Genomic DNA, 144,179 nt, shown 5'->3' with positions numbered 1-144,179 from the left:
AATTTTTAGGGACGAACTGAAATGGTAAACTGTGTCAAACTTTCAGGGACGGAGGTAGTATATCATTATCTCAAAATCCAGATCAAACTTTTTTTATAAGATAATTTTATTTCCGAGCCACCCAATCACATAGAAGGATATTATCTTTCTACTAGTATTTTGTTATCTTAAATAGTGAAGTATAGTTAGTATTTTACTAGAAATTTATAATTTCCATCAATTAACAATAATAAAATAGATTCTCACGTGGAAAGAATGTGAGATTAGATTGTTCTGATAAGAATTAGAAGAAGACTAGATTAGCAAATATAATGAGCATGAAGTACATTGCATGAGGTGTGTAATTATTTAAAATAATGAAAATAAAATCATAAAAAAAGATTAAAAAAATGAATCACCGCCCACCTGCCCATTATACACCACTCACCGCCCACTAGAGCAGTCCTCACAAACCTTCCAACTCAACCATAGGACCACTAATCTTTATTTATCATCTCTCATTAGTTTTCTAATTATTCGATTTATTAACAATTGACAATTTTTAAAATTTCAAGATTTATTATTTAGATTTTTTAAATTGTGGAATATACACCTGAATCTGACCAAATTCATAATTTTATAGATAATTAACCTTTGCTACTTAGATTTATCCCCTACATCCCAAATTAATCAAATCAATTCTTTTTGACACGAAATTAATTAAATCATTTGTTCTTACACGAGATTTTCTAAAATAGAAAATGATTAATTTAATCTTAAAATTAAATAAATACTCATCAATTAACCTGACGGAGTAGAAGCTCTAAATGAATCAAAATTAGTAGTAGTAATATAAATTCAACAAATAACGATTCGACCAATTTCTCTACCTATCTCTCTCCATCACGATTCATCACAATCAATGAAACAGTTAAAATCGAATAGGCCAAAAAAAACTCCCATTTTTCCAAAGAGAGAAAACGACAAAATCAATTCCCATTGCTAATCCAACTAAGAATTATACAATTTAATCTCCAATAATCACCAAACTAAAATTTTAAACCAAAGCAAGATTTTTTCTCTATAATCCAATTTCCCCTTATAGATATACATCTCCTTTTCTTTTTCTTTTCTTTTTTAAAATAAAAAATCCCCCAAAAAAAAACAAACTCAATTCTCCTCCGAAGACTCGGGACTCGGATACTCATTCAAATCGGGCTTGTGGTCGGGCCGGGCCGATTTGATGGGGGCGGCGGGGGCGCGGCCGGCGGCGATCATGGCGTCGAATCTGGCGCCGACCTCGGTGGCTTTTTTGCGGATGGCGGCGGCGGAGAGGTCCTTCTGGAGGTCGGCGGCGTAGTCGGGGGCGGATTCGGGGAAATTGAGGCGGCCGGAGGGGCCGCGGAGGTGGAAGACGGCGGTGTCGTAGGCGCGGGCGGCGGCGATTGGGGTGGAGTAGGAGCCGAGCCAGATGCGGGAGCGCTTGTTGGGCTCTCGGATTTCGGCGACCCATTTGCCCCACTTGCGCATGCGGATGCCGCGGTAGGGCTTCTCGGCGGGGAGCTTGCGCTTGATTGGGGGCTCGGAGGAGGAGGAGGAGGTGGAGGAAGGGGAGAAGCAGACGGCGGTGTCCATGGATTGGGGGAATTTTGGGGGGAAAATTGAATTAGGTTAGGGTTAGATTGGGAGTGAGAGAGAACATGAGAGAGAGAGGGGGAGGAGAAGAAGAATGAAATGATGGAGTGAGGTGATGGTGTGGTATTTATATGGAGGTGGAGAAGGAGAGGCTTCGTGGATTACTATGTTTTTATTATTTTTATATTATTTAATATTAGTTTTTATTTTATATATTTATTTATTTATTGTTTTTTTAAACTATTTGTTTGTGATTTTTTAAATTTATTTATTTGTGATTTGTTATGTGTATTGTGGTGTTGTTGCTGCACGGGGTATGAGTAACGCAACGAGGGTGGTGCGTAACGAGACACGAGCGTGAAGTATTGGAGGGTTCGGTTGGGCTTGATGGCGTGTAGTTTCGTAGTCGTATGGGTATTAGCAGCCAGTGTCTGAGAAAAGTGCTTAAAAGTAAAGTTGAAGGACTTAAAGGTCGTAATTTGGAATGAGAATTTTTGAAGTGAGCAATGAGAAAGTATAGAGTATATGTATATAGATGAAAATCGAAAATGAAAATGGGTGGCCAGGCTGGTGCTCAAGCACGAACTTGCGTGCGGGTGGGGCGTACGCAGTGTGTTACAGAAATATGCTCAGTGGCTCGCAGTTACATACGTTAATTATCCTTATTTTTTTAATCTTATGAAAATTATAAAAAAAAACGAGTCATTTTTATTCAACATACTCCCTCCGTCCCAAAGAAGATGTCACACTTGGAAAATGGCACGGGATTTTAGGAGATGTTATTTTGTGTGTTAAGTGAGAAAGTGAGGTCATGCGATAATATTGGCTATGGATGCCTTGTAACAAATTATTATAGATAGGATTCGTTAAAAGTAAGTCACTTATTTGTATTCCTCTTTTTTTTCTATCTATTTAATATACATTTTCACTTAATATATTACTCCCTCTGTCCCCATTAGAAGTCACACTTCCATTTTCGCACTTGTTTTATGAAAATGATAATAAATAGTTAAAATGGAGAAATGGTAAAGTAAGAGAGATAATAACGTTGAAAAAAGTTTTATCTACATTATTCTCTCTCTTACTTTACCATTTCCCCACTTTAACTATTTATTATCATTTTTATAAAACGAATACAAAAACGGAAATGTGACTTCTAATGGGCGATGAATGGAGTGTGTTTATTTTTTGGAATTTGAATAGTGTTTCTCCTAAAATAAATAAATTAAACATTAGTCATCACTTACTAAGCACATTGTGCATTCAGATGAATGGAGAAAAAGAAAGAAACAAGAAAGGCTTATCTAAAATGGAAAATCGCACTTATTTTCAATTGACTTCGGTATTTACCCTCCTTCATTATTATAACTACGATTTTGCAAATCACAGTTTACACAGAATTCCAACGAGTTTATGTCTAACTAATAATAATAGTACTACTATTTATTCTAGAATAAGATTCAGAATCACATATTTATATATTCTTGATTATTTAAGATAAATGAAATTAAAAATACAAAATTGATTAAATTGATTTATATTTGATGTTTGACCAGAAGAATTATAGAAATTGTGAGTTAATTATATTCACAATTTTATGTTAATTAAGGAGTAATTATGGTGAATAAAATGTGTCCATGTGTGAAGTTATAATCCAATTGAATGAAGGTAGGCGGCGCCGCCATACCATTTATTTCATTATGAGTAGTAGTATAATTTTTACGCCGACATCTAACCACGAAATTTTAGTAGTACTATTTATATTTCTAATTTTTTAAAATTCGATTACATAAATTTAATGATTTTTGGGTTTTCTTCAAATGCAATTCAGTGGTTTGATCCAAATATATGAATTTAGTGTGCTAAAAAAAAAAAATTCAAAAACGCGTTATATACTAGTAATATATGCAGTTGAGCATACATATATTAGTAATTAAATACCAAAAAAAATATTAGTGAATGCTTATTTTCTTGTGGTTCATATTTTTAGATTATTCCATTTGATTTAATATTGAACTCATTAATTTTGCAAATAACATAACAATTTAAGTCTGATTTGTTCTTTTAATTTTTTTTGTTAAAAAGAAAGTAGATAAATCAAGCTATAATATTATGTAACTTAATATGAACATCAATAACAAATTTAAAAGTTTTAAAATCAAGTTCCTCACAAATAATACTAACATAATGTTTTCTTATTAAATATGTGTGCCACATATTTCATACTATAATCAGTCATTTAAATAAATATGGAGAAAGAAATTAGTCCAATGAAATTATTGAAAAAAAAAACTACTTGATTTTAATAACGTGTTACATCAGCATTCGCCGCAGTCTCTCTCACACACAACACATACAAACAGCCAACAATATGAATGAATTATTTCAATTCCATGAAGAAATATAAGAAACTACCAACAAATATTTGTTAGCATTTGTTTTTAAAGAACGTAGGTTCCATGATGTCTTTTCACAATTTTTCTTTTTTCGTTTTTAGAATATGCAATTCCACAATTATTTAAATAATTCGAGAAGGCAATAAACGATAGAGAGAATGCATCATATTATTAGTTGAGAAATCAATGACTAATTTTGTACCAAGATTAAATGTTTAAAAGAGCATCAATAAAAGTTGTAGCAATTATTAGTACGAATCACGATCAATAAAGGATGAGATACTAAAAATAAATCACATACATATATAATTTATTCAGCATTGAGAATTAATTAACATTGATTACATGATTTAGGATACAACCTGGCATACATGGTTTATTTTCCGAAATAAAATTTGAATGCATGTAATATATAATTGTGCAAAATTTCCCACTTTTTATATAGAGCAATTTTCTATTTTCCAAAGATTCGCGTTAATTGTTATCTGAACGAGTAAACATTATGTCGTTATTCGAGTAGGGATAGGTCGGGATAGCATTTCGCTTCTACAAGTCCATTGATTCTCGTAAAATTCAAGCGTCTCAGATATAGAGATAGAGAGATAAGAATATACAAAAAGAAACCTCATCGCCTTAGCTATTCACGATTATTTTCAACGCTCGCAAAACAGAATGGGATACGATGAGATAGAAACGAAGTTATTGCATGCATATCTATTGACTTAATTTAAACCCTCAAACAATATCACACCATTGACCCTAATAAAAAAAAGAGCGAAAAATTTTTCTGGTCCACGAACTTTGTCAAACTATCATTTTATGTGCGTGAATTTTGAAAATATCATTTAAGGTCTGAGAACTACGAGCTAATATCAATCGAAGCATTTTTTTTACTTTAAGGTTTTCCGGGCAAAAAATACCCTCAATGCCTTGAAGGGCAATTCCATCAATTTATTATTAGTATTTAGAAAATAAAATATTTTAATATATTTTTTTAATAATAAAATAATACTTCGTATATCAATAGTCAAGTATCACTAGTTTCTATTGACTGTGATATTAGTTTTTAGGGCCATCCATATCTCAAAATATTTTAAAATTCTTTAATTATAAAAGATTGAAGAAGGAACTTTTCTTGCATGTCACAAACTTAAATGATACTCCCTCCGTTCCACGTTACTTGAGTCACTTCTTTTTCGCACTCATTTTGAAAAAATAATACTAATAAATAGTTAAAGTGGAGATAAAATAAAGTAAGAAAGAGAATAATATAGTTAAGAGTCGTAAGAAAAAGAATAATATAGTTAAGGACTCTTAACTATATTATTCTCTTTCTTACTTTACTTTATCTCCTCTTTAACTATTTATTATTATTTTTTTCAAAACGAGTTCGAAAAAGAAGTGATTCAAGTAACGTGGGACAGGGGGAGTAATATTGAAGGTTAAATTATAGTATTATATTTATAAAAAAAATTATCAAAAGTACATACTTAAAGATATTTATAAAAATTATCAGTATATAAAAGTTTAGTACAAAAATGTTTACCCATCACGGTATTGAGGGTATTTTTATCTGAAAATTTTTAAAAATAGTACTTAAAAGAGTATTTTGATTGATATTTACTTATAATTTACGAATCTTAATGATATTTTCAAAATTCACGTACCTAAAATAATAGTTTAACAAAATTTACCGATAATAAAAAATATTCCTTAGAAAAAAAAATACAATTTCTTATCTCATTGAGGAAATCGATTTTGATTTGATCTTATGTTATTTTATGTTTTTTTAGTATTTGTTTTTAACCAATCTCTACCGGCTTTCAGATTCTGCTATATTATTGTTTTTTAAATTATCTACCCTTGTCTTGTCTAAAACATTTTTTGTGGAGTAGCTAGATTCTCTCTTTCAATAATAGTTAATCTTTGATTGAAATAAAAAAACTAATAAAAAGAATTATTTAAAATCGAAATAAAGTATGCACCACACTTTTCTAAATGGAATAGGATCATTTTGTATTTTTTACTCATAATTTTATGGGTCATTAATTCGACCAAATGGGCAGTGATCAATTGTTAACTCATCATTTAATTGCTAACTACAACTAATTTAAGGTAATAGGATTTTAGAAAACGTATGGTCTACAATTTGCTACATGTAATTTTCGTTTTATTAATTAAATCGAAAAAGATAAAAAAAAAACTCCAAATTAGGATTTTGATGAAAATGTCAATATAGTGTTTCGAAAATATCAACACAATGTTTTGAGAATGTCAACACAATGCTTTAAGAATGCTAACCCATTGTTTATATTGACATTCTACATGTATTATATTGACATATTTTATATAGTATGTTGACATTTCTGCTGTATGAAAAAATTTAAAATTTTTGAATTTTTTTTCAAATTTTGACATCGGAACATATGCATGTAGTATATCGTTGGAATCCTTATAAAATTATCTTTAATTTGATATATGTCATATGAATTTAAAGTTTTGGGATTTCTTTTAAAAGTTAGTTATAACTAATGTTGTAGTTAATTGACATTACTACTCCTATTGATATTTTTTGGAATTAATCATATGGCCTTATTGACGTTTTTTCTTGATCGTACTAACATTTCGGGGTTGATGATCTAGACCTTTAATTTGAATATCTAATAGCTATTATTTAATTGTAGTTAGTAATTAAGTATTAAGTTAGCAATATAACATTTGGCTTGAATATCCATATCGAAATTGTATAATAAGTGAAGAGACTCACACCATTCAGCCAATCGATAGCATCCATTGTCGGTTGTAAATATCTGGAAAATTTGGAAAATATAATACTCGTATATTCATGAATAAATATCTCACTTAAGTCTAACTTATTTTTTAAAAAGTGGATTGAAATTTTTCGTAAAATACGTATAAGAGGAATGTGATATATAAGGATACAATTCAATTCGAAACTCACACATTGATATGAATAACCTGACAAATTTATTATATTAAAATTTAGAGTAATAGTAAATAATTACAACTCAAATTACCCAAAATCGAATAGCCCCGGAACTTAATATATAACCCAAAATAATTTGAGCCCCTAAAATTGCCTTGTACTGAGTTAATTCTGGTTATTTAGTTTTCAATTTTCATTACTATTAGTCAAATCTTTAAAGGTAAGAAAAATATATTTTTTTAAAAGGTACTTGAAAATATATTTTGATTCATTACTTTGAAGTGGTAGTAGTTGTTGTTATTATAATAATAATAATTATTATTATTTATCATTTAGTTTTTACAATTATCATTTAAAAATTTTAAAATAATTATACTTTTTAGAAAAAATGTATTTCATCATTCCATGAGATATATGTTAGTTTCGAGTTGAAATAAAACTCAATCATTATTAACTTACTATAGATATAAAATTATCAATAGAAATATAGTATAGTAGTATTGTTACAAAATCATTAAAGTTTCCTAGTCCGATTAGCCTGAACCCCAATGATTTAGGGTAAGGATTGACACTTTAAAAATGAATTTTTTTTTATTAAATCCATAATCGAGTAACCCAAACACTCGAGCGTGTTGATCCAAATCTGAGCAAGTTCCCATTAACATCCCTATCGAAAAATAATAATAGTAAAATAAAATGAGACATTCAATGATTGACGTCTCAAATGGCATTATAGGATATTTAATAACGGACGGAAGAAGAATAAAATATCGACTTAGTCTTATGTATATGAGTTGGTCAAATGATAGAGAGATTATTACTATATAAGACCAAAAATCTCGAATTCGAGTCCACCATAGCGGGTCCTTGAAGTTTATGTCCATTTACTCGTAAAAGAAAATATGGACTTAATCTTCTAGATAGTGTCTTTGTGACATGTGGGAGATTTAGGGATTACAATAAGGAATACAAGAGCTAAGTAACTGAAACGAAATTACAAAGAAGATTCGAAACAAATAAACTGGAAAAGCCGAGTCGAGGAGTCCTCTTTCCGCAAGACGAGATACGCCCCGGTAGTGCTCTTCGGATTGGCGTTTCGTCCCCAAAGATAAAACGGCTACGTCTCTCATGAAGCAAAGCACCGCTATCGAGCAGGCGAACTGGATGGAGGAGAGGGCAGAGCTTCGACAGAAGAACAATGCAGAGGAGGAGAGAGTGTATGATGCAGAGTGTGGATTCTAGTTTCTGATGTAGAGAATGCTAGAATGGCTAGCCTATTTATAGGCTCAGTCCACTGCAGGGGGTCAACGGCCATAATGGCCGTCATTAATGGTAGACCGTAACGGTCGTCGGTTACGAGCTGTAACGTTCGTGCGTTACGCGCTCAGAGCTAGAGAGGCTGAGTCTAGAAGCTTCTAGATTCATTCACGACGTGGACTATCACGTGTCAGCCACGTTGGCTTACCGCGTCATACTGACGAGGTGGCATCCCGCTTGGCTCGCTGACGTGGAAACGGTGATGGTCTAAAAAGAACTAGACCCACTAGACTTGGGCCAAGCCCGCAACTAGGCCCACGACCAGGCCCAAAGACCAATTGCCAAGATCCAAGGACAAGGGCACGGGCGCGGGCTTGGGCTCGAGGCACGCGGCGGGGCGGGCGACGTGCGCGTGTGGGCTCTTACAGCCCATCTTAGTCCACTATAATTATTCCATGTAATAATCCTTCTTATTAAATACTAGTTTAATAAGGTTGTAACTTCCAATGTGGGATAATTAACTCTCTTAATTATTCCCTAAGCTTATCCCATAGCTCATTAAGTTTGCAATTTTGCACAACTTTAATCCATTATTTCTCACTCACCGGGAATCGGATTTGAGAAAATAAATATACCACGGTCATCTACTCCGAACGTAGATCGACACTATATTATTTAGTTTAACAAAATTAAATATCTCGTTGAAATTATAATTGGTCAAAGTTCATTGACCGGGCATAGATTCCAACATGACAAACTATAGAAGTTTGAGCGTGAGTCTATGTGTCGGTGCGCACGAAGAGAATATTTGAATCAAACATATTTTGTACATATGCATTTTTTATTATGAAAACACGCTCTTATATCATACATATATATTGCCCAAACTAATGTAATTTTCACTAGAGAAGTAGAGAATACATCCAACATAGGTTGATTTAAATTGACTTTACGATCACATGAACTCGTACAAGTCATCTCTGGTAACATTTCAATATGATTTTTTATTGTCATAATAGTGGAGTAGTACTTACAATTTTAGCAAAAACTCCATTATGAAATAATTGTAAATAAATCCAACTTTCTTAATTTTATAACTGATTTTTAAATTATTAAACTAATCAATATGTAATGAAATTTCATAATTTTTCTGCTAATTTATCCTATTTAAGACTTTTAAGTAAGGTTGAGTTTTGGATAAGCACGTTGTTTTGTCGATTTAATGCGGTAATTAATATTTATTTCTAGATTGTTGACAAATGTGTGGAAAATCTTTTTTGAGTCTCGAGAGCAGATCTTACCCCACTCACATAGTAGTAAATTAATAATCATTTTTTGATCTTTATTTTTATTCTGTTTTTCTATACTAATATTCATATGCAGTTACAAGAACATAACACTCTTCAAGTAATTAAAACATAAAAATGTTACTATTTGAATAAATGATTTTATCCAAATGGCATCAAGAATTTGTAACACAAGTACTCATGTCGGCAAAATAAAAATAAAGGACTAATTATATATATATTTTTAATCACAAATTGATCCCATCCACAAATTTTAAAAGTATATGAAGCCTAATTCGGCAAATTAATATACAAAGCTATTGCTCAATTTGACAACAAATAGATATAGCCGCAAAAAAATGTTGAAATTGATGGCCTAATAATACACAAGAAGCTAAGTTGCAAATTTCACTGTCAATTTTGTGGACCATAGTCACAAATCTAGTTGTAAATTCAAGTTCATGAATGTGAATTCATTCTATGTATATTATGAGTGTGTATGTCGAATATTTTCTCACGATAAGATATAGTATTGAAGCGAATATCATATTTTAATTTGACTTTGAAGATTGTTTTAGTAAGGTTTAAGCTTTAGAAAATAGTAATACCTATTTGACTAATCCATTTTTTTACTAAGAGAAAAAAGCTCGAGCATGCAGACGTCAAGCAAATGTTCATGACAAGCGGTCAAGAGTCATACCACATAAATCCAAACAGAAAGAAACAGTAGCACATCACAGCCAAACAACGACAATGCCTAATATATCTAGCAACAACCAACAAAAAACACAACAAAAATGAACTTTGAGGCCCTCGCACATCATGAAAACAATAGCACTAGCTTGAAAAGCATGATTGCGGATCCGAGAACAACAAACCTAATATTTGATAATTACTCAAATTATCAATCGAAAATTTCATCGATCGGAGAAAATCGAACACTGGATTTTAATCCGCGGCCTAATATACAAAATAAGTCTCTTCTTTTTTGTCTCTCAATTTGACTCAAACTTTTGACTTAATACATAATAGTACTACACAACTTCTCACACATTCAATACATCAAACGACATCGTATTAGCAGAGAACCAAAGGGTTATATTATTTTTTCACATCTCCAACTTTCGTCCTTCTTCAAATTTAGTGACATTTTATCGAACACAATTAAAGTTGGGGACATTTTATGAAATATGCAGAAAATTAGAGGCACAATACTACTAATCTTTCTTTTTTCAAACAGCATCGGTTTATATGTATGAGGTGGGAAAAAAAATCCACCTAAGACTATAACGTAATAAATCAACTTTCCATCATCGGATTTTGTATTGCGGAAATTTTATAGAAAACGCTGAAAAATTGAAACATTTAATACACACAATGCAATTTTTTAATGAAAACATTTAAAACTGAAACATTTGATAAATACATAAATTGGATATTTTTTGAAATTTACGGAAATTTGAGACACATAACACTATAAAACCTTTTTTAATTTATTGTACTTTTATTTGCTCATCAAGAAAATGAAAGATGTTGGATTTTATTTTGATTACAATAAGACCATGAACTGAAAGAGTCAAGAAGGCCCATCCCAACCATAAATATTTGTTGGACTATTATCTTCACATCATGAGAAATATGTCTAATCGATCAAAATATAATTATTATTAAATAATATCACATGATTTGATATAATGGGACCAAGCGCAAATGAATCTAAAACATTTGAGGACATGTGTAAGAACCCAAATGCTTAATCCAACTGTATTATAAAATTGTTTTCCTTGAATACTGTTTACATTTACAAAAATAATAATGGATGGCGGAAAGGTGTGAATTGAGATGACCTAAAATTGAAATGTCATCAATTGAAGATGAAAATGTAAAAAATAAAAACTGAAAAAGAAAATGACTATTCCATCCGTTTCGCAGTAGTATAGTTATTTTTCTATTTGAACGTTACATAATATAGTCATTTCTTTTTTTAGTAAAAAGTAACATTAGACATTAGCTCTTACTTTCCATTCTCTTATTTTATTCTCTATTTTTTCTTCTCTCATATATTATTATCTTTTTATTTAATGTATTACACATTTTTCTTAATTTTGTGTCAGAAAGAAATTTCTCCACTATTATAGCACGAATGGATTACAAAAGAGGCAATGAGAGGGGAACTAGCTCATATCCGTATCCATGTCAGGGGAACTCTATAGCCTCATTCACCCATAAAATAAGTATTACTCTCATTTTGTCATTTTTAAAACTGCCATGACCGAAATCACATTTACTATCTCATTTTGTTTTTATTTTATATTTATTTTGTTTCTTATAAATCTTTTATTGATCAAATATAATGTTTTTTCTTTCGTACTATTATACTCCCTCCGTCTCCCATTAGGAGTCACCATGGGACCGGGCACGAGTTTTAAGAAATGTAAAGAAAAGTTGGTTGAAAAAGTTAGTGGAATGTGGGACCCACTTTTTTATATTGGTTTTATAATAAAATGTGAGTGAAGTGAGTTAGTGGAATGTGGGACCTACTACCATTTATGGTAAAAATGAAGTGTGACTCTTAATTGGAGACGGACCGAAATGGAAAAATGTGACTCTTAATGGGGGACGGAGGGAGTATGCAATTTCCAATAGTTGGAAAATTGGAGTAGTACAAATAATTTGTTTCCTTCAAATATCGAAACCATTTGTACAAAAAGAGTCAAGTCTGTATCACATAGTGGAATAAACCATTTGTAGTATGTGTTATTGTCATCATTTGATATATATAAATATTGCTGAAGATTGAATTAGCCCAAGTGCATCTTAGATTGTAAAAGGTAACAAGCGAGCACATGGGCCAAGATTAATCCTATGTAGCATTGTCCCGAGATTAAGTACTCCATCATATCTACCCAGCCGAAGAACATTCATAAGACTTAATCTTATTTAATCCATCATACCGAACACCCTTATTAACCGTAGGTGTAATAAATCTTGTAAAAAAAAATCATATTCAACCTTAGCCATATGTTCCTGAAACTAAAAACAGAGGTGCCACAACTTGTACAATTGAACTCCGAAAACAGAAAGGGCGCATATGTTCTTGCAGCTATCAAAACAAACAGCAGTCGAAGCACGAAACTACTAGAGTAAGATAAATAGTACTCCCTCCGTTTCGCTATAGTTGAGGCGGAACTTTTGGGCACGGAGTTTTAGAAATGAATGTCGGGTGTGTTAAATAAATAGATAAAAAATAAGAGAGAGGAAAATGTAGAGAAAATAAAGTATAAAGTGAATAAAGTAGAGAGAATAAAGTAAGAGAGAGTAAAGTAAGAAAGAGAAAAAAGTTACCATATATAGAAATGACTCAACTATGAAGAAACTTCCCGAAATGGTAAAATGACTCAACTATGGCGAAACGGAGGGGGTAGCAATTAGCAAGTATTACACGAGCCTCAAAGACAGTAACTTAGCATACGACGAAGAATAAAGCTTTGTTATACTGCATCCAATTGATGAAAATCAGTGAAGTTCTTTCTAAATGAGACATCAAATATAAGAAAATCAGAAGTTCTTAGTAAAGCAGAAATCTATGAAGTGATTAAGATAATTTAACAGTAGAGGAAACTCGAAAAGAAATTGAACTGGATCAATAAACCAAAGTCACTGAATATTTCAACGTAAATAACAGGTACCTCCGAGATTCCATTGCTATTGCTTGTATATCTCCACAAAAGCATAACATGAGATAGAGTCCATCCAATAATTCATACTAATACTAACGAATGGGAAAATGCCGACACTCATAGACAAATGAGAAGATTTAGTCAATAATTTCATGTCCAATATGATACAATCTCATGTCATATCTTTAGAAATCATAGATTTACCGTATCTTTTCTATATTTGTTTAGATATTTGTTTCTAGTATTCTAGTCTTAGGACATATTGTATTCATTCATTCAACCAATTAATGAATTATTATTTCTCCCAAACATAATGTGTGTTTTCCAATCTTAATTTGGATTCCCTCCGCCAATCCTGATTGGACGCCGGAGTATTCTATCAGCCGCCTAGTTATCGCGTTGCCCGACGGGAGGAACCCGCGCACAACTCGAAACTATTATTTCCGCCGACCCGACGAAGGACGCCGGAACACTTTACGATCGCCGCAAACACGCTGGAACACTTTTCGATCGCCGCAAACGCGCGGCAGATCGCAGTTAAGGAGAAGGTCCTTAACACAATATCGGTTGATTTTACCTTTTTCTTTCGTCCCCCTGATTCGCCCTGCCTTTTCTTCAAGTTGCATTGATTCTTCCACCACTAAACTCTCTAAACAAAATTCATCTCAAGTAAAGATGCAAGTAAGTGCTTGAAGAAGAAGGGTTAAGTCTCTACACACTACCTTCCTTTCCCCTTTTCCTCAAGATATTTATCCTTAACCATTTTGATTTCCTAAGCTTTACATCACATTTACTATTTTTCCCTCGGCAGCCACGCACACCCACCTCCCTACCCTCGCAGCTGCTGCCCAGCAACGCCACCGTGGCCCAGAGCTCGCTGATAAAAAAAAAAACATTGTTGCATTCTCTCTACCTCCAGATACAAGTCCTTAAGCAACACATACTTTGATATATTCACTACCATTTGAATAACTCTGATGTAAATTAAGTTTTAAATCTTTTGATTCCAAGTTTTTTGCCTTGAAATTTCTGAAACTAGTAGACTGTTGTGAAATCCACACACGTGATAGCAACTCATCAATTGCTGCATTTGAGGGAGCACATACGAGCATTCTTGGCTTTGGGCAAAGTTTTGGAAGAGTCAGAAATGGATTCTGATCCATGCTCTGCAGAACTTCATCAATTGAACCAGAGGACACAATGTCTGAGTTGCTGCCATTAACTTAACTGGCTGATGTTTCTGCGTTTTTAGCAGCCCAAAGTATGAGAGCAGTGCTGGTGCTGCTGATAAAACTCAGGGTATATTTGTTGCATTTTGGTGTGATTGGTGAACCTAAGTAGATTTTATTAAGGTGATTGAACATAACTATTATTAAGCTTGCTATCCATGAAACATGAAGAATGAACGAATATGCTGCTAATTGACATTTTCATTTGATTGAGCAAGATGGGAGGACGAGCACCACCATGATATCTGTTGGGGATTTCTCTGCAAAATATTGGAGAAAAAAAATGGAGCATTTGGTGAAGCAGATGAGAGTGATTCTTTCAAAGCAAATGCCTCCATAAAGAGTTATAAATGTAGACTCCAAAAAATCTTTGATTCAGTCAGCAAATGTGTAGCAGTTTAGCAGATAACTAACAAAACATACACAACATGTTCAGCATGTTCACCATCATAAACCAAAACTTGAGAAATAATAACACTGATATCTCACTCTAGAAAGTGAAATATCCACACAAACTACTACTCCACATATTAGTTCCATTTTGTTTTTACACAAGTCTATCAATTACAAATCTAAATAAAATAAACATACTAGCCATTGCACCATGGTTGCGCATCCTTGCCCACACACTAAACTGACATTTCCTTTCCACATCTGCAATCCGGCATCAACATCGTGTCATCACGCCCTAGCACTATGTCTCTAAAAATGAAATGCAAAATATTTTAAAAGAAAAACCCATCAAAGAATAAAACAGAAGCATAATTTTCAAAAACTCATGTTCTATTCACCCAAAAACATTTTCAAAATGGTTTGAAGTTGTCAACATATTCATGAGCTACATAGTAAAATTTTGAAAAGTTTTTTACTCCGAAAAATGTCAGCATATCCATGAGTTACACACAATAAAATTACCATGATAAACAAAATAAATACTACTCCATAATGAATAGATAAAGCACCATGTTGGCACAAAGAAATAGAACAATGAACAATTATGCTACACAAGGAATTAATGACACCAAAATATAGAGATTTGCTTAATGAATTCTGAATCTCTGATTTGTGAAATACCTGCCCAAAATGTGTTAATCCTCATCAAAATAAAGAAATTCTTAAGCTGAAAATTCATGAAACTATGATTCGTGATGTAGAAAGCAAGTTTGAAAAACATATGAACAAGTTTTTGTTTCCAATCAACTTTATTCAACAAAATCCATCGGCAATATTGAATTGGGGGTTTTAAATAACAATAATTCAACAATAGAGCAGCAACTAGGCGATAACTCAGAAATAATTTCATCATGAAAAAGAAGATAAATAATAAATAGAGAAAGATCGGACAATTGATACACACTCACCGGATGATTATTTTGCAGATGTCAGCCATTTGCTTGAAGAGTGTTGGAAGAAGTATATTCTGAGATTGAAAGAGATGAAGGATTGAAAGAGCGTTGGGAGAAAAGGGTAGGAAGGAAATAAAATTTTTATTTTGGATATATCAATAGAGGCAGATTGGTATCCGACGAATTTGGTGAGATACGTATCGGCTCATTTTGACGCTGAATCTGCCGGGCCGAGATGGGCTATAGAGAAAAACAAGGGCTTGTAAGTTAGTGTAATTATGATAGCAAACACAGAGAAATGTATAGATATATATCTATATCTAGGTATTACTAGCTTATCAAACGGGGCCTAAGTGTGGATAAAATTATCAACTATGTATGAAATAATTTTTGTTTGGTAAAATCGCACTTACTTTCTTTTCAAATGTTATCGTACCATAGATTATTTGTTTTATGATGCTTATCTGTTTGGCGATGCCAAATGAATGAATAAATCGAATTCGGAGTCCAATAGGAACAATATCCAATTCGAATTAGTGTACAAAAAGGAATGAGCCGTGAATCATCGTAAGAGTTGGCCGGTCAATATCCAAATATTGAGATTTAAATATAATAATTATGTGAAAAATAATACTACAAACTTTGAACTACGCTCCTGTAACATTCAATATCGAGGGAAAACAAAATTTATAAACGTGTACTACTAGTTAAACTATCTTCTATCATTTCCCTTGGATTTATGCTCTTTTTCCATTTCTTCCCCTTTTCCGTTGCAGTTTCTGTATACTTTCATAGGATCTAGGCTTATCTAGCTGTTCTGACCAGATACTTTGACATGGACTGATTTCAACAAGATTGAAATTTAGTTAATTATTAATATGAGATGGTCAGCGATATGCCGATAGGGATGGCCTACCATGAGTATAGCTTGAGTGTAACGCTACTTTATAGAGAGTAATTCTTATCACATTAAATACTTTCTTTGCTTCCTGTTTCCCATAGGAAACGGCATATATATTAGTAATAAATTAATTACTTTGTTAGGTTGTATTGGACTTGGCTGGATGAATCAATATCTAATCCACAAAAATAAATATAAAAAACTAGACTAAACAGAGTTATCCTGCTATCATCCGCCAAAGTGTAGATGTACATATTTTGGAATTCACGCAGTAGGTTTGAGTTAAAATGACAACACCTCTTAAATTGATATCGTGACATCATATGTCCAGTAGTATTATAAACACTACACAACAATATTATAAACGCTACACAGCAATCTATAGATTGTTGTATAGCGTGTTGGATATTGCTGGCCGAGAAAAAATTATTGTATAAAGTATTGTACATTGTTGGCTGAGATTTTTACACTTCAACATTTTTTTTATTGCCACATGGCAGCTTATTATTCATCCACGTGTACAAATGATTGGCTAGGAATGGTGGTATGATATTATTTTAAGAGGTATTGTCATTTTAACGCACCCCTCACAAAATATATTCAATTCTCACTGTGTCACACCCCGACGCATATGACGTATATATTTAGACTAAAGGTCCTTTTTGGTCCTTAACATATGACGATTTTTTGATTTTGGTCCATAACATTATCTTTTGAAATATTTGGTCCTTAACAAATAAAAATTGGTCACATTTGTTCCGAATTGGACGGAAAGAGTTAAATTTAACGGTCAAGAACACAGCCAAGAACACAAGATCCTTCACCACACACTCCAAGCACTTCAGGATTGGTCACCAACAAAAGACCAAACCCTAGAAAGAGAAGGAAACCGAAGAAGTTTCCTAACACTCAATCTACACCGATAGAACCCTTAGGAACTGAGAATCATTGGTGGAACAGAAAGCTCGAAGAAGAACTCCGACTAGACTCGCCGGAATCTTAGAGAGAAGGAAGAGAGAGTCGACGGTTTTCTGAGAGCAAGAGAGAGAAAGAGATTGTATCGAATGAGAGAAGTCTAACAGTCTTCTCTCACTTAACAAACACAACACACATCCAACGGTTGTGAGCCTTGATCCGCATGGAGTTGCCAGGTGTCGCACATCCAGCCACTCTAGATAAGTAAACGGGCCAGACTTAATTTGGGCCAACAATTAATCATATGGGCTCAGCAAAGAATAGCCCAACAAATTAATAATGGAAGCCCAAAGCAAGGAGTCCAATATTCAACATTCTCCACCTTTGGACTACTTCTGGAGAAATAGGAGAGAGCCTTGGCCTACTGCTGCTTCATCATTGCCTACAAGGCATTCCTATCACCAAAGAACACAAAGTTCATTAGATAGAAGATGCCAGGTTGCCTAACAAAACACCAAATGGTAAACCAATTAGTTTTGCAGGACTTAGATTCCTTGTGACTTCAAAGAGTCAGCAAGGTCTTTCCCCGGGACATGCAATGCACATGCTCAACGAAAATCAGAGTGCAACTTTTTTATGCATGACAACAACTTATCCACAGAAAGACATTTAGTACCCATATCAGCAAGGTTATGATCAGTATGCACTTTTTGCAAAAGAACTTCACCTTTTTCCACAACATCTCTAATAAAGTGGAACCTAACATCTATATGCTTAGTTCTATCATGGAAAACAGGGTTTTTACAAAGTTGAATGGCAGACTGACTATCAGAATATAACACAGGAGGAGATTTAATAAAATTGACTTCAGAGAGAACTCCCTTTAACCAGATTGCCTCCTTCATAGCCTATGTTATGGCTATGTACTCTGATTCTGTTGTAGACAGAGCTACAATGTGTTGAAGTTGTGATTTCCAACTAACACAAGACCTGCAAACCTGAAACACATAGGAAGTTGTGGACTTCCTCTTATCCTTATCATTTGCATAGTTAGAATCAACAAAACCACACAACTCAACACCTTGATCATGCTTAGAAAAACATAAGCCACACTTAGAAGTATTTTTCAGATATCTAAGCAACCATTTAAGAGCCTCCCAATGCACTGGCCCAAGGTTAGACATGTATCTACTCAAGCAAGAAACAACATAGGCAATATCAGGCCTGGTACTAACCATAAGATACATCACAGAGCTAATAGCATTAGAATAAGGGACCTTTTGCATAGTTTTAACCTCAGACTCAGTTGTAGGAAAAAGATCCTTACTCAGCAGAAAATGAGCAGCTAAAGGAACAGAAGCAATTTTAGCACCAAGCATATTAAACTTTTCAAGAATTTTTTGCACATAAGGTTCCTGATGAAGAACCAAAGAAGAGGACTTTCTATCCCTAAGGATATTGATCCCCAAAATCTTTTTAGCATCACCAAGATCTTTCATGTAAAAATTTTCACACAAAGCACTTTGCACATGTTTAATAGACTTAATGCAAGGACCCATAATAAGCATATCATCCACATACAGCAGCAAGAACACATGCACTTTATCATGATTTTTCACATACAAGCAGGCATCAAAGGTACTCCTAATAAAGCCTAACTTCTGCATGCATGTATTAAACTTAATATTCCACTGCCTAGGAGATTGTTTAAGACCATACAGAGCCTTTTTAAACAAACACACATGATTGGGAAAGTTAGGATCCACAAAACCCTCTGGTTGTTTCATGTATATGGGTTTATCCAAGTCACCATGAAGAAAGGCAGTTTTGACATCCATTTGCTTTAATTCCCAATTAAAATGAGCATATAAGGCAAGCATCATTCTTATAGTAGTAAACTTAACCACGTGAGCAAAAAATTATGTATAATCTATCCCCTCTTGCTGAGTAAAACCTTTGGCAACCAACCTAGCCTTGTACCTCAACCCCTCAATCTCATCTTTCAACTTAAACAGCCACCTGCAATCAACTACAGAGGCACCAGGGGGTAAAGGCACAAGGATCCAAGTATTATTGACAAATAAAGAGTGGATTTCTTCTTGCATACCTTTAAACCACATATCCCAAAACTTGGACTTTTGAGTCTGCTTAAAAGATTGAGGCTCATTTCCATCAGATTCAAACACATTAAAAGCTAGGGCAATCAAGTTCACAAAAGAACCAAATCTATCAGGGGGTTTACCAACCCTTTTAGCTCTATCCCTAGTTAACTGACAATTGTGTACATCTGGATTATTATTGGGTTGTGACTCACCATAAAAAACATTTTCAGGGTCAGGGTCTTGGTTTTCCAAAGGCTCAGGGGGTATAGGATCTGGGTTAATGGGGGAATAATTCCACACCTGCTCAGTGGAAGCATCACTGCTCTGGGACTCCACCTCACTTGAGGACCTCTCCTCAGATTGCTCCACCTCACTAAGAGGTTCACCATCTGAGGATGGAGAAGCAGGGGACCTGTGTACAACACAAGGGAAGTCTTCTTCATTGAAGATGACATCCTTACTAACCACAACCTTGAAACCAGGTTCATCCCTAACCCACACCCTATAACCCTTAACACCATCAGGATAGCCAACAAAAACACCCTTCCTTGACCTTGGGTCTAACTTATCAGTTTTTGAATGAATAAAAGCACTACACCCAAACACCCTTAGGTGTGACAGATTGAGTTTTCTACCAGTGAAAACATGCTCGCCCTTAAGAGGAACAGAGAGGGATCTATTTATCAAATAACAAGCAGTGTAAAGGGCTTCACCCCAAAACTTTTTTGACAAACCACTTTTGGACAGGAGACACCTGACCTTTTCAAGTAAAGTCCTATTCATCCTCTCAGCAACTCCATTTTGCTGAGGGGTGTAAGGAGTAGTTTTATGTCTCCTAATCCCAGATTTTTGACACAAAGAATTCATTTGAGCATTACAAAATTCAAGGCCATTATCTGTCCTAATGGTCTTGATACACTTTCCAGTTTGATTTTCAATTAAAACTCTCCAATTTGAAAAGGTTTGAAAAACATCAGACTTATGTTTTAAAAGAAAACACCAAACTTTCCTTGAAAATGTTAGAGTTTGTATACTAGAAATCACGTTTCGAGTGATTGAATACTGTAAAACTCTTATTTTATTTTCCAATGAATAAAACAGATTATTTTTGTCATAATGTTGTTATATTTTACATTTAATGGATGTTAATGCATGTTTAAATGTATAAGTTAACTTAACAAGGTCTAAGTCTTTGTTTTAGTAGACCGGTTGTGGGCGTCGTCCACTTTAAGGTAACACGGTCAGTTCTAAACAAAGAAAAAGATGAATTTCACAACCTAGATGGAATTTGACCATCCATCGAGAAAGGTTGCAATGTCAGTCCGCATATTTTTAAGCCTTACTGAAATAAGATGACATTGGTGTGGTATAGCACTGAACGGATCTAACAGCAAGACTTGTCCTTGAGCTATCTACTGAAAGGCGAGGTCTTGATAAATATTTGTTTCTTAATCAATGTAGGTTAGCATTGAGCATACGGTATTGATTATGCATTACTTTGCCTTATCAAATGGTGCGGGTTTTTCGTAACCCAATGATCCTGATATATTGGGTAGTGGTGATCAATACCTAGCGATGCTAGGATTGCTATTATATTGAATCATGCACGAGGTGAGTCTCGTTTGATAATGTCCTCAAGAGGAGCACAAAACAAGGTTTTATTATTCGGAACCTAGCTAGTTGGAGTTTGATTACTCTATGAATAATAAATAAGCGTTTCATGCTAAGTCCACTCTTGGAATTAATAAGAAGTTAATTAATTAAGTCAATAGTAGACATTAATTAATTAATGGACATTTTAATCTTAAGCACAGGAAATGAAAGTTAAATGGAAACCCGGATTACTTGTAATTTCGGATTTGGATGGGGAGAGTTCAATATTACTTCTGTAGTGGCTGCTCGTAATATTCCAATTATAACTTATATTAAATTGTGGGTTCAATTTAATTAGTAAAAAGTAAATTGGATGAGCCCATATCCAAAACCTTCCATAGATCCCTGTCTGGGCCCAAAAGGAACTTAATATAAATAGGAGAATAAAGGAGACAGAAATAACACAATTTCATATCTTGAAATTTTTGAAAATTACCTCTCCAGCTGAGGAGATTTTTTATTTTCTCACCTATTCTCAAAAGGATTTCTTCTGTCTTCTTTATTTAAGTCCTAGTATTCTAGTAAGATCAGCCCACACTGATATTGGAGTACAGTTCGGGAACCAGAGAGAAGATTTGTGGTCTAGTATTCAAAGCATCACGTGGAGAAGAAGCTAGCCATCTTCAATTCTTTGGAGAATTAATTAAGGTATTTTTCTGCTCCATAGAAAAGCATGCTTTAGGTTTTCAATATTCTTAAAGCATGATTAATTCAAGTTTTGAGCATGATACATGTGATAATTGCGCGAATAGGTTTTGTCTAAATAATCTGCTAAATAGATCTGTTTATTATGTGATTGATATAATGAGCGCGCTTCTGCTGCCAGTTCCAACAGAAAAATCATCCACAATGGATAGGAAATACACAGATCCAGAGTGGGTAGTTACAGAGGCAGGGCCCCTCACATCCATATGCAAATACTCTAAGACAACTTGACTAACATTTTCAGTCACAGGGGTGGGAAAAGACACCCTGTGCTGTTTTCCCATCACACAAGTTTCACAAAAGGGGAGCTCATTTTTGAAATCCAACTCACTCAAAATATCAGAATTTTTCAAAAGTTTTAACCCCTTCTGACTCATGTGCCCAAGTCTATTATGCCACATTAAAGCCTTATCCATTTTAACCAGATTTACACTATGATCATAACTAGTCAGAGGCTTAGTAGTACACACATACAAATTACACTTTTTCACAGCTTTAAACAGGCATAGCACACCCTTACAGATCTTCATAATACCCTGCCCCCACTTACCCTCAAAACCCTCAGATTCAAGACAAGAGCAAGACAGCAGATTATAATTCAGATCAGGCACATATCTCACATTTTTCAAAGGCAGCAAGTATCCATTCTCAAACTTTAAAAGCACAGTACCAATGCCAAGAATTTTACACTTCTTGTCATTAGCCATAGACACAAAAGCATTTTCCACAGGTTTGAGAGAAGTAAAAGCATCTTTGAAAGGACATATGTGAAAAGTGCATCCTGAATCAATTAGCCAGTCATTTTTGGTAAAGAAACACTCAGAGGCAGAGTTTACAGAAAAAACATCATGGTTCATAAAACAAACACCATCTGCACCATCATCCCTGGCCAGATTTGCAACAGACTCCATCTGGTTATTACCATTTGGATTCTTACCTTTCTTGGGTCTAGTACATTCTGCCTTGTAATGACTCACTTCACCACAATTAAAACATTTTCTTTTAAACTTAGGGTCTTTACTTTTAGACCTAGACCTGCCTCTGTTTGACTTCTTACCATTCCCAGAGGAATTACTGCCATCCCCTCTAGATTTAGATCTCCCTCTCACATTCAAAGCCTTAGTTTGAGAAGATTTATGGTTAAAGTTTTCTTTAAGCTCCAATTCTTTTGACTTTAAAGAACTGATTATTATGTCTAGAGGGGCACTATCCCTTCCATACTTTATAGCTGCCTTAACATCACCATAAGTATCAGGGATAACATTCATGAGGGCTATGTTGGTATACTCATCAATGGTTTTATCTCCAGACCTTTTAATGTCCTGGCACCAATTTTTAGGTAATCATAAATCAATTACATAATAATAATTCTGATCTATTTAGCGGATTATTTAAACAAATTCTATTCGCGCAATTATCACATGTATCATGCTCATAACTCAAATAAATCATGCTTTAAATTAATTGAAACCTAAAACATGCTTTTCTACGGTTTAGCTATTATACCTTGATGATTCTCCAAAGAATCGAAGATGGCTAGCGCCTTCTCCATGTGAAGATCTTTAGTACAAAACCACGGATCTTTGACTGGTTCCCGGACTGTAAGCGATATCAGGGTGGTCTGATCTCACCAGTATACTTGGGACTTAAATAAAGAAGACAATAAAATCCTATCCCACAAAGGAGAAAATTCGACCACTCCTAGGAATAGGGGGGACGAAAATTTTGGAGTATGATTAAGTGTATTTTCTGTCTCCTTTATTCTCCTATTTATAATAAGTCACATATTGGGCCCAGACAGGGATCTATGGAAGGCTTTGGATATGGGCTCCTCCAATTAGCTTTTTACTAATTAAATTAAACCCAATTTAATATAAGCTTAAAATTGGAATATTACGAGCAGCCACTACAGAAGTAATATTGCACTCCCCATCCAAATCCGAAATTACAAGTACTTCGGGTTTCCAAAAATTAATATTTATTTCCCGCGCTTAAAATAGAAACATCCATTTATTAATTATTGTCTGCTACGGGACTTAATTAATTAATATCTTATTTATTCCAAGAGAGGACTCAGCAAGAAATTCTCATTTATTATTCATAGAGTAGTTAAACTCCAACTAGCTAGGTTCCGAATAATAAAACCTTATTTCAAGCTTCTCCTGAGGATGTTATCAAATGAGACTCACATCGCGCACAATTCAACATAATAGCAATCCTAGCACCGCTAGATATTAATCACCACTACCCAATATACCAGGCTTATTAGGTTACGAAAAATCCGCACCATTTGGTAAGTCAAAGTAGTGCATAATCAATACCGTATGCTCAATGCTAACATACACTTGATTAAAAAATAATTTACGAGACCTCGTCTTTCAGTAGATAGCATAAAGACAGTCTCATTGTTAGATCCATTCAAAGTGTTATACCACACCAACGTCATCTTATTTCAGTAAGGCTTAGAAATAATCGGACTGACATTGCAACCTTTCATGATAGGTAGTCTAAGCCTATCTAGGTTGTGAAATTATTCTTTTTCTTTGTTTAGAACTGACCGTGTTACCTTAAAGTGAACGACGCCCACAACCGGTCTACTAAAACAAAGACTTAGACTTTGTTAAGTTACTTATACATTTAAACATGCAATAAACATCCATTAAATGTAAAACATAACAACATTATAACAAAAATAATCTGTTTATTCCTTTGGAAAATAAAATAAGAGTTTCAACAGTATTCAATCACTCGAAAGGTGATTTTTAGTATACAAACTCTAACATTAATGTCCTGGACCAATTTTTGAAAAGTATCAATATTATCATCTATGCCCTTTGAAAGATCCAATTTAAATTTAAAAAGCTTTTCCAGAAGGTACATCCTGGAGGACATAGAAGTTTCAGTATAGAGAGTGTCCAGCTTAGCCCACATCTCACTGGCAGATTCAATAGCCCCAACCTTTCTAATCACAGAGTCAGAAAGGTTGAGGATGATTGCAGACCTAGCTAATTCATTCATTTCAACCTTTTTCTCAGCAGACATATTTTCAGGAAGAACCTCTTCAATGGCTTTGAAAATCTTTTACTGAATCAAGACACATTTTACCTTTTGTTTCCAAATAACAAAATCATTTTTCCCATTGAAGGGGACAATGCCAACTGACTGAGTCATTTTGAGAAAGATCTTTACACAAACAAAAGAACTCAACACACCAAGGGCAAAGCAAGCAACTCCGCTTTCACAGATAGTGGATGCGTGGCTGAAACTCAACGCGTCTATGCCGGAGTTCGCTGCTCCCGACGCCACTGCAGGAGGTGGTGCCGCTGTCCTCTACTCCGATGGGCGGAGGAGGCAGTGACGCGGCGGAGATTGGTGTTTCGAAATCATACATAAGCATTTTGTAAGAAATTATTAATTAACTTAATCCGGTCAAAATCCAATTAATATTCGTTGACCGTTAAATTTAACCCTTTCCGTCTAATTCGGACCAAATGTGACTGATTTTTATTTGTCAAGGACCATATAATTCAAAAGATGATGTTATAGACCAAAATCAAAAAATCATCATATGTTAAGGACCAAAAAGGACCTCTACTCATATATTTATATTAAATAAATACTAATTAAAGTAAAAAAATTACATACTAATCATTTCGCCATCCAAAATACTATAATTACAAAATCTATCATTTGGTAGGCTTATTCACAAATATTCTAATCCGCACATATAAATAAACATCAAATATCATAAACAACTTTATATTCATATGCATATGCATATGCATATGTCTCTCTATTAAATTTATTATTCTGCGACAAATCAAGTCTAATATCTGCCTGTGACTCCATCGTATATGACCCAAAGGTCTCATTACTTTTGTACATATATATATATGACCCGAAGGTCCATTGTCTTTATATATATGACCCACAGGTCCCATTGCCTTTGTACATATATATATGACCCGAAGGTCTATTGTCATTATATATATGACCCGTAGGTCTTATTGCTATTGTATATATGACCCGTGGTCCATTTTCATTGATATCTGACATAGAGCAAGAATGTCACAGATACTCTTTAAGTGTATAAACATGCTCATTGCATCAATTACATATTTCTATCATATTCCGTCAAATAATTCTTTTACAATATATAAAAAATATTAATTGCACTAAGCATATATTTATATCATCACCATCAAACACATATTTCGTATTAGAATCACGTCATATAATCTCATTATTCAATTTACTTAAACACATAGCAAATAATCACATGACGCAAGTAAAATTAATAGTGAGATTTATATCCACCTTATTTATGATAAATGTTTAACTGTACACAAGTTCCTGCTCCCTGATTTATAACTCCGATTCTCAAAAATATCTTCAAAAAAAAAAAATTCCACTCCAACAATTTATTTTCTTTCTTGGAGAAATTCGTATCAACCCCTCTCTTTCAGTCCGTATTTGACGACAACTTCCTTCTCCTTCTTATTTACACCAAATACAATACTATATATCCAAATGGAATTTTTGACAATGTCATAATACAAATGCATGTTTAATTCTATTAGCAAGACACGTATACACTTGTTGTTCTCCTTACACTTCCGCACTGCACTACTTTATATTTGTCCACCTATTTTATCATTAAAATATGCATAATTAAATTCTATTTTAAGCAAAATATATCCAGTATTACTCATTTATATAAATATTTAAAATCACAAATCGACTCAATTTTCTTTTCCTTGTAAACATAGTGATAGCCCACAATGCATGGTAATTGGTAAATATTCCCAAGCTTACATGTATATATATAATACGCGTGTTTATATAGGAGAGATGTTGTATATACATTACTCTTTAATTATATTGTTATCTAAGTATATCAAGTATTCTATTGTACTTATAATACAGCTAGTATAATATGGAAATTTATAAATTTCAGCACATTTTGGTTAGGGATGTTACACACTATATTCCCACTACATACTAAGTACTCCATATATTAGTATATGATTATTTTCTACTCCATAAAATGTCGATTCTATATTTTTATTTTATCTTCGTTCCTATGTTGCTTTTATAGTTTAATCAAAATTTTTTTTCTCACCATAGGATTAGAATAACTAGAAACCAGGTTTACATATATTCGTAAATTAAATTTTTGTTTTATACGTAGAAAAATTTATCCATAAGCAATCTATTTTAAGTTATGATTGTTATTTTTTGCAAAGAGAAGACGATATATAATGGTATAAAATCTGTGTTCCCATATACTCCCACCCTAACCCCAATTTTACTCCTTCACGCCGCCAATCAAGAAGATATCCCATCCCACCACACTTTAACCGCGTGTTCGATCATAGGCACAAATCATTGGAAACTTAAGGGACCCACATTTGCATTTATTCGCGACTATGATTTTTAATTTTATAAAGAATTTATCATTGACAATGTTAAAATAACGACTCAAATTGTTCATTGGTCTAAGAGCTCAAGGATCCACAGTCAAAATGCAGCCAGTTGAACATAAACATTGTCTTCTTGCTATAAACAACAATAACTACTTACAGCCTTACTGTATTTTTCATTTCTTTGTGCCACTCTTTCAGCTCTCACAGCAAAAATTATCATTTACATTTAATTTTAATAATTTTATGAGTATTGAACTAGTTTTTGACTACAACGTTTTTAATTTGTTTGTATGATTTATACTTTTTTTCATCTATTAAAAATTGAGATTTTGAAAACATTAAAGATTTTAATATCGGGTAAATTGCCTAAAAAGTCACAAAATTTAGGGAAAGTTTGGTTTTTCCCACAAACTATAAAAGTTGTGCTTAAAGTCACGAACTTTATCGGATCGTGCAAATTTCTCAAACTACCCGACCTGACAACATATTTCCGTTAAAAACTTATCCCTACGCGGCATGCCGGAGGCGTGACTTAGACAAAATTTCTGAACTAATATAACCTCTTTTTGGCTGATTTTGAAAGCGCAATCTCAATTCAATCGACGGAAAACGTAATTGACAAGAGTGAAATCGTCGACAAATGATTTAGGGATGAAATTGACAATGTGTAAATAAGATTCAATAAAAAAAAGCATAAAATGGCGTCGTTTTGTGCCCAGTCAGAAATTTTGCCAAGTCACGCCTCCGGCATGCCACGTGGGATAAGTTTTTAACGGAAATATGTCGTCAGGTCGAGTAGTTTGGAAAATTTGCACGATTAGATAAAGTTCGTGTCTTTAAGCGCAACTTTTATAGTTTGCGGGAAAAACTAAACTTTCCCGAAAATTTATGACTTTTTAGGCAATTTGCCCTTTTAATATCCAGCTAAACTAGTTTCGATAGCAAAAATAAAAACTAATTTCGGAGGTTAAAATGAGAATTCAGCCCCCCTAGTCAATAAAATAATGCATTTCGAAGCACTTCATTTTCAGTGATGATCACCCCCTCACATCAGTGACTTCACATCTGTGTCAACACGTGTTTCCAATTTTCTTCTCTCACTAGTCTCTATAAATACCGTACTTTTTTCGAACACTTATCAAAACATTCTTCAAAACCAAAATCAAATCGAAAAAGGCCCGTGATCCAAGATGCTCGTATCCGTTGTAGCAGTCTTCTCCGCATTCCTGGCGCTCGTACTACTTGCATCGCTCGTACTATTCCAAATAGTACGAGTGTGCGTTTGGCGTCGTCGTCGTTTTTGCTCAACGAGCAACGACGACGACGAAGTCGAACGAGGGCGGGAGTTACGTCAAGACGGCATCGCAAGGCGCCACCATGTGGCCGAGGCGTTGCGGAATCCGAATTACTATCTGTTCCGGCGCGGCGCGGCGCCGTTCAGCTGGGCGGAGAGAGGGTCGCCGCGGATCGCGTTCGCGGCGGCGGTGCAGTCGTCGCCGTCGGTGAAATCGCTGCTCGCCTCGTGTGAGGAAATCCGATTGAATCTGTCGGCGGTGGAGATGATTAGGGCGGGGCTGCCGCTGCCGCTGCCGAGGCCGAATTTGGGGAATTCGTCGTTCCCGCAGGAGGCGTATTTCGAGGTGACGGTGGTGGCGTGCGGCGGCGGGGGGAGTGAGGGGAGGAGGGAGAGGAGAGCGAGATCGGAGGGGGATGATCGGCTTCAATTCCACCAGCGCTCTCTTTCTAGATGGTAATTAAATCTCTTTCTCTAGATGAATTTTGTTTTTTCACAACAATATGATGCATGCCTTTGAAAATGATAAAGAGAAACTAAAAAAAAATAGTGGTTACATTAAGTTTGAAGATGAAAAAAACAGTTTTTCTCTCATTGTTAAGAAGATATTGGGAATCTTCAAAACAATGTTTTGTTATAAATGTAATTTTTTTCCTTTTTTTGGTTTTCATATTTAGCAAAAATACATCACTTTTTAGAGGCAAAGGTTAGTTGAAATAATTTTAAAATACATGGTTCTTTTTTATCATTATAAATTTACCTTATTTCTCAAAAAAAAAAAAAAAATACTCCACCTGTTTCAATAGATAACTCTTTTTCTCCCTCGTCTAGAAAAAAATTATTGTGTCGAATTAGTCTTTTTTGAAAAGTTTGTCCCCCAAAAAAGTGAATATAATTGATACTACGAAAACAGACAATGAACACGTCTCTAAGTCAACATATTTTCTTTTATTTTTTTTGACTTCCTTTTGATATTGATCAAAATTCCCTTGCTCTCTCGTCTCTCTTAGGAAAAATAAAAAATTCTCTCTAATCTCCGTGTTTCGATTCATATTAATTCTCAATTTTTATCACAGACGAAGACGAAGACTATGATTGCAAAGAAGAAGAAGAAAAATAGTTTGAATTCGATTTTGCTACTACTGAAATTGGGAGGCACAAATTCTCCGTACGTCTAATTGTAATCTCACACAAAACTCATATATTAGCTTTAAGAATTTGTTGAATAAAATGTACTGTGTGATGTAGTTGGGTTGGGATATGGAGATGTAATGGAGGGTGATGAATTGAATTGTTGAGTCATTTCGTATGTAAAAATGATAGACAAACAATTGTTGAATATTGATAATGAGTTTGAACATTTATTGTTGAACAATGGAATCAATTGTATATTCATTCATCCTTTTAAAATTCAGAATGGTGTGATCTGAGCTTGTGAGAAATTACATTGAAAATTCTTGCAACTCACCTGTTTGATAAAATGCTAAGTAAAGCTTGCACTAGTTCGTTTAACATTCACTTATTCTTTGTAATGCTATGTTTACTGCCTAGTTAAGAAACTAAACTTTATTCAAAATGGAAAAAAAAATACAAAATTTAAAATGAGGATGCCCAAAATTACGTTAGGATTCAAGGACTTTAAAGAATAGAAACTTTAGCAGCAAACTATCAACCATCAAGTTCCACCTCGACTCATTATTTAATCGTCCCATCATCTATCACAACAAACCTAATATTAATTGATATCACTCGAATGATCAATCGAAAATTTCATTATGAGGAGAAATGTGGACACTAGATTTTAATCCGCGACCTAAGATACAAAATAAGTAAGTCTCTTCTTTTTTGTCTCCCAATTTTACTAGAACCTATGATTTAATGCGCGAGTACTATGCAACTTCTCACACCTTCAATACATCAAACGAGATCGTATTAGCAAACAATCATATTGTTTGTAAATAATATCCCACGATTTGATAGTACTACTACATTTGAGGACATGTGTATGAAACACAGTCACAGATGCTTACTCCAACTGGATTATAAAATTGTTTTCCTTGAATAAAATAATGGATGGCGGAAAGGTGTGAATTGAAATGACCAGTATCGAAATGGATGGCGGATAGTCAATTCAAAAAAGACTGTTCCTTAAGTAATAGTACTAAGATTAGAAAAACAACATGATTATTCCCTCTGTTTTTACGTGATATGGCGGATAGTCAATTCAAAAAAGACTGTTCCTTTTAAGATTAGAAACACAATATGATTATTCCCTCTGTTTTTACGTGATAAGAACTGAAAAAGAAAATAAGTTCCTCCGCAACGCTATCTCTTATCCGTCTCTTAACCGTCTCATTTCTTCACTATTTATGGGCCCCACTGTACTTTTCAGCTCATCTCTTAACTAAGAGACAGCACCGGCAACCCTCCATCTTAACCATCTCTTACCTATTCATTCAATTTCATTTTTTATTTTTAATTCCAACAAATTCAATTAATAAAAACACACTTCATTAAAATAAAATAAATATTACAACTTAAAAGCCTAAAAAATAGAAAAAAATACATAATTTAAAATCCTAAAAAATAAAAAAAAAATACATAATTTAAAATCCTAAAAAATAAAAAAACTACTCCGCCGGCGAATCATCATCCCCCGAAGTCGGCGGTACAACTATACCAAGTTGAGCTCTCATATACTCAATTCCGGCCATATGGGCTGCAACTTGGCCAGGATTCATTTTTGAGAGGTCCGTCATCGTGGCGACTAGGTACATGGACATTAGGGTGTACGAGCCCGTGCCCGTGCCCGAGCCCTCGCCCGCCTGGCTTAGTCCGCCGCGGCCCATCCCTCTCGCTCTCGCTCTCCCCCGGCTCTAGCCGCCTTCGCCGCCTTGGTCCCTTGCGGCGACGTCGTGCACCGGAAGAAGACCCCCTACATCATCGGTTGGCGTGCCCTCACGTGAGGTGTTGTCTTCGCCGCCATCACTAGACGAGTAGTGGCCACGCGCCGTGCGCTTCGTGCGTTTCGAGCCCGACTCGACACCGCCAGCCCACCTGTCAAGGTGGTGGACTTGCGACCAAACATCGACAAGCTTGAAATCTTTGCCGACGTCGTCTTTGAAGACCCGCAACGCCGCTCTCAGAATGTCGGCTCCACTGGCTCCGCTCTAATAATTCGCCTCTTCTCCCCTGTATATCGCGCAAAATTGTTTGACATCTTTGTCGCTTCGCTCCCAATGACTGCGGAGCATCTTCACGTTGCGGGGAACGGTATTCGTCGGCCTTCGTGCGTTGTAAACTTCGGTGACTTTTAGCCAAAAACACTTGTGGGTTTGTTGATTCCCGACGACAGGATCGTACGAGACGCCGATCCAAGCGTCATACGAGCCAACGTCTCGGCTTGGCTGTATGCATGGCCGGCTGCCGTCTCCACCGGCCTCTGCAGCCGCTGCCTCCTCTTCCTCCTCGGCATTGACGCCGAGATTGAGGTTGATCTGCCGGAGCCGGAGCCGGAGCCTCCACCAATTGGCCGGTCGGGCAACTGCGATCAGCGCCAAAAAATTCTCCGTAATTTGGGATAATCCCGGCGATTGCCCGTACCTCGGGGGGGGGAGGGACGATAGTATGCATCCACATCAAAATGTGGTGTTTGGTACGCCGGCGGGGTGGTCGAGCCTTGGGTGCCCGGCGACGAACCGGGAGTACCCAAACAGTTGTACCCAATCGTCGAACGAGTTCAAGTTGAACCCGACGGAGCGCCGCCTGCCGGAGCCGCCGCCGCTGGAGTTTCCATCGCCGGACATTTTTTCAACAATTTGAGAGTAGTGTTTGTGTGTAAAATGGAAGAGGAATGAGGAATGAGAGTTGTGTTTGTGTGTAAAATGGTGAATGGAGTATGGAGTATATTTATAGAAGAATTAAAAAAAAATTGAAAATTCGACCGTTTGGTCCCAACGGTCATTTGGTCGTTTGATTTTTTTTTTTTATTAAATTTGAATTTTTCGAATTTATAAAAAAAAAATTATTACGTCATAATTACGACGCCCACTCGCGGGCCGGCGAGTGGGCGTCACGCAACGCTCTAGCCTCGCCGGGTCGCGTCGCGCGACGAGATGTCCTCGCAACGCTGGCTCGTCTCGTCGAGACGAGACCGAGCCAAAATCGAGCCCGCGTTGCGGATGCTCTAACTACTCACTCCGTCTCGATTAAGAATCACATTTTCACCGGACACAAATTTTAAGATATGTAAAGAAAAGTTAGTGGAATGTGAGACCTATTTTTTTATATTGGTTTTATAATAAAATGTGAGTGAATTGAGTTAGTGGAATGTGAGATCTACTTACTATTTATGGTAAAAATGAAGTGTGACTCTTAATTGGGGACGGACCGAAATGGAAAAGTGTGACTCTTAATTGGGGACGAAATGGGTATTTAATACTCCCTCCGTCCCACTCAAGATGGCCACATTCTTGAGTGGCACGAGATTTTAGGAAGTGTTATTAGGTGGAATAAAGTAGAAAGGAAAAAGGTAGTTGAATATTTTAATGAGGAGAGAGGGGAGAGGAGGTTATATCCAAAATTGGAAAGTGGTCATCTTGATTGAGACAAACAAAAAAGGAAAGGTGGTCATCTTGAATGGGACGGAGGGAGTAACTAATATCGTACCGGTGCGAAGCACAGATTAAGATATTTAAAAACATTGATTTTAGATGGTAAACAAAATAATTATGAATTATACAACTAAAATATAACATATATTTAAAATACTTAATAACAAATTATAAAAAGTTGTATGTAACACTAACTCCGACTTTCCCACTTTCTTATGTTATTCTCTTTATTTTTTCCTCAACCATGCTTTATTATCTTTTTTATTTAATACATTAACATATTTTTCTTAATCTTCACAACAAAAAAATTATCTCTACTATAGAATAGATGAAGTATAAAGAAGGCAATGAGAGGGGAACTAGCTCATATCATATCCATGTCAGGGGAACTCTATAGCTCATATCCATGTTAGGTGTCGTTTCAAAAATATATATTTTTATGAGATGATAAGGGTATAATGCGTCGTTCATCTATAATAAAATAATCTCTCAGTCCTATAAAATAAGATCATTTTTCATTTCAAATGTCCCACAAAAATATCTCTTTTTATTTTTAGTAATATCTTTCTCTCTAATAAGATATACCACATTCTCTCTATAATTACTTTTCCTTTCTATCTCTCTTACTTTGCAAATTATGCATTAATTCTTATATGTCATCCAAAATGTCCATATTTTGTGGGACAAAAGAAGTATTACTCTCATTTTGTCATTTTAAAACAGCCACGACCTAAATCACAGTTACTTTCTTATTTTGTTTTGTTTTATTTTGTTTCTTATAAATCTTTTATTGATCAAATATAATGTTTTGTTCTTTCATACTAGTATATGCAATGTCCAATAGTTGGAAAATTGTAGAACAAATATTTTGTTTCCTTCAAGTATCAAAACCATTTGTACAAAAGGAGTCAAGTATGTATCACAGAAGTATGTGTTATTGTCATCATTTGATAGATATAAATGTTGCTCAAGATTGAATTACCCCCGAGTGCATGTTACACTATTTTTGTAACAAGGTAACAAGCGAGCACATGGGCCAAGATTAATCTTATGTAGCATTGTCCCGAGATTAAGTACCGCATCATATCTACCCAGCCGAAGAACATTCATAAGACATAATCTTATTTAATCCATCAAACCGAACGCCTTTGATTAACTGTAAGTGTAATAAATCTTGTAAAAAACCACACTCAACCTTAGCCATATGTTCTTGAAACTAAAAACAGAGGTGCCACAACTTGTACAATTGATCTCAGAAAACAGAAAGGGTGCATATGATCTTGCAGCTATCAAACCAAACTGCAGTCGAAGCACGAAACGGCTAGAGTAAGATAAATAGCAATTAGCAAGTATGAAACGCGAGGCTCTAAACAGTTTATGCAAGTATTACACGAGCCTCAAAGACAGTAACTTAGCATACGATAAAGAATAAAGCTTTGGAAAATCGGATGTTCTTCATAAAGCAGAAATCTATGTTACAGTAGAGGAAACTCGAAATGAAATTGAACTGGATCAGTTACAGTCCTAAGCAGTTAGATAAGCGTTGCAGCAAAGTTAATAAACCAAAGTCACTGAATATTTCAACGTAAACATCTTATGTCATAGACGATGGAATTCAAACAACAGGCAATCAAATAGGGGTTAAGTGACATTTACAAGCCAGAAATACGTACCTCCCCGAGATTCCTTTGCTATTGCTTGCATGTCTCCACAAAAGCATAACATGAGATAGTGTGACTCCATCCCAACTATTCATACTAATATGAACGAGAAAATGCTGAAATTCACAGACATGAGCAGATTTAGTCAATAATTTCATGTCCAATATCTGTTGTTTTACCTTTTTCTTTAGTCCAAACTTGTATTATACCTGATTCACCCTACTTTTTCTTCAAGTTGCATTGATTCTTCTTCCAAAAACACTCGCAGTGAAACAAGATTCTACATCAAATTCATTCTATCAACCATCAGCAAACAGACAGGGTAAACAGAGAATTTATAGCAGAGTTGTATCATATGATCTTAATAGAGTTAGTTTCGAAAGGAGCCTGTAAAACTAATTCTTGATGCAATTTTAAGCTAAAAATCTAAGCAAAAATTCATCTAAGACTTACATGTAGAGTATCAATAGCAACAATATTTTGCAGTGGAACATGCTATACCTTATTATTTCATTTAACCAAATCATGTTTGCCATGTAGTACAAATTATAAGCAGCAACGTAAAACATCACAATAGCATTTGTGTAAACGTATCCAAAAGGCCATAACAATATGGAAAGTGACATTCAAAACCAAGATTTTGAACTGTCACAAAATCAATAGAATCCAATTCCAACTAAGCATAATCAGATACTCCGCCAATGCTCATTCTTAGATAACTCACTCAAAATCCAGCAAGCTACCCCAAAGAACGATCAATTAGACCCCAATACCTAATCGTGCTCCCAACAATCAACCAAGTAACCTAATAGTGTAAAAAAACAATCTTTTTTCTCTGGTTTTGCTAATCACAAATATACACCATTTTCTTCTTGAAACCCCTCATCATCACTATCCAATAGGTAATCACCCTCATCATCAAAATCATAATCACCATCCTCCTCCTCCTCCTCCCCCTCCGAAAACGATGAAACTCTAACACCATTTAAACCCATAGCTCCAATGATCTCATCCAAACCGAGCTCCACAGAAGCCAAATCCCCACCAAACTCACTAACCGAAAACCTCTCACCCCTCTCATCACCATCATCATCACACTCCCTCCACTCCCTCTTCCTCAGCTCCAAATCACTCTCTTGAATCTCCCCATTCTCCACCCTATTCCACTGCACCCAAACATCAGCATGCCTCCCCAGCGCCCTATCCTGATCCCCCACCACCACGGTCCCCAAATTCGCCTCCCTCGCCTTCCTCAGCATCTCCGAGAAGTCCGAATCATCCGACACCAGCACAATCCAATCCACCCCTCTACTCATCGAATGCATCATCTGCCTCTTCAGCGCCCAATCGGCCGCCTGAGGCTTATCCTGCACCGTCTTCACATACACCCCGGCCCGCCTCAGCTCCTGCGCCAGCCCATACCCGACTTTGGGAGTCACCAAACGCCTCGCGGCCTCGTTGTACTTCTCGTTCCCGTCGATAAACCTCTCCTTGAAATTTCTCCGCTTCTTCCCCTTCAAGCTCCGCATCCGATTCATCTTCTTCTGCCTCTCCCTCTCGTGGAGCTGCCGGAAATGCTTCTTCAAATCCAAGTTGGTCTTGCATTTCCTGCCGCAGACGGAGCAAATGTAGGGCTCCGCCGGCGTCGACAGCCCCTTCCGCTCTAAGGCGTCGAGGCGGCGCTCCTCGCGGCGGCCCTCGACGACCCACTGGGGGAGGTGGATGAAGGCGTGGCGGTTGGCGTAGGCGGCGATGTCGATCACGTCGCCGAATTTCTTCGCCATGGATTTCAGGGCCTGCGCCGCCTCGAACGGAGGGCCGCGCGGCGGCTTGTTGTCGAGGTCCCACAAGATGACGACTTTCTTCGCCTTGGCGGCGTAGAATCCGTCCTTGGTCTTCACCATGTCGATTTCGTGGCTCGAGAAGCAGGATTTCACGGGGCGCCATTGGTAGGGTTTGGTGCGGAGCGGAATTGGGGGTTTTAGAGTGATGGGTTTGTGTGTGATTGCGCGAGGGGGGAAGGCGAGTGATTGCAATTGGGGTTTAAGGGAATTGATCGGAATCGACATTTTTGGAGGATTTGGAGCTCAATTTTGGGAGTTTGTTGGCAGTGAAGATAGGGAAGAAATCCTCCATTTTTCATTTCTGGATCATCTTTTTTGTCTTTAGGATATTCTATATTTTTGGGAAATTTGATTTTTAACATTGAATTTCAATTCAACTTGTTACTTTTTTTTTTATACTTCTTCCATCCCCAAATAATATGAACTTTGGGTTAGTACAAGTTTTAACATAAAATTAGTAAAATAAAAGAGACGTTAATGACCCCAAATAATATGAACTTTGGGTTAGTACAAGTTTTAACATAAAATTAGTAAAATAAAAGAGACGTTAATGACCCCAAATAATATGAACTTTGGGTTAGTACAAGTTTTAACATAAAATTAGTAAAATAAAAGTGATGTTGAAAGAAAAAATAATTAAAGTATTATTATGAGAGAATGAGTCTCACCTTATTAAAGATAAAAAACCCTTCAAAAATTAGAATGTGCATATTTTTGTGAGACGGGATAAAAAAGAAAGAGTGCATAATTTTGTGGGATTGAAAAAGTATTACTCCCTTCGTCCGTAAATGTTGTCCAGTTTTACCATTTTGGTCCTTCCGTGAAAAGTTGTTAACTTTAACTTTTTTCTACTTTTGGTAAATGGTCTTCACTTTCCACTAACTCTTTACACTCATATTTTATTATAAAACTAATATATAAATGTGGGACTTTAATTTCACTAACTTTTTCAACTCAATTTTCTACACCTTTCTTAAAACTCGTGCTGAGTCAGTCAAACTTGGACAATATTTTGCGAGCACACCTTTCTTAAAACTCGTGCCGAGTCAAACTTGGACAATATTTTGCGGGCAGGGGAGTATAATATAGGAGTACTACTCCCTCCATCCGTAAATAGGAGTCCCGTTTTTCCATTTTAGTCCGTCCGTGAATAGGAGTCTCGGTTCACTTTTACCATAAATGGTAATAGGATCTCACATTCCACTAACTCATTCCACTCACATTTCATTTAAAACTAATATGCACAAGTGAGACCTATATTCTACTAACTTTTTTTCATCCACTTTTCTTAACATTTTTTAAAACTCATACCGCCAAGAAATGAGACTTCTAATAGTGGACGGAGTGAGTATTTATTAACTAAATCTCTACTCTCTACGTTCCATAATATATGTCACACTTTCCTTTTTAGTTTGTTCTAAAAGATATTAAATTTCTTTTTTTTCGAAAAAAGTTTTCTGTCACATTAATATAAATATATTATTTTTTTTTCTATTTAAAACACAAAACAACATCTTCTAAAATTTTATGTCAATTTCTAAATGTGACATCTACTGTAGAACTGGGGGAATGGAACTTGGGGAAGGGAGTAACTAATTCAGATACACTGAGTCTTTTAAATTTTCAAGTAACTAATTCGTTAGAAGATGGTACCACAAAATCTAATCGAGAACCTATTCCCATGAAATACAAACACCAGAATCACATTGCATCACGCTAAGCAGCTAAAGATTAAATTGAATAACCGATCAATTTTCTATATAGAGTAGTATTCTACTTATCAATTGAGATGTGCTGCATAAATAAAAAAAATTATTTTCGTAAGTTATTTTATAAATTGCGGTGGCGACTAATGTTGGAGTCATGATTAAAAATTCAAAAGTTGATTATTTTTGTTCAAACACAACCTTTTGCAATGTGTATAAAAATGCAAATAGCCCGTAATGCTCAAGCTATAAAGGTTAACGTGTGGCAAAATAGCAATACATAATAATTTACTAGTACAACATAAATATTTGATAGAATAACGAAATCAATATATAGATAAAAGCAAATGTTTTGCAAGAAATAATGTATTCTATTATGTTCTTCCATCAATTAAAAGTGATCTTACGATAATTCAAAGATACATAAGAAGTTTCAAACAAACAATTTAGATGGAAAAGTGCTGCAGAGATAATCAATTGATTTTGAGTTTTGAAATCCGATGAATGCATAAAATAAGTTACTCCCTCTGTTCTATAGTAATGGAATCATTTTGCTATTTTAATATGTTTTATGGTAGTGGAGTCATTTCCATTTTTAATAAAATTCAAAATATTTCTTCTTACTTATTTTACTCTCTCTTACTTTATTCTCTCTTCATCTCACTACCTTTTTCATTTCTACTTTATTGTTCTTTTACTTAACTAACTTAACATAATTTTACTTAAATTACATGCCGAAAAGAATCGTCCTATTGAACGGAGGGAGTACGAACTAGTGCACAAATTAAGAGGAACACATTTATTTTAGTTATAAAATTCTGATAGGAATATTTTGAAAGCTAGTCTTATTTACAAGAATGTCCAAATATTACGATTTAAATAGTGAAAAATAATATTACAAACTTTGGACTATGTTGACATGTAACTTTCAATATCGAGGAAAACAATTTATAAACGTGCCGACTATTTTGCCAGGATTAGTTAACTGAAAAGGGGCAAATATTATATAGTTTGAAAGAAAAGATAAATAAAATATTAGTTAAACCATCTTACATCAATTCCCTTGGATTTATGCTCTTTTTATTCTTCTCCTTTCCCTTTCCATTGTAATTTATAACTATATTTCACAGTAGGATTTTGGCTTATCTAGCTGTTTTGGCCCAATACTTTTGACTGACTGTTTATAACAAGATTGAAATGTAATTACAATTATATGAACATTATTTTAATGAAGAAAGTGTTAAATATAACTCACACTATAAAAATATTAATTTGATTTGTAGAAAAACATTATTCATCATACAAAATAGTGAAAGATCATGGAGGATTAAAGAGATACTAAAACAATAATATATCGATAGTGCCGTAAGACAGAGGCGATGCAACACCTGAAGGTGGCAATGACAAAAGCATCAGTTACGTTGTTACAAACTTACAGAGTAATTTGAAGATAGTCGAGAGAGACCACTTGTACGATTAAGAGTTGCCGAACTCTAGTGGAAGTGCTAGGGTTTAGAGTATTTTTGAAGATATGGAATGAGAACTTGCTTATATTATTTCTCTATGGCTTTAAAAGGCTACAAGAATTTCAAAACCCATGGCAATTCGACTATCTTGATATGACTCGAGAAACAATTAACAAAGAAAATTCGAGATAATTTACTATATATTCCCTAATGAAAAGATATACTAATATATTGGAAAGATCTTTTATTTGTCAAAAGAAATCTTGATATCTTGAAAGCTTGATGATCTTCTTCTTAGGTTGAGTTGTCATCACCCCATTCTCAATCTTATTACAAAGACTTAGGACAACAATTGGATATAGCTTTCAACTTTCCTCACTCATTAAATGTGTGATGAGTTTGTTACTCAAAACTTGCCACAACAAGAGAATTGATGAAAATTCTAAAAACCAAATTTAATTGAGTTCTTTTATCGACTGGGCCGACAATGGGATCAGTTGACCCTGACACAGTTCTTTAACGCTTGTTACACGGCCATTGCTATGAATTTGGGGGGTTTGGTCTAAGTAGGTGTGCAATGTACACGTTCGAAATATTGTGATATGTTTGCACCATTTGCTAGCTAATACTAATACTAGACTTTTATTTCTTGTGAGTCATCTAGAAAAGGTCAGCCGATACCTTGAATGCAACGCTACTTCAGAAGTCTAAACAAATTAAAAATACTACTTAGTACTTTTCTTTTCTTATTTTTTTCCATAGGAAACGGCATATGTATTAGTAATAAATTAATTAATAAGGATTTGTTTGGTTATATATATTGGACTTGGCTGGAAAAATCAATATCCAATCCACAAAAATAAATATAAAAATTGGACTAAACAAAGTTATCCTGCTATCATCAGCCAAGTGTACATGTACATATTTGCAAATCACAAAATATATTCCATTCTCACTATATTCCCACTATATACTACTAGTATTATGATTATTTTTTACTCAATAAAATGTCAGTTCTATATTTTTATTTTGTCTTCGTTCCTATGTTGCTTTCATAGTTCCATTCTAATCAAAAAAATTTTCTCTCCACAGGATTAGAATAACTAAAAGCCAGGTTTACATATATTCATAAATTAAACTGACTTGATTTCGTATTTATAAAAGTAGTCCACTTAGAAATTTTTGTTTTATAGAGTACTCCATATCAAAAACTTTATCTATAAGCAATCTATTTTAAATTAAACAAATTCTAGAGCAATGATTGTTATTTTTTGCATAAAGAGAAGACGACAATGTTATTACATTCAAACTCAACTCTTACTGGTCATCTTCTTTCGTATTACCTCCGTTTCAAGTAGTCGAATCCTTTTGCCGTTTTTATACATTTCATAGTGGATATTTTTCTTTTTAATAAAAGTTAATACATTTTTTTTTACTGACTTTATTCTCTCTTACTTTATTCTATCTTTATCTACCTATTTTTTTTTATTTCTTATTTTATTTTTCGTGATAGAAATTCATGGGTTCCATCCTAAAACAAAAACCAATGGGTGATAGAAAGAATGGCCTATAATATCAGTTTTCTCTTGACACTTATGTGAAATAGTTATATGTATCATTTAGTTTCAATTGCTAACACCCTCACTTAAACCCTTTAAGGTGAATATTATAGGGGTTGGACTTTTTCTGATCATTTGGACGACTGGCCCAATTTCTCTTTTTCGATCGGTTGGGCCATTGGCTCAGATTTTAAACCCAGATATACTGATGAGTCAGTTATTTTTTTCGATTTCAGCCCAGATATATTGCTGAGTCAGTTAATTTTAGGCTACAGTCGGTGACCCGCTCTGATGTCATGATAGAAATCAATGAGTTTCATCCAAAAACCAATTGGTGATAGAAGGAGTGGCTTGTGACATTTATATATACTAGTTTCAGTTTTCTTTTGACACTAATGTGAGATAATTATATGTTATATTTTAGTTTCAATTGCCAACACTTCATTTACTTAACTTATTTATCATAATTTTTTCTTAAATCACGAGCTAAAAAGAAATACATCAATTACTATAAAACAACGAAGTACTAAATTAAATTACTTCTAGTTGTTTATAAAACAAAAATATAGTACACCGAAACATTCTTAACCAATCCAAAAAAAAAAGTCAATTCTAGGAATAGAGACTTCTTTTTGGCAATGATGATATACAAAAAACAAGATATGCAAAATCTCAGCTGTCCTCGACCAAAATCCACCCTCTCTTTAATCAAGTAAAAGTGTTGTGTTTCATGCCTTTAATTGGTCTCTTCGATCACGTTGTCCCAATATGTTTTACTTCATGTCTCCTCACGTCGTTCAAAATACCTTCCAAACACATCCCTCTCTCTCTCTCTCACATCACACACACTAGAATTGAGTCAACAAATCCTTTGTTTGTGCCAAGAATTTGGAGTCGGTTCTAATTAACACATAAATTATTCAATGTTGCATATGTGTTGTAACAAATCATTAATTAAGTAGGATTCAAATTTCAATGTCAATAAATAAAACCTCCTTTTCACCAAATATTTCCACCTTTGCATATTTCTCATAATATATTACTTCTATGCTGCCTTTCTTGAATCCATCATAGTCCAGCGTTCCATCAAAAACCAAAACATACTTCACAAACTCAATCAAATCGAAAAAGAAATTCGAGATGCTCATAGCTCTTATAGCAATCTCCTCCGGTTTCGTTGCGCTCGTACTATTTTTAGTAGTACGAGCGTGCCTTCGGCTTCGTCGTCGCTCAACGAGCGACAACGAAGCCGAACGAGGCCAGAATTTACAAAACGGCATCGCACGGCTTCACCAAGTGAGCCCCCACCACGACGCCTCGGCCCCGGCCGAGGCGTCGCGGAAATCGAATTACTACCTCTTCCGGCGCGGCGCGACGCCGCCGAAGGCGGCGGCCGCGCCGTTCAGCTGGGCGGACCACCCCGCCCTCGTTACCGACGCGGTGGAGAGCGGGTGGCCGCGGTTCGCCTTCGCGGCGGCGGCGACGACTGCGGTGCAGTCGTCGCCGTCTGTGAAGTCGCTGCTCGGCGCGTGCGCCGCCGCCGGCGACGGCGACGGCGGAGATCGCGGCGTGGAGATCGGGTGGGAGGTGTGCGAGGGATCGGCGGATTTTATGCAGAAAATCCGATTGAATTCGTCGGCGGTGGAGGTGGTTAGGGCGGGGCTGCCGCTGCCGGGGCCGAATTTGGGGAATTCGTCGTTTCCGCAGGAGGCGTATTTTGAGGTGACGGTGGTGGCGTGCGGCGGCGGGGGGAGTGAGGGGAGGAGGGAGAGGAGAGGGAGATCGGAGGGGGATGATCGGATTAAGCTGATTGATGAGGATTTTAATGCGAAGAATGGTGGGGATTCGGTGAATTGTGGCCATAGCCAGAGGAGGAGCAAGGTGGAGGAGGGTATAATTGGGAGACATGACGCGAAAATTGAAGGTGTTTTGGTGTGTGTGGGGCTCACGGGGGTGAATCCGATTCCGGCGAGGTTTCCAGGAAGTTTTCCGGCGTCAATTGGGTTTAATTCCACCGGCGCGATCTTTCTAGATGGTAATTAAATCTCTTTCTCTAGATGATTTTTTTTCATAACGATATGATGCATGGCTTTGAAAATGATGAAAGAGAAGAGAAAAATGGTCAATTTTGTTATATAAAACGTTCACTTTTTAAAAAATAGATTCATAATAAATGAAAATGTAGATGAGATAGTCATTTTTTATGGTTCTGTCAAAAAATTAACGGTCAAACACTAATTATATAGTAGTGTGACCATTAGTTTTTTGACGGAACTGTAAAAAAAGACTGCTAGGACAAAAATTTCATTTATTATGGACCTATAAAATAAATTAGTAAATTAGTGGCACAGGAGTTTAAATCATAAAAAACCAGTTTTTCTCTCAATGTTAAGAAGATATTGCTAATGTTCAAAACAATGTTTTGTTAAGATTGGATTTTTTTTTCCTTTTTTGTTTTCTTATTTAGCAAAATACATCAATTTTAGATGACACTTGGTTCTGTTTGATCAAATACTCCACTTGTTTCAATAGATGACACTTTTTCCTCCCTCATCTACAAAAAAAATATTGTGTCCGATTCGTCTTTTACGAAAAATTTGTCTCCCAAAAAAGTGAATATAAAGAATGATAAAACATTCATTTTCCACACTGAAAGAATGATAGAGTAAAAGATAAACACAGACTTAAAAAATGGACATAAAGAAATAGCATCTCAAGATTCTCCAATAATGCAAAAGACAAATTCTTGATTTTGCTTCAATCTTATTTGACTCATGTTAGGTAACATTGAACTTAAAGATACCAACCCTCATTGACCCATCTAATAATTATTCCATTCATATATGATCTTGATATAGTAGGTTTAATTTCATCATCAATCAAATAAATATATGTGAATCATCAGCAACTCAATAATTCAACTATGATCTTAAACGATTGTATGTTCGACCCGATTCAGGAACGAAGCACGTGCCAGAATCCGAACCCGCAAGCTGGGGAAAGACGGACAAGGTGGTCGGGTGCGGCTACAGCCCGGGACAGAGGAAGGTTTTCTTCACAGTCGACTCCCAAGTAGTCCACGAGATCCACTGCAAGACCGAGGACTACAACACCCCCCTCTACCCGACCCTGGCGGCCAGTGGGGATGTCGTGGTGCTGGTGAACCTCGGGCAGTGCCCTTTCCGATTCGCGCCTGCGAATCAGCATCGGACTCCCAACCCTTGCTTCATGGGAGCCTCCCCTACCCTCGGGTACGAGGATAGCAAGGAGCTTTTCTCGATGGGGAGGATCGATTCGCTGTGGATGCAGAGGAGTGCAGCCAGAAGCAACAACAACACAGTCAATAGCATCAAAGCTATGGAAGAATATGATCAAGAATCTGAGGGTGATTTGTTTGAAATTGTTCTGGAAAGTTCTGGAAGATCACCCTATACAGGCTATACTACTCCAAATATTCACTAGAATATTTTTATATATTCTTTTTTTTTCTTGTAACCACCTGATTCTTTTTGTGAATGTGAGATGTGAATTTGCATAATTTTTTTAATCAATGGAGAGAGTGTCAGGGCTGTCAAATCGTGCAGGTTGGATCGTTATCGTATCAACCCATTATCGACCCAACCCAACCCAACCCAACCCGAAATCATCGGGCTCTTATCGTGTCCCAACCCAACGGGTTCGTGTCGGGTTCATGTGTGTTATCGTGCACCCAAAAAAAAGGCGACTCTCTGTTAATGATAGTAAGTTGCTTGACACGACATGATAACGACTAAAACATGATGTTATTACACGATAAAATAAAAAATTACCAAATTAAAATAATTATTTTCTTAATTAAAACAAAAAAATTAATGTATTAGTAATATTAAATCTATATAATTTAATTAAATGATTAAAAAATCAATTTAATAAAATCTAACCATAATATCTTCTTAAAATTCATAAACAATGAATTAATATTTTCAATTAATAAAATTAAAGTATTGTATTTTTTAATTAATTAAAATTAAAATATAATTTTTTTTAATTAATTAAAATTAAAGTATAATATTTTTAATCAACAAAAATAACTAAAATTTAAAGTTTAATAATTTTTAATTAATAAAAAATAATAATTTTTAATTAATAAATAATAATAATAATAATTTTTTTTCATAACGTATAACCCAAACACGACCCGACCCAACATCTTTGTGTTCTTATTGGGTCGACCCTATAAGGACCCAAATCCTGAACGTGCGTATTCGTGTCGTGTTAATTTCGTGCGGATCCGTATTATGTTATTGTATGGTATCAAAAATTGTCAACCCTCAGAGTAGAGTGTATGAAATTGAATGACCAAAACAGATTAAATGTAAGAATACTGAAAAATCTCATCAAGAAAAAGAAATTAAAGATATGTGGTTCTTGCGTTCATGTAGAAGAGTAATTTTTCATGACATTCGATTTAAAACAAGAGAAACCGAACCCTAGACGGGAGATGGATACTGCTTGGCCTGTTCGCGAACCCGTCTCCTGTACTCTTCAGGTTGCTGCACACATACACAACGACATTTCAGAGACGGTAGAACGTAGCAACGATGGTGCAGGATATAGGAAACGAATGAATGATCGTTATGAGAATGGAAATCACCTGCATGAAGAGATGATAGCCATCGGTTTGGGCAGGATCGCTTGGATTAGGCCGGTCTAGTAAGTCCTGAATGCCAACTAGAACTTGCTTCACCGTGATGGCAGGTCTCCAATCCTAACGGGAGACGGTTTCGTAAGTTTAATACAGAAGCTATCAAAAAGAAAAGAAAAAAAGAGTTGAATCAGAGTGTTTGAACTACTTACAGTGTCCTCACTGAGGATTGACAAGCATACTGTCCCTGACGGGTATATGTTAGGGTGGAAGAAATTCGGAGGGAACTTGCACTTGGGCGGTTTGCTAGGATAGTCTTCGCTGAAATGCATCGTGAGTGGAAAAAAGCCACCCTCCCAATCCGTCTGCCATACAAAATATTGCTATCATTCATCAACAAGCATAGTAAGCACATATAGTGCCAATCAAGAACCTGATTTGTACTTCCTATGTGAATAATCGAGCATATACTTTTAACCATGTATGAAATGACATATACATATTCTGGCTAAGAAGTCTTGCAATGCAAAAGCACGGACAGAAGAAAAGAAATTCCTAGAAATGTCTGTAATGTATGAGAAAATATGACAAGAAATTCCTAGAATACATATTTCAATCTGCCATTGGAGGAACATATCATCCCTCAATTCTGGTCATACAACTAGACAACTTTGTTAAATATTGCAAGCCTATAATCTAAATGACACGATAAGTGTCCAACTTAAATGTTCTAGTCACAGGCATGAACTCAAATTCTGCAAACCTCGCAACAATCCTGGTATCCTAAGCAACAAGTGGACTCGCAACAATTCTAGTATCATATGCAATAAGTGGACTCAACAAACTCGAAAAATGATGATTTTGTGTTTCAAAACAATCTCAGCCACATTGTCAAGATGTCATCTACCCTTTTAGAAATGTCCACAATATTGATTCCAATAGCAAACATACCCAACTGAAATATTGAATACACACTCCGCATAATCACCTTTAACAAATTGCAATTATTTCATTTTCTTCGGTATCAATCATACAAACCAAACAACACCATAAAAACCTTCTATTACACAATCAGACTAAATGCAAAGAAGACACATCCCCACATTAAAACTAACATTGTTCAATAAACAGAATTGGAATTAGAATTATACGAATTGAATTATAAATTTATAATTCAATTCAAAATACTTTCTTTGGTAAAAATGATACTTGTGGAGTATGTGTATGTGCGTGCAAAAATGATACTTGTGGAGTGTGTGTATGTGCGTGCAGTATGTGTGTGCAGCATGTGTGTAGTAAGTGCGTGCGGTGTGCGAAAATGCCAAATTTATAACTATTTGGAATTCCAAATTGGAATTGCAATTCAATTCCAAATCCAAACAAACAAACTTAATTATTGAAAACAAAAAAACTCTTTGCAACCAACCATTGTTAACACTCTACAATGCAATCAAAACCAATGCAATCAAAACCACCAATTACTACTCCCACAAATCACAAATCCACAATAAAACTTGAATCTTTACAACATAAAAAACAAAACTAAGTGTAATAGAGAAATACCCTTCAATCACCAGTACTATAAATCACAAATCCACAATAAAAATTGAATCTTTTCAACACAAAAACAAAACTAAGTGTCTTAGAGAGATACCCACGTTTGCTTTACCAGGGATTAAGCAATGCCACACCATCAAATTAACCGTACCATCCGACCTCGTCTCAGGCCGCGCCACAAAGCCCTGAAAACCACACAAAATTCGACTAAAGAAGATGAAGAAAAATCAAAACCAAAAAAAACCCACAAAAAATAAAGCAAAATCCATCAGTTCTCATATATTTTCACACAGTACACAAGTGATACTATTACTAACATGTGGGTGATTCTTGCGCCATGATTTTCTCTCCTCTGTGAGTCGACCTAGCGTTATGCCTGACATGATTGATCTTTCGAATTTCTTCTTTGATTTGTTTATCAATTCTGCAATTTATATCGAATACAAATTTGACTTCTGGAATGCCCGAAAAAATGGTTGCTACTTTTTTGTTTAATTATTATTTTATATATATTAAATGTTGTTCCTAAATTTTTTAATTCTAATTGAATCGACACAATATTAAATCAAATTAAGAATCTTAATTATTTTTAATTGTCGCATTAATGTATAAAACGATGACTTTTGATAATTTCAGACGGTGTCTTTTTCGTAAAATAAATATGTTTTTCCTTTATTATTTTAAAGAAATAAAGTCGTTGTAGTGTCGTTTCCGTAGAATAAATATTTTTTTCCGTTATCATTTTAGAGAAACAAAGTCAAACAAAGTCGTTGTAGTATCGTTTCTGTACATTAAATATTTTTTCCTTTTATTATGTTAAAGAAACAAAGCCGTTGTGTGGGCATTTACAAAAATACGTCGTTTTGTACATGAATGAAACTATTGCAAAAATAAAAGCGTTGACATTTTATATTTCATTTTCAAATCAAAGTTGACTAATATTTTATCTAATTTTATAGTTTAAATGATAATTATCTTATTTTAAAGAAACAAAGCCGTTATGTGGGCATTTACAAAAATACGTCGTTTTGTACATGAATGAAACAATCGCAAAGATAAAAGCGTTGGCATTTCATATTTCATTTTCAAATCAAAGTTGACTAATATTTTATCTAATTTTATAGTTTAAATGATAATTATCTTATTTTAAAGAAACAAAGCCGTTATGTGGGCATTTACAAAAATACGTCGTTTTGTATATGAATGAAACAATTGCAATGATAAAAGCGTTGGCATTTCATATTTCATTTTCAAATCAAAGTTGACCAATATTTTATCAAATTTTATAGTTTAAATGATATGTTCACATATATTTTCAAGTTTGATTTGAATATTATGCATATATCTAATGGAAAAGATAATCTTTTGTCTATTGCGTAAAAAGTTAATCTTTCCCTAAATTATTGCAATGCTAATTACTCCATGTAACAAATTCATTGTAAATGAGCACTTAACAATGCACAAATTTAAGTGTAAAATAATTGGGTTATCCTAATATACTAACAAATTTTAAAGTTACGACATAAGTTCAATCTCGTGCTGCCACATGGCACGATATATGCACTATTGTAAACACAAAAATGCAATATACATTTGCAGAAGTTATAAACGGATTTCGACATATTGCATTTTAGTTATTGACAAATTGTACTTTTTACTGTTGAGTTTTGCATTTTAGATATAGACTGTTTGATTTGCATTTTATATATAGACATATTGCAATTATATAATTTATTTTGCATTATAGACAATTTATGTTAAAAATGCAAAACTTAACAATATAAAATGCAATTTGCTTATAACTAAAATACAATTTGCAAAATCCATCTACAACTTCACAAATGTATATTGCAGGTTTAGTGTTTACAATATTGCATGTTTCGTGCCACATGTCAGCATGAGATTGGATGTACTTTCTGACTCTAATTAATGATGCACCCTAATGCTCCCTGTAAAATAATTTTAAAAGAATCCAATTATATACATATCCTGTGTACTTTTATTATACTCCTACTTTTGATTTTATCATTGGACGAAAGTGAAAAATACTAGTTGAATCATATATATATATTTTCGCCTATTATTTCATTTGCATAAAGGCTGAAAAACATTTTTTGGCCAAAATTGAATGAAATTGAAAAATTAAATTGATAAAAAAAAATACCCGAACCAAACCAAAAAATTGAAAATCAAAAAGTCGCATAACATACACTACAACCGGTTGAAAATTCGAAGATTTATGATGAGATATTTTAGGCTTTTAGTTTGTGCTACTATGTATAAAATTAATTAAATTTATATATTAAAATATATAAAGTGTACTATTAAAAGTGAATCTAGTTTTCAGTCTTTTATACACATAAACTAATTGAACCGGAAATACCGATTTTTTCTAAAAAAATAAAATAGAACCAAATCTAAATCCAAAAAAGTTGAAATATATAGTACTCCATTAAACTTCTGTTCGAATATTCGACTTTCAATTTTTTCCCACACCCCTGCCTACCATCATTGCTTGATTATTACTTTTTTTTCATTTTACTTGTTAACTTTATGATATTTCGGTGAATTGATTAGTAGAACATATCACAAGACAAATTGTTTTTAAAGAAACTTCCTTTCAAATAATCATATAAGAAGTATAGTAATGAAATGTAGCGGTAGGAGTCTAAATTCGGATATCAAGTAATACCCGACCCGACATGATACCCGCAACTCCCAGTTGCATGTACGAAATCACAACATTTCAAATAGCCGGTATAATCGATTGGGTCTCGAATATACTCAACTTAGGAGTCCCTTTCACTTTTGCACACTCGTTTTATAAAAATGATAATAAATAACTTAGATAAGACTCTTGTCAACATTATTCTCTCTTACATTACTATTTCTCCACTTTAACTATTTATTATCATTTTTACAAAATGAGCTTTGTGCAAAAGTGACTGTGACTCCTAATAGCGGAAGGAGGGAGTATTCAATTTTAATTTGATGACTTTTGCACGTGAGTTTCCAATTTTACAGCATTAAATTGAAAAGTCCAAAACCAAAACCCCCCAATTGACTTAAAAAGTCCAATCAAACTCTTCTCGTAAAAGAAATCCTGATTAATTTTATCTATCCCAAAGAAATACGGGATATTAGATTTCCAACTAATTAAGGTAAACCCAGAAGTCCTCTATACTGTTAAATACTACTCCCTCCGTCCCATAAAAGTTGAGTCGTATTCCTTTTTAGTCCGTCCCAACAAAGTTGAGTCATTTTCTTTTTTAACAAAAGACAAAACATCTAATCACTCTTACTTTATTTCATCATTTACTTTACTCTCTCTTATCTCTCCTACTTTTTACATCTCTCCTATTTATTTAATATAAATTTTTAATCTCCGTGTCCAAAAGTTTTGTATCAACTTTTATGGGACGGAGGGAGTACTACTATATGATTGAGGTCCATTTGCTTAATCATACAAAAAAAGTTTGATAATCTCGAAAAGAATATAATTGTTGAATTTTTTTTCAATAAAATATTTTTAACCATTTTTAATTATAATTGCTACTAGGCCTGTCAAATCGGGTATCCGCGGATACCCTATCCCAAAATTTCGAGTACCCGATCCCGAATTTTCCAAAATCTAATACTTGATATCCGATCCGAAAATAATTTCGGGTACCCAAATACCCGACTCGGGTATCCAGTCTCGATAAATCAGGAATCCAATCCCGATTTTTTGTTTTAAAAAAAAAAAATTTAAAAATTAAAAATTCAGAAGTTATAACATCCATCATTCATCCATAATAAACATCACAATTCAAACATTAGTCCTAAATGTGACTTAAGAGTGAAGGATTTTGGGAGTATATTTAATTTTTTATTTTTTTTGAAAATAAAAGAATGAATATTTAATTTATTAAATTAATAAAAAATTAAAAAACTTGGGTAATTCGGGTAATTTGGGTATACCCGATCGGATATCGGGTAACCCGATAATCCAAAAATCTTATACCCGAACCCGATCCCGAAATCCGAAAAATCGGATATCGAATATCCAATTACCCATTATTTCGGGTTTGAATATCGGGTATCCAATATCCGATATCTATTTTGATACCCCTAATTGCTACGGTTAAAAAGTTGAGTTATCATTTTTCAGGAATCATGGATTAATAAAATGGATTGGGTAGAAAGAGTTCAATTAACAAAAATAAAATCATTTTTAGCATTGAGTCCATTTGAAATTGTTTTATAAAAAAATTAGTTTGGAGTTTATTTTCTTACACATCTCATGCCATGTATCATTATATATGGGCGGCCCATAAACATTTGGTCCATGACTATAGCCCATGGGCTTCTATGAACATGGAAACTTACTTGTATTAAAGAGAATAATAGTTATAAGAAAAGAATATTGCAAAATTACTGGATTCTTTTCTTGATGGAAACTCAATAAGGAAGAAACAAGAAAGATCGAGTAGTATATAAATATTTTAATATAATTAAACGTGACACTAAGAAAACCCTAGTTTCCTACACACATGCTAGATGAGTTGTTTAATTAGCTGTATTTTCAGATAATCTTGTTTTCATTCTGCACTTTTGGATCTACACACATGATAGTATAAATTTATTTCACATTTGAATTCTCCACTAATTAACACTCTGTAACTATGTTAACTTTTGTGATTTTATTAAAAAGAATCTACAATTGATTTCACTATTTTATAATTAGCTATCCATTACGTACATAAAAATATCATTAATCATGAATTTAAATTTTTTTTTTTATCACTATCAGTTAATTTTTTTTAATATACATGCCCTAGCTTAAGATTAATTAACCAATCCTAATATTGAGATATTAATTCAAGTCTTAAGAGCGAAGAATAGGAAGAAAGCAAACATAAACTCTAATTGAATTAGTGAATACTAGTACTAGTTAATTATTTAAATAGTTTAGTTAAAATAGAAGAAAGAAACGAATGGCCTTTCGGAAATATTTAAAAATAATCATCGGAGAGAGACGAAATATCATACGGAGTAGTAGTATTTGTTAAATACTGCCACAAAATTAACGTGATAGTTTAACTTGAATATATAATTCTAATTTCTAAACACGACAATCCAATTTTTTGTTTTAGGTCTTGAATAAGAAAATAAAAACACACAATATAATATTCAACACATCATTTTTGAAATAAAATATGTAAAAACATTCCACAATCCAAGACTAAACACAATTTAATACTAGTGATTAGCATAAGAGCGGCATTGGTCGATGCAAACAAAAATAATAATATTATAATAATAGATCGAACTCATAATCCTAGCTAATTATGATACAAAGAATGATTTATGTTATAAAATTACGATTTTTTGGTATGTGGGCTTGATAAGGTAAAAGCTGACAGAAAGATAGATAAGAATAATAATGTAAGTTTAGAAAAGAAGAGTGGGAGCATGTGATCGTAACAAAATATGAAAAGATGGATTTAGGAATAAAGTGGTGTGACCAATTACAAACTTAGATGATGAGGCAAAAAATAAAGTAAATGGCATAAGATAGTGAAGAATTTTAGTCCCACAAGCATGTGATTTTGTCCTCATCATTTTTCAATTTGATGGGATGCTAATTATTGCAATTACTATTCCTTACATATTGCAATTCGATTTAATCGACCTCTTTGTCTCAAGGTAATTCCTTGTGCTGAGTTCGATACGTAAGTTTTTTAATTGCTTGGTTATTTTGTGACTGGTATGTTTGCTCGTTATGACGTTATGTGTATTGTTTAGTATGCAGAGTTGTAGTAGTCGATGGTAAACTATCGATATATTATTATGTTTTTTAAACGAAAAATAAGCTAAATTATGAGTTGTTCCATTAGTCTTCCTTGGTTGCATGTAATTACTTATTATATGGCTCATCACTTTAAACGAGCCAGTTCGCTCGCCACCTCGTGTATGACAATGTTTTGATCTTAAATGTTGCTCTTGTAAATTGGTTATATTCATTTGTAACTGTTTTAGTTGTTGTTGTCGACTGTTTCATAGTATGACACATTTAAATTCTCAATATTTGTTGACTTTGTCATTTATTTCGTGTTTGTTGTTTGGAACTTTTTGAACTTGTTGTGAGACTGCTAATCTAAAATGGTACATATTTCACTATTATTCCCATTATGAACTGTTCAAGTATTGCAAAGTATACTCTATTAGTCGTCAATCTTAGGCTTTGAAACATTTCTCTTGTATAAAAAAGAGCATGTCCAGTTCTACAACTTAGAGTACATCACTTATAAATAGCGGATTAAGGTGCTTCATTGGTAGATTGACTCCACTGCTGGCTCATGACAATCAGAAAAGTCTATTAAATTTGATCACAGGAACTGCCGCCGACCCCACAATGCGGTAGTTCCAAAGTCGCCAAGTGAAAACAAGCCTTAATACGAGGGTAGATAGCCGCACAATATTTCTGAGTATTTTTTCTTAATATTGTTGACATTTTGTCCTCGTTACTAAAATTTTCCTTTAGATAGTACTCCCTCCGTCCCGCTTTAGGAGTCCCGGTTGAGTCGGGCACATGTTTTAAGAGAAAAGTGTTGTTTGAGTGTGTAATAAATAAATATTGTAGTGGATGTTGGGACCCACTTTTAATTGAGTGTCCAATAAATAAATGTTATAGTGGATGTTGAGATCCACTTTTGAAACTTTTTTATTAGTTGTAGTGGATGTTGAGACCCACTTTTAACACTTTGTAGGTATTTTTTATTAATTTATCTTAACCGGGACTCCTAAAGCGGGACGCCCAAAATTGATCAACCGGGACTCCTAAAGTGGGACGGAGGGAGTATTTTTTTAGAGAAAATTGATTAGAAACTCTAATGCCGTATTGCTATCAGGACTATCTGATTTAGAAATTACATAAAAGAATAAATAATTTTAATTACATGTAATTTTTTTCCTAGCAAATAAATTAAGTAGTGCATGAAAAATCAATATCCACATTAAGCAAAAAATTATAAACATATGTGGGCCAAATTCATTATACAATAATATAAGAAAAAGTATCCAAGTAACGAGTCAATATCTAATGAGATGAAAATGATATTTAAATCAACTCCATGAATTCGACTCTCACACAAACCTTGAGCTTTACGCATTTAATAAATAGTACATAAACTTAATTAGAATTTTTTTTTACCAACTTTCAACAGCAATTAAATTCATAAATGGCATTCATCATCTAACTAATCTAGTCATATGCCATCTAATTCCAACCAATATAATCAGACTTTTGCCCAACCTCTCTAAAAGAGCCAATTAAGAGAGGAATTTAGTGATTCTTGATGGTACAAACCACCAAAAATAATTCTCTGGATTTATATTTATATTTTCCAAATATATATCATCGTTTTTTATATGTTGATTTTGTTGTTGTTTTTGTCTTTGTTTATGTTATAATGAGTTTTAGTATTGTTGCTATGCTATTTCCATGGTTCGATCGTTTGCAGTATATCGAAAAATGTATTTATATTTTACCAAAAATAAAGAAAAATGTATTTATATTGATATTATAATTGCATTCAATTCAATTGGACTGAGGGACCAGTAATAATTATCTAACTTAATGTAGCTAGGTTTGAGTAGGCAATGAATACTCTCTCATTACACTAAAGTTGTCAATTTTTGGGCATTCTATTATATTTAGTGTTCTCCAATACACTAAAGACTAAAATGTAGTTAAATTGACGTAGTACTTATCTCTAGTCACACATTGACATCTACCTTCTTTTGTGTAATGTCATTAACACTTTTGAATCAATATTTTGATGACTTTATCACATTTTAATAAATAAAAACTTTATTCCTATAGAATAATAGAAACTAGGAATGAATCTGGACTGTTGATGCATTATCACAATGTATGAAATGGATCATCATAATAAATAAGATGCACTATTCAATGTAAAAAGCAGTTCGTACATTTTTTTTCATGGAGAGAAATGCTCAAGCTAGAGATTTAAAAGCGAGTAGCAGAATAAATTATGCAGTACAGAAACAGTTCATAACAAAAATTACAACGAAAGATATTGAAAATATGCATATACAAAAACATTCCTTCCATCTGAAATCATCAATCAACCTATGAAATAGATGTGATCTCAAGGCAACGCCATGCTGAATAAGAAGTTAAAAACAACAAATACAAAACACATGATAAAATATGCAGTTATCGAGAATTTAAATGCGCCTCATTCTGCACCAGTCGGCAACCACTAGGAAATTTAGTAGAGTAGATCATATATATGTGGAGTAGTTATTTTGTCAAAAGAAAGATTGATATAAAGCAAGTGAGATAGGTAGCAATCATCAAGAAACTAAGATTTTGAAGACATAAAACAAGGCAACAAAGTAGAATGGGTACTTAGGTTAGTGGGGACTTAGGTTTGAGGTGACTAGTTGATTTTGGTTACTCCACCAAATTAAACTAACGGTTGGATTAATGGAATGATTACAATATATGGATTATATGTTAGGTAGAGAAATTGAAAGTTGGAAAAGAGTTTAACCATGTAGATTTCTTGCATATCCCCCACCCCACCCCCAATTCTTTTACTTATGATTGAAGTAGTTGAAGAATGGTGTGGGTTGTGACAGTTTTCTTAACTTGTAGTCCAACGTTGGAGTATTAAAATCAAGCAATAAAATATTGATTTATATTTTTGTTTTTTATTTGGATTCAAGTCTTGAATTTCATCTTCTTTTTTGAGATCAAAGCAATGTGATTGATCTAGTGGTTCTAGTTTTAGTTTACAATACAATAGCACTAGTACCCCTATATATAAGTGACGAGGTAGGTCAATTTGATACTACTATGAGATTAACTAGTAGTTAAATATTTCGAATCCCCAAGCATCAAATAAAATAATTATATACTCAATATGGCTCATAAACATAGATATATTAAAATTACTATAATACATTTCAATGCAAATATTATTGAAATATTATTAATGGATAATGAGACACATCTTATTAGATTAAAAAAAATTATTCAAAAATGGAAATGCACTACTTTTATAGAATATTTTAAAATAGAAAGAATGTCTATTTTTATGGGACGAAGAGAATATATATATATTTATATTCCAAACAAATAATATTAATTAATTATTAGTTGTAGTACCACGGGTATTTTGGAAGATATGCTCCCAAAGTCGAAGTCAAGATTGGATATAAATGGTGACAATTTCTATGAAGAAAATCGCAACAAATTATTGGTTGGTTTTTCAACAAACCAAACCTTTTTTCCCATGGCCGACTGATCGTATTTAAAAATGTAAAAACAAAAAGAAGAAAAATGAATTATATATAAGCAATGTATATCATAATTATGAAATGGACCATGCATCTTCATCGATCGTTTCAGATCATTGACATAAAATAGAACAAATTCAGTGGACCACTATGATTGCAATACTCTTCATGTAGTATTCACCTACTTGTAACTAATCGATTTGATTTATTTAATTTTGGACTTTGTTACACATGTATGGCTGAAAAAATTATCTGAAATTCTGAATCATGACTTATTGGCCTTGTTTGAAATTGGCAGTGTCACAATTGTAACAAACACAATAAGTTTAAGTATTAGAATATATAAAAATTATATTTTTGTGAACAGTAAAAATTGCTATTGTAGCGAAATTTTATTTATATTCCACGATATATATAAAAAAAGGATATAAGAAAAAAACATTAATTTTAACCACCTATACTAATCACATTTATTACCATTTTTAATTATATATTAAATTAAGATTTAGAATAAAAAATAAAAGTCAATAATTTCATTAAAAATAACAAAAATTTACATAATTAATTAAAAAAAAACACATAATTTCAAACAGCACATGACGAACCACAATAGGTTGCCTACACAACGTGCTTAATGCATCTACTACTGTGTGCTTGATAGCTAAGTATGTGATTGCCCGAAGACTGGACTAGATCGAGTCTGCACCATTATCTAATAAAATTAAACTAAACATATCACATAACATAATACAATCAAATCAAACATGTCAGATAACATAATATTTTTCGATTACCCTTTCGTATAATTGAAAGAGTTTGATTGAAATGTATACGCAATGGACAAATAATGTTGTCGTAGATTTGAAATGGTATGTTATATTTGAAGAAAGATTGAAATGAACTAATGAAGACTTTTATTAAATTGATTTCACAAGCAATTACAGCTGAGCAAATGTGTGTTAATATCCACAATTTCTGCACCGACCTAGACTACTTGTTGATGAATGATTAGAATTACAAACTACTTGAAGAATAAAGGAAAGGAAGGTTTCAATCTGATTTGTTCGAATCAAACTACCAACATAGGTAAACGTATTAATGTCAATTATTATATGACTGATCCTCATTAAGATTAATAATAATTTTCTATTCATCCATGCTAACTCAATCTTCAATATTTTAGTTAGAGGGCAATTATCTTACAAAGTAAGTTGCACTTCATTCGGCTAAGTCCTTATTGCTTACTCTTTTTAATTCTAAAAAATTGGGTTATGCTATGGTTATAATCATTATATGCCTATAAGAAAAACAAACTATTTTACAATAACTACTTTTATTTAATGAATCAAAGAAACAAATAATCCCCTAGTCACACCTATTTACTAATACAATGAAAAATAACATATTTATATTGTCTTGCAAATATTTTTTAATATAAATTTCAAAGAAACTTTATAGACAACACGATCACGTGCATATTGTATGGATAAGGAATATTAGATGTTACAAAAAAATTATTTGCGTGTTACAATAGGAGGTGAGCTAGCATGTCGAATATTTGCCAGTTATATGTATCTTGCGTCATTTTTTTGATATATTCATCGTGAAAAGGAAGGCAAGCATATTTACACATGCATGAAAAAAAGCAGAATTATGAGGGTGGAAGGTACATTTGATAAACCAACAAGTAGTTTGGAGTTTATATCTCAAATAACCAATTTTTATATGTAATTAATTAAGTTGTACTACTAAAATATAACTAGAAATTAAGCATATGTATTTCAAATATGTAAATCAACTCTAAAGTCAAGGTGGATTGTCTCTTTATAAATTGGATGCTATGTCATTTATGTAATTACATTTTTATCATTCTAGATTACTAATAAAATACACAGTTAAATTCTCAAAAATGTCGATGGCACAATATAGGGCTACATTTTACTGCTGTTTACTTTCACGAATTTTCTGTTGTTTACTATCGAGATGTATGTTATACATATACTTTTGTTTTTACTATTCACTGATTGTTGTCTATATGTTTTTAATATCGTTATTTTTTTTATCTTGGTTTTCGTTAAACCTGTGATAAAATCATGTTATAAAATACCAAACACATGTTACATAGCCAATTTAATTTTTAATTTGTGTTAAATATTAAAAATGAAGTGCCACGTAATTTCTTTGGGGGTAATTAGGTGGGTGCATAGGAGGAAGGAAGCCATGTGAGGTAGGAGACCACCAAGGCTGGCTATGTCTAACGTGTGTGGGTCTCTGCCCCTTTTCCCCAAACCACTGTCCCTTTCTCTCATTTCATATTTCTGTCTTTTTTCTTCACTCTTTTTCCTAAATTCCAAACGCATAATCACATCAACATATATTACCCATCTTTTCTTCTTTTTAATCTACTACGATTTGTTCAGAAAACAATTTCGAGTTTTATTCAAGTGATGATTACAAATATTATTCATGCTCAGAGTAGTAAAGGAACTAGTAATAAGTGTATAAGTATATTTTAATGGGCAAAATAATTATTCTAATAGTAATATTTTTACAAGAAAATGCTACACGCGTGACAAGGAAATAGTTTAACAACATAAAAAAATAAATCAATTTTATATTCTTTTTGTAGATGAGATCGGATAATGTCTTTAATATTATATTTTTATTTTTATTTTATTATATTTATTTGATGTTTTTTTATAGTAGTGTTTTTGAATAAAATATTTGTTTTTGTTTATATGTTAAATTTATACTTTTTTATATTTGTATATAGGTTTGTGTTAAAATGACAATCCCTCTTAAAGTGACACTGTGACACCACTTATACAGCAATATTATGAACGCTGCACAGCAATCTATAGATTGTTGTATAGTGTGTTGGATATTGCTGGCCAAGAAAAATTGCTGTATAGTGTACAACATATTGCTAGCCGTCTTTTTCAGAATTTTTTTTTTTTGCCACGTGACAGCTTATTATTCATCCACGTGTACAAATGATTGGCTAGAAATAGTGATAGAGTGTTATTTTAAGAGGTAGTGGACCCTAACACTCGCCTTTGTATATATGTTTAACAATATAATAAAATGAGTCAAAGTCTTATATTCCTTTGATGGATGAGATTGACAGATAATATTAGGATAATTGTTATCTGGATCTCTTTAATTTTGTTTTACTGTATCTATTCACTTTTTTTTATATATATATTCTATAGTACTTTTGAATAGAGCATTTGTTTTTGTCTATATGATAAATTTGTAGCTTTTTTCATTATATCTTTTACAAAATTGCTTTTATACAGCCACTCTAATACTCTCTAATTTTTAGCTCTCAACATTTTATGAAAAGAACATGAACTTGCAACTAGTATATATAACTACACCAATGACTTTAATTGTCGATGGTTTCAATACAAACGTAATGCTCGTTTCAAAAATTCAAGATTTTGATGGTTTAAGTAAACATATTTAATTATAAATGAAACTCTCATATCAAATTAATCTTATTATACTCACACGCATAATAAAATTTATATATAATGCACACAAAAAGTACACGTATTTGTATTCAAGCCTAATTTAACAAACAAAGGGGTCCACCGATCCATTTATAAAAGTCAATGTATACATTAAACAAATACAACAAAATTATATGTACGCGGTATTTTGGCAACTATAGTCTGCAAACAATAAATATTACTACTTCTTTTTAAGGTACACAAAAAAAGTTGGATGTATTCAATTTTAAGAACTCTGAATGACTTCGATTTTGACTATCACATAAAATTTTAAGAAATTAAACTATACGAATCTACACTAATAATAAAATTCACTTTAAAAGAATATTCATTAAAAAGGAGTAAGATTTTTTCTATGGTCGACATGAGCTTATAAATGAAATAGTGGTGATTGATCGCGAAATAATAAAAAATAAAAATGGATTTTTTCTTCGTGATAATGAGAGGATCATTAAATCACAATAAATCATACCAATAAATTCTACATATTATATTAAACTCAACTATACTATAGCCTATTCACTATAAAAACATAGTAAAAATATATAAATAAATATACTACTACTAATTATAGAGTTTAATAGACCGTTGTGAAATAATATAGTGGAAAGAAACATAAATACAGAAAAAGCAAATAAATAAAATAAATTAAATTAAAAAATTTATTTAATAATAAAGTGAAAGTGGTTGTCATTACAGTTACACTCACACTGCTTCTCCTTCCATTCCATTCCTCAACCTTTACTCTTTACTTCTCTCTCTCTCTCTCTCTCCATTAACAATCTAGTTGGCAGTCTCCCTAGCTTCTTCTCTCTCTAGCTGCAGCATCATTTTCTGCTCCAAGAATTTCTCTTCCTGTCTTTTCACCCTTCACTTCTGTGAAAAATTCCAGCTAACTGTTGGTCAAAAAAATCACACATTTGGCTTTTATTTCCATTTGGGAGGGTGTGTTTGAGCTAAAAATCCAATCTTGATTGCTTCCTTAGTAAAAAAAATGGAATCGAATTCATCTGGTGAAGATTGCTGTGTGAAAGTGGCGGTGCATATAAGGCCTCTCATAGGAGATGAGAGGATTCAGGGATGCAAAGATTGTGTCACTGTACAGCCTGGGAAGCCTCAGGTACTACAATGTGATGTGGGTTTTTGCTGCAAGGGGAAGAATGTGTTTTGGGTTTCTTGAGATTCCTTTTTGGATTCATTGTTTTTACTCTGATTGGATTGTTGGGTTGAGAGAAAGATCTGATCTTTGGGTCAGTTTGAGATGTAACATTGTGATTTTGGGGATTTTTTGGAGTCCATGCATGTTGAAGTTTGAGTTCTTGATCTGGAGTTTTAGCAGTACTGGATTTTTTAGTTTTAGATTTTATGGTTTCAAGAAGATAAAAAAAAGGCAGAAATTTGGACTTGATGGTATCAATTTCTGGAAAAATTTTATGCTTTCTACAATCTGGATTCTTCAATTTGGTAATCTTTACTGTGTGATTTTCTTTCCCAGTTCTGAATTGATTTATATGAAAATTTCTTTCCTAAATTGTCATTTTTTGCATTTGGTTTTTATGGGCATGATTTTTCTGTTTATTCTAATGCTTGGTCACAGAGATAAATTGTGTGTTGAATAGGCTGTTTTTATGTATTGTGTATTACTTTTTGTGTGTTATCTTATTGGTGTTGGTTATGGCTGTGATGCAGGTGCAAATTGGGACCCATTCGTTCACATTCGATCATGTTTATGGCAGCAGTGGCTCCCCCTCGACTGCCATGTATGAAGAATGCGTTGCGCCTCTGGTTGATGGCTTGTTTCAAGGATACAATGCTACTGTTCTTGCCTATGGACAGGTGCTGTTTTGTTTGAACAATGGTAGCAAAATCGATGTGTTAGTTATTATCTGAAATAAACGTGTTTTCGATATGTTGCAGACGGGGTCAGGGAAAACATACACCATGGGTACGAGTCTCAAAGATGGAGTCCATACCGGGCTAATTCCCAAAGCCATGAGTGCTTTGTTCAGCAAGATTGAAATGTTGAAGCATGAAATTGAATTTCAGTTGAATGTTTCCTTCATTGAGGTTCGTTCTGACACCTTAGTTTTGTAGGTTGTCACGTGTTAGATTACTTGCAGTGGTTATATGATGTTTTTTTTTTCTATTTGGATGATTGAAGATTCATAAAGAGGAAGTGAGAGACCTGCTCGATCCCAGTTCCACTCACAGACAAGAGATAGTTAATGGCAACGCTGCGAAAATGACCAGCCCCGGGAAACCTCCAATACAAATTCGTGAGACGTCGAATGGTGTAATTACACTTGCAGGATCTACAGAGCGTGGTGTGAAGACACTTAATGAAATGGCTGATTGCCTGGAGCAAGGATCGCTAAGCAGAGCGACTGGAAGTACGAACATGAACAATCAGTCGAGGTTGGTAATACAGTGCAATTAAGCTCCCTTGTTGTCTTTCCAAAGAATGCTTAACACTTGTCAATATGAAATACAAACCTGCCTTGAGACGAACTTTCCTAGGATCTCATCATTCGAGTATGTGCAAAACTTGCAAGTAGATGACAATAACTCTTAACTCGACCAGGAAAGAATTAAATAAAGAAACTTTGATCTTTGACTATAATAGGCTTAGATGACTTGATGCAGCAACAATTTGTTGGAAAGGGCACTTACAGAGTTACACTGGAGGAATTTTGAATTTTAAGCTAATTATTCTTATTATTTCACAGTATCAGGTTGAGAATCACCGATTTTGGTGTATGGTGAACATTTCAACGGAAACTGATGTTGTTTATGTGTGTATTCATCAATTGCAAATTAGATTGTACAAGTTCAAATATACCGATCTCACTGGAGAAATCTAGTTTTTATGATACAATCTGATGCAGAAAGAATCCTCCTTAATGTGTTTCAGTCATCGATAAATGTGATATTCCTCTTTTTCTTTCAGCCGTTCTCATGCCATCTTTACCATCACGGTGGAGCAGATGCGTAAACTTCACCCGGGCAATCCTAATGACGGCAACTATAATGACTGTATGACTGAAGAGTATCTTTGTGCGAAGCTGCATTTGGTGGATCTTGCCGGATCAGAGCGCGCGAAGAGAACAGGATCTGATGGTCTACGTTTTAAAGAAGGTAAGGAAAAAGTAAGCTTGCTGTTGATTCTCCAATCAGCTTCTCGTTCCAATGTTTTATAGCAGCCTTTTTGCACAGGTGTTCACATTAATAAGGGGCTTCTTGCTCTTGGGAATGTTATAAGCGCACTCGGTGATGATAAGAAGCGGAAAGAAGGCGTTCACGTACCATATCGTGACAGTAAACTCACTCGACTATTACAGGTTCGACATCGACTCATTGATGACAAGGACTTCAGCTTCATAATAATGTAGTCAAGTTTTATATGTTACCAAGCAATTGTTATGTTTTTGAAGTTTAAAGTCTTCGGGTGTTGACAGGATTCTCTTGGTGGCAACAGCAGAACAGTAATGATAGGTATTATCTTTAATTGGCTTCAACCGTATGTTTTAGAAGATTTCAATGAAAACTCAAAGATTACAAAGTTCCCTTCTCTTATACTCCTATTTGAACTCCCTTTCTCCAGCATGTATTAGTCCTGCTGACATAAATGCCGAAGAGACTCTGAACACTCTTAAATATGCCAATCGCGCTAGGAACATCCAGAACAAGCCTGTTGTAAGTTATCAGTGTGCTTGCTTGATTTTCTCTTCTTGTTCAGCATAGCATTTCCCTTTTTTAAGACAGCTACTTTTGTCTAAAAATCCTTTCGGTGAGATCAATTTCCTTACTGAATGACCAGGTTAATAGAGACCCCATATCAAATGAAATGCTAAAAATGCGTCAGCAGTTGGAATTCCTGCAAGCTGAACTATGCGCCCGTGGTGGAGGTGTTTCATTTGATGAAATACAGGTAAACTCTTGTTTCGTGTTGTCGAACCCTTTCGGGTAGGATGTAAGTTTCCTGAATGCATTACTTGTAGATTTTTCTCAAGATTGCTTTGCACTTTTCTTCACAATTCACTTTTATAGATCCTATTCCAAAATATTTGTTGCATTAATTTCTAAAAGAGTCCTCTTTTAAATGACCCTTAGAAATCTACCAAATGTACTTGTGAATTGTTAAAAAGAAATTATTATGCAGGTTCTCAAGGACAGAATTGCTTGGTTGGAGGCTACTAACGAGGAGCTCTGCCGAGAACTAAATGAGTTTCGAACAAGAGGCGGTTCGATAGACCAATACACAGACAACGTGAAAGTAAGTATCTTTATATGTATGTATAGGCAGCATAAGTCTCAAAGGGGGAGTTTACTTTTGAGGATCAGCCTAGATAGATGGCTTGGAACTTTGGGATATCCCAAGGCCCTCGATAACTCCTATCATTTGAGCTAATTTTGTTTGATTCATATCCCATCGAAAGGGTAGGATCGGAGAGTTCCTTATATTGAGGATGAGGATAAAAATACTCAACCATCATTCCTATTAATCATGAAAAGCGAACACCCCCAAAGAGTAAACATATGTGTTGTATTCCATTCTAACATCAAAGGAACTACCAATTTGTAGGTTGGAACCAATGGTTCCATGAAAAGTGAAGGCCTTAAGAGGGGATTGCAAAGTATCGAGTCAAGCGACTACCAGATGAGTGAAAGCAGTATGTTTCTATGCTCATACTTGATGTACCAATTTTTAGTAGTATGCATTATAAAACCTTTCTTGATTCACTCAAACTTCACACTTCATATCTGGGAGATTAAGTTATCGATGTGTTGTAGGTGATTCTGGAGACATAGATGAAGATACGGCAAAGGAGTTGGAACACACATATTTGCAGAATAGTATGGATAAAGAGTTGAGTGAGTTGAATCGACAGTTGGAGAAGAAAGAGGTACCGTTTGAGTTCTCAAATGCAAATCCTTACTGTTCTGAATCCATGTTACTTGTTTAGCTTACACGAGCACATCTTGCAGTCGGAGATGAAACTATTTGGTGGATACGACACCACCGCTCTTAAGCAACACTTTGGAAAGAAATTAATGGAACTTGAAGAGGAAAAAAGGACTGTGCAGGTGTTATACTCTGACATAACAATTGGATATATATACATAGATATATTTAATAGTAAAGTTCTTATCTTCATCTATTTATTTCTACAGCTCGAGAGGGATCGGCTGTTGGCAGAAGTTGAAAACCTTTCTGCTAATACTGAAGGGCATACTCAAAAAATGCAAGATGTCCATTCGCAGAAACTGAAATTTCTTGAATCTCAGGTTTTTCTATTTTCGTTTAAAAACATATTCCAAATCAATTTTTCTTTCTATTAATCTACCACGATTTTATGCTTAAAATTATATTTTTCATTTCTCCAACAACAGATACAAGATCTTAAGAAGAAACAAGAGAATCAAGTGCAGCTGTTAAAACAGAAACAGAAGAGTGACGAAGCAGCGAAAAAGTTGCAAGATGAAATACAATGCATGAAGGCACAGAAGGTCAGATTTTACTCTCTTTGTCGACGTATTTACAACTTCACCTCTGCATGTAAGATTCTGATGTTTCTTTGTTCTTGTAGGTTCAACTGCAAAACAAGATAAAGCAAGAAAGTGAACAGTTTCGACAATGGAAGGCATCTCGGGAGAAGGAACTGCTACAGGTATTTTTTTTGATAATGAATCCCATATGAAAATCTTGCAAAACAGAACCAAACAAGAAGAAGTGTTACTTTTTAAATATGGGGCTTATATATGTCTTTTTCATACACACAAATTCATCGATAAGTTTTTTGGAAGATGTTATCAGGTTATGTCTCTTTTCCTGAGTTTTTATCTCGACTGTTTGTATGCAGTTGAGAAAGGAGGGAAGAAGAAACGAGTATGAAAGACATAAACTACAAGCACTGAACCAGCGCCAGAAAATGGTGAGATTCTTACCTATGCAAAGTTTCGAGTTTTTGAAAGAAAATGAGAAAATCGCAAGGAAATTATTACTGATGTATGTTGGTTGCACTATCTGCTTAGCATGATTTTTGCATTAAACATAGATGATCTCGTAAAGATCATTAATTAATATTCTGATCACCTTATGTTTGAGAATCTAAATTGTGTCACAAAATGTTAAATTTAATTTCAGGTTCTTCAGAGGAAGACTGAGGAAGCTGCAATGGCTACCAAAAGGTTGAAAGAATTGCTAGAAGCACGCAAATCTTCAGCTCGTGAAAACTCTGGTATGCGTTATTTGTTTGTTTACATAGTATCCTACTGTCATTTTCATTTCCGCATATTTTATTTGATACCAATTTTACATCTTTCCAGTGACAACCAACGGGAATGGAATTAATGGGCAGGTAATGCCTTGCTCAACCTCGTAGATCAGATGTCAATCTTTTCCCACATTTTGATCAAACCAAATAAAGTTCCTTTTAATTTTACAGAGCAATGAAAAGTCCTTGCAGCGATGGCTTGCGCATGAGCTTGAAGTTATGGTCAATGTTCATGAAGTTCGTTATGAGTACGAGAAGCAAAGTGAAGTGTATGTAGCATTTAAAATTTAATTTATTAGTCGAGCTCTCATAATGAGTGCATATCTATGTGGTCCCCTGTAAAAATGCTAACTCTATATATGTTCTTGTGGGTCATGTCCAGACGAGCTGCATTGGCAGAAGAGTTGGCTGTTTTGAGACAAGTTGATGAATTTGCTTCGAAGGGAGTAAGCCCTCCTCGAGGGAAAAATGGCCTTTCTAGGTAAGCTTATTTCTCTATCATTTTGCATCTATGTCTTGATTCATGATATACTGATCATCTATCAAACCCATATTACTTGATCTGTTGTTCGTTTGATTTTTAGGGCATCTTCAATGTCACCAAATGCAAGAATGTCAAGAATTGCTTCTCTTGAGAGCATGCTGAGTATCACATCAAATTCACTTGTTGCAATGGCTTCACAGCTTTCAGAAGCAGAAGAACGAGAGCGTGGTGTCATTAGTCGTGGACGCTGGAACCAGCTACGTTCTATGGGAGAGGCGAAAGGCCTGCTTCAGCTTATGTTCAATCATCTTGGTGATGCAAGGTAGGCAAAATGGAAGCACTCAATTTCTCTTTCACACATTGTATACAAGTTACGAGTAGATAAGGTATGCTAGTGATATAAAACATACTTGGACACAGAGTTGAAAAGTGATTATTAAACAGAATTCGGTGGTTGTGTCTTTTGTGCAAAACATCATCTGCATTAGTATTAGTATTTCATGGACTTCATGCTATCAACAGGTGTGAACTGTGGGAAAAAGAAATCGAAATCAAAGAGATGAAAGAGCAAATGAAGGAACTCGTGGGATTACTGCGACAAAGTGAAGGCAGAAGAAAGGAAATGGAGAAAGAGCTAAAATCGAGAGAGCAAGCTGTTGCTACTGCATTGTCGACACCACCATCTGTAAGATTTTTATTTAGATTTTTTGAAAAAAAAAATTCTTCTTTCTTTGTATATTCAAGTGTCCTGACGTCTCTACTACTACAGGACTCTCTCAAACACGATTACATGAACGGTCCACTGTCTCCAATTCCAGTACCAGCACAGAAGCAACTAAAATATACAGCCGGGGTCGCTAATGGCTCGTGTAAAGAGTCAGCAGCATTCGCGGCGGACCAGGCACGGAAGGTTCGTTTTATATTCCCTAGACTTACTGTTGCTGCATAGGGCTTTCCCGTTGGCTTATGCCGAGTTTCGTTACGTCCAGATGGTGCCTATCGGCCAGTTATCGATGAAAAAATTAGCCCTCGTTGGACATGGTGGGAAACTCTGGAGATGGAAGAGGAGCCATCATCAGTGGCTACTACAATTCAAGTGGAAGTGGCAAAAACCATGGAAGCTCTCTGAATTGATCAGACACAGCGATGAAACAATCATGAGAGCCAGGCCCCGTCCACAACCTATTTCTGATGTTATGTACAGAAATGGTCACTAGCTTATACATCTCTACATTGTAGATACTCACTCCAGCTCCCAAGAGACGACCCAGGGAAATACACTGAATAAGTGCGGGTGAGTCCGTTAAAATGATTATTTCTTCCGTTTTGATAGACTGAGATCATGATATACCATACACTGATCAAAACTGTAGAATTAGAACATTAATCAAACACACTTATATCTGAAAGTTTGTTATCCATCGCCTCTCTTATATATAGAGATGTATACACAAAAGAGGGCTACAAGTAAACACCTACTCCATCTTTAATTTACTTTTGTAAATCAGGAAAGTAGAATAGTCATCAAAGATTACATTGTCCTTGTCCTTGTGCTGTTTTCTGACTTAATTTTCACTGCATAAACGCAGGTCGAGGTATAAGTGGCAGTTGGAGAACGTTGTCTGTAGTTAGTGAATATTGGTAGAGATATATATGGAGTGGAATGGTTGTTTAGGAGTGGAGTTTTGTAGCTATGAATCTCATCAGTCGCGTCTTGGGGGACCGTTGGCCTCTGTGATACTCAGAGGAGACTGCTATTTCGTCGAGGATGGGTTTATATTAAGGTCTCTTGGAAGTATTCATTTTTTCTTGTATATACTTGTCAAGAGTTGATCTTTTTGTGTAGGGGGTTTTAGTGCTTGTGATTCCTTTTTTGTTTTCCCTTAATTTGAAGTTGTTTCTGTTTTTCACTTTTTTTCTCATCTATCTCCTCTTTTGTATATTGTGTATAAGCACAATATTTTGGTTTTGTCTAGAAAATAGTCAGTTATACTGGATCAACAATATATATCTATTGATTTGTGCTTATTTGTTGTAGAATTTCATGAATTATTACCATTTATTAGTATTATGTGCAGTACCAACTTCTGCATTTTTTTCCCTAAATTAGGGTGGGGTGTCTGAGGTAGTAGCTGCTGAAGCAGTGTTCAGCGCTGCTATATCCGGCACGCGAGACAAAAATATTGTCATGTATATTGTCGACGATGGACGATGAACAGAACCAAACAATATCTACAAGAATCCGTAGTCCAACTACTTGCACACAAACTAAAAAGTTGAGCAACATACAACATAGTAATAGCACTCTGTATTATTTCATCCAGTAAGTCAATTTGATGATACAAAGTTGAAAGATACAAGGTATATTTCACATAAAATGGTTCACCAGAATCACCGGTACCCCGTTCAAGCACCCAACGAAAGAAAAGTGGTGCTCCGTTTTCAAGAAATTTCATTTCAAGGCACACTAATGGTAGGGCTAACATATATCAAGATCAGTACGTGCATCTCCAGAAATGAACACGACTAACCTTAACACGAGAAAGGTGACTCAGGCTTTATAACACCAGAAAGCATAGTGCTCCTCTTTACGTTGGTTGCTAACGAGACCCCCACACTGCAAGCAGACGAAGCTGCTCCCATCAGAGAATGCGTCAAGCATGACCTGCCTCCTCCCTGTCTCAGCAAGGATTGATCTCTCTTGAGGATCGGGTTCGATTGGCTCCTCCTCACTTATCGTTTGGTGGGATATTTCAGGCTGCAGAGGGATGGCCTCCGCAATTGCACATTCAGCAAACAGTGAAGCCAACTCATCAGCAGCAGAAGTGGCTTGAATTTTATTCCTGTATAGTTCTTGAGCACGACTCAGACCTTGAGATACAGCTATGTCTCCGCCTTGTATTTTCATAGCCATTATCACCTTCATAGAACATAAGTTAGACCCAGGATAGCCATAACGTTCTTCCAAATTATAAATGGTAACACGAAAATTCATTTTAATGAGCAAGAATGAAAATACATAAGGATAAAAGAAAAATTATTAACATATTAATTAGTACAAATACCATAAAAGAATTGTGGTAATGCAAATGACCTACTTTGTTCAGTCGATAAGTTATCAACCACCTAGCCACCTATTCATTTAAAAAGATCACATAATAGATAATGCAAATATTTTGAATTTAATAATCATATTGTAATATGAATGAAAAGCGATCAATATTATGAAGTCTTTGTCAAGCACAAAATGGGAGATTTAAAGGCTCACAAATCATTGGTGACAGCACAGCCTAGTACACAAAATCAGGAGTCAGGACATAAAAATGTTTTTCTACCAAAGAAGCCTGCACAAGTCATTTGTGACAGCCTTTTCTGGACAGCTTGCTGAATTAGATAACTTGTTTCGTGGATATATCTGGGGAACGCCAAGTCATAAAATGCTGGGGAAGTTAACAAAGTAAATAAAGAAACATAAATCAGTGCCTTGTAAAATCATTCACAAGAAGATCTGCAATCCATTTGATTTCCATCAGCATCCATTCTTATCTTCCTTTTTAAGAATCTTGGTTTTAAATAATATTGATTTAGTAATTTATTTCTGTAAAAAGTACTCAATTCTTTGAGTCATAAAACAACTTCCTTAGTTCAAAATACATGTAACTTTCATACACAACATGGCACTCTTAATCACCTGATTCATGTATCAGTGAACCCTATTAACCCATAGGGGTCACAATCTAGAGGATACTTATGAAATCATGTAACAGATTACTTTCCCAGCCGAACATTTTTTCTCTTGTAATATCGAACAGTTGGGGCAGTAAGGGGAGGCTCTGAATATCATGTAAGACATCCAGCACATAACACTGATGAATGCTTTCCAAAATATCAAGCCACTAATTTTGAATCACAAAACATCAGAAGATATGTCAAATTTACAGTGTGAAAGCATGTTCATCCTATTATTAACTCCAAACCAAGCCTAGAACTTATCCAAATGAACAATTGTGATAATTAAAATCTGTAACGAGATTTTCTAGATGCATGATGCATCATTCAGCTAACATACATGAGCATCCCTCATTTCGTCCATATCTATATGATTATGTTGGTCATGCCAACCTCACCAGCTTGCCATCACTAACAAACCATCACTCAAAGACACGTTCCAGCTAAGTGCATGGCGAATATGAATTTCACTCAAATAAGACTTAAGGCTTCATATACATGAGTTAGTTACACTCTAACAGCCACAATCACAAAGGTGTATCACATCTCTTCAAATTAAACTAAAGCAGAGCTACGCTTTTCTTTCTAGAATGCCCATCAATGCTATGATTCACCAATGCCATTAAAATTAAACCTCACAAAAAGAAACTCATTTGAATGGAGAAGTGAAGAAAGAAGGAAATGTAAAAGAAAACTCGGATTTTCAGTGACAACATGCTAGCAAAATGATTCAGAAACAACTGCCTACTGAGCATCAAATGTCTCCAATCCATTTTCACCAACAATAATCTATCTCATTTATATCCTCGAAGATAACTTCTCTATATTCAATAACCTATTTTCACAAACGCAAACAAATAAAGCTATATCACTAATCAATCCAATAGATACCACAAAGCATCACTCAGTTCACAAACATTGGAAAAAACACAAAAATCACAGCGAAAAACAAACAAATCATTCAAAATACACAAGTGCTTGAGAAGGTAAATTCCAACAATTGAACTGATCACAGCTGCAATCAAATTTGCATTCAAAATTAACAAAAAGTAATCAAAACATTAAGAAAATGAAAGCATACAAGGGCGAAAATTACCGCTTCCAGTGCCTGGGAAGGCTTGCCTTGATTAATGAGCTTGCGAGCCATCACCAGCAAATTCCTGATACCGTTAGGGTCAGAAGCGGGGCCGACCTCACGCGGCGGAGCAGACGGCGGAGCCGAGGCCTCCGCCTCCATCATGTCGGCGTCGCCACCGCTCATGGCATTACACTTCGGTTTCTCGATTCCTCCTTTTTACTGTTTCGCAATGATTTTCCTCTTTTTTGGGGGTAAATTAAATATTTTCGCAATGAAATGAAAGCAGATGTTTCCAGCAAATTCTGGTGAATTCAGTTTGATTCTGATGATTTTAATTCTTTTCGGGGAATTTGGGCCTACTTTATGCATCTCCAAATTGGGCCGGCCCACTTCATAAGAATACAATTGGGCCCTTAGACTATCCCCATTAGTGCAACCCACCCACCCGACCCAACCCAACCCAACCTAACCCAACCTCAATCAACTGTTAAATAAAATATTCATTTCTCTTTCATCCACGTATACAACCCCAACTTGTTAAAACTTTTACCTCCATCAATAACCCCAACTCAACCCCAATACATATTTTCTTTTTCATATACTTTCAATCAATATAAATTTTATATTTATTCAAATATATTAAAAAACTCATATAAAAATTAAATAAATTATTTTATAATTCAAATTTATAATAAAAACTATTACACATCCATATATAAGTGAAGTACAACATAATAAAAATACACAAATAAAAGAAATACGGTACAATAATAGAAAATAAACAAACCAAACTACAAACTAAAGTGAAAAATAAGAAAGATAATCAAATCATCTCGAAGGGCAATATGAGCTTCTCTATTGCGAAGTTGATCTCGATTTGTTATATAAGAAAACAAACTCCCGATCCGTTGAGTAGAGTAGCAAAAAGTTTCAGCATTTCCTTCTTGTGCTCTTGTAGGTGTATCTTCAAAAAACTCAGTAGGATCATAATAATTTTGATATGTATCACATTCATCTTCTACTATCATATTATGTATGATTATACAAGCAATCATAATTTTTCCCATCAACATCTTGTCCCAGACAAGACATGGCCTTCGCAAAAATGCGAAACGCGCTTGTAGGACTCCAAATGCTCGCTCAACATCTTTTCTGATAAACTCTTGAAATTGAACAAACAACTTATGCTTTTGAATTTGTGGAGAAGTAATTGACTTCACAAATACAACCCATGCAGGGTATATGCCATCGTAAGATAATATGCCATGTTATACTAATGACCATTTACTACATAATTAACATATGATGCTCGACCTTCTAAGACATCATCAAAAACAGGAGACCTATGGAGTAAATTAATATCATTGCACGAACCTGGAGTTCCAAAGAATGCATGCCATATCCGTAAGTCGTATGATGCAACAACTTCCAAAATGATCGTTGGTTTGCCACTTCTCCCTGTATATTGTCCAGCCCATGCGTTGGGATAATTCTTCCATTCCCAATGCATGCAGTCTATACTCCCAATCATGCCTGGAAAACCACGTTGATATGCTTCTGCTACATATAGAAGTCTAGCGAGATCTTGTTCAGTAGGTCTTCTAAGATATGTGGCACCAAAACATGAAATAAAACCTTCAACGAAATGTATTAGAGAATCTCTCGTCACCGTTGAACTCATCCGCAAATATTCATCAACGACATCGGATGATGTCCCATACGCCAACACCAGCATAGCTCCGATACATTTCTGTATCGATGACAAACTTTGTCTCCCTGTAGCATCGCGTCTCTCTTGAAAATACTCATCATTAGCAGTAACAACTTCTACAATCCGAAGGAATACAGATTTGTGCATGCGAAATCGGCGTCGGAAGACCTCTGGCCCATATGTCGGGTTGGGACTAAAGTAGTCATTAATCAAACGCTCAACACCAATCTCGCATTGCCTTTCACAATACCTTTTTCTAACTGTAGAAGCTTGAGCCCCTACAATTAGATTGTGATTGGTGGATAACATGTTCTCAACAATTGTATAGATTTGATGATTTTGTTGAGAAACTCGTTCTTCCCATTGATTGAGTGCTATGATATTTGAATCATCAGAACTTGAATCCGATGAAAGTGATGAGTTTTCACTAGAAGAAATTTTTTGGAGGTGGAATGAGTACATGGTGTTATCTTCAAAAAATTTCCACAGATTATTGTGACACTAAACCCCAAGAGATGTGAGACACAATTGCAGTAAAGCATGTGACATATCTAATTTTTGCACGATAAAGCATGCGATGACAAAACATTTGAGTGGCACTGCGATGCATGTGACATTTTAAAACTTTTGTAAGATAAAGAAGTAATGTTTGTAAAGCATGTGACACACAATTGCAGTAAAGCATGTGACATATCTAATTTTTTGCAGGATAATGCATGCGATGACAAAACATTTGATTGACACTGTGATGCATGTGACATTTCAAAACTTTTGTAATGCAAGTAGCACTGTGGTTCATATCTGCAAATGCATGTAATAAAGAACTGATGTTTGTGACATCTCAATTACTTTTGCAGGAATATGCACATGACACTAAAACTCGGGTCTGCAAATGCATGTGATAAAGTAATGATGTTTGTGACATCTCAAATACTTTTGCAAGAAAATGCATGCGTCACAAAAATCATATCTAAAAAAATGCATGTGATAAAGAAATAATCTTTGTGACATCTCAATCGCTTATGGATCGGGCCTAATCCCCTAATCACATCGCCGGTGCAACTAGAGGTGTCCATGGTTCTAGTTTTGAAAATTGCTGAACCGGAACCAAACCGCGAGGGTGTTTCGCGGTTACGGTTCCAACACTGTCGGTTTCGGTTCCGAATCGATGGTTTTTTTTGCGGTTTTTTCAGTTTTTCACGATTTCAAACCGCTGGTTTTTTCAGTTCCGGCTTGGATTCACGGTATTTGGCAATTCCGGTTTGGAACCTTTCGGAACCGGCGGTTCCCGCAGGATTTCGGTTCGAAAAATTTTGAACCTGAACCGAACCACGATTCAAAAATCAACAGTTTATGTTCGGTATCGTAACCGGCGGTTGCAAGTCGGTTTTAACCGCCGGATCGATAAAGCTTGGGCAGGTCTAGGTGCAACGCCTCCCCTTTTTCGCCGGCGCGGCGCCGCCTCCCGGCCACACGACGACTCCATGTAAATAGGTTTCATCAATTTTTTGAAGAATAATGCAATAGAATTTTCACAGCTATTCTTCATTCATATTTTGACTTCGACTGGCTTGATTCAGCAGTAAAGGAGCAAGGAAAGAGAAGAGAATGAACCAAGAGCAGCAATCGGCACTTCTCCGCTCTGCATCTCGCTTTCCCATACCCACAGGTGCCACACACGTTGTTCCTCTGCTTTGATTTCGGCATTGCGTTTTAATCAAAGCAATTTCCCTTGCAGGAGCTAAATTTTCGTATGGCACATCGGGATTTAGGGCGGATGCGTCGTTGCTGGAATCGACAGTGTTTCGCGTGGGGATATTGGCGGCTCTGCGGTCTATCCAGACGAGGTCGGTGATCGGGCTGATGATCACCGCTTCGCACAATCAGGTCTCTGATAACGGTGTCAAATTGGCTGATCCATCTGGTGGAATGCTCACTCAGAGCTGGGAACCCTTCGCCGACGCCCTTGCTAATGCCTTACATCCACATTCCCTTCTCCAGGTTCGATTGCTCACTCTCCTGATTCAATTAGAATAGTTCATGTCATATTTGAATCATAATTGTGATTGATTAGCTCTAACTGGGAAGAAATTAAGATGCATAAAGGTTTTTTTGCTAAAAATTTGTGATCTTGTGATTTTGATTTGGGAGAAGCTAGTTCTGAAATGAGATTCGGGCGGTTGTGAGATGCTGGCTTGGTGATGGATGTGTTTGCATTTGATAGTCATGTCTTATTTTGCTTATTGTGAAACAGTTGCTGGTTGATTTCATTAAGAAGGAAAACATTGTACTTGAAGGAGCCCCTGTATCGGAAGTTTTATTGGGAAGAGATACTCGGCCCAGTGGGGAGACTCTTCTCGAGGCCGCTAAACAAGTACTGCTCTGTTTTAATGTTACCATTTTTCTGCACTATATTCATGCAGTACTCTATAATTCTTAATCACCTGTGGTCAGTGGTCTATTTGTGAGAAGCATCTAACATAATGCTGCATTTGGATATCTATCTATTGTTTTTGTTTACATTGTATTTTACTGAAATTGGATAACTATCATGCATTCTCTTATCTGAAGAAGTTTCTAAACAAAACTTGCCCTTTTGTTTCGATTTCATATCAGACTTTAGCTAGTTAGTCTTTTCGTTTCGACCTATGGTTTTGTAGTTTAAAAGTACTTATGGGGGCAAGCTGATTAACTTTTATTAGGGCATAACTTCATTTATGGGCACTACTGCCTCAAATATGGGAATCGTGACAACTCCTCAACTGCACTGGATGGTTCGTGCAAAAAATAAGGGCATTGAAGCAACTGAACTCAATTATTATGACCAAATGTTGACATCCTTTAGGTTAGTTTTAGTATAAAGTATTAATGTGACAATTGGACTGAATTTGAGATTTCTCGTCAGAGGTGGCATTTATGTCTGTGTGTCACATCTCAGGTGCTTGTTGGATTATATCCCCCAACGAGATAGCACCCAAAATGTGAGTGATAAACTGGTTGTGGATGGCGCTGATGGGGTGGGTGGAGAAAAGCTTGAAAATTTGAAGACAAGGTTGGGTTATTTGACAGTTGATGTTCGCAATTGTGGTGGTGGTGTACTTAATGAAGGTGTAGGTGCTGACTATGTGCAGAAAGAGAAGATGGCTCCTCGCAATTTTGGCCCTGCTGATGCTGGCATGAGGTGAGCTATCTTCCTTACTGATCCATTAGTAAGTAAACCATGCGTTTTCAATAATTGTTAATGGGGACTGAAGCGTGGGACCCTGAACTTGTATGGTTTTAGTGTTTCAGGTGTGCCAGTTTGGACGGAGATGCTGATCGCCTCGTGTATTTCTATGTAATATCAAATAGTAATAAGATTGACCTTGTTGATGGGGACAAAATATTGTCTCTATTTGCTTTGTTTCTCAAGGAGCAATTATGCATTCTCAATGGACCCAATGATGGAAAGGCTTGCAATTCCTATAAAGCTTCTCTTGGTGTGGTACAAACGGCTTATGCCAATGGTGCATCCACTGATTACCTTAAGCAGATGGGACTGGAAGTTGTTATGACTCCAACAGGAGTCAAGTACCTGCACGAAAAAGCTGCCGAGTATGATATTGGCATTTACTTCGAGGCCAATGGGCATGGTACTGTCTTGTTTTCAGATGCTTTTTTGTCGTGGTTGGAGATAAAAAACCAGGAACTTACGTCAACATCACAAGGTGAAGTGAGTTCTTTTGTTACCTTTTATTCTGTGCTCACTTGCTTCTGATGAAGCAAATCTTCTGTTTTATTTCCAGATTCGGATCAACACAAGGCTGCTTTGAGATTATTGGCTGTAAGCAGATTGATTAATCAAGCCGTTGGAGATGCATTAAGCGGGCTGTTCTTAGTGGAGGCTATCTTGAAACATATGAGATGGTCTATCCATAAATGGAATGAACTTTATCAAGATTTACCTAGTAGACAACTTAAGGTTAGTTTCCCCTTACATATATTCTTGAATGTAATTTACCTTGTTTAAGTGTGAAATAGAAGAAAGTTGAAGGCTCCTACTCGAAAACGCAATATTTTTCATAGGACAATGTTTTCAAAATGAAAAAGCCTAAATTTGTTCGTTCGTGTAATATCATGTGGCTTACAATCTTCGTTCATTTATTCAGGTAAAGGTTGTTGACAGAACTGCAGTTATCACTGAAAAGGCAGAGACTAAAGTTGTGAGCCCTGCTGGTATACAAGAAGCTATTGATGCCGAAACTGGTAAGTGTATCGTGTTTATCTCGCAACACAATCTGAATCTCACCGTAATACTTGCTTAGCTGAAGCAATTTTTCCTTCCAAGTGTCTCCTGCAAAATGTTACATAGTTGGATAAAATCTGTAGATGTATAATGCTGCAAAATGTAGAGTAAGCTTTTTCTTAAACTTGTGTGGATCAATTTTCCTGAGCAAGTTCCTATTGCAACGACCCACCCTGCAGCTTTATCTCTTTCCATTTGGCAACAAAATACCCCCTTTTGATGTCGCCATTGTTTACTCCACCCTATTGCTTGCATCATCAGGAGAATTTTCTTCTAATTGCAAGGCCATTTAATTTAACACTTGTTGATTGTCAAGTTTTTTTGTTTGTATAAATGTTTATAATAAAATGGATAGATAGATTGGATTTCAATCTTCTTATAATGTTGAAATAAACATTCATTTAGTACTGAGGGTGTTCATGATTAATTTCTAGATCAAGACTCTTCCGACTCATTCTTATTTTCAGATAAATACCCAAAGGGAAGATGTTTCATACGGCCTTCGGGAACTGAAGATGTGGTAAGAGTGTATGCTGAAGCATCGAGCCAAGAAGGAGCAGACCACCTAGCTAATTCTGTGGTGAGGCTTGTGGAACAATATCTTGGATTCGGCCGTAGCTAATAAACCCACACTCCTGTTGAGCACACGCAGTTTCTACAATCACGAGACAACGGGATGAGATGTATGCACTGAGCTTGTAAATCCCATTCTCTGTCTTTAAACAGTCTTCAACTTGGTTGTTCCAACTTCCAAGAAAGACAAAAACCGATTTGAATAGAGGATCTCAAACTGCAAGAACGACATCAGACTGGATCGTGGTTTAAATTTTGGACCATGTCAAATTGTGGAAATCTACCTTTTTCTATAATTAATTTTGTCGAAATTGTTTAAAATCATCGTTAACCTTAACATGAAGACCAATTATTAGAGGTTGGAGAATTAGCCAGGGCTGAAACTAGAGGGAGAAATGAATAAAAATGGCTTCAAAAGATTAGTTTGAGAGTGGAAGAATAAAATATTAAAATGAAGAATAGAAAATATTTAAAAGGTCAAGAAAATGTCTTATATGATTATATGAATACTACTATGAGTATTATTATAGGAGTCCTCAAACTAATTAGGAGTGGATTACACTTGTATACTAATCCAACTTTCCTCACTCATCTGATGCGGGATGAGTTTGTTTGTAATCCAACAAAAATAGACCCTCTATCAATATTTTCTTTTTCTGTTCGCCTCTTGTCTTCGTCACATAAGTTTATGGTTATCAATATTTTTTTCTGCTCGCCTTCTCTTCGTCACATAAGTTTATATGGTTAACTACTTGAACAAAAAACAAATATGTGAGTGCTGACAAAAATTCAGTATCAAAATTATTCTGGAAACTTATAAGTAATGTATTCAGATATTTAAGAATAACAGGATAATTGTAACTATCAATTTATACTATGACGTGTATCATCACAAAACCCTCGCACATAACTCTGGATTTGCATAGATATTTATATGTTAATTGTATCATTACAAAACCCTCGTATTATAATATTTATCTGTATTTTCAATACTAGTACTACATTTGATCTCAAGTCCCTGTTGTTCTTCCAAACACGACTCAACAAATCATATCAATTATCAACCAATCAAATTACAAAAATCCATCAAGTGGGGACCGTTTTGAACTTGCAAGTTTAAGTCGAAGAAGCAAACCAGACAGATTTTTAGGTTTTTATGAGATAATTTAAATTTCGAACTTTGGATCTTAGTGTAGATCAATTTAAATTTCTTAAAGTGCTTTAGTTGTGTTTTAGTATTATGATTTGCAGTAACTTTGTTTTTTTCAAATTGATTGCACAATTTTAGGTTAATTAAGATGCATATTCTTTTTCAATTTTGAATACTCATTTTGGAAAAATGTCTAAATCTCCAACTCTAAATTTGCTATTCTACTATCATTATTAATACTAGTATTAATTTAGTGATATTATTATTATTATTATTATTATTATTATTAGCCCGCGTACTTTATTAGGGGGGTGGTGGTTAGTTTATTCATGTGCTTTAGTCGACGTTAGTAGTATATTCATTTTGTTTTATATATTTCATTTAATTTTAATACTTAAAATATTATATTAAAACTATTAAATATGCATATTTCATTTTGGTTAGAGTTGTTTTTTATCCGTTTAGCTTACTTCGACGCAAAATGAGGTTCCAGATGAAGAAAATAAGGCGGTATTACTATATTAGAATAATTCAATATATTTGTATTTATTCAATTAAGTCAGCTAATCACCAAAAAATAAGATTAGAACGATGAAACTTTAGAGCATGTCAAATCTTACACGTATTTGGTAGTACTCTTAACTCCTTAAATAAACAAGTTAAACATATAATATCTCATTATTGGTAAAATACCCGATTTAGGGCAACCAAATCGTACAAGTTGTGTCAGGTCAATCTGATTAATTACAACACAGCCCGAAATTGATATGTTAAAAAAATTTCCAATCCGATATAAACTCAACTTGCTACCTTCAAACTCAAACATATTTTGTGCATGACACAGACACAATAGTGATACGATACAATTTGAGTTAACACGACAAGATAACAATACACTTACGATACAAACATGATTATATTGCATGATTAAAACCTAAATAAGAGCATTAGTATTTTGTAAACATGATTTACAGGAATCCAAATACTAAAATTAAAATATTAGTGCAATTTTTAAAATGAACTAAACTAATTAAAACTATACTATTATTTTTTAATGGATTATTTAGATTCAACCCGAAATTATCGAATTTCAAATACGTGAATCCAATTAGGATATGAACCCAATAAATTTCGATTTATAAATCTTCTACGCATTTATATTAGATTTTTATGTCGGATTGGATAGTTGGCCGTAATAAATTTAATCATTTGATAGAAAGAGAGAAGAATGGATATGCAATGGACAAGTCATTTGCAATTCACCATGTGTATTATTCTCAACGTGGCCTTCTATTCATCAATCATTGATAACAAATACAATAAATGTGGTACCGTTGATATAATGATACTATGGTTGATATTCGATGTCAAGACTCAAGATCTCGAATTAAAATCTATTACTATAACACTTTAAATTTATATTTATTTAATAATCGAAAGTAATAATAATATAACTAAGTGTAATACTTGTGTTTCATATAACACCTTACTAGATAACTATACTTTCTAATTTATTTTCTACTTATAAAGATCAAATATAATCATAATAATTTTAAAAAATTTCAAAAAATAGCCATTGTTTTTGTAAATGAAAATCATGGAAAAAATCCAACCCCCGTCCAGTCTCTTAAAGAATCCCACTTTTTATATATAATTATTATATTTAAATAAAAATTTTAATGTAAAATTATCCTAGTAGTATTATGAAAATAAGGACTTTGAAACAATGCTTATTTTAATGCGAGGTTGATAACGTAAGAGAGACAAAGAGGAGGAAAAGTAGTTAAAATGTGTTTATGAATTGTGATATTAACCGTATATGTGCGGTGATAGTTTTTTTCCAAAGTAGAAAGTAATATAATTTTTAATGGTAGACAAAAATGACAAAATTGAATCTTTTTTTGGGAACAAATAAAATATAAGAGAACTCCTAGGTTATATGATTAAAAATAATAAATAAATTGTACATTGGAGAAAATATGTTATTGCATAATGTTATAGTACTAGTAAATAAACATGAGTATTAAATTTTAAGGATATTGATCTCTAAAATCATGAACTTTTTGTCAAATTTTAGTATTTTCTATAAATTTTAAAATTAGTATAAAATATCACAAATTTTACATTTTGTTTGTTATTTCTCATGACAGGTCAATCATCATATACAACCAACTTCTGTGCATTTTTTATCCTATTTGGTACTACTAAATTAATGTGATTTTTTATAGAGCTTTTTATCCAACTTGTCACGAACTTAATAGATAATCTAATTTATCATAAATATTTCACGATTGTCCACGTATGATAAATTTTTGCCAAAAATATCTTATTTGGACTGTCATGAAAAAAAACAAATAAAACACTTATAAAATTGTGATTTTTTAGACCAATATTAAAGTTTGTAGGAAATACCAAAATTTGACCGAAATTTATGACCAATATCTGTAAGTTTTACATGTGAGACAGACTGTTATGCCCAAATAAAAATTTGCGTAAAAAATCAAGCCAAACACAGCTTTACCATTTGTCGTCTACCAACAAGTCCAATTTACTTCATCTACCGTAAAAACACTAAACGCAGCTCAAAATTCATTTCCACACACCAAAACTTGCCCAGCAAAGCCTTCTATGAAAAAGTGTTCAGGGCGTGGAAAGCAATTTTGGAGTGCGTTTAGCAACATCTAAAAATATCAGTATTTTAATTTTTTAACAAAAAAAGAAAAGGAAAAACATATTTTGGAATTTATATAAACACTTCAAAATTTCAGTTCTCCACAGTTCCATACACCATCAACAATGGCTTCTCCTCTTCTCCTTCTCTTCCTCTCTCTCTCCGTCCTCTCCGCAGCAGCTCTCGCTTCGGACGTGCCGATCGTCGCGAAGCGCTCCGACGACGAGGTGAGGTCGCTCCACGCGGCGTGGATGGCGGAGCACGGCAAAACCTACAACGCTCTGGGGGAGAGCGAGAGGCGGTTCGAGATCTTCAAGGAGAACTTGCGCTACATCGACGAGCAGAACGCGCTGCCGAACCGGAGCTACAGGCTCGGAACGAACCGGTTCGCCGATCTCACCAACGACGAATACCGGAAGGCTTATCTCGGAACCAAATTACCTGACCGCAGCCACCGCGTGAAGAGCGATCGCTATGCGCCGAAGCTCGGCGACGCCTTGCCGGATTCCGTTGACTGGAGAGAGAAAGGCGCCGTCGTTGGTGTCAAAGACCAAGGCAGCTGCGGTATACTCTCTCCCTCTCTCTCTCTCTCACACACACACACACACAGTGTTAGTTAGTTTGTTGCTTTGACTGATGAATGACTGATGATTTCAGTAAATCGTAATTTAGCAAAGTGATTGCAGTTAGGTTCTTATAATTTTCTAGTAAATTAGTAGTGGATTATTTGGTATTGTGAATTAAGTTGCGGAGGAGATCCATTTTGGTGGTGGTGAAAGGATAAATTGCGTGTGGATTATGAATTATCCCCAAATTGAAGATGAACGGTTTGTGTTTGTGGAATTGTTTCACATAGAGAAATATCTTCTTCACTAATGCTTACCTACCAATCCAATGCATGATAGTACTATCATTTATGTTGTGGACCTAACACCTTTTGTAGCTTTGGACCACTTTATTACCTATTGATTAGGACGAATCATCCAAATATTTTTGTGTAGAGTCTAGAGGTTGTTCCCTTTGATCATTGATCAAGTAGAATTTTCACAAATGCGTGTTGGAATTGTGAAGGGAGTTGCTGGGCTTTCTCCACAATTGCTGCTGTGGAGGGAGTAAACGCCATTGTAACTGGCGATTTGGTCTCGCTCTCGGAGCAAGAGCTTGTGGATTGTGATACCTCCTACAATGCCGGATGCAACGGTGGTTTGATGGACTATGCGTTCCAGTTCATCATTAAGAACGGCGGTATTGATTCTGATAAGGACTATCCATACACCGGCAGGGACGGGAGATGCAATCAGAACAAGGTTAGTAGATTGAGTAATTGAGAGAGCAGTCATCTAACTGCACTTAATTCTTGGTTGATTCATTGCAGAAAAACTCCAAAGTTGTGTCGATTGACAGTTACGAAGATGTTCCGGTGAACAATGAGGCCGCGCTGCAGAAGGCGGCTGCCAGCCAGCCAGTGGCTGTTGCCATCGAAGCCGCAGGGTGGGACTTCCAGCTGTATCAGTCAGTAAGTATACATGACTTGAAAACATGTAATGGTGAAGTGAAACATGCGCTTATGGTTTTTTTTTTTCCTTCAGGGTATCTTCACAGGGTCATGTGGCTTGTCCTTGGACCACGGCGTGAACGTGGTCGGGTACGGGAGTGAGAACGGGTTGGACTACTGGATCGTGAGGAACTCGTGGGGCAGCGCCTGGGGGGAGAAAGGGTACCTGAGGATGCAGAGGAATGTGGCGGCGAAGCAAGGCCTCTGCGGGATCGCAGTTGAGCCGTCTTACCCGGTCAAGAAGGGGCCCAACCCGCCCCCGGCCCCCCCTGCTCCACCATCCCCGCCCGCCCCGGTGGCGCCCCCCACCACGTGCAGCAAGTACTACGCGTGCCCTGCAAGCGAGACCTGCTGCTGCATCTTCCAGTTCTTCGGGATGTGCTTCGAGTGGGGATGCTGCCCCCTCGAGGGCGCCTCGTGCTGCAAGGACCACAGCAGCTGCTGCCCCCACGACTACCCTGTCTGCAACGTGCACGCCGGCACCTGCTCCATCAGCGCCAACAGCCCGCTCGGGGTTAAGCCGATGGTGCGGACGCGTGCTAGGCCGATCGCGAGCTATGCTAGGGACGCTGCGGTTAGCAGCATCTGAGGGAGCTCGGACCGTGGGCGACCTTGCGAGAGCTAGCCGACGGCCGCGATTGTTTAGGGTCGCGATTTTTATGTATGATTCTGGATATTTATGGCTCTACAAACTCATTTATCTCACTATGTATGTATGCTAGTTGCTAAGTTAGTCCGCTTGAAAATCATAGCCTGCATAGATATTAAAAAAAAAACAATTGGCAAAACGTGATTTTTCAATAAATATACATATGTAATATACATAATTATAAATTGATAACTCTTTGAGCGTACATACATAGAGCTATCTTGGATCGTGACTCTCCTCTAATAAATTGAACTGTGGCGGGCAGGCTAGGGCTTGATGGGCATCGTTGGGCTGTCCAAAGACCACCACTTTTTCTCTTCCACTGACTTATTAAACTTACAATGTCCACTAAAAGTAGAAGCCATGCTGTAGTGGACAGAAGGAGTATGTCGAAAATCATAAAGTGCACGACCTAATGCTCCTTGATCACAAGACACGACGGACAACTTTTGTAGAGCTGTAGCATTTCTAACAAAGTGCAAAGCCAATTCTCGTTCCCAAGTAGAACCCAAATATCCTGTGATTTCCAAATACTTTATCGGCAACTCTGTCTCCCCCGATTCTCTAAAGTACTTTACATACATGTCACACCTTTGAGTTATGTCCCTCATTTTCGAAGCACACATCTTATGTAGAAACTGGAATACAAATTGAAATACGCATCAGTCAAACAACTTAATGCATGAATGAATCCAAATGAAAAATGGCTACTAATTAAGCAATACTTACCTTTATCACAAGTTTTTATAATGAACCACATGATTCAACCAAACAACGCACATAGCTTAAGAGACCGGAATCATAGGCACAATCCTGTATATCAATAACCAACTCCAAATGTTGTATATTGACAAAAGTAACCCCTAACAACATATGAGGAAAAAGATCCATCTGCAAATTAAAATTAAAATCAGATACAATAATATTTGATATTAATAACACACGCATAAACACAATGAAAATAAAAAATACTTACTGTAGGCGTAGTTGATAGGCACATTAGTTGAAGTTGGTCACATATGCAAGATGGAATTCTTTCAACGAAGTCAGCAAGTATGAATTGAAGATCACTTACTTGCAAATCGAGCTTGGTAAGCTTCGGAACATTACTAAGTTGGAAGGCACATTCACTCCACAAATCATAGAGCTTCAAAGAAACCAGGTCAATCGCATCGCGAATAACAATAGATTCAACTCCCATAATGTTGGATAACTTTACACACTTTAGTTTTGAGAGGCCAACAATAGAGACATTTTTCAACTTGGAAGGTGATTCAATTGCCAAACATTCAAGAGAAAGGCACATGGAGACCAAAAGTTCAAAGTCTAGATCAGTCATTGTAATTTCACTTACATACAAATCTTTAATGCATTCAAGACCATTTATATTTGGAAATCTAAGAAATGGATACTCATGATAATGCTGATACACACCATATAAATGAATTATTTCGGCTTTCTTACTTAGAGCAAAATCGAACCACTTCTCAAAATTTCCACAGTCACCTTTATAATCGGACATATCTACAGCCAACTTTTTTATTCGGCCGCATCTATGTGAATCCAAGACATGGTCGACCATACTTACGTAATTTGATAAATCGTGAATCCCACTTCTATATTTTGGGAAATCGAGGTGATCAACGTAGTGATGGAGATGTCGCCAGCAAGTCGATAGTACGCTAGTCGAAGTAGCTTCTTTGATGTTCAGCCAGGAAATTATAGATATCAGAATATCACTAGACAATTGGCTAATTCTATCTTCATGCACCATCTGCAGTATTTCAAATATTATAAGAAATCTATCCAATAAAAAAAAAAAGAACAATAAAACGAGACTAGACATTCGCATAGATGATAAATATTCAAGGATTGATTGAGTAAACGAACCTTGGGCATTCTTCACGGCGATGGACCTTCAACGAACGAACTTATAAAATCTTGAAAGTAGAAACAATACGTTATAAAGTATGCAACAACACCGTTTATAGATACATGGCTACCATTTCACATCATGGAAAAGATAATCTTTTTACAATAATAATAAATAAATTAAATATTAGAGTACATAAAATCAAATAATACTATACAAATTAAAATAAAAATATTCGGATGCTCAAAAACTAAATCTTAACTGAAATAGGATTTTGATACCGCATTATGTATGCTCTATATTAGAGTATTATTTAGCATAATCTATCATCGTATCTATTTTTGTTAATTATTAGGATTGGATTATATTTGATTCTTAATCTTGATATCTCTCTATATTTCTCTAGGCATTCTATTTCTTTCTTATTATTTTAATATCAAAGCTAAACTCTTTTTTAAAAAAATTAATAATGATCCTTAGCTAATTGATAATAGAATGGGGGCAAGAGTTGATGGCTATAACAATTAATTAACCCTCTCTTTTAATCGTACGATATAACATTGAATTAATTACTGCCAAACTTAACTGCCCTTTATTTGATATATTAATTAATAGTTTAAATTACGGAAAATCCTAAATGTCTTATATATACCATTTTAAAGGAGAAATATTCGACCAGAATTGAAAATGGACTATCACGTCAGTTACATTTTTTTTAATGTTACTCAAAACATCCTATTTTCAATTTTCAATTTTAATTGGGCCTATTCCGTTAAACGGGCCTATTTGGGCATTCCATGAGCATAAGAGCATCCGCAACGCTGCCTCGTTGCGGACTCGATCTCGTCTCGACGAGACGAGACGGCATCGAGACAGCGTTGCGGCTCCCGTCTCGTCTCGACGAGACGAGATGTCTCGACGCCCGACGCGTCCCGGCGAGGCAAGCCTCGAGCTCGCGAGACACGCGCCCGGCACCACGTGGCGCGCGCGGGCTGCTGGCGTGACGCCCACTCGCCGACCCGCGAGTGGGCGTCGGATTTATGACGTCATAATTCAATTTTTTTTAAAAAAAATCAGATTTTTCAAAAAAAAAATAATAATAAAAATAAAAAACGGTAATATTAGCGTTGAACGGTAATATTTTTAATTTTTTTTTATTTTTATATATTCTATATATATTCTTCTCCATTCTCCATTTTACACACAAACACACATTCATTCTCTCATCTCTCTTTCTTTCCTCTCCAATCACTTCTATAAAATCATTCCTTTATTTTTTTCTTCTCCCAAATTTAATCAATTATGGATCCATTTGAGCAAATGCGTCGAATAATGGAAGAATCGCTAGAAGCAGATCGACGTAGGGAGGAGGAAGCCGCCGCGCCTCCTAGGCGACGCCGGACATACATCCACCGTAACCGGGAGGAAGCCGCCGCAAGGTTGGAACGTGATTACTTCAGTCCGAACCCGGTGTGGGGAGATATCTACTTCCGTCGCCGTTTCCGTATGTCACGCCCGCTATTTTTGCATATCGCGAATACATTGGCGGCACGGGAAGAGTTCTTCAGAGAAGGGTTCGACGCTGTTGGCCGTCCTAGCCACACGACGCTCCAGAAATGTACTGCGGCTATCCGTCAGCTTGCTACTGGACAAACGGCGGATGCGTTCGACGAATACCTGCACGTCGGAGAATCCACTGGGCGACTTTGTTTGTTGAACTTCTGCAAAGGCGTCCGGGCAGCCTTCACCGCCGAATTTCTGAAGAAGCCAACCACCGCAGATTGTCAGTTTCTGCTCCGTCTTCACGAACAAGTGCACGGATTCCCCGGGATGCTCGAGAGTGTCGATTGCATGCATTGGCAATGGAAGAATTGCCCTGTGGCGTTGAAGGGGTCATACACGAGCGGCCACAAAGGCACCCACCCCACCGTTATACTCGAGGCCGTCGCCGACTACCGGCTATGGATTTGGCATGCGTATTTCGGGGTCCCCGGCTCGAACAACGACATCAACGTGCTCAACAACTCCGACCTCTTCGCTGAAGTTCTGAATGGTAAAGCGCCGGCCATCAACTTCGTCGCTAACAATCGCCAGTATAAAATGGGGTACTATCTTGCCGACGGCATCTATCCGAAGTGGCCAACCTTCGTGAAGACGTTCAACAGGCCTACGGACGAAAAGCAGTCTCTTTTTGCGCAGAAGCAAGAGTCTGCTCGCAAGGATGTGGAGAGAGCGTTCGGGGTTCTCCAAGCTCGATGGAACATTATCAAAGCCCCGGCTCGACAGTGGTTTATGGAGAATATGGTCGACATCATGTATACGTGCATAATCTTGCACAACATGATTGTCGCCGACGAAGGACCTGAGGCGGGAAATTGGTTCGACCCTGAAACCCCGGGAAGCTCAACCGCAAGTAGTCCACCTCCAACGGGAGTGCATCCGTCTTTGCAAGAGCGGTTGTCTATTCGGGCAAGGACACGTGATTCTACCGCCCACGCCCAACTCCAGGAGGATCTAATGGAGCACATTTGGGCAAAATTTGGCAACCATTAGATGATCGTCACTAGAGAACTCCTTCTTCTGCTTCTTTGCCTCCATTTTTTTTTATTTGAGTTTAAGTGTGCAATTTGTAATTTCTAGTTTTTTAATTATGTCTTTTTTTATTTTTTTAGGTATTTTAAATTGTAATTTTATTTTATTTATAATGAAGTGTGTTTTTTATTAATTGAATTTGTTGGAATTAAAAATAAAAAATGAAATTGAATGAATAGTTAAGAGATGGAGGGTTGCAGAGATGCTGTCTCTTAGTTAAGAGATGAGCTGAAAAGTACAGTGGGGCCCATGAATAGTGAAGAGATGAGACGGTTAAGAGACGGATAAGAGATAGCGTTGCGGATGGCCTAATAATTTGGGTATTTTTATTTTCAAATTTGTATGTGTGTATATATGATATTTAATTAGTTTCAATTGAAATATGAAATCTATCTATATCTATATCTATATCTATATATTAAGGCGAGATTTTGGACATTTTGAATAATAATTTTGTGTAAGGAAGGTAAATGAAATGCAATTAAGAAAAGCTGAAGTGTTACTTATGCCCAGAGGAAGAAGTAGAGGGGCAAAGCTCCATTTATATCACTAAGCAATTTTTTTACAGCCGGCTAATCACACAAATAATGATATTATTAGGGTAGCCAATTAATTAATAGCATTAAAAACGTTAGGGTAGCCAATTAATTAATAGCATTAAAAACGGCCATCATATTAAATTGTGCATATTATAATGACTAGTATCACACCCGTGCGTTGCACGATCCATTCGATTTTCCTAGTACTTATTTTATATTGTGAAATAATTTTCGAATTGATACACATATCATGATACGAAATCTAAAAGCATAAAATATATACTACAAATTTATTATATAAATATATAAAATATCTACAGTTAAATATTAATTTTACTTAGATTCAAAATATTCGACAAATGTAGTATAATTTATAAATCTTTTATCACTATAATGAATTTATAAATAGTACAAATTTTCAAAAAATATACTTAAATCTTTGTGACTATAATTATCATGATCACACCATTATATACTTATTAAAACATTAATTTTAAAATTAAGATGTCTTATTTTTTTTCTTATACTTAAATAACATAACTATTTCCAACAATTTATTTTATTTGCTTAACAAAATTTAGGATATATGTTTAAAAAGCTATATATCATAAAATCAACAAAAGCCACAAAATTGTTAATGATAACTAATAAATTATGTTATAGAAATAAAATATAATTGAGCGAAAAAAATGATTAAAATTAAAATACTATTAGACAAAAATTTCATTTCATATTGTGACTTACTACGATACAAACTATAAAAATTAGGTAGAGAATAAAACTATTAGACAAATCATCAATACATCAATACAAAAATTATTTTATAAATACATAATGGATCATCACAAAATAACAAACCTATGGTAAATACCGATATTGTACATGTATATAATTCGTACCATAAATTATAAAACCTACTAAAACATAAGATGATTAAATCAATACATTAATATAGTACAACACAAATAAATCAAATAATCAACCATCCATTCTCATACTAAATATAGAAGAATCCAACACCTGCATGATAATTACCAGTAAGATTTGCCGGACAACGAATGATGCCACCAATGCCCCATCTTCCATTCAGATTTCTACATATCTTCTACATAATCAATTTAAACAGGGAAACATCAAAATAAATCTCTACGGTTGACTATCCTACATCCTCCAACACCATACATCAAAACTTTATAAAAGAAGAATCCTAATAAAACTAACCCCTATAAGATAATTAAACATAGAGATAGTAAGACTGATATATCATGGATTGTTTTTGACAAAATAATGTGTTAATTACATCATTTTTTTGTGCAAGATCAATCGATGAAAAAGCTACAAACTCACGGCAGAAAAAGGTAATTTTAAATATACCATGGATACTCCCTTTTATAGCCTTCATCTACGGAAATAAATATTCAATATGATTGTATCATTTACTCCCTCCGTCCCGTTTTAACAGTCCCATTGACTTTTCTGCACTCTTTTTGTAAAAATGATAAAAAAATAGATAAAAAGGAGAAATGGTAAATTAAGAGAGAGAATAATATAGAGATGAGTCTTATCTACATTATTGTCTCTCTTACTTTACCATTTCTCTACTTTAACTATTTTTTATTATTTTTACAAAAAGAAGGCAGAAAAGTCAATGAGACTGCTAAAGCAGAACATATGGAGTATTATTTAAAAACACACCATTATTTAGTGAGAAAAGCGTTTAAAAAACGCTTACAACCATTTTCATTCATATTTAAATTTTAGATATAATCGGTTATTCAAGAATTTAACGTACATATTAACGTTTGAAAGTTAATGCTGAGTCCAAGGAGATCAATATCTAAAAGGAAAATGGAGCTACACAATCTTAGAGGCAACTAATAGCAAAAGATTAATACGGAGTAACACTTTGCAAGGATAAACGGCTTAATTAATTAGTTTAGCTAAACGGTTAACATATTTAATGTCCATATAATATAATTAACATCCAAATCTCGCCTAATGATAAAAATCAAACTATAATATAATTGCATTTATATCCCTTATATGAAATAATTATTCAAAACACCTCAAAACTCGCCATTTATATATTGATAGATTATTGTCATCTAAGTATAATTTATAAATGCCTAATACAAATTGAACGGACTCATAATACATAGAAATAAGAATATTAATTGAAATGAAGAAACTCTTAAACAAATTCTATAAATAACGGCAATCAAATATTTCATTTCATTGCCTATAGCAACAACCAAAGCTTTGCATTGATCTATGTATTTCATCTCTGTTGAAAATGAAAATACAAATATAATTAGTTGATTTTATTTTCCCTCTTACTCCCTCCGTTTCATAGTAATGGAGGCGTTTCTTTTCGTCACGAAGATTAAGAAAATTTGTGTTACTAAAGTGGAAAATGAAAAAGGTAGAGAGATGAAGAGAAAATAAAGTAAGAGAGATTAAAGTAGATGTGTAAAAATATGTTACTTTTACTAAAAAGGGAAATGACTATATTACTATGGAACGTACCAAAATGACAAAATGACTCTATTACTATGGAACGGAGGGAGTATTAGTTAGTGTTAGCCTTTTTCCTAGCCTATATAAAAGGCAATTATTGTAATTTGTAGAGAACTTTTCCAAAATGTAGTCCATAATAAAAAATTTCCCTTTTTTCTCAACTCTCTCTATCGAAATTTTTTCCCAATTTTTACAGTTTCTTCATCCTCCATTAATGGAGGTTCCTTCATCCAATTTCTTCTATATTTTCAACAATCTTGAATTTTATTTTTGTAGAGCAATTACAGAGTGAAGAGTGAAATTTGATGTACATTTGTTTTCTCTGATTTGATAATGTTTCTTCTCTCTCTCTTAAAATTTCTGATTAGAGATCGCATGCCTAATGTGAATGAGTTCGTGCAACTTTTTTCTTATTCTTCCTAAAATTTTTGTTGAAAAAATTTATCTGATTTTACTATGTTCGGAGTAGAAATTTAGATAATGGATAAAAATCCAGAAAGAGAGTGACATACCTGATTTGAATTGCGGGGAACTAAGGAAGACTTTGACGAGGACAATGGGCATCTTATATTAGGTTAAATTTGTATTTAAATTGGCTTTATTTCTACAGTGAACATTCAAAATTTTATTTCATTAAATTCTCAAATATGTGTAAAGGTACTGAATTTGTAATCGAGAATAGTTAGTGATATAAACTTTTATTTCATTAAATTCTCAAATATGTGTAAAGGTACTGAATTTGTAATCGAGAATAGTTAGTGATATAAACTTTTCTACAACTAATTGTGAATTAATTTGTGAAACAAACTCTTACAATAATTAAAAATCAGAGATGAGAAAGTAGATCAGTTATAGGATATACTGTATCTTTTTTTTTTTTTTTTTCCTGGAGATAATATCAGTTTGATGTAGAATTTGTTTTATAGCTGAAAGTAGATTAAAAGCTAGAATTCCGATTATAAAGACATAATCAAGAAAACTTTGTTATAACTCTAAATTAGTTACGCAATTTTAGCCATTTATACTATTTACCCTAAAGTTATAACATCGTGAAAATAGCTTTCTAAGGTTTTAAGAATCATCAAATTTGACTTTATATTAAGTGTAGATATAGATTACTTATGTATTTAAATAAAATTTTCCTCTACATTATGTATTCCAAAATTAATATAAAAAATTATATACGTTTATTATTACTAAATATAATTATTATTTAAAACCCATACAGTAAATAATTACTTCTATCAAATGTATGCATTTGCATATACAATCACTAAATACATTTATAGTTTTAGACTCTGTATAAATATTTATAGTTTTACACATTCTCCGTTTCCAGTTTCCCTATGAAATTCATTCATACCTTGTAGTTGTATACGTTTAACACCATCTATTGACGTTATATTTGAAATCAATCTCTCTCTGTACTAATTACAACTCTATCGTATACATTAAAGAATCATGAAGAATTAATGTATAGTTCAATTCACCAATCACTAAAAGAATCATTCAAAAAGATGATCCATTGTCATTCGATATAACTGCTATTTTGCTCAGATAACATAACATACGCGATTAAAATCAATATAACTGACATGCATCGCCTTCTTCGTCATCAGATGATTCAAAATCAGAATAAAAAAGCGAGCCGCCAACTGGAGATTGTATCTCATCCAATATTTGCTCCATGATATTTGTGATTAAAACTTGTGTCTTCCCCAAAATTTCTATTATTATTGAACAAAGAGAGTATATTTTTATCGGTGTTTATGGCAAATATCTCTTATTGAGATATCACTTGAATCATGTAGTAATATTGTGTGATAGTTTATTCACTACTTTTTGAATATTATAAAAATAAATACGGGCACGAATATAGTAAACTCTATGAGCAACGTTAAAGTTTTTATGCGATAATTCAACTATAATATTGTATTTTACTCCCTTCATTACATAATAATGAAGTCATTCTGCAATTTTGGTACGTTTTATAATAGTGGAGTAATTTTTCATTTTAGTAAAAATCAACGCATTTATTCTCACTTACTTTACTCTCTCTTCATCTCTCTACATTTTTCATTTCCGACTTTATTCTTCTTTTACTAAACTCAATTAACACAATTTTTCTTAAATCACGTGTCAAAATAAAACGTCTCCTCTATCGCAGAATAGAGAGGAAAAATAAAAATAAGAATCAATTAATAATTATCTCTCTAAAACACGTCATCTATGAAAAGGTCACATTTAAATGAAATAAAAAAATCAATAAAAAAAACCTTTATAAATATATTGAATGTGAGCCATTAATTCACATCTCCTCTCTCTCTTTTTGACCTACAACCTATTCAAAAATATGGACAGTAACAAGAAAATCGCCAATACCAGTGCTCTAACCTTAAATCGAAACCACCAAGAACTTGAAGCTGCAACGGCAAACCATGTCAATTTGGTCGTAGCTGCGTCCACATTACTGCAAGTGACCATGAATAACAAACGTGACCTTGAAAATGCCGGAGTTCTCTTGCGCGGGAACCCCACATGGACAGGTAGGCTAAAGAAGTTCGACAGTTGGCCGAAAAATATCCTAATGTGACGGTGGAGGAGATGTAACGAAGGTATGTCTTTCTTTATCATTTATTTGATATATTAATTAATAGTTTAAATTACGGAAAATCCTAAATGTCTTATATATACCATTTTAAAGGAGAAATATTCGACCAGAATTGAAAATGGACTATCACGTCAGTTACAATTTTTTTTAATGTTACTCAAAACATCCTATTTTCAATTTTCAATTTTAATTGGGCCTATTCCGTTAAACGGGCCTATTTGGGCATTCCATGAGCATAATTGTATTTTTATTTTCAAATTCGTATGTGTATATATATGATATTTAATTAGTTTCAATTGAAATATGAAATCTATCTATATCTATATTTATATCTCTATATATATATATATATGAAGGCGAGATTTTGGACATTTTGAATAATAATTTTGTGCAAGGAAGGTAAATGAAATGCAATTAAGAAAAGCTGAAGTGTTACTTATGCCCAGAGGAAGAAGTAGAGGGGCAAAGCTTCATTTATATCACTAAGCAATTTTTTTACAGTCGGTTTATCACACAAATAATGATATTATTAGGATAGCCAATTAATTAATAGCATTAAGTTGTGCGTTCTATAATAATTATACCATTTATAATTGATTATTTGAAAACGGCCATCATATTAAATTGTGCATATTATAATGATTATTGTCATCTAAGTATAATTTATAAATGCCTAATACAAATTGAACGGACTCATAATAATTTACATAGAAATAACAATATTAATTGAAATGAAGAGACTATTAAACAAATCTCTATAAATAACGGCAATCAAATATTTCATTTCATTGCCTATTAGCAACAACCAAAGCTTTGCATTGATCTATGTATTTCATCTCTGTTGAAAATGAAAATACAAATGTAATTAGTTGATTTTATTTTCCCTCTTATTAGTTAGTGTTAGCCTTTTTCCTAGCCTATATAAAAGGCATTTATTGTAATTTGTAGAGAACTTTTCCAAAATGTAGTCCATAATAAAAATTTCCCCTTTTTATTCTCCACTCTCTCTATTGAAAATTTTCCCCAATTTTTACGGTTTTCTTCATCCAATTTCTTCTATATTTTCAACAATCTCGAATTTTATTTTTGTAGATCAATTACAGAGTGAAGAGTGAAATTTGATGTACGTTTTCTCTGATTTGATAATGTTTCTTCTCTCTCTCTTAAAATTTCTGATTAGAGATCGCATGCCTAATGTGAATGAGTTCGTGCAACTTTTTTCTTATTCTTCCTAAAATTTTTGTTGAAAAAATTTATCTGATTTTACTATGTTCGGAATAGAAATTTAGATAATGGATAAAAAGCCAGAAAGAGAGTGACATACCTGATTTGAATGGACTGGAAACTAAGGAAAGACTCTGACAAGGACAATGGGCATCTTATATTAGGTTAAATTTGTATTTAAATTGCCTTTATTTCTACAGTGAACATTCAAAATTTTATTTCATTAAATTCTCAAATATGTGTAAAGGTATTAAATATGTAATCGAGAATAGTTAGTGATATAAACTTTTCTACAACTAATTGTGAATTAATTTGTGACACATCTCTTACAATAATTAAAAATCAGAGATGAGAAAGTAGATCAGTTATAGGATATACTGTATCTTTTTTTTTTTTTTTTTTCTGGAGATAATATCAGTTTGGTGTAGAATTTGTTTTATAGCTGAAAGTAGATTAAAAGCTAGAATTCCGATTATAAAGACATAATCAAGAAAACTTTGTTATAACTCTTAATTAGTTACGCACTTTTAGCCATTTATACTATTTACCCTAAAGTTATAAAATCGTGAAAATAGCTTTCTAAGGTTTTAAGAATCATCAAATTTGACTTTATATTAAGTGTAGATATAGATTACTTATGTATTTAAATAAAATTTTCCTCTACATTATGTATTCCAAAATTAATGCTATAAAAAATTATATACGTGTATTATTACTAAATATAATTATTATTTAAAACCCATATAGTAAATAATTACTTATATCAAATGTATAATTGCATTTGCATATACTATCACTAAATACATTTATAGTTTTAGACTTTGTAAGTCTGTATAAATATTTATAGTTGTACACATTCTCCGTTTCCAGTTTCCCTATGAAATTCATTCATACCTTTTAGTTGTATACGTTTAACACCATCTATTGACGTTATATTTGATATCAATCTCTCTCTATACTAATTACAACTCTATCGTATACATTAAAGAATCATGAAGAATTAATGTATAGTTCAATTCACCAATCACTAAAAGAATCATTCAAAAAGATGATCCATTGTCATTAGATATAAATGCTATTTTGCTCGGATAACATAACATACGCGATTAAAATCAATATAACTGACCTGCATCGCCTTTTTCGTCATCAGATGATTCAAAATCAGAATAAAAAAGCGAGCCGCCAACTGGAGATTGTATCTCATCCAATATTGCTCCATGATATTTGTGATTAAAACTTGTGTCTTCCCCAAAATTTCTATTATTATTGGACAAAGAGAGTATATTTTTATCGGTGTTTATGGCAAATATCTTTTATTGAGATATCATTTGAATCATGTAGTAATACAGTGTGATAGTTTATTCACTACTTTTTGAATATTATAAAAATAGATTCATTTTGTCATTTTGGAATGTCCAAAAAAATAGTCTCATTTCTAAATATGAAAAGTTTATTCTCATACTTTTCTCACTTTTTCTTCTCTCTCTCATACTTTACTAACTTTTTCTCCCTATCTCTCTAACTTAACCAATTTCTTTTTAAAATCTGTGTCGTCCACAAATGAGACTATATTTTTTGGAATAGTCTATGTACAACTTTTCAACATCATAAATAACTTTATACGTATTTATGGCAAAAATATTTTGGAATAGTCTATGTACAACTTTTCTTCAAATCATAAATAACTTTATAGTATTTATGGCAAAATATTTTTGTCGCTATATCACGTGAATTTAAATATTATGGGTTAACCTATGCACAATTTTTTACATGATAAAGAATTGGAGCATTTGAAATAAATGTAGTATGAAAGTTTAAAGCACTTTTTATGAGACAGTGTGTTGGGCTGAGACTCTCATTTTCCTTTGCAATATCTACGGTACAATAATTTCACTTTTCACCATAAAAAATCTGTTTTTCTCTGCAATATTTACGGTACAATAATTTTAGTTTTCACCATTGGGAATCTGTTTCTTCTACTCCTATTTAATATATCTCTCTCTCACAAACACAAAGTAATATAGGTTCATTTATAATACGCTGACACAATCTTTAGACTCCCATTTTCCTCTTCAATCAAACTACTATTCCCTCCTTACGTGAATAGTAGTCTCGTTTTTCCATTTTGGTCCATCCGTGAATAATAATTCTGGTTCATAATTACCATAAATAGTAAAGAAACCCCACATTCCATCAACTCATTCCACTAACATATAATTTAAAACTAATATATATAAGTGAGAATTATATTCCACTAACTTTCTTCCACCTATTTTGCTTAAAGAGATGTTAAATGTTCCAAATAAATAGACAAAAAAAGTAAGAGGAGAAAAAAGTAAAGAGAATAAAGTACTCCATATAGTTAATAAAGTAGAGAAAATGAAGTACTCCCCCGTTCTGGCTAAGATGACACATTTCTTGGCCGGCGCGGAACTTTAGGAGTTATGGGTTAAAGTGTTTAATTGGAGAGAAAAAAGATGGGTGTAAGTTTAAAATAAAGAGAAGAAGAAAGATGAATATTTTAATAGGAGTGAGAATATTGGTTTGGTGTATTAATTGGAGAGAGAAAGTTTTCAAAAAATGAAATTTGTCATTTTAATTGGGACAAACTAAAAAGGAAAACATGTCATCTTAAGCGGGACGGAGGGAGTAAAAGAGAGTAAAGTAAGGAAGAGAAAAAAGTTACTGTTGGAACATTTTTAATATGGTCCAACATAATAGTCTAAAGATTGTATAATATTTATGGCTATTTATTGATTGACCCGATTACGTGATCTACTAAGGTTATATAATTTATAGGGTCAAACGATTATCTATAAAAGTATGAGGACTATTGTGCAGATACTACTTTGGATAACTTTAATTTTGTTATGGGTGAAATTAAAGTTATAATAAAGTTAGGGACTTATTCTCTAAATAATGGTTGTGGTCCCCAAGTGCAACCTATAAATAGGTCAATAGAATCTCATTCCTATTGACCAGACGTAATATCAAGACTCTACAGATTACAGAGAATCTGTGAGAGAGCGTTGTCACTTGGAAGATTAATTTCCATACTTCAGAATCATCAACAACATCATGAATCCGAATCCATGTACGCTTCCGCTTTATGTTTATCAATCGTATTCGACATGTGTGATTTATGTGATGAATTATGTGAATCATTAATTTGATTCCAACAATTGGTATCAGAGCCAATACATGTTGGAACGAATTGATAATTCGTTGATTTATAATTCTGTATTGGATTCGGTGTATGAAAATTATGTGATCAAATTGATGAAGAATTTTCGAACAAAATTTTGAAGTTTGTTGAATTCAATCACAAGTTTTACGGTTGATCACGCAAACCAATATGTGAATGGTATATGAATTGAAAATTCATTTTTTTCCAGACTAAATTGTGGTTTTGGATTCTGTTCCAATTAAGTTCAATTCATGATTTTCTCGTTTCCAAAAAACTTAGACTTAACATTCTGTCAATTTTTTGAGGATATTTAAGATATGATTCATTAAATTGCAAGCACCCCCTGCTCGACAGAATGTTAGTGAGAAATTAAGCGTTCAAAATTTCTGATTTAAATTCCTTCTAAACTTTTGAAAGGATTCTTGATTGTTGAATGTTTTCGTTTGTATTCTCAATATCTGTAACAGATATTGTATTTTTTTTTGGTGAAATCCTTTCGAAAATTTTGTAATTTTTGGTGAAATCCTTTCCAAAGTTTATCAATTCAAAATTTTTCGAAAAATCGCCGTTGCCGTCTGTTTTGGGTGATCTTCGGAGACGACGAGAAGACCGACGACGTCGCAGTGGTCGGCGACGTCACGGTCAACGACGGTCATTTGATGGCGGTTGTGGCGGTGAAACGACGCGTTACTTCGTGAAACAACGCGATATTTAGTGAAATGCCGTTCTGAAAATCTGATCTATTTTAATATTTAGGCTCAATGCTTATATTTTAACTTTGAGCAGCAACAATTTTTTTTTTATTCTTGGGCCACAATTTTGAAATGTCAATAAAATATTTAGGCCACCTATAATAATTTTTTTTTTGAAAGGGCCGTGACTTGATTTTATTGGGCCACAAAATTTGTTGCTATTTGATTTTAAGTTATTAGTTGTTTGTACAAACAATTACTTCAAACAATTAATCGCATTTAATTGTTTTAGTTGTTAAGTAATTAATTAAATAATGACTTAAGTTTTTATTGTCTATTATTTTAAATAAATTAATTATAGCATTAACTTGCCAAAGTAAGCTCTGATGTGTAAATTAATTTATTTAGAATATATAGGATATTTATATACTTGAAATACATGCGAATAGTTAATCGGCCCAAAGGAAGATTGTTATTTGGCCATGTTTCTTGTATACTTTGTGGTAATAATATGAGATTATCCTTAAGTCATTGTGAACACTAAGTCGGCCCAAAGGAAGACTTATTGTTTGACAGGAAATGATTATCTATATTTGATTACTACGTGTTAAGATGTCACTTGCGAGTTATTATTTTGTCCAAAGATGAAAATTTAATGTTGTGCCGACATCTTGAAATGGGAATTGTCATTATTTAATTTATTTACTTATTATTTATGTGAGCTAATTATTGTCCTATTTGTTATATTCGTTCTTTGCTAGCTCAAGAACCTGCTATTGGTTTTCTAAATTCCATTCCTGTGCTAAAGGGCAATACCTATGCATCATGGAGAAGCAAGGTATTGATTGGTTTGGGGATTGCAAATTTAGACTATGCACTTCGGACGGAGCAACCCACCCCTCTTACTGATGAAAGTTCCGATGAGGATAAACGGAATTTTGAGAGGTGGGAACACTCCAATCGCATGAGTCTTATGATTATGCAACATGCCATCCCTGAAAACTTTCGCGGTACTGTCCCGAAAGAAGCAACTGCTAAGGAATTTCTCGAGGCCATTTATATGAATTTCGCAAGCAATGAAAAGGCCGAAACGGCTTCATTGATGCATAAACTTGTGACTATGAGGCATAATGGCCGAGGGGAAATTAGGGAGCACATTATGGAAATGTCAAACACTGCTTCAAAGCTTACGGCACTTAATTTGACGATCAGTGATGATCAACTAGTGCATTTGGTTATGATATCTCTTCCTCATCAATTTGATCACTTCAAAGATTTGAGCCAATCGAGTTCATGTGACGCTCTTAGAATCGCTGTATGACGCCTCTTGGCCGACTCGAACGGCGATATATTTATTACTGCTTCACAGATTTTATTATTCCGATATGGTCTCAGAAAAATCCAAGCATCGGATATCGTTCAGCAGTTTTCATGCCGGGCTGAAAATCAACTCGAAAAAAGAATTAAGAGTCACGGGTGGAGAATGGTGTGTATATGATGGCCAAAGCTCAGGACTCCTTCGCTAGATTTCACGTGAATGTGGGAATGTCCGCATATTCATGCTCGTAGTTCTACCATGAATTTATGTTACTGTAAGTAAATAACTCCCTGGGGTTGGGAAGATTTATCAAATAGCCTTACTTGCCGTATCCCTCTTCGGGGAAAGCAGGTGCAAAGACCGCAACATATCCTAAATTATACCTACTAAGTACCACCTTTTCTCGCAGTTCCCCTTATGAAGGTGGACGTCATTTTACTTATTAGTCGTCTAGCTAGCCTTGTTACACGGAGCATAAATCGACTTAAAATCTGCAAGTTGTTATTTTTGTAGCTCCGAAAATCTAAAGGTTTCGCCTTTATGACCCATAACTAGATCAGAGACGAATTCTCAGGAAGTCAGGGCGAAGATGGTATAAAGAATGTTGCTTGAAAGAGGAAAGTTTTTATTTTCGCAAAGCATTTTACACTCTTGGGAATTCTCTCGGCCCACCTCCTCAACAACAACAATGAAGAACCACAATCTCCAACAGTGACAAAAAGCCAAGAGAATCCATTGAAATTAGAGACGGCCGGATTATAATGTAGTATCTCAGAAGAACATTTAGGTGAGATCGAGTGAGCGGAAGCAGCCCAGTCATTCATCAAGTTATTGAAAGTTCCCAATGCTCAAAAGCGGATCGAGCTGCTATGATTGAAGAGATTGTCTATGCAAAGCAACGTCGCTTAGATCTTGTCACATTGCTCGAAGGTGAACCCATTGCCGCAAGTGATTTTTGGATTATCACAAAAGAGCTACATCGATAAAGTGTTGGCAAGATTCAACATGAAAGATTGTAGACCAGGAGATACCCCTGTGGCTAAAGGTGATAAATTCAGTTTGAATCAATGTCCCAAAAACGAGCTTGCAAAAAAGGAAATGGAATTACTTCCCTATGCATCGGCTGTGGGAAGTCTTATGTATGCACAAGTATGCACGCGTCCGGATATTGCGTTCATAGTAGGCATGCTAGGTAGATACTTGAGTAATCCCGGTATGGATCATTGGAAAGCAGTCAAACGTGTTTTGCGGTATCTGCAAAGAACAAAGGATTATATGCTCACTTATAGGAAATCGGATCAGCTTGAGATCATTGGGTATTCTGATTCGGATTTCGCGGGATGCCAAGACAGTCGTAGATCCACGTCAGGTTATGTCTTTATGCTCGCCGGAGGGGCTATATCTTGGAAAAGTGTTAAACAAACATTGATAGCCACCTCTACAATGGAAGCAGAATTCATAGCTTGTTTTGAGGCATCACAACATGGAGTATGGCTGCGAAACTTTATTCAAGGACTGCAAATTGTGGATAGTATTGAAAGACCACTCAAGTTATATTGTGACAATAAGTCCGCAGTCATGTACTCCAACAACAACAGGAGCTCGTCGAAGTCTAAACACATTGACATCAAGTTCCTTGCTGTTAAGGATAGAATTCAGAGTAGACAATTGCAAATTGAACACTTAGGTTCGACTTCCATGCTTGTGGATCCTTTTACTAAAGGTTTACCGCCTTCGGTCTTTCATGAGCATGTATTTCACATGGGTATTCGACCTTGTAATACTTTGGTTTAGTGGGAGTTTATGTTCATCTATGTAATAACATTGAATTTCAGTTATATTAAGTGCACTTTAGTTACTTTGGTTTTAGTTACTTTGAATTATGCTTTGATATTTTCTGATCTCACTACAGTTTCACAGGACCAGTTGAAAATAGACATGCAAAAGATCACATAGCATGTAATTTTCATGCTGCACACTCATATTTTGATTTGTGTTGCTAGATGTGTTGATATTTGTGATCACTGATGAGTTTAGTCATGTATACGTGTTGTGACTTAAACTTCTTTGGTTCTATATTAACATGTTTAGTAGACCGGATCGGTAAAGATGATTAATATAAATAGTAAGCGCGCAACTTCAGTAATGTACAATCATTTGGTGACTTTTATGTTGGCCCAAGTGGGAGATTGTTGGAACATTTTAATATGGTCCAACATAATAGTCTAAAGATTGTATAATATTTATGGCTATTTATTGATTGACCCGATTACGTGATCTACTAAGGTTATATAATTTATAGGGTCAAACGATTATCTATAAAAGTATGAGGACTATTGTGCAGATACTACTTTGGATAACTTTAATTTTGTTATGGATGAAATTAAAGTTATAATAAAGTTAGGGACTTATTCTCTAAATAATGGTTGTGGTCCCCAAGTGCAACCTATAAATAGGTCAATAGAATCTCATTCCTATTGACCAGACGTAATATCAAGACTCTACAGATTACAGAGAATCTGTGAGAGAGCGTTGTCACTTGGAAGATTAATTTCCATACTTCAGAATCATCAACAACATCATGAATCCGAATCCATGTACGCTTCCGCTTTATGTTTATCAATCGTATTCGACATGTGTGATTTATGTGATGAATTATGTGAATCATTAATTTGATTCCAACAGTTACTATATATAAAAATAACTCAACTATAATGACTCAATTTTGAGGAAACGGAAGGAGTAAATAAATACGGGCACGAATATAGTAAACTCTATGAGCAACGCTAAAGTTTTTATGTGATGATTCAACTATAATATTGTATTTTACTCCCTTCATTACATAAAATGCAGTTCGTCGTTTTGCAATTTAGGTACGTTTTGTAATAGTGGGGTCATTTTTCTTTTTTGTAAAAGTCAACGCATTTATTTTCACTTACTTTATTCTCTCTTCATCTCTCTACATTTTTCATTTCCCTACTTTATTCTTGTTTTACTAAACTCAATTAACACAATTTTTCTTAAACCACGTGTCAATATAAAACGCCTCCACTATCGCAGAATAGAGAGGAAAAATAAAAAAAAGAATCAATTAATAATTATTTCTCTAAAACACAACATCTATGAAAAGGTCACATTTAAATGAAATAAAAAAAAATCAATAAAAAAAACCTTTATAAATATATTGAACGTGAGCCATTAATTCACATCTCCTCTTTCTCTCTTTTTGACCTACAACCTATTCAAAAATATGGACAGTAACAAGAAAATCGCCACCACCAGTGCTCTAAATGAGGCCTTAAATCGAAACCGCCAAGAACTTGAAGCTGCAACGGCAAACCATGTCAATTTGGTCGTAGCTGCGTCCACATTAATGCAAGTGACCGTGAGTAACAAACGTGATCTGGAAAATGCCGGAGCTCTCTTGGCCGGGAACCCCGTATGGACAGGTACGCTAATTGCATCAAAGAAAATGGCTAAAGAAGTTCGAGAGTTGGCCGGGAAATATCCTAATGTGAAGGTGGAGGAGATGTAACGAGGTATACCTTTCTTTATCATTTATTACTTAGTTAATGGCTGAATCTCTTACTTCCTCTTCCTCGTTTACCACAGACATCATCGGAATCGGACTGTTTCTCCAACCTCTCCATTAGTGTTTTCCAGTCATCTATCTATGTATCTTCTTTCTTTTTTTTTTTTATGTATTTGTATGGTGATCAAAGCCTATAATAATTTGGTCCTATCTTGGAACATACCTTGTTACATCTCATCAACCTTCACATTAGGATATTTTCCAGCCAACTCTCGAACTTCTTTAGCCATTTTCTTTGATGCAATTAGCGTACCTGTCCATACGGGGTTCCCGGCCAAGAGAGCTCCGGCATTTTCCAGATCACGTGTGCTGTTCACGGGCACTTGCGTCAGTGTCGACGCCGCTTGGACCAAACTAGCATGGTTGGCCATAGCCGCTTCAAGTGCTTGTTTACCAAGATTTAAGCTCTCTCTCGCAGCGCTAGTGGTAGCGATTTTCTTGTTGCTGTCCATATTTTAAAATAGGGTGTAGGTAAAAAAGAGACGAAGAGGAGATGTGAATTAATGGCTCACGTTCAATATATTTATAAAGGTTTTTTTATTGATTTTTTATTTATTTTTATTTCATTTAAATGTGACCTTTTCATAGATGATGTGTCTTAGAGAAATAATTACTAATTGATTCTTTTTTTTTTCCCTCTCTATTCTGTGATAGTGGAGACGTTTTATTTTGACACGTAATTTAAGAAAAATTGTGTTAATTGACTTTAGTGAAAGAAGAATAAAGTAGGAAATGAAAAATGTAGAGAGATAAAGAGAGAGTAAAGTAAGTGAGAATAAATGCGTTGACTTTTACTAAAAAGAAAAATGACTCCATTATTACAAAACGTACCTAAATTGCAAAATGACTCCACTATTATGTAATTATGTAATGAATGGAGTAAAATACAATATTATAGTTGAATCATCACATAAAAACTTAAGCGTTGCTCATTGAGTTTACTATATTCGTGTCGGTATTTATTTACTCCCTCCGTTTCCTCAAAATTGAGTCATTATAGTTGAGTTATTTTTATATATAGTAACTTTTTTCTCTTCCTTACTTTACTCTCTTTTACTCCCTCCGTCTTGCTTAATATGACACGTTTTCCTTTTTAGTTTGTCCCAACTAAGATGTCACATTTCCTTTTTTAAAAACCTTCTCTCTCCGATTAATACACCAAACCAATTTTTCTCACTCCTATTAAGATATTCATCTTTCTTCTTCTCTCTATTTTATACTTACAACCAACTTTTCTCTCTCCAATTAAACACTTTAACCCATAACCTCTAAAGTCCTATGCCAGCCAAGAAATGTGTTATTTTAGCTGGACGGCGGGACAGAGGCGGACCTACGATTGGCGGCTGGGGGATCCTTGGAACCCCAAGCAATTTGAGTTTCAACTATATATATGTGTAAGACGCCATTCACATTCTGTCTCTAGCTTAGTTGGTCACGGATTTTCATAACTACTTTTTAGATTTTCATCCCTCCGGGCCTCACAGTTATGTGGAGTATTTATTCAGGAGAATAAAACTTTTTGGATTTTCATAACTACTTATTAGATTTTCTTATATCTAGTAATTAATTTATGTTTATAATTTTTAATTTTCACAGACTAGTAATTTTGTGAATTTTTTGTTCATTTTTCATTTTTTTATTATAAAAAATACTAATATTTTTAATTTATATTGCTTTTTCTAAATTTATTTATTTTTTCATTATCCATCTCTCCCGCAGTTCCATAACGTTCGTGTCGGCTATTTCTGGTGTCATTGACACTGAAAATACACATCAATTGTTAATACTTCAGACGTCCACCAAAAATAATCCTATTGGAGGACAACACATTTTTAATCCGAGATTGGTGTGTATGAAAGATAAATATATAAAGTTGGTAAAGTACGAAAAAGAATGAAATTTTTTTAATTAATTAGAAGAAAAAAAAGATTAAAAAAAAGTGGACGATAATTTTGGGGTGACTTTTCATTTCGGTGGATGGATGAAATGGAAAGATGAGACAATTTTTTGTGAACGGACAAAATATGGAAAGATAAGACGAAGTAGTAATTTGGACCCCCCAGTATCAAAATCATGCGTCCGCCACTGCGGGGGAGTACTTCATTTTCTCTTATTTTATTCACTTTTTACTTTATTCTCTTTACTTTTTTCTTTCTCTTACTTTTTTCTTCCTCTTACTTTTTTGTCTATTTATTTAGAACATTTAACATCTCTTTAAGAAAGTATTCATAAATTTAATACCAAATATACTACTCCCTTAGTCTCACAATCACTTATACCATAAAAAATATTTAGGCTTCACATTTCACCAACTTATTTCACTCACATTTTATTATTATAAAACTAATATATATACATATGACTCACATTTCACTAACTTATTTAACTTACTTTTCTTTAGATTTTATTAAAACTCATGTCCAAAGTCAAAACTATATAAGTTAAAACTATGATTTCGACCATTGAAAAATGTCAACAGATCACAAAAAAGCATTAACAAGAAAATGTTAAAAGAGTTTCAACGGTAGTCAATGTGTTGATATTGTGTTGATACTGTGTTGACATTAAAATCTTGAAATTTTACATTGTGCTGATATTGTATTGAAACAGTGTTGAAGCTGTGTTGAGGAGTTTTGAGTCTGTACAATATATAAGTTTGCATTTTATCACTATCCATCCATATTATATGTAAGAACTTTATATTAAATGATATCCTATAATTTTTATTTTATAGGTTATACTATAAAATATAATAAGTTAATTTTACATAAACTTTATTATAATTGAATATTAGGGTGCATTAAAAATAAGTTAATAGACACGGATTTTGACATCACGCCTATATATATTGACTTGGATTCTACATATTTCTCATATACAGTAATTTTTATTATAAATATATACCATACATAATTTATTTAGCAACCGGTAGTAATGTTCATGTAATGGCGTTCTTTTTATAGTCATTTAACATATTTTAAAATATTAATTTTAAATTTTAGTTAATTAAATGAAATTTAGAACAATATCATTATATAAAAATTGTAAAATAACTATGAATTATACAACTAAAATATACCATAAACTCAAAATTATTAATAAAAAATTATCAAAATTTGGAGAGCTTTGATCCATCATCTATAAATAGGGACATATAAAACATCAGTTGATTAAACTCTAATAATAAAAAAGTAATCCACTTGCATCACCTATAACAAAAAATTTCAATTAGAATAGTTACAACATTAATTTAATATTGCTCAAATAAATATAATAGAATAATTAAAAATACCATATTAGAATCAATCGAAACATACAATAATTATAAACCTTTATAAACCTAAATCAATATATTAACATGGTACAACATAAATAAACCAAACACTCAACCATTCATTCTCACCCCAAATAAACCCTAAAGAAGAATCTAGTATCTCTATTAGAATCATAAAAAAAAATTAGCCAAAGATGAATGAGAAATATAAACACAAAACTTTTGCACAAACACAACTCATCTTCCTTCCGATTTCTACTGGCATCCTTAACCCAAAATCATGCATTATTTTGCATTAACATATTATATTGTCATTTTTATTATAGATATATTAAGTGTGTGCCATAGAAGATATATTTAGTGTTGCAGTCAATATTATAGTCGAACAAATAGATAGTTTTGGAACACAGAGAATTTTTTTAATAGATAAATATATATTCTATATAACTCTAAATTTCTTTTATATACATTAAATAATTAATATAAATGTGTATGCATGTATTATAAAGTGTGCATGTGTAAATTGGATTACATAGTACTATTCGTATACGTACTTTACATATATAAATATTTATATATTTTGTTTTGGATAGACTAAGGTTATAATATTAAACAAATATGCATACGTACGTGGCATTGCAAATGAGTATTTTCATGCATTAGTTTGTAGTTCAAGTGTTTAAAAAATTACACGTTTTTAATTCTTCTCTTATACGTGTTTTCCTTAGAAATATATATAACAAATAGAAGTGAGTCACCTAGTTTTGCAATTGACGTATATTAGGACTATAGAATATATATTCTTTTTTTCATGAGAATGGGAAAGGAGGAATTTGAGGAAGGTACGGTATATAGATATTAAAAGAACGAGAGTTAGGAAAAAAAAGGACAGTAGGAGAAGAATATTCAGGGTTTAGAAGTAAGAACTATATATGAGAGTGGTAAATGAAAGAGAAGAGATTGAGCTTTTGAGTAGTTTATCTATTGTGATCAGGCGTGTATAAATCACACTTTTAATTTTACATGTTTTATGTGCTTCTTTGTTAGGTGTTAAATATAGTGAATAATTTAATTATATAATGTGACTCTGATATAATTATGTGTTATTTGATATAGATGGTAGTTTCTGAAATTATATAATATATGTGTTTTATTTACATGACGAGTGGATTATTTATTTTAAATTTTGAATTTATTTTTGGTAAGTGCATAAGAGCATCTCCATCCGTGCTCTTAGCTAAGAGCACGGAAGTGGGCCCGGATCCACTTTTACTTTTTGTCCTTAGCTAAGAGCACAACACTCACATCCGTGCACTTAGCTAAGGACAAGCTCAAGGGTCCCACCATTCTATTATTCAATTTAAATACTTCAATTATTAAAAACATTTCTACATTATAAAAATACATTACAAATTAAAATTACATAATTAAAATCCTAAAAAATTAAAATTACATAATTAAAATCTTAAAAATAAAAATTACATAATTAAAATACTAAAAAATAAAAATACATAATTAAAATCCTAGAAAATAAAAATTACACACGTGGAAGACTAGTCCTCTAACCTCAATTGCCTCTTGAGACCTCGGATCATTTGCTCATGTGTTGCAAGTTGCTCTGGAGTCATCTTAGACATATCGTTCAAATAGAGTTGACCCAAGAAGGTCCACAACGTGTTGTTCGGGGGTGGAGGAGGCACAAAGGGAGCCGAAGCGGGGGCGGCTGGAGTCCGGGCGCGACGGCGGGTGGTCGTCGCCTTCTTCCTTCCTTGCGGTCGGCGAGAACTGCTCGGGGCAGCGTCGGGGCTACCCAACTTAGTTCCGGAAAGCTGGGTAGTCACATCATCGGAGGCTGTCGTCGGATAGGGCTACCGACCTCGACCGTTTGCTGGAGGAGCTGGAGGAGGATGCTACTTTCTGCGGATGCTCTAAGTCATAAGAGTTGGGGTGTGACATCTACATATCACCATTATACATAATCAATTTTAGCCAGAAAACATCCAACGGATTCTCTACAACCGGCTATATAACCTCCAACGTCATATATCAGAATTTTATCCAAATTGACGACATTCTCTCTCCTTATAGATCCTGCATCCATGTATTCACAATACTTGCGGCATTTCTATTGTAATATCATATATTTATAGCAAAAAAAAAATGTAAAGATAGATTGACTTAAATTTATACAAAATTATTATTAATACAGTTCTCTACACTATATACTATCTAATTTAACAGGACAATTATTGCTCCGTTTCTCCCTTGGCCAATTTAAACGGCTTTTGCATTTAAGTTTGTTGGATTATAGCCCTAAATTTTGGCACCACACGCTTTATAATCATGGTGCTATTGATTCTATGGTTGAATTACATCACAAAACTTGATAATTTATGTGATTTTTATAATTGGTGATTAAATTGTAACGATCATAATAATAAATTGAATTTTTATAGACTAACTAAAATTAAATGGTTTTAATTTTTAAAATTGCATTTATATGCCTAGCATCAAAATAGGCACTGAAAGAGCAACGTTTTGTAAAACGTCGAAATTCAGTTACTCTTTAATTTAAAAATCAATTAAAACAATGACCGTTTCATGTTTTCAGCCGTTTCCTGCTAATGTCAATTTATAGGATATACTATAAAATATAATAAGTTAATATAGGCGTGATGTCAAAATCCGTTTCTATTAACTTATATTATAGCTTTGGAAATTTACACTGGGAGAAAATAAAATGCAATCTCACAGATTATTCTGCAAAATCAAATCTATACTAATCAAATCCTTAAATCTATACTAATTAAATCAATAAGAAGGTAAGTCATTAGTGGGAAAACTAATCAATCACAATTTCTTATTTAGTGGAGTTATCAATTACCCACGCTAATTAGTCAATCACAATTTCTTATTTAGTGAAATTTTTGGATGCCATATTTGTCACAGCACCACCTCTAAGCCTTTTTATATGTAAGGCTGCCTCCACCGAAATTCTACAACGGCATGCCGCTAGTGCTATGTGATACGATCATATCTATGTGAATATTCCTTTCTCTCATATTATTTAGTTAGTTTTTTATTTGCATATCTTTTCCATATAATTATTTTCTTATTCCCCAAGTCAGTGTATTTAGCTAGGGACCTTGTTATCCTTAGTTTCTTATTTATTTAGCATTATAAATATGAACCTTGTTATTCATCTCCATCAATCAAGAAATATCAATTATCCTTCTATTTTATTTTCACGCTTTTATCGGTATTGTTCTTGGTTTGATCGACCGTGACTATCTTTTATCCCTCCGACGATAGCAATCGCGACGCCGGAATCTTGTTAAGAGAAATCATCTTGTCAAGATACTTTTCCAAACATTTCATCGCCATTTTGAGTTGTACTTCCAGGTTCGATCTCGACTCTAGTTTTCTTGTCAAAATCATGGCGGATGATGCTTGCGCAGCGACCATTTATTCGAGAAAGCTCTTGTGTTTTTCTGTCAATATTTTTAGTCGCAAATGTAGAATTGTTCTTCCTTCAGGGTTCTTACGTATAGATATAGTAGTAAAGTCAATTATTTCTTGCCTTTTATAGCTGCATTCTTTTTACGTTATCATTATGTTACTAATATTTGTTGTTTTTGTTCTTATCATAGGAAAAAGAATGAGGGGAATATCTTATCGAGGTAATCATATTTGTTTCGGTAAATATGCTCTTCAAGCACTTGAACCCGCTTGGATCACATTGAGACAAATCAAAGCAGGTCACCTGGCAATGAAACAAAATGCACCCCGTGATGTAAATATATGGGTCCGTCTCATTCCGGACGAACCAGTTACAGTAAAACCTCCTGGAACGCGTATGGGTCGGGGGAAAGGATCCCTTGCATATTTGGTAGCTGTTGTTAAACCGGGGCGAATACTATATGAAATGAGTGGAGTAACCGAAAATATAGCTAAAAGGGCTATTTTAATAGCAGCATCCAAAATGCCTATACGAACTCGATTTATTATTTCGAGATAAAATGTAGAACGTACAGAAATGAGTCTTTGTTCTTATCAGAGGAATAAAGTTGTAATACCCGCTTTTATTATTACCTTTTTACGTTAAGATTTTGTTTTGAGAACGAGCAAGACCTTGAGAAAAATACTGTTTGGTTGTGAATGGAAATAGTGAATGCTTATTGTTTGGTTGCGAATGGAAATGGTGAATGCTTGAATTGTTGGAAATAGTGAATGCTTGAATTGTTGTTGATTAATCGTGTGGTGTCGACAAGAATGACATGTGATTCGTTGATGGAAAAATTTGGGCGTTCGTAACAGTAGAGTACTAAAATAAAACATAGCTACTTGGAATAACAATAGAGTACTAAAATAAAACACAGCAAATTCTAAAGCAAATATTCGCTTTGATCTATCTTGTTCTAGCCATTATATTTCTCCCACACGGTTTTGCCATATCTCCCTCTTCCCGTGAAAATCTCCAATTAAAAATCCATCCTTCTTCTTATGTATTCTTCCACAACGCAACTTCATCGTTTTCTTTTCAAAAAGGTATTTTCTTTTCTCCTCAATTTCATTGCATACACAAGAAAATCTCCATACTTTAGTATAATTTCTTGAAAACTTTGCCTGTGCATTAATTGCTGAAATCAAACAAATTAAAAGAAAAACATAATAAAAGGGGCGTAGAATGGGAATTTGAGAAGTAGAGAGAGAAACAGGGTGCTGTTTGGAATTGATGAAGAAGACGTGTTGGTGGCAGCGAGTATAGTATACATTTGTGTATTTTTGTTTCTTTTTTCTTTTTACACATTTGCGTATGATATTTGGGAGCATTAAGGTTCAATTCTTCCAACCTCTTTTGAGGTTGGAACATGAAGTTGGTTGAGGAGCTAAGCTTGTGAAGTGGGCTTTCTTTTTGAAATATGGACTATGTCCTAAATATATTTTGACGTGGAAAGGAGGTAAAAGTGTTTGTCTTCATATTTTGTGTTTTGATGGAACCTTTCTGAAGTGGTTTTGCCATATATGTTTAATCGAATTCGGGTCTCAGTAGGACCACAAACCCTGCCTGAACTAGTGTACGCCCAATATATTATGCGCTATCTTTTTGGAGTTGGCCGGTCTAGTGACTTGGTATTCCTCTAAGCGCATCTGTCTATTGTTTCTCTTGGTATAAGAAGTGGACCACGAGGTTACAATCTTATGCTTTCATTTACTACTTGTTTTAGATATTGGGCATATGGCGTCCAATACTAATTTTTTGGTAGTGGATATAGAGAATATTTGGTTAATGAAAGATCTAGGGAATGTTTATATTTATTATTTCAATTTAAATATCTTTTTGGGCCTCTAAATTTTTGCATAGCTATCGCCCATGTTCACCCCTTTCCGGGCCGTTGACATTATGAAACCCAAAAAACAATTTCAAAACTAAGTAAAAATAATTGTAATACGCAGCCCAACATATAAACTTTTCCTTTCCACTTCTCATGCTATCTTTTTATTTTTATCCGAATAACTGAATTTTCATGTAAATTTTAAGAAAAATTGAGCCCACTTTATTTTGGTGAATATATAGCAAAGGTATGTTTTCCCAAATCACTCTAAAAAATAGTGAAAATAGAGTTTAAGCCCATTTCTTTATTTTATATCTGGGTCTAGAAATTGGAGATTTATAAATTGCTAGGTTTATCCAAATTAAATGATTATATTGAAATTATTTAAATATATTTCCTAATTAGATTTTTGGATAAAATGGTTATGGGACTGTAATAATCGAACTATATTTAATAGGTTTATGGAATTAAGTATAATTCATAAGATTAAGGGGTGTAATAAATTGTTAATTTTCTTAAGTTGATAACTTGCTAACTCGTCAATCCAATGTATTAAAAATGTTAAAACGATGACATTAAAATATCAACATATGATTTGTTGAACTCCAATATAATGTGTTAATATTATACCTTAGGAGACTAGCAAAAGAGGCTAATACAGAAACTATATTTACAATCCAAGAAGATGGAGCCTTTAGAGACTAGCAAAAGAGGCCAACACCTATATTTGCAATTGTTTATCTCTCTTATCTCTTTTCTTTTCAATGGAAGGGAAGGGAGAGAGATGATGTAGAAATGAGGATTGCGTTCATGCATTTGTTATAGTGGTGGGTGCTATTATTTTTTTCCTTCTTTTTTTTTTATTTTTTGATTTTGGATTTTAGTTGTCCTTAGCTTTTTTGTACAGACACCCAAAATATATTAATGGTTTATTGGCATATATATAAGGATTATATATGGACGAACGTTCCTACTTATTTATTAAGAATTTCAAAAAAAAACATTCAAATATATATATATATAGGGGTGCGTTAAAATGACAACACTCTTAAAATGACACTGTGATACCACGCTAGACTCGCAATATTATAAATGCTAGATCTGCAATATCCAATACACTATAGATTGCAGTCTAGTGTATTGGATATTGCAGACGTGAAAAATTGCAGTCTAGCGTATTGGATATTGCAGTCCGCGAAAATTTACCCTTGAGTAATTTTTATGATTGCCACATGGCAGCTGATTATTCGTCTATGTGTACAAATGATTGGCTAGGATTGGTAGTATGGTGTTACCTTAAGAGGTGTTGTCATTTTAACACAAACCTATATAGATATTTTATATATCTATAAATATATAAAAGAGGAGTTTTGGTGAAATTTACAAGAATGCCATTTAAATTTAAAAATTACATTAAATTGAAAATTTCATATTAAATGGAAAGATAGTGGGAGGTTTTATAAGGAGTGGGAGGTTTCATAATGTATATTTAACGGCTAATGTTGGCATGAATCAAAATTAAGTTATTGATTTGCAGAGGCAAGCGATTGAGTGGGAGAACAGGGAAAGGATGAACTATAATTGCAAGTGAGTGTTCGCCTTGAATTTCGGTTGAATTTGTGTAGATCTAGAGTGTTTTGTTTGCATTCCTTTTTTGTTGATCTTATTTTTGTGGGTATGTGATTCTAAATTTTGCACTTACATCAAGGATTATGTACATAATATTTAGCTTATAAATATGTTATTTAAAGGTTGAATATCCATGCATACCTACTTACCTTATGGAACTCAAGCATACCATTTTTGATTTAATGTTTAAATATTATATTATGTGATTTATTTATTATGCTTAAATGTTGATTTGTATAGATTTTTTATTCTCATATAACTAATATTCTTACTCATATTGTTCATTGTTAATATTAATTCTAATTTTATTTAATTAATTTAAAATTAAAACTTAATATTTTAAAAATATGTTATACTAATAGGGTTACAAAGAAATGAAGCTGATGGGTTTGCATTTTAATTTTAAAAAATGCCATTGTGGTTAATTTAAATGCATATTATAAGTTTTAATCACAATTAAGTTATACTAATAGGGTTACAAAGAAATGGAAGCTGATGGGGTTGCAACAAAGAAATATGGAAAGCCAAAAGACTCAACGATCCCATAAACTATAACAATTGGTGTATTTGGCATTCTCTATTAGCAATTACTAAATCATAAGATGTGCCAAATGAAACGCATGCATTATTACTTCATATATTAAAGCTTCAAACTTTTCATTTGCACCAACCCAAATTGCTTTGGTTCTTTGGTTCTATATAAACCATCTACATCATACTCCTTCCTCAATCCTCTTACTCCAGTGTCTAAGAATCTGTAGAGCTTCGGGAAGGACTTGAAATGAGATGGATCGAGCACTGTCGCCTAATTGTCTCAATCCAATTTGATGATCCATGAGGATAGATCGGGAAGCGGTATAGGAAGGAATAGATTGTGTGTTTCGATAGGTTTAATAATGTTAATTAAACCAATTAATGTAATATTTTTTTTTACGGTATTAACTCAGTTGTTTACGGTATGAATCTAAACTAATCCTAGTACAAACCCGGTGTCGTAGACGAGGTCTTCATTAAGAGCCTGGTGTGGTCAACGTTCCTTTCACCGGGACTATTGACACCTCGCCCAAAAAAGCAAGCAAGCACCTCTTTGCATCTTCTGTAGTCACAGTGATTTGAAATTTCATCCACGCAATCAGTCAAGAGACCTCTTTTTAGGGGAGTTCCAGCACCAGCCCTTCGCTCGGGTATCTTGGAGTCTTCCATCCTCTGATGTCACCAAAATTTTCCATTGCTTGCAATAGGGAAAATGGAAAATCCGGGCACCATCCTTTCACCCATATGCTTAAGCGCCAAAAAAGTCGTCTCTTTTCGAACTCCCAATTAGGCTTGAAAGCTTGAAAGATAATCTTATTTCGAATATCCCAAATGGACCATGTGCCCGAGGCTATCTCACGGGCCGGCCATTGTTATCTAATGTGTACCAAACAACCATAAATAACCTGAAAGCACTCTTTTTAAGCCTAAATATGACTCAGCGAATAGGCCCTTAAAGTTAGGGCCATTGTTCGTTGGGTCTTCGGTCGTCAGCTCCCATGTAATAAGGTCACCAACTTCCTTGTTCTTCCGACTCTAGGTAGACATCAACCGTCATACGTGGTGTTACAGCTACCCGAGCATGGTCACGCCGACCGCTTTGTGAGGAGGCACTCCTCTTACTTGTCTAAACTGTATCCCATTTATATTAGTTACTTCACCTCTCATCAATAGTCCATCTAACATCTACTAACAGTATTTTCAATATGATCAGTCATTAAATTTGAGGATTTGAGTCTAATTCTAAACAAGATTTAATCTTTTAGAATTTAAATTGTTAGTATTATAATAAAATATGGAAAATTGCCAACTTGTCTTATTTATGGTCAACGCCAACCAATTGAAAATAAGAAATAATGGTTCATTAGAGGAAAAATAGTCTTGAAAAGCAGCTGTAACATGTGTTTAGTTTGTAATAGTACTAATTTGACTTCCTACCAATAATTATGAATGTGCTCTGCATTAATTTTCATGATATAATCTCAACCTAGCTAGAACGTTAATTAAGCAAAATACAGGTCAAAACTAAGCCTAATTATTTGATAGTTGATACTCCGCTTGATAGTGTAAAAGTATCTAATAGCACACATCCATTTAGACTGAAGCTAAGACCTTTCACTTAATTAGAGGGTCTTGCTTCGCCTTTGCCATTTTCGCTAGGCTCAATGACGGATTTTAGAAATGAAATTGAACTTAGATACATATTGCTAGGTTGTTGGTGGCGTCAAAAGGCCGAATACAATGCGGTTTTCATTGGCAATGGACTGTATAAAAAGAACGAAAGTGAACCTTAATCCTATAATATTCAGCTTTTCGCACTATCTAGTTGGAGTTTATTGTTAATTCCGAATTCAGCTATCTATTCATTTAGCTGCCAGAGCAACAAGACACATGTTGCACCACTAACAATAGATGAGGTCTTGATGAGCCAATGGTAATATCGTCCGACCTCCTGACTCAACCCAGATCTGCCATTAGTTAGACTGTGTATGTGATAATAATGAATCCACTCCATATTATTTTAATTCAATTTTTTATATTATCCAGATCAATGGGATCTTGTCGCATAGCATATAGCTTGAATTGACTTAGTCTTCTAATTATAAATAGGAATATAATATATTATTTCATTATTTCTTCATAGTATATCTATTTCAGGAAGTTTTCTTTTGCAGTGTTTATTGTACATCCAACTAATCTCTAGCTACAAGTTGTAATATAGTAGTATCATCTTTGCCTTGGAATTCTTTCGAAATAATAGGATAAATGATAATTGCCTTTGAATTTTTCATGTAGTTGGCCTCATTATTCCTTTTTCCCAATTAAATTTATGCAGCCGTGTTAGTATTGAATATATCATCATTTTTCATCGACATCCAATAGTCTCCAATACTAAATCTTCCCAATTAATTTTCAACGATGCATTTCAAGTCAACTCGTAGAGGAGGAATTTCTTTGGTGCTTCCTTCCCTCCCCTAATTTGCTTTTTCATTTTATTTTTAAATAGGAAAATTTTGACTTATATATACACATGTTGATCACTATAATATCACTAGTAGGAATAATATTCAACTCTTCCTATCCTTCTTCACATACCTGCCACCATGGTCGGAGCACCAATTTCTTACTCCGGCAACCCGCCTCAGCCTCAGCCTCCGCCCGCCGCCGGTAAGTCCGCCAACTAAGCCTTATGCACTAATTCAAAACATTTCAAATCTCAAAATTTTCAATTATAGTCTGTTTGGTACATAAAATTGGAACGGCGAATTTTGGAATTGAAGTACTAGTAAAATATTTCAATTTCGAACACAGTTCCAATTTCATTATACTAGCACTAATTTTATAATGTTTTCGCGATATGTAGCTACTAATCCGGCCATGTATCCCGACGCGACGGCGAGATACGCTGCGCCGCCACCTCAAATATACGCCACACCGAGCGCGCCCATCTCGACGCTCCTCCCATACGGCGGCCAAACGCCGCCTTACGGGGCGCCACCGCCGACATCCGCGCCTATCAATACGAGCAACCTCTATCCACCGAATCCGCCGCCGACTTCGACTTATCCCTCCGCCGTCCCATACCCGCCGTCGTCGGCCGCCGCCCCGCCGCCTTTTTTTCCTCTATACTCGACTGCTCCGAACAGCAACACATATCCGCCCAATCCGGCGCCGACGCCTTTTCCGCCGCCGGCTTATGCTTATCCATCCGCCGCCCCCTTTCAGCCGTCGTCCGCCGCCGCGGCGCCGCCTCCTTTTCCTCCATGCTCGGCTGCTCCGAATCATAATAAATATCCTTCATCGGGTCAGCCGCCCTTTGGCGGCGGTTACCAGCCACCGGCCGCCGGCGCTTACACTCCGGCGGCGTATCATTCTTCACAGCCGCCCGCCGGTTACGGTGCGCCGCCGCCGAATGGTGGTGTCTATCCTCCCCAATATTGAAGCTCAACCACAAAAAATTGAATTATCAAATTTGTGATTGCATATGAAAGTATTTTCAGTAAATTTATTTTATCATTGTATGTTTGTGGATTGATTTTGGAGTTATTGATTGATTCATCATTAATTAGTTGGGCTCGATATTTCATAAGTAATTAGTAATCTTGATTTTTTGTGAATAAATTTTAGTCAAGATCTTCTCTTATTTTCAGTATTCTATATAAGTGTTTTTTTAGAATAGAAGTATAGAACTTTGAATTTTGGCAATTAAGTAGTAGTAGTAGTAGTAGTAGACTAGTATTAACTGATAAATTGGCGTTGGAATTAAAGTTGAATTCGTTCACCGATAAATTAGTGCAATTACATTTGATTGAAACAGAAAATTGCAAGTTGCAATTACACTTGTATTCAATTGACTACCGTGTTGAAATTTTTTAAAATGTTTATATAATTTAAATTGTTTAGAAAATTAAAGAAAATTCAGGTCATTTTAGAAAGGAAAAAAAAAGGATGGAGACAATGAGAATTGACAAAGTCCCGTTTTTTTCCTTTTTGGTGTGCATTTATAATTAGGATCCACTCTCACAACAGGAGAAATCCAAATAATTTTTAAAAAATAAACACTTTCTTATTTTAATTCTTAATTAGTCTGTTTTTGAGAGTGACGAAGGTTGCAGCTCACATCGAAAATAGAGGTGATGGATCTTGACGTTGATGTTGATGGCAAACGAAGAATAAAATTAAATCACAACATGAAAATGTTGAAAAAACTGTAAATTCGACGTCAACACCAACTTTAACAACTAAATTAAATGAATTTCTCAGTTTTTGTGGGCTGATGATATTTGTTGCGTAAAACTCTCTCGAATTCCAATTCCATCTAAATCCACTGTTGAATATTTTTACAAATTAAGACCAAGTCAAAATTATTAATTTATAAGAAAAAGTCAAACGAATGTCCAATAGATAAGTGATATTTTACAGCTAAGATCTCAAATTACATATTCGTTTGACTTTTAAAGATCTATTATAGTTTACATTCTTTTTGCATTAATTATTACAATAAAATCAGATACATCCAACGAAGTTTAAAACAAGATAATTAAATTATGAAGTTTTAATTATTCTATCTAAGTGATGATGAGGGGGTAATTGCACCGGACATACAAAATGTTTCAACAATGTTTCAAATCAGTAAAAAAAAATTTGCTTGAGAAAAATCCTTGTGGGGGTTGTCTGAGCCGGAAAGGTGTTTGAGTATCTTGTTGGGGAGCTGGTGCGGCGGCGGGCTGTCGACGGAGATGAAGGAGAGGGTATAGAAAGGGAATGGGAGGGAATAGAGGAGTTGGAGGAGATGCTGATGGTAGTGGGAGTTACGGAGGTATGATCTTGGATTTGCTTGAGATGGGGGGAGGGCGGTGGCAGACTGTGGCAGTGGCAGTGGAGATAAAGGTGGGTGAAGTTGAGAAGAAAAGTTAACGGTGTCAATAATTTAGACGGAATGTACTAATCTTGAACACTAATTAAATTTTTTGTATAATACTCTCTCCGTTCCAGATAATTTGGGACACTTTAATCCGGCACGGGTTTTAAGAAATCTAATGAAAAGTGAGTTGAAAAAGTTGGTGGGATGTGAGTCATACTTTTAAAGTATTAGTTTTATAATAAAATGTGAGTAGGAATGGGTTAGTGGAATATGAGGTCCACTACCAAAAATGGTAAAAGTGAAATGGGACAAATTATGTGGGACGGCCCGAAATGGAATACTGGGTCAAATTATCTGGGACGGATGGAGTATTTGTTAACTTAAAACTTTTTGTACTGATTTGAAACATTGTTGAAACATTTTGTATGTCCGATGCAATTACCCCGATGATGAGCCATAATTTTAATGTTGGGAGTCCAAACTTAAAATTCATAATTGTAAGGTATTTTCGATGTCTTCGTTGCCAAAAAATTGATATGACCTAAGTAGCAGAAACTAAAAAAAAAAAGATGTACATGAGATAAAAATTAGGTCATCCACAACGCTATCTCTTATCCATTTTTTAATCCTCTCATCTCTTCACTATTGATGGGTCTCACTGTACTTTTCACTCCATCTTTTAACTAAGAGATAGCAGTTAGCACCTACATCCATTCATCTCTTAACCATCTCATCTCTTAACTATTCATTCAATTTCATTTTTTTTAAATTTTCAACAAATCCAATTGATAAAAACCACACTTCATTAAATAAAATAAAATTACAATTTAAAATCTTCAAAATATAAAAAACACATAATTAAAATCATAAAAAAAACACCATTAAAAGTCTCATTTGTTTTTTTATGGTAGATAATTTGTGGGAATGATTTGGTATTTATAAAAATGATTGGTGGCTATTAAAAAAATTGAAAAAAAATTACAAATTTGAAAAAACGGCTAGTATAATTTTTGGAATTTATTTATATATTTTTTTTAATTTTTGAATTTTTTATGAATTTAAAAAAAATAAAAAAAAATCAATTTTAACGGATATAAACGACGCCCACTCGCGGGCCAACGAGTGGGCGTCACGCACAAACCACAGCTCGCCACGTCGCCAAGTCGCATGGCGAGCTGTCTCTCCAGCTGCCTCTTCGGAAGGAGACGCAGGACTCGACGGAGACGAGATGGCGACGAGACGGAGGTTGCATCGCTATCTCGCTGCCATCTCGTCTCGGAGAGACGAGATGGAGACACCTACGCTATGCGCTGTGGGTGCCCTTACTCCTATTTTCTTTTCCCATCTAACCATACATGCTAAATCATACTCCCTTCATCCCAATTAAGTTGTGGTAAAAAAATTTGGCACAAAAATTAAGAAATTGTGTTAAACGAATAAATAGGAGAGCGAGAAAAAGTAGGCAAGATGATGGAGAGTAAAGTAGGTCATTGAATAAAATAAGAGTAATCAAATGTTTTATTTTTGGTCAAAAAGTGAAATGACTCAACTTTGCGAATCAATTTAGTTGGGATGAAGGGAGTAGTGCAGTACTATTTCACAATCCTGTCTAATTATTTTTCCACATAAAATTTTATCAGAAATTCAGTATAAATGATAAATAAATAGATTTATAAATCTTTTTTGAAAAATATATAGGATAACTTCAAATTAATTAGAAAAAGTCATAAAACTAAACAAAAGAATTTTATGAAACTAAACAAGCAATAAATATAAACAAATCGATCTTCATGAAACTTAGGAAATGAACAAAAGGAGCTTTTTGGTGTGTCTCATGATATAGGGATAATACTCTATCGTCCTTTTATAATTGACTCGTATTTCCTTTTAGGTTATCGCATTAATTATAGTTGAGTTATTTCTTTTGAGCAAAAAATAACTTATTTCTTCTTACTTACTAAGTATTTTAGTCTCTGTTATTTTATTTTCTTTTCATTTCTATATCTTTTTTATTTCCTACTTTATTCTTCATTTATTTAAATCATTTTTAATACAATTTTTCAAATTTTGTGTCTGAACTAGAAATACTCCACTTAGAGTGGCATGGAAGGGCCATGTATTTTTGTTGTATATAGTGGCGTTTCCTTCACTTATATTCTGGCGGCTCAACAACAGACATGTATGTTGGTACAGCTCACGGCATCGTGCAACCATGACCGGTGTAGTTAGTCTATATAAACCTAAGTACCTGACACATACCAATTTTAGTTTTTAACGGTTTTTCCAAAGGTTATTTATTTGGTTTTATGTGTTACTCCTTCCAATCCATAAGTTAAAAAGTCATTTTGATTCCGCATGGATTTTAGAAAAATGTTTGATTTTGTAAAAAACAAGTAAGGGAGAAATTGAGTGAAACATTGAACTCAGTTAAAGTATTGATTTTTTATTGGATTGTGAGTTAAAAATTGGTGGAATGTTAGGTGTGCATACTAAAACTGAAATGAAGTGAACAGTTCTATAAATCATGGACAATCTAAAATGGCAAAATGATTCTTAAATATGCAGAGAGAGTAGTAATTTATTCATTTTTTTGCGGAGTTATGCGAATTTGTTTTCAACAAACGAACAAAACTACTTCCTTCGCGCGCCAATAAATATCCTAATTTTGACTTGTGCATATTTTAAAAATTGTTTGACCGGAGTATTAATTTCATATTAAAATGTGAGTGTAATGAGTTAGTAGAATGTGGTGTCTACTTACTAAAATTAGTAAAAATAAAATGAATTATTTATTGATGGAGAAAAAAGAAAAAAATGTGACATTTAATAACATACGGAGGGAGTATTATAATAACACCTCAATCAACCAAAAACCATAAATAATGATAGATGCATCATGCATTAACAATCCAAAATCATATATTAAATCCATAACAAGTTTAATTATTAAGAGTAACATTTGTAATTTCACTAGTGGAGGAGGAGGTGCTTCCATTCCTCACCTAATTCGCTTGTTGTTTTCTTTTAAAATAGGAAAATTTGCTACTTATATATACAAATTGATCATAATCACATTACATCATCCCTTCACATATATGCCACCATGGTCGGAGCACCACTTTCCTACCCCGGCAACCAGCCTCAGCCTCCGCCCGCCGCAGGTATGTACCACCAACTAAACCATCTGCATTAATTCAGCATTCCAAATCTCGGAATTTTCAATTAATCAACTACTAATAATATTCTGCTTTCATTATATATATGTAGCTACTAATCCGGCCATGAATCCCGATGCGGCAGCGGAGAAATGCGCTCCTCCGCTACCTCAGATGAACGCTACATCAAGTGCACCGCCACCGATGTCCGCGCCTATCAATACGATCTACCTTTATCAACCCAATCCTGCAACTTCTACTTATCCAGCCGGCACCTATTAATTTTCCACTTTAATCATTTTTGCCGCCCCATTAATTGTCTACTTTCACCATTAACCACAAATGGTAAGTAGATTTCACATTACATTAACTTATTTCATTCACATTTTATTATAAAATTAATATACAAAAGTGTAATCATATTCCATTAACTTTTTCAACTCACTTTTCTTTACATTTCTTAAAATTCGTCTCAAAATCAAAATGAACAATTAATGTTAAACTGAGGGAGTAAATGAAATGGTATGCATGAGTAATACGGTGTTGAAATTTGCCAATGTTAGAATTGCATAATTGTAAAGAACCTAAGATAATATATCTCACTTTCTACTAATTTAATCCACTTTCATTTTATTACTAAAATATAAAAATGTGACATATATTCTTCCGATTTTTTCAATACACTTCTGTTCACGATTTTTTAAACTCTGTGTCGATTTAAAAGGGGACTTATTCTGGATGGAGTACATTTTACACATGAAATTGTGTAAAATGATAGTAGTACTATATAATTCGTGAATATAGTATATAATTCTACTAATGCAATAGTATATAATTCGTGAATATAGCTGGTAACATGATATTTGCCGGCGGTTCCCAGCCACCGACCACCGGCCGTTACCCACCGCGGGGTTATCTTTCTTCACAACTCCAACCAATCAATTATCCGCCTCCAGGTGGGTTATGCAGGTATATATTGCAGTCGAATTTTCTGAATTATGGATAGTAGATTGCAAAATTAGTAGTATATATAGAGTATATTTTTAAGATAAAAATATTTCTTAATTTAATAACTAAAATTGAATTACACAAGAAGCAAGGATATTTTGTAGTTATTAAATTAAGAGATATTTTTATCTTAAAAATATACTAGTACTACTAATTTTGTAGTGAGCCATAGTACTTGCAATGGTAGACACACATATAGAAGCAAGGATAGACTTAAGTAACTTTTTATTCGTATAACATTATTAAATTTTTGGTACCTTATTTGATTCGTTTCATTAAAGTCTCTATAATCATAACAACACGTATGAAATTTTGTTATCTCAAAATATAGAATGTATAGCCTATACGAAATTTTTTATTGTATTACATGTATAACGGATTAATGTTTCCCTCTATAAACAAAAAAATCAACATTTTTTTCTTTAAACATTTCCAAACATTTATGTTGTGAAGCTGATGATAATGTTACCGCTTGGAACTATTATCCACATAATATAAATACAAGCGAAGCACCGCCGCCTGCCGGTGATGGTGCTTACAGTGTGCCGCCACCCAATGGCGGTGTCTATCCGCCCCAATATTAAAGCTCAGCCACCTCAAAATTTTGGATATGCATCTTTCAACAAGTTGGTTTTGTTATATTATGAAATTTGTGATATCAGTATTTTCAGCAAATTTTCATGATCAGTGTGTTTATGGAAAGATTTTTGTAGTTCATCATCATGGTTTCCGCTTTAACTTTTAGTTACTGATTTATCATTAATTTGGCTCGATATTTCACACTCCCTACTATATTAAGTACTAGTAATCATGATTTTTAGTTTAAAATATATAATCAGGATCTCCTTTAAATTACTACCTCCACCCACAAAAGAATAGTCTTAATAGGAAATGACATTAGTTGGAATGCAAAATTGATGATACTACTTGCTTCCTTAAAGTGAGGAATTTATCTTAAATAGGTAGAGATTAACTTTGATGAATAATATAAGAAATGGAAAATAAGAATATAATTTATAGATAATACAATACATATTTGAAAGCTCACATACATTTTAAATAGATGAGATTACGGAATTCTTGTATTGTACTATGCAGTATTCAATTCATAATAAATTAGTGCAATTGAAATAGAAAAAGGATGAGACCAAGTTCCATTTTTCTAGTTTATAATGGCAGAAATAGAACTTGTCAGATTAGATACAACGAATAAAATCTTCTCTAAAATCAGAAGATAGAAGCTAAGTTGACAGACCTTTAATGAATGACACATGAGAAATAAAAGTGAATTTCAACACCAAATTGCTGAGACTTGAGATTGAGCTCACGCCTAGTAAAATAATCTCACCATCACTCAACCATCACTTACATATTATAGAATTATTTTATTAAGTTATGAGCGTGGAGTAGGAATGGAATAGGAATGGTGGTGTAGAAGATCCGCTCCGCCTAAAATGACACCAACTTCAACCCTTGCGGTGATGATGGTGGGTCGGGTTGCTCTCTCTTGACCCACCATTGCATATTTGTAAAATTTGAGAACTAAGATTTTTTTTTATAAAAAAGTCAAACGAATTCCCAATAAATAAGTGATAATTATAGCTAATTTGATCTCAAATTGCATATATCCTTTTAACTTTTAAAGGTCAATTAAAGTTTACACTTAACATTCTTTTTGCATTGATTATTAAAATCAGATACATTTTAAAAGAACTTAAGAAATAAAACGTTGATAAAAGTATTCTTCATAAGAGGGAACATCTTTTTTATTCACGAAATTTGCCAAAGTATCATTTCAGATCCCGTGAACTTTGAAAATATCATTTGAGGTCCATCAACTATGAGTTAATATCATTTGAAGTACTTTTTTACTATTTTCAAATTTTTTTGAACAAAAATACTCTCAATACATTAAAAGTATATATTCTTAATAAACTTATTATATACTCATATTTTTTATAAATATCTTTACAATATACTAGTATTTTTGAATTTTAAAAAAAAAACAAATTAATGAATTCAATAAAGTGAAAGTAATATACCCAACCTACGTGCAGTGTAGATCCAGCAATCCGAAGACTATTCATCTCTGCAATTCCACACTCAAAATTATTCACACACAAAGGTAATTGACAACAATCAGAAACCAGTGAAGATTTAGGCGAAATGATAGAGATGAAGTTTCTCGGTATGGATTTCACCTGCGCTTTGAGTTCGTTGCAAAGCGGTCAAATTCCAGAAAAAGACTGCTTGCTTCCGTTAATATCAAAGCTATTGGGTTACTTGATCGTCGCCGCTTCCACCACCGTTAAACTCCCGCAGGTAAATGCAATAGCCTTTCCGATGACAATTGCCTCTTTTTTAAACTAGGTTTTGGGTGAATTTGTTGAAATTCTGTTATGATTTGATTTCGATTGGGTTTTCGTGATTATGATTATCTATAATTGATTTGAAGAAAGACTTGATTTTTGCGTGGGCGTGATGTAGTTCTGTATATTTGGATAATGAGTTTATTGTCTTTAGATGTTGAGATAACGAGTCTACAGAGTGATTTGGCTGCTCAAGAATTGTTGTTGAGTGGAAAGTTATGCGATTCATGAAGCTTTTATGGGAATTTAATGTGTGATTTCTTTGAATGCGTTAGGTAATCGAAAGAGGTATTTGTTCTAACCTAAGAAAGAGTAGTTGGATTTGAACAAATCATTGTCATTTAGTTTCTTCACTTATCCAACTCGATGATGGGCTAAATATAGAATCCCTTGGTCATAATGTATTGTCATCCGTTCGTACATGTGTATGGACTATCACAATTTCTTTTATGTGCTCCTTGGAGGTTTCGATTAATGTATAAGATAAAAAGATTTCTTTCTTGAATGGCTAATTGGTCTTAAAATAAAAATTTGATGCCAATTAGTAAGGCTGTCTATGTATTAACTTCACAGTAACCTGGATTTCGTGGCTCTGTGGCGATAGACAGTGTGACAACTAGAAGCTTAGAGTGTGAAAAAATGAGAAGTAAGCACTAGAACCTTTTTCCATCAAACTTCTATGTTAGTATCTGATATCGCAACCTGCAAGTTTGAATCTCAGTCCCATTAGTTTCTTCCATGATTGTTTTTTTGGTTAAGAGAGGTATTGTAAGCATAACAATGGTAGTTGGTACATCTCCATAGACCATAAGATAACATAGAGACGTTCAAAAGGGTTTAGTCATGTGCAAATCAAACACAGCTCCAATTCACCCTTTTGATTGACTAGCTTGTGGAAGGCCTTTGAGAAGGGTATGCCAAGGAAATTTAGATGAGTTCGTGTAGCTACCAGCAAGACCTTCTAGACCTTGGGTTAAGTGATGGCATGTGAGAGAGATCGCAGCTAGTAGCTGGAATAGCTTTTGATGATGATGATGAGACGTTAAGTTTCTTCCTGGAAGTTTATCACGGCCATCAATAAGCATGTTTATAGTTAAGATATTAATCAGAAGCATCTTCCCCATTAATGAATAATGAAGAGAAAATGCGGTTATGTACTTGAACATCTGTTGGATGCCAAAGATTGAGAAATTAGTCCTTTTTGCTTAATGATGAATTGTCTATCATTTGATTCATATTTTGATATAGGTTTTCATCTGTATTTCTGTTATGGATCTGAAATTTTTCACTTGGTCAAGGTGAATATTTTGTCATATGCTATCACTTTTGTAAAGTAGGGCCTTTTTGTGCATGAGGAAAGGGGGGCTGTGACAAGTTTGAAGTATATTGAGTCATTGACACGAACAATTATAGGTTGTTTAACAAATAAGTTGAATAACCTGACAAGAACTATGAATTTGTAGTGTTTGTCTTATAATGATAGGTCAAGACGCCATAATAATTGTGTTTGAAGATGTGTGTTTAATTTCTCCTCAGAAAAATAATTTTTTTTGTTTTTTTTTCAGATTCTAAAAATTGTACAAAACAGTAGTGTCAGAGGGCTTAGTGTTGTGGCGTTTGAACTTGAAGTTGTCGGCTACACAATTGCGCTAGCATACTGTCTTCACAAAGGGCTTCCATTTTCAGCTTATGGGGAGCTAGCATTCCTATTGATTCAGGGTGCGTACAGCAAAACTTTATCTATCTTTCTATTAATATAAATAAGATAAAGCAAAAGCAAGAAAAGTCACAAACTGTAGGTTGTGACTGTTGCAAAGGCCGCAATTTGGTTCCACCTTTTTATCATTTCTTCTCTGTGTTTCATCTACTGATATTCGTTCCTTTTATTTTTGCAGCTATAATTCTTGTAGCAATCATCTATTACTTTTCTCAACCTCTAGGAATAAAGACATGGATCAGAGGCTTATTGTATCCTTGAACTGCTCCATAATATTCATGTTTCCATCTAACAAATAAGCACATGCATAATGACATTGAACTGTTAATTCGTCTAAAAAATAAAGCCTGCAATCTCCTCAGCATTTTAACACAGATACTGTGCAATAGCTCCATCGGTGTTGGCTGGCAAAATTGATCCTATGCTTTTCGAAGCTCTATATGTAAGTCCTGGTATTTTTGTTTGTGCTTTTAATTTTTTCCATTTCCATGTCCCTCGTCTCCTCTCCTCCATTTGTTTTCCCTGATAGTTTCTTTAGATTTAATCATCCTATACCGGGCATTACATTTTCCCACAAATTTAACAGGCTTCCCAACATGCAATCTTCTTTTGTGCTCGAATTCCACAAATTTGGGCAAATTTCAAGGTATGCTACTTCGTTTTTAAATTTTCTATTCACGATGCTAATGGTTCTCTGATATTCTCTGCAAGTGAAATTTGCCGCTTAGTTGCTTATTCAACTTTACATTGAGCAGAATAAGAGCACCGGGGAGCTTAGCTTTTTGACCTCTCTAATGAATTTTGCTGGATCCATGGGTAAGTTGATATCGATATTGTTTTGGGCTAGCAGATTCGACTTAAGTATGTAGATTTATATAACTTTTTATGTTTGGCAGTGAGAGTCTTTACCAGCATGCAGGAAAAGGCACCAATGAGTGGTACCTATACTCTCACTTGATCTTCATCAACGCTTTCTTGACTTGTTTCGACATGAAATGCTTAAATCTGCTTACTCCATCTCCTGCATAAGTATAAACCACTAATCTTTCGACATGGACAAACTGTTGAATGTGTTATCATAGCTCAGAATTTAATCTATCTTTCTGTAATTATAAATTCACACATTTTATATCCCTCTTGGTTCTTATCTCTCTTTAATTTGTTCCTTTTTCGACCCATTTTCAGTGGTTATGGGCTCGGTGATCGGCATTGTCACAAATGGTACGATCTTATCGCAGATAGTTTTGTACCAGAAACCACCTGCAAGGAAAGAGAAGAAATCCGACTAGGGAATGAGCAACTTTTTCAGGCAAGTTCGTTGCATCGTGCCGCGATCTGTTTAGATGATCATAAACTCTAGTTGCAGAAGAACTACAGTTGTGTGTTTCTAGAAGATTTTAGAAGAACTACAGTTGTGTGTTTCTAGAAGATTTCCATATAATTTCATTTTTCAATATCTGGATTTTGTGAATTCATTGCCGGATTTTGTGAATTCATTGCCTTTAAATATTGTTGTGAGTTCAAGAAATATAAGCGCAAATATATTGATGAATGGCATTGAGGTATTGTCCTCTCTTTCCAGTCTGTATCAATTGCTCCATAAATTTAGTTAAAGATGAAATTTTGAAAGTTATCATGCAATTTAACTGTCAATTGCTCCATAAATTTAGTTAAAGATGAAATTTTGAAAGTTATCATGCAATTTAACTGTTAAATACATAAGTTATAATCTCACTCAATTTCTTGATAGTGTTGGACGATTCGCTCAATGAATTGAAAGCATCCATTGGGCGGAGAGGAAGCGGAAAAGCACAAAAAATAGTGAATAAGCGGAAAAGATAGACGAGAGAAATTTTGGGCGGAGATGTTGTTTTCAGCTGCAGAGGAATTTTGTGATTATGTTTGTTGGTAGTGTGGGAAATGAGTAATTTAGTCAAGAATTAGATTTGTTTATGTAAAAAGATGTGTTTTTCTTTAAAACTTTTGGGATTAAACTATGATTAAACAAGAAACTGTTGTAATCACTTGATTTGAGGCAATTATGGTGAGGAATTCGGAGGTGGCAGTTCATCTCGGCTGATTTGGTGTCCTTATTTCAATTCGTTCATATTCACCTTACCCACCATTTCATTGGTCAAAAACGATGTTGGGTGGGCGGTTAAAAATGCCACATATTTGGGCGCGTGTCTTGTCGCTCGCAGTAAAGTAAGTGGAGGGAACATCTTTTTTTAGTGTATCAACTATCCTAAATGAGTAAATTTGGTCCGTAACATTTCATAATATCTTTTGAGGTCCATTAACTACTCCCTCCGTCCGCCATTAGGAGTCTCATTTCTTGGAGGCACGGATTTTAAGAAATGTTAAGAAAAGTGAGTGTAAAAAAGTTAGTGGAATAGATGTCTCACTTGTATATATTAGCTTTAAATGAAATGTGAGTGGAATGAGTTAGTAGAATGTGGGACCCTATTACCATTTTTGGTAAAAATGATCGGGACTCCTATTTGCGGACGGACTAAAGTGGAAAAACGGGACTCTTATTCGCAGACGAAGGGAGTATAAGTTAATATCAATTCAAGTACTTTTTGGCTATTTCCAATATTTTCATTACCAAATTACCCTTAAGTCCATAATGGGCAATTCAATCTATTTACCATCTCATTGTCATTAAAGTATGTAATTTTTTTTTTTCTGTATTCATCCACTTTCTTCTTTCTAAAAATTTAAGTTAATCTAAATATATACTCCCTCTGTCCACAAAAAATAGAGCACATTTATCATTTTTGGTCGTCCACAAAAAATAGAGCACATTCATTTATGGAAAGTTTTCAACAAATAATAACCATACACATCATTCCACTAACACTACTTCTCACTTACTTTATCTCCTTCTCTCTTACTTTTTTTCTCTTCTCTCCTACTTTACCAATTCTACATTAAAATCCGTGCTATACACCAATTGCTCTATTTTTTGTGGACGGAGGGAATAATATATACTACGTTGAAATAAAAAATTTAATAAACTAGAAAAAATATGATTCACGAATAGTCAAGGGAATAGATATGAGAACTATGAACAGTTTTCATGATGTTGTTGTAAATGACATAATGATAATATTAAGACGTGACATTGTGATATTAAATAATTTATAGCAACTATTATTTTTTTATTTAATTAAACAATCATAAATTTAAATTATTCATATATTCAACTAAGGAATGCCATTGTCTTTTTTATTAAATTGATTATTGATAATTTCAACTAATTCTTTTAGACTACAATTACTACATAAGAGTAGATAAAACAAAACTTAGCTCTTTGAATTATTTAAGATTTTGCGTATGTTAATGAATTTTAATTTATTTTTAATTGTCAATTTTGTATTACACTTAAAAATAACATATTCTTCTATGTATATGGTATAGCTTCAAGATTGAAAAATTAATATTCCATCTAATAAATTGAACTACTAAAATTAAATATAGTTCAATGTTTACATATATTTATACCTATATTATTTTACTATTAATATTAAATATAGTACAATGATTTAAAATATTACAAATAAGTAAAACTAAACGTAAATAATTAATAGTAATAGAATATTAATATCATTAAGATATTTAAAAAAAAAATTAAAATTAGAGGGAACATCTTTTTTGGTATATCAATTATCTCAAAGTATATATTTAATGAAAATGAGAGGGTAAATAGATTAAATTGCTCTCATGGCCTTAAGGGTACTTTGGTCATGAAAATATTGGAAATAGCCAAAAAGTACTTGAATTGATATTAACTTATAGTTGATGGACCTCAAAAGATATTATGAAATGTTACGGATTAAATTTGCTCATTTAGGACAGTTGATGTACTAAAAAAGATGTTCCCTCAAGTAAGTGAGAAGAAACATAGGAAATGACTTCACTATTATGGAATGTACCAAAATAGAAAAAATGACTCTATTTTTATGTACCGAAGGGAGTATGATACAATGTTACAAATATATACTCCCTCCGGCCCATAAAAATATGGGCAATGAAGATGTCACGGGAATTAAGATAAAATTGGTAAAGTAAGAGAGATGAGGAGAATGATATGGTAAAGTAACAAAGAGGAGGAAAATTATAGTTAAAGTAGTATTAATGGATAATGAGACTTATATTATTAAATTGATATAACTTTCCAAAAATGGAATGCACATATTTTTGTGGGGCGGACAAAATAGAAAGTGCACATATTTTTTTGGGACAGAGAGAGTAGCATTTAATATTATACTCTCTCCGTCTTAAGATAGTTGAGGTGAGAAAATATTCCCTAGTCCAGACATAGCCCATGTCAAGATAAGTTGCTATGCCCAACAACTAATATTTCGACAAATGAATCCACAAAGGATCACTTGCATATGGAAGTTCAAGTAAATATAGAATTTTTTTCTTAAAATTGGGATCCTCACTAATATTTATACAAATACAAATTCACACATATATTTAGCATACTTAAAAAACAAAAGTCATACTCCATATAATTTCATGACATGCTTTAATTTTTCCTCTTTTATATTTGTTGCATATATACACGAAATATACTAATAATTAAAGTTGGTTATGTCTTATATTTTATTTGTATATTAATTAATTAATATTATATTTTAACATATCAGAAATTCAATAAAATATTAAAAAAATATCAAAATGGATTATTCATACATTCCGTAAACATAATACTACTAGACAAACAATTTATCTTTTAATTAAGTAGAGTTGTTAAGGAAAAAATAATAAATAAAAAAAACAAATGGAGTTGTTAAGGTTTATAGCATGATTAATTTTATTAATAATTGTAACGCAAGTTTAGAACTGCTGAAATAAATCAGAAAATAATCAATATGCTGATAAAATTTAAATATAACACATTAAATTAGTGTTTTTCGTATATGTATACATATAAATATAAAAGAGGAAAAATAAAAGGATGAAATGTCATGACATTTTATGATTTATCTTTAAATAATGCAAAATAGGGACATGATTGCTAACTAATTGTTAATCTCAAATTAAGATTTCATCATAACCGTTCATTCTTCTAATCCAAGGACTTGATTTAGCCTAGATTTGGAATATTTTTTTCCCTTTTATTAGTTTAAATAATATGAAAAGGGTATTTTAGTTCATCCAAATTGTTTTGCATACCAATACTCTAATTCACGCTCAGATTTTTTTCCCTAAAATCCCTCCTCTCTAAAATTTCTCTTCTCTTCTCTTCTTTGTATCATCAAATCAGTCTTCAAATCTCGGAGATTTCTTTCCAAATTCATATTTTCTTAATCACACGATTATAAATTGGAGGAATTGATTCTCGTTGTTCAATATCTACCGATCTTATCAAATTCAGTCTTCACGTATCACGATTTTCTTCTTTTTAAAGCTATTTTGCTTGTTAATTTCCGCCGAGCTCATCAACCTATCGCGATTGTCTCCTTTTCGAAGCTATTTTGTTTGTCTTTGTTCAATAATGGAAGATATGTGTTAATAATTGTGCTTTTATGTTTTTATTTTGAATAATTCGATATGCATCTTCTTAATTTTTGTATTTGAAGTTTCTGTTTTTATTCGAGCTGTTGTTTCATATATTCGTTAGTAATTTTTGAATTTTTTTTATTCTGATGTTCATGTTCCGATACATGTTTATGTTTTTAGTAGTTTTTTCATTGATTAGTAAGTACTACTAGTTTTAGTGGTTTTGTCACAGTTTGTTTGATGATTATTCTGTCAATTTTATTCATATGTCTGTTTCTTAGTTTTAATTTGTATATTTTATGTTGTGTGTTGATATTTTCAAATATAATTTATTGATGTTCTGTTCTCTATTATTGATTTTTGTAACTTGATATGGAGACGTACAAGAGACAAAAGATCAAAGATTGGCAAATATGACTGCCAATTAGATGATCGAAGACTCTGAGAATCTTACGTGCCAAATATTGCACAACTCTAGTGACGTCTACATTCAATTGCAACTGCAAGTTGGTGAAGGAGCAAAACACCATCTGACTGAATGCAACAAATTTGTCAAGGTTGATGTGGAAGAACTTATTGCAAATTGGGAAAAACAGTAGGAGCTTTGAGGATTATAAATAAACTTCTTTTGTGACTGTTGTCATTGAATATTTTTGTATGTAGAAATATTAATGGCATTACCTATATCATTTTGGACATGTTATGTGAGTATTCATTTTGTCAGTATTGAGAAGTATCATAACTCATCTACAAAATATTCGGAAGTACATGATTTGGTATTGTTTCAATGTTGTGTTGATATTATTTTGTTATTCACAGCTATATGAGAATGTGTATAGGCCAATTATTGAGAATTCCAAATAGTAATGTTGAGAAATTTTACACGAATTATTGTGAATTCCAAATAGTGATGTTGAGAAATTATACACGAATTATTGAGAATTCCAAATAGTAATGTTGAGAAATTATACACGAATTATTGAGAATTCCTATGCCCCAATCTCCATCTCCGTCCAATCCAACTCCATCGCCAACAAAAGCGGATTTCCAACTCCGTCCAATCCAATCCAATCCTACGCCCCAATCTCCAACAGCTCCGCCTCCGCCATCTCCCTCATCCACCCCTCCACATACAAAAGCGGATTTCTCATTCCCAAACCAGGCATACAAAAGTGGATCTCAAACTGCAAAAAATGGCCGAGGGAGAATAAAAGTGAAGAAGAAACTAGAATATGGCAGAACTCACTTTATTTTGGATGGAGAAATTGATGAAGTTAGTATCCACCAACCCTAAAGCAGTATTGTGCTTGAAGTAAAGCGCTGATGAAACTCGAAATAAAATTTAGCATAATAGTATAGTATAGTTCCAATATGAATTCTAGGCTTGGAAAGATGAAACTCACACATTGCGGGAGAGTTTCTCCTTGGTCACTATTTATTTTGAGAGAGATAGACTTTGAAGGCGATGTGGAGGGGTGGAGGTATGGATGAGGGAGATGGTGGAGGCGGAGCTGTTGAAGGCGGGGTAGGTGCTGTTGGCGATGATGATAGAGTTGGATTGGACGGAGATGGAGATTGGGGCATAAGAGAAGAGGAATTACAATTTTTCACTTTATTTTTTATACTATATTTAAATCTGATTTTAAATAAATAATTATTAAAATAATTAGGGAATTAATTAGGAATAAAAAATTAGAATTAAAAGTCTAATTTGGTCAAAATTGGGATTAAACTTGTTGACCGTTAAGTTTTTAACGGAAATGTTGACGGAGGACCAAAATGATCAAATTTTCATATGTTCAGGACCAAAAAATTCAAAAGATAATGTTTAGGACCAAAAACGTAAAATGACCATATGTTCAGGACCAATTTTGACCTTTACTCAAATATATTTGATGATTGCAAATTTGAAAAACTTTCTATATACTCCCATTAGAAATGAAACGTTTTCTTTTTTCTCTGTCCCATTGAAAATGAAACGTTTCTAAAAGTGGAAACAATACCCTCTCTACTTTTTATTCTCTCTTACTCTCTCTTCATTAACCCACAAAACAACACTGCATAAAATCATGTGTCGAAAAGCAAATGTTGCATATTTAATGGGACGGATGGAGTATAATTCAATTTCTATTGTAAGTAATTATTTGTGGATCCATTTGTCAAAAATATTAGTGGTTGGGCATACCAACTCATCTTGACATATGGTATGTTCGGACTAGGGAATATTTTCTCGTAGTTGAGTCATTTTTAAAAAAAAAAACTTTATTCCTCACTTATTTTACTTTTTTTTCATTCCTCTTACTTTATTCTCTCTCATACTTTACTCTCTCCATTTTAATCTTTAATAAATTATTTTTTAGTCTCATGTAAAAAAAAAATGCTTTATCTACATAGGACGATGTAATATTTTCTAAAAACTTTGAAAATAGAATATTCATGTGTACCAGTATCAACTATGTGCCTGTTAGGTTTAACCAATAAAGATCACTAGTCCGATTGACGAGCCAAATCATGAATCTTATTACAACTATTATCATGTCTAATCGAAATATAACTGGTCTATTGAACAAGCCATGCGCGTCACTATCAATAATCTCTCTTTCATTTTTGTATTTCTGGGCTATTGAACAGCCATGCGCGTCACTATCAATAATCTCTCTTTCATTTTCGTATTTCTGGGCTATTGAACAAGCCATGCGCGTCACTATCAATAATCTCTCTTTCATTTTCGTCCAAAATGATTTCCACACCAATTTATATTTTATATCTCGAATATCTGTATGTAAGTGAAAAATTGGCCTTCCTTCGATATTTTGAAGAAAAATAAATAATTCGAATACTAAAATTTATCTAATTATATGAGTAAATAAAAAAAATGTATGAATATGAAATGGGAAATCGTGTTTGACTGGTCTTAACCACAATTTCCTCTTTAAAACTCCAAAAAAAACAAAACATCTCCACATTTGTTTCATATAGTATAGTTCCATTCCATGGCGGATTACAGCAGATCAAACATGTACAGCGATTCAAACATGCAAATAGAGGCTTATTACGGGCCCACACCCGATTTCCGGTCATACAGCACCTCCGGCGCCTACTACCAAACAGCGGAGGCGCCGCGGAAGCTGAAGAAGGGGAAGAGCACCGGCGGGTCGATGTCCAAGTCTTGGAGCAACTACTCTTTTTCGATAGAAAACAATTCCTTGAGTTCAGAATTAATGGCTGCTCCGCTTCTCAGAGCTCCGCCGCTCCTCCTCCTCCGCCTCGTCCAGCGCAGCTATCATCTCTCCCTCATAAATGTCCCGCCGCCTCGCAGGCCTCTGTGCACCTCCGCCGCTGATTCCACCGGCGCCGACGGTGGCAAATCACCCTCTCTAGCTCAAGTTTTTCAATCAACCGATGTAAAAGATCGTCCCCATTTTCCTAAATTGGACGACACTCTTGTGTGTTTCTAGATGTTCTGACTTTCAGTTTTCATAGAATTTCATTTTACAATATCTGGATTTTGTTGTGAGTTCAAGAAATATAAACGCAAATATATTGATGAACGGCATTGGTATCAAGATGCATAATTAAGTTTGTCCTCTCTTTTTCTCAGTTTTAAATTACTCTTTTTCAATTGGTCAAAAAATTTAAGAAATTTTGAAAGTTATAATGAAATTTAATTGTTTGAGTACAAATATTATATACTATATTGCATTCAACCGAGGAGATTTAGCTTAAACAAACAAGAAAACATGTATTTTGTGTTCATAAACAACCCTACAACTAAAACTAAAGCAAATTTCTTACAAGATTGCAAAGGGAGTGCAAGGGCTTTCTCCCTTTCCCTATTCTAATCAAATCCGCTATTGTTAACACTTCTCATCAACACATCAAAAGGCTTAACCCGAAAATAACGAGTCACGTATAATCGAGCGCAGGGAGTTACCGGCATCAGCCCCTTCCAGAGCAGCTCCTGAATCTTCCACCAAAGCTCGACCACCTCTTGAACGTGCACATCACCAATCCTCTCCGCGAGAAAGACCCTAGCCTCATCTTGAACCTCCCGTTGCTCCTGCTCGATGCAACGTTGGTGTCTCCACTTCCCCCACCCGATGGAGCCTCACCGTCGCCATCACCACCTCCCTGCTCGCTAACGCTTGCCTCGGGAAGTTCAGGCTCGACAGCATCCAAATTCACGCAGAGAGACCCCCTGTTCGCCCTCAACCAATCCGCTCCCTCGGATGTCACCCCCCGACACTTCTTCACCTTCACCTTCACCAGATTAGGGCACCCTCCCGCCAACGCCTCCATGCCATGATCCGACATTGGACAGCTCTTGATGCAGAGCTTCTTCAACGCGAAGCATTTTGCAGCAATGCAGGATATCTCCGTGTCCCCAACGGTTTCACTCCCGCAAATGGCTAATCTCTCCAAACTCTGGCAATTCGAAGCCAGCTTCTCCAAACTCAACCGTGTCGGATTCACACCAATCAAGACCAATTCCTGTAGATTCAGGCAGTGAGTAGCCACAGCAATCAATCCATCATCGCCTATCCTATTAGTCTTCCATCCATCGACATGGAGCTTCCGAAGCAACCTACATTTCTCCGCGACTGCAATAACCCCTACGTTCGTGCATTCGGGCGTTTTCACCAAATGCAGCACCTCAAGATTAGCAGATTTGGAGAGGGATAAAAGCCCTGAATCACTAACTTGAATCCTCTCCAAATGCACCTCAATCAAACTATCAACCCTATCAGCAATCAATTCCAACAGTTTATCCCAATCACCAGAGCATCGAAAAAGCTTCAAACTTTTCAAATTCTTAGCCCCAATTATTAAAGGGCTAAAACACTGCCCGTTGTAAAGATCCTTCAAACAGATCATCTTCAACGAATCAGCAGCTTTACCCGGCCCGATCGATTCAGCAGCTCCGGCATTATTAATCCCTCGCAATCGCTTCACCGAGAGCTCCTCGAGCAATCCGCAATTCTCAATCAACGCATTCATCCCTCTCGCCCCAAAATTGGAAGAACCGCACGAGAATTTCCGGAGATTCCTGCAATTCGCGGCGAAAATCGACATCCCCTCGTCGGTGAGCTCGCGGCAGGCGCGGAGCTTCAGCCGAGTGAGGCTCCTGCACCGCTGCGAGATCAGGATCAGCGATTCGTCGCCGATGCTGACGGATCGGCGGTCGCATTTGAGGGCGAGCTTCGTGACGGAATCGAAGCGGGAGAAGAGGCGGGGGAGGGCGACGGAGAGCTCCGCCGGCGCCTGGAGGGAGAGGCGGTGGCGGCTCTGGCCCTCCACCGCGAGCCAGCGGCGGCAGACGGCCGACGCGCGCTTCCTGTCGGCGGCGGAGAGGGAGTGGAAGATGCACGCCAGGCATTCGTCGGGGAGGCTGAGAGAGTAATCGGTGTCGGAGGAATCGTCGAATTCGGCGGCGGAATCGTCGGGGCTGTCGGGGCGTGGCTCGGGATTGAGCGGCGAGATGGCGGCGGTGGATTTGGAGGATCTGGGCCTCGCGGAGGAGACGGTTTGGCCCATCGGCGGCGGCGGGTAAAGGTGGGATTTTTAGTTTCAAATTTATTTGTTTTCAGCTGCAGAGGGATTTTGTGATTATTTTTGTTGGTAGTGTGACTGGAAATGAGGAATTTAATCAAGAATCACATTTGTTTAGGTAAAAAGGTTGTGCTTTTTTGTGTTAAAACTTTTGGATTAAACTATGATTAAAGAAGAAATCGTTGTAATCATTTGATTTGAGGCAATTACGGTGAGGAATTGGGAGGTGGCAGTTCAACTCGGCTGATTTGGTGTCCTTATTTCATTTTGTTTGTATTCACCTTACCCACCATTTCTTTGGGCAAAAACGACGTCGGAGTAGGCGGTTAAAAAATGCCACCTGGGTGGGCGCGTCTCTTGCCGGTATAGATCACCTCCAATATTTTTTAAAACATCACCTATTAAATCTCTTACTGTACATTCCACCGTTAAATCTCTCCCTTTCCTCACAAATTCGCAACCACCATTAAATCTCTCTTTTCCCTCTTAATTTTCAAGCATTGCTTCCAATCTGAAATTGTATTGATGGTTTATGCTAATGTGGAAGATTAAATTCATGGTTACACCATGCACAAAAAGAACAAATATGTAAGAAGAAAAGAGATGGGAATTGCTAAAATGCAAGTTTGAGTGGGGATGAGAGGTAGAGAGAGAAAGGGTGTTTGGCGTGAGGAATTTGGAGTTGCAATATCTTTATCATTTTTAAAATAATTCCACATGTCAATTTCTTTTTGGTATATTAGGTGATGTTTTATAAAATGTTGGAGGTGATCCTTACCGGTGTCCCGCTCCCTCGCGTAAGTAAGAAGAAATGTGAGAAATGACTCAACTACTAGAATGTAGTAGTACCAAAATAGAAAAAAGAATAAAGGCCAAAATAAACATATGTCTATTTTATGATTTTAGTCTTATATTTTATCTTTTGAATTTTTGCATCCTGAACATTTTTACTCGGATCACAATTGGTCATACACTAACAATTCCGTCAATTTCTAAACGGTTTTAACCCGATTTTGATCGATTTTGATGGTTCTAACAGTCCTATTCGGGTTAAAACCGTTTAAGACCTATTCGGGTTAAAACCGTTTAAGAATTGGTCAAAACCGTGTTAAAATCGTATAAAAATTGACAGAATCGTTAGTGTAAGACCAATTGTGATTCGAATTGAAATGTTCAGAATGCAAAAATTTTAAAAGATAAAGTATATAACTAAAAAAATCATAAAATAGACCTATGTTTAGAACCAATTTGACTCTACTTTTATGTAAGGAAGGGAGTTTTCTTTTTGAAAAAACTTTATTCTTTACCATTTTCATCTCTCTTGTTTAACTCCCTTTATTTTGATCTTTAATAAATTATTTTGTTAATTTCATATTCAAAAGAAATGTTTTAACTAATACACGAGGAAGTAATATTTTTTAAAACTTTTGAAAATAAAATATCCATTACTAGTACCAACAAAGATCACTAGTCCAATTGATATGCCAAATCCATGAATCTTATCACGACTATTATCATGTCTAATTGAAATATAACTCCTCTATTGAACTATCTATGGGAGTCATTATCATTAATCTCTCTTTCATTTTCGTCCAAAATGATTTCCACACCAATTTATATTTTATATCTCGAATATCAGTATGTAAGAAAAAAAAATCGGCATTCCTTCGATATTTTGAAGAATAATTCAAATACATAAGGTCTCTTTTTCGATTGAAAACAATTCCTTGGGTTCAGAATCAATGGCTGCTGCTCCGCTTCTAAGAGCTCCGCCGCTCCTCCTCCTCCGCCTCGTCCAGCGCAGCTATCACCTCTCTCTCATAAATGTCCCGCCGCCTCGCAGGCCGCTGTGCACCTCCGCCGCTGATTCCACCGGCGCCGACGGTGGCAAATCACCCTCTCTAGCTCAGGTTTTTCAATCAACCGATGTAAAAGATCGCCCTCATCACCCTAAATTGGACGACCCGGACTACCGGAGATGGAAAATCAAGGAAGCAGAAATATTTGAAGACATCGAGCCCATTGTTTGCCTCACCAAAGAAATACTTCACTCGAACAGGTGCGTGCTTTCCTTCTCTCTCTCTGAGATTAGGTTAAATTGTTTCAATTTCTTTCTTATGTATACTATTTTCAATTTTTTGTTGTGGATTATTGTTTGATGATGGCTTTATTTTTCAGTTTCACATTGATTTTAATTGTTTTGGGGCTTGAATGGATTCTTACTTGAATGCAAGATTTTCAATTGGGGGTTTGATTGAAGGCATACTATGTAGGAGCTGTGAGCTTCTTGATTCAGGTAGAAATAATCGATAAAATGTCACTTAAATTGATGAAAGGAGTACATGAGATTGGAAAAGATAGTAGCTAAGTAATCAAGGAATGTCGTCTAATCCCGTGGAATACGAAAACCAAAATCAGTAGAATGGACTTAGTTGCTCTCAAATTAGATAATTTAGAAGTAGAGTTGGAATTCGATATTTGGCGATGTAGCACAATTTAGTTGGTATGACGCTTCTTTTCCATCCAATAGGCTGGAGTCTGAGTAACCACGGTGCAAAATTGGGTCCTCTTAAAAGAAAAATTAATTAGGTATTTAGGTCCCAACAGGAACTTGTAAAGTTGTTTGGACTGTGAATGTAGTTGCTTTTGATTCAAAGTCGATGAGCTCTTTTATTAGTTTTCTATTCTCTTGAAGGACTCTAAGCTGAATAGTAAATACTGAGATTGTGTAAAAGGCTAGTAGTGACGTAGTCATTAGTAACCTTTTGATATGTGTTGTGGTATCTAGATTTTGTTTGTTAGCCTAAGTCTTGCATTCTCTGGTAACATAGATTTCTCTATATTTCAGCCTAACCTTGTGGCCGGGACAGGTTATGAACTACCACTACCTTCCGAAATTTTGTTATCGTATCACCCAGTAGCATTTCCATCTTAGCATCCATTTTACTCATTGCTACTTGTTTGTTTTCCGGTAGGATCTTGCTATCCTTCTTCTAGTATAACTGTTCTCTACTTGGGTGATCCATGGTCTATGGCACTTAAGATTCTCAGACTAATGCACAAAGATTTTCCCTTTCTGTTATGTCATAGTAATATTTTTAGAGCTTGTGTTCTACCGTATTTGAAATGTAGCCAAACCTGGAATACAGTAGAAAATTAGAATAACAGTAATATTACCACTACAGAAAATGAGTTACTTATCATGCCAAAACATCTACTCCCCTCTGGAATCTATGGTCAATCCATGTATCATATAATCTATCACAGATTAAAACTTTACAAAGGTGACTGCTGAAAATTTTGGCGAAGGGTTACTCTCTTTGAGACTTTACTTGTTTTTGGCTTGTTCAGGTAAAGAAGTGAGATTTGATAAAAAAAAATCATCCAAAAAGCATTATCATTTTAGTTTCCCTGCTAAAAGTACTTGCAGAAAGTATAACTGGCAATGAAATTCTTTTGCTGTAACCTTTCGATGAAAGCTCTATCATGGTTCTGAGAGACTTATTTGAATATATATGACTTGAATAAAATTGAGTGTAAGTGGATCCCATGTTTGCTTGAGTTTTTTCGTAACTGATGCATGCATTCTTCAATGAATTGATGTAGTTTGGTTATGCAAAGAAAGTAAGGAAGTCAAGATATCATACTAACATAAGAGTAAAAGTTAGTTTTTCTTAATTAAATTCAAATTGAATGGATCTAGTGCTCTACACAACAAGCTGGAGTAAGCCTATTTTGGAATGACCTTTTACATAGCACATCTATATATTCTTGTGAAAACCGATTGTAAAATCTTGTCGATTTTGTAAGACTTAGAAATGAACCTAGACTTCCTGGTCACAACTTGTCCTTCCTAATCCTTATATAGCTAATTGGTGGATTCTCGATCACGAACTGGTATTGTACAATAGAAATCCATGAGGTTCCATGTTTCTGAATCAACTGGTCAGCTTCCTTGATATGGCGTGCCTGTGCGGCTGTGCCAATCCAACCAATGCTTTTGGTCTCTCCGTCATTGCATGTGCATTAGATGATTGAGAAACTCAATTTTAGATAATCGATACTATGCTTTCGTCTTTGTTGGTTGTGTGATGAACGAAGTCCACTGGCATGCTTACCTAGTAGTATGTTCGTCCGCCAGGTATATGGATGGAGAACGCCTCACCCCAAAAGACGAGCAAACTGTGGTAGATCGGCTTCTTGCACATCACCCTCATTCCGAAGATAAGATTGGTTGCGGACTTGATTCAATTATGGTTAGTTTCATTTCTGTGGCAGACTGATTGTCAATTCAATCCCTATAATATGCTTCTTTG

At 34.4% G+C, this 144,179-nt stretch overlaps 15 protein-coding genes and 1 long non-coding RNA gene across 19 annotated transcripts in view; 9 read left to right on the top strand and 7 right to left on the bottom strand.

Annotated features, from left to right (window-relative positions):
- Positions 1 to 955: 955 nt before the first annotated feature.
- On the bottom strand, positions 956 to 1,718 carry LOC125211290 (ethylene-responsive transcription factor RAP2-1-like). The gene has a single exon (XM_048111024.1). It carries the CDS (start codon positions 1,612 to 1,614, stop codon positions 1,150 to 1,152), a length of 465 nt encoding a protein of 154 aa, XP_047966981.1. The 5' UTR covers positions 1,615 to 1,718; the 3' UTR covers positions 956 to 1,149.
- Positions 1,719 to 14,762: 13,044 nt separating this feature from the next.
- On the bottom strand, positions 14,763 to 16,006 carry LOC125218696. Its single transcript, XR_007176005.1, has 2 exons — positions 15,771 to 16,006; positions 14,763 to 15,111 (listed from the first exon to the last, which is right to left on the bottom strand). It is a non-coding gene; the product is annotated as an uncharacterized LOC125218696 (long non-coding RNA).
- A 12,613-nt stretch (positions 16,007 to 28,619) lies between these two features.
- On the top strand, positions 28,620 to 30,111 carry LOC125202659. Its single transcript, XM_048101104.1, has 2 exons — positions 28,620 to 29,207; positions 29,828 to 30,111. Coding segments are annotated over exons 1-2 (561 nt in total). The 5' UTR covers positions 28,620 to 28,647; the 3' UTR covers positions 29,829 to 30,111.
- A 4,382-nt stretch (positions 30,112 to 34,493) lies between these two features.
- LOC125201300 lies at positions 34,494 to 37,209 on the bottom strand. 2 transcript variants are annotated; one of them, XM_048099358.1, is made up of 4 exons: positions 35,750 to 37,209; positions 35,235 to 35,305; positions 35,038 to 35,141; positions 34,494 to 34,663 (listed from the first exon to the last, which is right to left on the bottom strand). In XM_048099358.1, exon 1 carries the CDS (start codon positions 37,092 to 37,094, stop codon positions 35,874 to 35,876), a length of 1,221 nt encoding a protein of 406 aa, XP_047955315.1. In that variant the 5' UTR covers positions 37,095 to 37,209; the 3' UTR covers positions 34,494 to 34,663; positions 35,038 to 35,141; positions 35,235 to 35,305; positions 35,750 to 35,873. The 2 variants fall into 2 exon arrangements, with proteins under 2 accessions (XP_047955315.1, XP_047955316.1); XM_048099359.1 differs by having other exon boundaries at positions 35,799 to 37,209.
- A 5,531-nt stretch (positions 37,210 to 42,740) lies between these two features.
- LOC125199804 lies at positions 42,741 to 45,176 on the top strand. The gene is made up of 2 exons (XM_048097707.1): positions 42,741 to 43,635; positions 44,560 to 45,176. Exons 1-2 carry the CDS (start codon positions 42,741 to 42,743, stop codon positions 45,060 to 45,062), a joined length of 1,398 nt encoding a protein of 465 aa, XP_047953664.1. The 3' UTR covers positions 45,063 to 45,176.
- A 777-nt stretch (positions 45,177 to 45,953) lies between these two features.
- Positions 45,954 to 48,240, bottom strand: LOC125216293 (SUMO-conjugating enzyme SCE1-like). Its single transcript, XM_048117971.1, has 5 exons — positions 48,099 to 48,240; positions 47,883 to 47,966; positions 46,437 to 46,589; positions 46,234 to 46,347; positions 45,954 to 46,132 (listed from the first exon to the last, which is right to left on the bottom strand). Exons 1-5 carry the CDS (start codon positions 48,162 to 48,164, stop codon positions 46,070 to 46,072), a joined length of 480 nt encoding a protein of 159 aa, XP_047973928.1. The 5' UTR covers positions 48,165 to 48,240; the 3' UTR covers positions 45,954 to 46,069.
- A 13,078-nt stretch (positions 48,241 to 61,318) lies between these two features.
- Positions 61,319 to 69,395, top strand: LOC125205893 (kinesin-like protein KIN-4A). Its single transcript, XM_048105075.1, has 26 exons — positions 61,319 to 61,728; positions 62,298 to 62,444; positions 62,526 to 62,675; positions 62,770 to 63,023; positions 63,556 to 63,743; positions 63,822 to 63,946; positions 64,064 to 64,100; positions 64,210 to 64,301; positions 64,426 to 64,536; positions 64,768 to 64,881; positions 65,191 to 65,278; positions 65,400 to 65,512; positions 65,595 to 65,693; positions 65,781 to 65,894; positions 66,000 to 66,116; positions 66,197 to 66,277; positions 66,470 to 66,541; positions 66,754 to 66,847; positions 66,936 to 66,967; positions 67,055 to 67,152; positions 67,266 to 67,364; positions 67,468 to 67,689; positions 67,890 to 68,052; positions 68,137 to 68,277; positions 68,357 to 68,661; positions 68,957 to 69,395. The coding sequence occupies exons 1-25, from the start codon at positions 61,603 to 61,605 to the stop codon at positions 68,582 to 68,584; spliced, it is 3,105 nt and encodes a 1,034-aa protein (XP_047961032.1). The 5' UTR covers positions 61,319 to 61,602; the 3' UTR covers positions 68,585 to 68,661; positions 68,957 to 69,395.
- Positions 69,396 to 69,660: 265 nt separating this feature from the next.
- LOC125205899 lies at positions 69,661 to 72,474 on the bottom strand. The gene is made up of 2 exons (XM_048105090.1): positions 72,193 to 72,474; positions 69,661 to 70,287 (listed from the first exon to the last, which is right to left on the bottom strand). The coding sequence occupies exons 1-2, from the start codon at positions 72,355 to 72,357 to the stop codon at positions 69,919 to 69,921; spliced, it is 534 nt and encodes a 177-aa protein (XP_047961047.1). The 5' UTR covers positions 72,358 to 72,474; the 3' UTR covers positions 69,661 to 69,918.
- Positions 72,475 to 73,447: 973 nt separating this feature from the next.
- Positions 73,448 to 74,347, bottom strand: LOC125199793. Its single transcript, XM_048097697.1, has one exon. The coding sequence runs from the start codon at positions 74,345 to 74,347 to the stop codon at positions 73,448 to 73,450; it is 900 nt and encodes a 299-aa protein (XP_047953654.1).
- Positions 74,348 to 75,286: 939 nt separating this feature from the next.
- Positions 75,287 to 79,039, top strand: LOC125204485 (phosphoacetylglucosamine mutase-like). Of its 2 annotated transcripts, none has more exons than XM_048103152.1 (10): positions 75,287 to 75,371; positions 75,469 to 75,554; positions 75,624 to 75,886; positions 76,140 to 76,259; positions 76,588 to 76,730; positions 76,824 to 77,066; positions 77,177 to 77,592; positions 77,671 to 77,846; positions 78,034 to 78,130; positions 78,638 to 79,039. In XM_048103152.1, exons 2-10 carry the CDS (start codon positions 75,494 to 75,496, stop codon positions 78,790 to 78,792), a joined length of 1,674 nt encoding a protein of 557 aa, XP_047959109.1. In that variant the 5' UTR covers positions 75,287 to 75,371; positions 75,469 to 75,493; the 3' UTR covers positions 78,793 to 79,039. The 2 variants fall into 2 exon arrangements, with proteins under 2 accessions (XP_047959109.1, XP_047959118.1); XM_048103161.1 differs by having other exon boundaries at positions 75,331 to 75,371; positions 75,466 to 75,554.
- Positions 79,040 to 82,644: 3,605 nt separating this feature from the next.
- Positions 82,645 to 84,852, top strand: LOC125199787 (low-temperature-induced cysteine proteinase-like; the record flags this gene model as incomplete). Its single annotated transcript, XM_048097687.1, has 4 exons — positions 82,645 to 83,128; positions 83,636 to 83,871; positions 83,940 to 84,080; positions 84,154 to 84,852. Coding segments are annotated over 4 exons (1,416 nt in total), but the record flags the coding sequence as incomplete, so codon positions are not given.
- Positions 84,853 to 102,326: 17,474 nt separating this feature from the next.
- LOC125199776 (secreted RxLR effector protein 161-like) lies at positions 102,327 to 103,115 on the top strand. The gene has a single exon (XM_048097678.1). It carries the CDS (start codon positions 102,327 to 102,329, stop codon positions 103,113 to 103,115), a length of 789 nt encoding a protein of 262 aa, XP_047953635.1.
- Positions 103,116 to 118,207: 15,092 nt separating this feature from the next.
- LOC125209283 (formin-like protein 5) lies at positions 118,208 to 119,329 on the top strand. The gene is made up of 2 exons (XM_048108890.1): positions 118,208 to 118,353; positions 118,550 to 119,329. The coding sequence occupies exons 1-2, from the start codon at positions 118,290 to 118,292 to the stop codon at positions 119,125 to 119,127; spliced, it is 642 nt and encodes a 213-aa protein (XP_047964847.1). The 5' UTR covers positions 118,208 to 118,289; the 3' UTR covers positions 119,128 to 119,329.
- Positions 119,330 to 126,762: 7,433 nt separating this feature from the next.
- On the top strand, positions 126,763 to 130,877 carry LOC125200662 (mannose-P-dolichol utilization defect 1 protein homolog 2). Of its 2 annotated transcripts, XM_048098380.1 has the most exons (9): positions 126,763 to 127,035; positions 128,648 to 128,801; positions 128,978 to 129,050; positions 129,175 to 129,241; positions 129,386 to 129,445; positions 129,555 to 129,615; positions 129,696 to 129,737; positions 129,985 to 130,108; positions 130,550 to 130,877. In XM_048098380.1, the coding sequence occupies exons 1-8, from the start codon at positions 126,880 to 126,882 to the stop codon at positions 130,086 to 130,088; spliced, it is 717 nt and encodes a 238-aa protein (XP_047954337.1). In that variant the 5' UTR covers positions 126,763 to 126,879; the 3' UTR covers positions 130,089 to 130,108; positions 130,550 to 130,877. The 2 variants fall into 2 exon arrangements, with proteins under 2 accessions (XP_047954337.1, XP_047954329.1); XM_048098372.1 differs by lacking the exon at positions 130,550 to 130,877 and having other exon boundaries at positions 129,985 to 130,387.
- Positions 130,878 to 138,013: 7,136 nt separating this feature from the next.
- Positions 138,014 to 140,027, bottom strand: LOC125215667 (putative F-box/LRR-repeat protein 8). The gene has a single exon (XM_048117166.1). It carries the CDS (start codon positions 139,846 to 139,848, stop codon positions 138,253 to 138,255), a length of 1,596 nt encoding a protein of 531 aa, XP_047973123.1. The 5' UTR covers positions 139,849 to 140,027; the 3' UTR covers positions 138,014 to 138,252.
- A 1,473-nt stretch (positions 140,028 to 141,500) lies between these two features.
- Positions 141,501 to 144,179, top strand: part of LOC125208273 (protein DCL, chloroplastic) — a 3,250-nt gene continuing 571 nt past the window's right edge. Inside the window, exons 1-2 of the mRNA XM_048107858.1 lie at positions 141,501 to 141,922; positions 144,005 to 144,119. Of these exons, the coding sequence (XP_047963815.1) occupies positions 141,606 to 141,922; positions 144,005 to 144,119 (432 nt within the window). The 5' untranslated portion in view covers positions 141,501 to 141,605. The remainder of the gene's footprint in view (positions 141,923 to 144,004; positions 144,120 to 144,179) is intronic.

The sequence above is a fragment of the Salvia hispanica genome, chromosome 1, assembly GCF_023119035.1.
Source record: "Salvia hispanica cultivar TCC Black 2014 chromosome 1, UniMelb_Shisp_WGS_1.0, whole genome shotgun sequence".
NCBI lineage: Eukaryota > Viridiplantae > Streptophyta > Magnoliopsida > Lamiales > Lamiaceae > Salvia > Salvia hispanica.
Note: the sequence above shows the minus strand (reverse complement) of the source record. Positions and strands in the feature narration are given on the sequence as shown.

What these genes read in the sequence shown, in the direction of transcription:
- LOC125200662 (XM_048098380.1), top strand. Translation starts at nt 126,880, where the DNA reads ATGATAGAGATGAAGTTTCTCGGTATGGATTTCACCTGCGCTTTGAGT. An exon ending in CCACCGTTAAACTCCCGCAG is followed by an intron (nt 127,036 to 128,647) that starts GTAAATGCAATA and finishes TTTTTTTTTCAG; the next exon opens with ATTCTAAAAATTGTACAAAA. An exon ending in GGAAAAGGCACCAATGAGTG is followed by an intron (nt 129,738 to 129,984) that starts GTACCTATACTC and finishes ACCCATTTTCAG; the next exon opens with TGGTTATGGGCTCGGTGATC.
- LOC125199776 (XM_048097678.1), top strand. Translation starts at nt 102,327, where the DNA reads ATGAAAGATTGTAGACCAGGAGATACCCCTGTGGCTAAAGGTGATAAA.
- LOC125216293 (XM_048117971.1), bottom strand. Translation starts at nt 48,164, where the DNA reads ATGTCAGGCATAACGCTAGGTCGACTCACAGAGGAGAGAAAATCATGG. An exon ending in GGCGCAAGAATCACCCACAT is followed by an intron (nt 47,967 to 48,098) that starts GTTAGTAATAGT and finishes TGTGGTTTTCAG; the next exon opens with GGCTTTGTGGCGCGGCCTGA. An exon ending in GCTATCATCTCTTCATGCAG is followed by an intron (nt 46,133 to 46,233) that starts GTGATTTCCATT and finishes GTATGTGTGCAG; the next exon opens with CAACCTGAAGAGTACAGGAG.
- LOC125201300 (XM_048099358.1), bottom strand. Translation starts at nt 37,094, where the DNA reads ATGTCGATTCCGATCAATTCCCTTAAACCCCAATTGCAATCACTCGCC.
- LOC125199793 (XM_048097697.1), bottom strand. Translation starts at nt 74,347, where the DNA reads ATGTACTCATTCCACCTCCAAAAAATTTCTTCTAGTGAAAACTCATCA.
- LOC125205899 (XM_048105090.1), bottom strand. Translation starts at nt 72,357, where the DNA reads ATGAGCGGTGGCGACGCCGACATGATGGAGGCGGAGGCCTCGGCTCCG. An exon ending in CTTCCCAGGCACTGGAAGCG is followed by an intron (nt 70,288 to 72,192) that starts GTAATTTTCGCC and finishes TGTTCTATGAAG; the next exon opens with GTGATAATGGCTATGAAAAT.
- LOC125211290 (XM_048111024.1), bottom strand. Translation starts at nt 1,614, where the DNA reads ATGGACACCGCCGTCTGCTTCTCCCCTTCCTCCACCTCCTCCTCCTCC.
- LOC125204485 (XM_048103152.1), top strand. Translation starts at nt 75,494, where the DNA reads ATGAACCAAGAGCAGCAATCGGCACTTCTCCGCTCTGCATCTCGCTTT. An exon ending in ATCCACATTCCCTTCTCCAG is followed by an intron (nt 75,887 to 76,139) that starts GTTCGATTGCTC and finishes ATTGTGAAACAG; the next exon opens with TTGCTGGTTGATTTCATTAA. An exon ending in CCTGCTGATGCTGGCATGAG is followed by an intron (nt 77,067 to 77,176) that starts GTGAGCTATCTT and finishes TTAGTGTTTCAG; the next exon opens with GTGTGCCAGTTTGGACGGAG.
- LOC125199804 (XM_048097707.1), top strand. Translation starts at nt 42,741, where the DNA reads ATGCTCATAGCTCTTATAGCAATCTCCTCCGGTTTCGTTGCGCTCGTA. An exon ending in CGGCGCGATCTTTCTAGATG is followed by an intron (nt 43,636 to 44,559) that starts GTAATTAAATCT and finishes GACCCGATTCAG; the next exon opens with GAACGAAGCACGTGCCAGAA.
- LOC125205893 (XM_048105075.1), top strand. Translation starts at nt 61,603, where the DNA reads ATGGAATCGAATTCATCTGGTGAAGATTGCTGTGTGAAAGTGGCGGTG. An exon ending in AATACACAGACAACGTGAAA is followed by an intron (nt 64,882 to 65,190) that starts GTAAGTATCTTT and finishes ACCAATTTGTAG; the next exon opens with GTTGGAACCAATGGTTCCAT. An exon ending in AATGCATGAAGGCACAGAAG is followed by an intron (nt 66,117 to 66,196) that starts GTCAGATTTTAC and finishes TTGTTCTTGTAG; the next exon opens with GTTCAACTGCAAAACAAGAT.
- LOC125202659 (XM_048101104.1), top strand. Translation starts at nt 28,648, where the DNA reads ATGCTCGTATCCGTTGTAGCAGTCTTCTCCGCATTCCTGGCGCTCGTA.
- LOC125215667 (XM_048117166.1), bottom strand. Translation starts at nt 139,848, where the DNA reads ATGGGCCAAACCGTCTCCTCCGCGAGGCCCAGATCCTCCAAATCCACC.
- LOC125209283 (XM_048108890.1), top strand. Translation starts at nt 118,290, where the DNA reads ATGGTCGGAGCACCAATTTCTTACTCCGGCAACCCGCCTCAGCCTCAG. An exon ending in TCAGCCTCCGCCCGCCGCCG is followed by an intron (nt 118,354 to 118,549) that starts GTAAGTCCGCCA and finishes CGCGATATGTAG; the next exon opens with CTACTAATCCGGCCATGTAT.